Genomic DNA, 129,312 nt, shown 5'->3' on the forward strand with positions numbered 1-129,312 from the left:
GTATCATAGTGATCTTAAAAGATTATTCTGAAACAAAGTCACTTCCTCTTTCAAGAACATGGAAAATATTTAATGACAAAGTCACCTCATGTTTACTGCGCCTCAGACCCATTAGGTATCCCGCGCTATAGGACATACTGTAGGTGCTTGTTTTTTTTTTCCTGTCAGGCTACTATATATATCTCATAAGCACTATAATGCTTAGAACACTCTTATCATCATTAGAAAGTCAACATTTGTTTTTATATTGGAATTTCGTATAGAGAGGTTTAAGTCATATTATGAAAGTATGCTCAATTTAAGAAAGCTCAAATAAGATTTCTGTTCCTCAAGGATACTACAGTATATACTGTATTCTGTGACATTCAAAACTACTGAAAATATAGACCATACATTTGAAAAAAGTAAGGTAACAAAGGGTTAAAAGGCATCTCATGTCTTAAGCACTGCTTCCTGGTAGGCTTTCAGACCTAGTAAAAACATACTGTAATGCTAGTATTATTAGCAGATGGCATACAAAAATCCTTCTGAACGTTAAATGTAATCCTTCTTTGGATTTCACTTTTTTTTGTTGTTTTTGTTTACTGGCTGAGAAACGGAGGGCCTTTTATTCTAGTAAAAGAAGATGCAGATTTCAGCATGTGCTTCAAACTGAACTACATTTATCCGAAGGACAATGGGATATTTCTCTCCTCTAAACAGCCGACTCTCAGAGATAACAAAAATGTAATGAAAGATAATCCTAGGCCAGATGTGCATTATTTCCTTTCTGCTACCAGTGAAGTCAAGCAGAGCAAATAGAATGAGTCATGGTTTTCTACTGCCCACAGCTCAATGTTGCTTATATCAGCTCCACTATTATCACTATGGCAACCGGTGCTCCCAAGTGGGGAGCTCTGGCATACATCACCATCATTATGTCCATTTTAGAGAAAGTGACTGGAATGCTGTTATTGCATTTACCTCTAGTTTTACATTTACATCATCCAGTGTGCTAGCCAATCAGTAGCTGTGTTGCTGAAAATGTTAAACAAAAGAAATCCATTTAGCATGTGATCACGATTTTACATTTACAGCTCTTGATATGCTGTGATAGTTAGTCCTCATTCAGATTAGTGCTTTTTGCGGCTGTTGTCAATGAAGGAATGGCAAGAAGTCAGGAATGAGATACAGTACGTCATACAAATACAGTATTGATCTGGGATACTTTTAAAAGTCCACCAAGAGTTATGTAGGTTAATGTGCTGATAACCTTGTCATTAACAACCTTTTAAATTAGAAAACAAAAAATTATTAACACAAGAATAAATCCAGGAAGCCATCAAAAACCTTTTTTTATGCCTAAAGGAAAAACATTTAATGTTGGTTTGAAAAAAAAATCTGCTCTTCAAGAACAAATGGTCCCAGAAGCAGCAGGGGTGGAAAAAAAGCTTTCACTGAAAAAAGAAATGACTGACTGTCAACAGCAGGTACTCAAAGTCTTTCCTTCTGATTTGGCTAAGATACACATGTGGTTATGGAAAGGAATGATGCAAGTTTCTGGTATAAAAAAAAAAAAACATTTTATTTAAAAAGAAAAAAAAACTATTAATCCTTAACAATTAATCCAGAGTGGCTTCTGTTTTGGGACTAAGAGAAATCCTGATCGTGTGTATTTAAAGGTAGACTAAAAACAATTGGCAAACACCGTGTTCTAATATATAGGAAGACAGGAGGCCATGAGACAGGGTTACAGACGCAAATCTGTGCTATGTAACTGCTGAGCTCAGTGTCACTCTGCTCATGACAAAGAATAAAAAAATGGCCTGGGGTAGAAGCTGCTGTAGCAATGAGGGATTGATGCAGGCCCAGAGATGGGAATGTTACGCGATTGTGTGCTCTTCATTGTATTCTCTGGTGATATTACTTTGACCCTTTTCATTGAAATACGTCAGATGAACTGTTAAGATGATCTCTTAATATACACACTGCTGGGTTGCACGTTATTTCTAGAACAGTCTTGTTTAAAGTACTTTGAGACCTCTATTCATCCTCAAGGCTGCAATGCAATGCCTCAGGCAGTGGTAGTCAAAGCATCTATTAGTGAACTAAAAATAAAGGTATTCAATAACGGCCTTGCTTACATCACTCAAAAGGTCATAATTTCAATAGTCTGTTTAAGACTATGTATGCCACAGACGTCTTGTCTACCTCAAATATATGAAAAAAGAACTAATTATATCAATGACACAGCTGCTTTCTTTGGGAATAAGTCATTAAAAAAAGATTTTAAATTATTTCAGGCGTACATCTAATTTCATGACTAAGTTTCTTGCTTCTATTTTTACTGGTTCTTATGGTTTTGTACGAAAGATTCAATGTCCAGGAATAGATTAAAATACAATACCATATACTAAGACCAGACTGATAATGAATGGCATATACAGTAGAAACTAAGACAATATCAGCTAAATGGACAACACCATCTATCATAGCCATTTTTAGATCATAGGCTGCACACATACAGTAAGTATGGTTTAATTTATCATACAGTAAGTTAAAATTTATATTGACTTCCATCTAATTACAATGAAAGGAGAACATCAAGAAGAATGCATATTTCTTTGTCATAGCAAGGATGAGGAAGTACAGTCCTCAAGAGGATCAGGTTCCATTTGTTTCCATTCTAACTTGTTCTCAATTAACTGGGGTAATTATTTACAATAGATAAAAAGTCAAATCTCCTGTTATTTACATTACATTTCCAGCATGAATACAGCCCCAGGAACTGGATTTGCTGATCCCAGAATACCTAAACCAAGCTTTTTTCACATTCTGTGCCTTTATTTGTGCTTATTAGTTTTGGAGTACATTCCACAGTTTATGTACTGTATTTTGCCATTGTCCACTGTCGTTTACACAATAGATTTCCTCCAAAGTTGTATTACAGCTCAACGAACTGTAGTGATACAGTATGTTAGAGACGAGTGTCACCTTCATTACCCACAATGCTATCATGTGTTTATTGGTGTACATTTAACTTGGCATCTTTGAAAGCATTGGCAGGAGAAAAAAAAAAACCAAAAGAATAACCATAAATAACAAGAAAATAGACAACCTTTGATAATTAATGAACAGTGTTGAGAGAATTGCAAGATTGACGTTATAAAATAACAAGAAATATTTTTCCTGGCTTGACCATATCTGGAAATTTTAAATTGGATAGCGATATCAGTAGTTCAAATTCTGAATATTTTTTCTCAGACAACTGAAAAGCTTTTGTCTCAAGATATTTTAATATAATTGTACTGAGAAATTATTAGGAGTGTTTATGATTTCTATCAATATGTTTTGTAATCATGAAATGTAAAGTGAAATGCAAGCTTTAACCTTCGCAAAATGTTTGCTTGAGCATATTCTTTTAAACAAAGAGGAAACATTCATGGCTTGAAATCTATAGAAGCATGTAAAGTAAGTATGCACTCCATTGTAAAAGCCATAGCAGACAGGACACATAATTGTTTTCTCTGATTAAGGTTTATTTGAGAATAGGACCAACATTCATGTGAGAGCATTAAGACATCCTAAGGAGTGATTTAATGATGCCATATTGTAGAAAGAAACAACTGGGGAGTGCCATTGAACATGATTTTACTAGTATCATGCCCTCTTGCTACAGTATATAAAGTCTTAACTCATACATGTGCCTATTTTTTACTGGCTAATATTGCTTGTTTTCCAGAATGATAATGCCAGTGCATTCATGTAGGATAAAGCCTCAGATCAGTCCTGGCACGATACTGGGCCACTCTTCACCCTGATCTAAATCCTTTTTAAAATCTTCCAAAATTGTGTGAATTAATGGCAATGTGGACAGTAACAAGACCCCAACTTCAACAATGACCATCAAGACCAGAGGTTCACCCATTTATGGGTTGCTGAGAGATTTGGAGTGCTATAGAGTATCTTCTTCAACAGTTGTGTTTTGATTCGACAGTTTTTGGAAGTGTTCTCTCCAGTGGGAGTTTATGCAAAGGAGGATTAAGTGTGATCTTGCTGCATTAAAGAAGCCCTTGGTATCAAATGAGTCAGTAAGATGCTGGATTTCTAGGGCCTTATCAGTCCACTTAAGTGTTTTTAAGTTCCCTCAGTCACCCCTGGACTTTTGCCTTAGCTCTAGAGTGAGTCACTCTTTTGGTCTTATAGTAGATATTATAGGCACAAAAGTCATAAAAGGTTTTCCCTTTGGTAACAATAATTTGGTTGAATTTCCATTTAATTTTCATCGAGTCAGTCCTGATGTTTTCTAACCTTGATACCGATAGTGTTCTTGCAAGTGTCAAGGATAGTGGACTTGAGCATATGTATGATTATTGTATGAATATTCCTTTGGGAGATGTTCACCAAAAGCAAACTTAAGTTGTTGCAACTTGTTGTCTTTCAAACCTTTGATGTTTGATGATGATCTTATCTTATTGTGGGATGGATGATAAAATGGAGCTCAGGTTGGCACAAAAGAACCTTTGTGACTTCCTTCTCTGAGCTCAGAGTTGGGGCATGGGCACTAACAACTGTGGCCATCTGGTGGTTGGAAAGCTGAAGAAGAAAAGACATTAGACAAACATTAATGCCCACAGGAAGATCAAACAGGTGACTAATGAGGTTGTTCCTGATTGCAAATCCCTTTCCAAAGATTTTTATTTTATTAGATAGCTTACCTTTCAAGAAAAAGGAGTAGCCACCATTCTCTTCCTTTAGCTGTCCTTCTTCGGCCTGACATGTTTTGGAAAGAGCAGCAAGATCTGATATTTTCTGGTCCCTTGAAATGATTGCAGTCCACCTTTCAGGTCTGTCACCGGATGCACTATCCAGAAGTGTTCGCAATTCTAGACTCCAAATCTCATATTCTTTTGCTTCTGACCACATTGGGATTTTACTACTGGACATGATTATCAAGTCAGATTCATGAGGCAATTTTAAAGGTGCCTTTTCCAGCCTGTTCTCCATGTGGAGGAAGCAGTGCGGATCCTAAACAGTACTGCTGAATTACAGTGCCACTGCTCTCTCAGCCTCGGCCCAAGAGCTAGACGACTCAATTCAAAACCCAAAACCTGTGTGCCAGTTCTTGACCTGGGTCTCCCTTAGCCCACTACACTGCTCCCACCACTTCCCAAATGCCCCAAGGCTTTACTGGGATGTGTAAATTAGGGTGGAGAACGTCTGTGCTTGACGTCAGTTAACTTGAGAAGACTGTTGTGTACACAGCCACCACAGGGTTCATGACAGAAAGTGGGCTGCAGCCTCCATCCACCTTAATGCCTGCTGTGATGTACTTTACAGCTCCACGTAACCTAGGACTGTAATTTCCACCATCTTCAGCCTGCTCCAATGTTGGATCACACTTTTTCTAGATCTTCCCCCTTGACCTTGCTGCCATGGAAGGCCCTACCAAGAGCATAAACTCCAGAAAGCATTGCTCTTGAGTTCACAGGAACACGAAAGTTTCTGTACCACGTCAAGATGGTGACTTCCCACATACTGTAGGACATTGAAATAATAGCAAATAACACATGTCTTTCTACCATGTCAGTTTGGCTATTTCCTAGAGAGGTCATGAACCACATGTGTTACTTAGATTTTAAAACAACAATATGAAAGCAAATGTGCTATATACTCCAAAATACTTTCATTGTAGATAGGTTGTTAACCTGCATAGTCCATGCTATTTCCACCATCTACAGTATTTTCATCAAGCCATCATAACCCTTTTCTAAATTTTTGAACTGTATTTAGAAATCAGGTGTTCCCTGTGCTTAGCAGTTTGGTGTGCAGTTTACACATAACACATCTAACTATGGCAGTAAGACTGTTTTTATGTAACGTGAATAGTTCCCACATATCAAAATGTAAAACAAACATTGGTCAACACTCATTTTAGCATATTTTAAAGCCAGGTCAGAAGATAATCTATCATGTGACTTCTGGCTTCCACAAAGAGGATTATTTCAAGGACTTCTGCTTACTGTGTCTTACTTATAACAGCTGACTGCAAAAGGCTTTCGTGTTTGCATGAGAACAAAAATAAAATATTAAGAATGTTCTGTGGACAAAGAAGCTCCAGGGGTATTTGTTCAATTTGACTCATTTTTTACTGAGTTTAGTTTTTTTTTTTATCACAGCTACTTTGCGCCACAGTCCAGATAGGATGGGAACTATGGTTTTTGATTGTGTACTCTACATTGTTTATGGCCTGTTACTGCTTTAGAAGACTCATCTTTTTCTATTTTCTATTTTATAATATAATAATAATTTTCTATTTTATAATATACAGTACATTAATATTAATGTTGAAAATTGAAAATGTAATAATTGCATTAGTGTACAATTACACATATTTGTGAAAATTGTACTGTATGCGTTAACGATACATTGGCTTCACTATCACATATTTTAAATGTGTGTCATTTTTTAATTGAACATTAAGTCACAAAGGCACCAATTTCACTTGTTTTCGGACCATGGCAGAGAATTAACACACTTTCTGGATCAAGTGAGAATCAATCTCAAAATGGAAGAGGTTAATGGTGAGCAGTTCTCCAAACTGTGACAACAAAAATGATTCTTAATGGATGGGCATCCTTGCAGAAGTAGTAGGAAATTGAAGCAGATAACAGCAGGAAAAAGAGAGTCTTGCTACAGTGGTTTTAAAGGGAGGAATTGATTGAGAATTTCAGTGATGTTGAGGTTGGTAGGAGTCTGGAAAAACCACCAGCCAAGCTGTTGAGGTTGAGGTTTCTTTCAACAAACAACTGAATCAACTTTTGGGTCAGTTCATTACTAAAAATAAAAAAGTAGATCCGCTGAAAGGCCTCCTCTTCTCTCCTCCTCCTCTCATTTACAGACCTTATGCAAAGTATCAACTAAGATTCTTTGGTGGCAACAGTTTTCACATTTTCTTTTCAACCCCACTCAGTTACTTACAATTGCTTTAAGTATTAGATGTATTTCTTTTCATGTCTGAATAAATATTTAATTCAGTTGGTCAATGAATTATTCAATGGCATAAAAACACTGAAAAAAACAGTCCATAAAGTCCAAAATCAAAATAAGAAGAGCATATACCCCTTGAGCACTGCTACCCTTAAGCACAATATGAAAATCTAAGAAAAAAATTGTTGTTTAAAAAAATAACAAATATTTCACAATACATATTCAGAAATTATTTTAATGCATTTTAGATTTGAAGTTTGTTTCTTTTTGTAGATTGTGGGATTCAAGTTCAAGAGAGAGCCAACAGGCTATTACTACTAAAAGTATTTTTATATTTCCTCCTGTATAAATATGGATGCTCACCATAATTCATGAGATATAACAATACCCAATAAGAAATTGTGTTTAGGAGTATTTATTGACAAGTTAACCTTAAGAAGCTTTGGCTTAACCAGCTTGACTGATAACCTGATAACTGATAACCTGGCTGTAGGACAAAGGCACTAAGACTCCTGTGCAGATTTAGTTAATCAAAGGGATAGCTGCAAAGCTGGAAGAGGGACAAATGTAAGAAAAAGAAAGGCTTATTACAATATAATGTATATAAGAAGTGAAGACAAGGAAGACTGCAAGTTACACAAGTGAAAGTGAAGGTAGTTGCTGTCACCCCTCCTGAACGTTTATGAAACACTCCATTAAAATAACCAAAATCAAATCAGGTGTTTGGTATTAGAGATTACAGAAAAGTTTTGAGGACCAAGATACATCCATTGCTCATGTAAAACGGATCCCACTGATGAAATATAAATCTATAACAAAAGCCTTTTGTCTTCTTAAGTTTATTAGAGCATGACAATATTCTTCATAGTTACTGATATAAGCTTTCCTATTAATATTCATGCCCTAACTCCAAGGCACACATTGAAAATATGAATACCTTTTTGTTGCTTTCAGGCTGTTGTTGATGTGTGTGTGTGTGGGGGGGGGGGTCATTGTACTCAGCCAGAGAACTAGCTGTATTGCATCCATTTTATTTAGTTAATAACCTTCCTGTGTTAGGTTATGCTCTATAAAATTTTACCACCAGTCCTCTTTCCAGGAAGATTTATGGCAGTTTTCTAAAGCACTCATCATTTCCATCTGGGAAATGGTTTTCTCAAAAGAAACAATGATTTCTCTGAGTACTAGATTATATTTTATGGAAACAAAGATAGGAAAAAGTAATCTGAGTTGGAAAATTGGTAATTGTATCCCTGACTGAAATATAATTCTTAGAACAGAGATGAAATATTTAACTGCACTTTTTTCAATATGTTGGAGACTTAGAGCTTTGTTTAGAGCTTTGTTTGCTTAATGGCACTAATATACCAAAATTCCCTCTGTGGTATGGGAATGTCATGCCTGATATAATCATTATTTTCTTCCATAGCCACTAAGTTAAATATTTTTGTGGTTCATACCAAATATCAAAATTATATTTAATCTAGCACACACAGAATGTAGCACAACGTACTGTATATGGATGAGGTGTACATAAAGTGTCTTTTGAGAACAGATCAGTATACATACTTTAACTAACCAAAGTGGGTTACTGAGGATCTAGTACACTGCCCAGTTGTGGTAATCCCATCAAAAGGAAAACATATGTTATGTCTGGTAATATAAATTATGTATCATATCTTGGCATTTACAGGTATGTACACATTTCTTTAAATATCAGTGTAGGAAGTCCATTATTTCCACAAAATATGTTATGATAAACAGATTATACAGCACAAAGTAAACATCCTTACATTGAGGCCCTTAGTGGGTGTCAATCTAGATTTTAAAATGTTTTTTTACCTTCATTTATAATACTGTAAATGGGAAGAGATTGCACTTACATAATATATTGTCCTTGCAATTCAGAAATCTCAAAGAAAAGTATCTAGTCTAAAGGATCTCAAAATAGAATGTTTTAAATGTGAAAATTCAAGCCTACATTCTGGCACCAAGGTACTGATTAGCAAGGTGCACCCACTTCCTTATGACAAATAAATGAGCAACATTCGTACAAAGCAGTGGACAGAAATGTATCCCACCCACACAACTGCAATTTCAAATTCAGTTATCTGGGAAGCAATATAATCTGAGCACCTGACAAGTAAAACATACTGTACATTTTTAGCATTGCAAAATGATTTATATCTGCAGACAGCTCTGTTGTTTTAGGATATTACATACCACTATATACAACCAGTTTGTAAATGTTGTTACTGAAAATAAGCAATAAACTAAAGTCTAAAATTTACAGTATACATCTAAGTAGAAAAAATATTAGTCACAAATAATTTGTCTCACAGACCTGAACTACTGTATTTACTTTTCTGAAGTTTTCTTTAATGATGTCCTGACACAAATTTGGAGTAATTTCAAACTATCTGGATCTCGTAACAGCTGTATAACAGCAATATCAACTCTATAGACCCCATATCTGTCACGAACAGTTCTTTCCGGGCCCTATGCGGACGACACGATCCAGAATAGTGAAGACACAAGGGGAAAAACGGTCATGCAGGAAAAGGGTCTGGAGACGGGAGGCGTGTCCATGCAGTGCAGGTGTCCAGGGGAAGTGAATCCAGGCGAACAATCCATGTAGGAAATCCAAATGGGAAATCAGAAACAAGGGCTGAAGTCCATAGCCAGGCGATCCATCCGAAGGGGGGGAACAGGAACCGGGACAGAACCGGCGAGGGGAACCAGGAACTAGGAATTAGGAATTAGGAATTAGGAATTAGGAATTAGGAACAGAAAGTTAAAAGCATTGCGGAGCCAGACGCAGCAAGACCCCAGGCTCTCATGATGTGGAAATCAATGAGGAACCAGGAGTGAGGTCCGCATCCGGCTTTTAAGGGGGGGCGGGAATAGGGAACAGGTGCAGACAATGGGAGGGAACGAGGCAGGGCTGGAGCGCCCTTAAGAGGAGGGGTTAGCAATCGTGACAATATCTATTAGAATGTATTGCATGAAATGTTTATTCCATTTCAAAATTGGACAAATGGACATCTTTTAGACATTCCTCCTTACCACAAAGGGATACCTCCTTATACCCTTTTCAGGATGATGTTATATCATCAAACAAAAGCATTTACATTAGGTATGGGTGGAATCCACAACTTTATAATGGGTTATGTAATATTCTTTGCAGGTTCCAAATTTTAAAACAAACAAATACTTTAAGTTAATTTTACCATAGAAACGTTGTTTTGTTGTAGGACCCTCCCGATTATACACAGCACAATTGCATTGTTGCAATCTTCTCCAGGACTGTTTTAAATGCAGGGAGGACTGTTTTTCCACAATCTCCAATTCCAGGTTCTCACCTACAAGGTCACTTGCATCGTATGTACTGTAAGTAAAATGAGACTTCTAAGATCATCGTCAATCAATCAACAGTTTATAAGGCAATACAGGAGCCATTGACACCAGTAAAATGTAGTTTGGAATGATGTAACAGCTTGGCTTTACAGTCTGTTTAACCAGGAGATCTAGAAAGTGAGAGCAGCTTCCTCAGCTGCTGGGATGGTTCCTTCGGCACTTGTTATTGACAATGAATATCATCCTGAAAATTCAGTAAATGCAGGGCATAAAAGAACTGTTTAAAAGGGGTATCTTCTCAATATCTGGGTTTCATGACTGGATCAGTTGAAGCTTGCAGTGTCCCACTGTAAGAGCCATACGATTTCTACCAGTGACTTGGGCATTGGCCTTCATGAGCACACATCATTTTGACACAAGGTATAGCTTGTCACCATTGGCCAGCTATTGAACAGGTGAATGTTCCTGAATGAGGGTGGCCTTGAATCCTTGGATTGATCAGCACCCACTCCACTCGCAATTTCACAATTTCACAGCAATCTTGTCAATAAGTCTCATCTGGAACAGGGAGCACAGAACCCATTATGAATGATACATCCAATATAGAGACTTGAGAAAGACAATATAGGATGGAGCATGCTCAGTACAGTTATCTGCCATGGACATTTAGCCCACAAGAAAATTAGACTCCTCCACAGAAGCCATTAAGTAGAGCAAGTTCTTGTAGAGTCCATGTCTTGCAACAGGGAGAGAACAGGAGCCTGCAACACCAGGGGGATGAAAAAGAAGTCCCGCTTATGATGTTGTGTTTGATGTTGTAACAACAGAGGCAACAGGGATAACTACACTGTTGAGTAGCTCAGTGAGCTTGGTAATTTAGAGAGCCATATACAGTATGGCATCAGGTGAGTACTCTCTGCATCATGTCCTATGCCCACGTAGATGATAAGTTTGCACAGGTGACTTCAAGCAAAGGCAGCACTTCAATTAAGTTAGAGAAAAGCAAAAAGCAGTGCCAGGTTTAGGCTGAGCAAGGAAGGATTCAGAGCTTTAAGGCAATTGCAAACACCGTGGAGAGTCTCAGAGGGAGATTAAAGGAGACACAGATTGTGATTTGGAGCACATTGGTGATGTCTGACCCATTACCTATTGTATTTGTTATACATTGACACAAAGATAAAAGGCAGCACAGAAAATATAGAAACTAAGTCTTCTAGTACATTAGTCACACAATCCAAGATCAGGTACATGATACAAAAATAATGGCAATCCAAGGGAGTAACTTTCTTCCCACAGTTAATACAGAATGTTTGTGAAAACTGGAAATGATGATCATAGGGCAAGCTTTAGGCCAAACAGCAGGAATTGCTACTTCTCTTTAGTTCCATGTATATTCTATTTCTCTCTCCTTTTGTATATCTCCCTCCTTTTTGGGGTTCCTGTGGTATCAAATCAACCTGGTATAAAACCATCTGACAGTAGTCAGAGTGCACAAGTTTTGACTCCTTTTCCTTTAATTTTGGCAGTACACCAGGAAATAATAATAATAAAAAAACTGGAGTACACAAGACTTTAGCCACTAGGCTTTTAAGAAAGAAGTGTGCAAAATGCTGTAGGAAATGACCACAGACACTGATGTTTACGATATTTCACTGCATGGAAGGAAGGTGAAAAGTAGCCAGAGAACACAAAGCATCGAGGAGCTATAGTGGTATAAAATATACATCTCAAGGTAGACAGAGGCAAAAAATCCAAGGAGGTGTATGAACTTGCACAGGGACACACATTAAACAGAGAAGAGCATGGGAAGGAAGGAGGTGAATGGAGGCACTGAAAATATAAAAAGGGCTTACAGTGTAAAGTTACTTTGGGTTAATTTGCAGACATGAACAGAAAAAAGGTGGTGCCAAAACAACTGGACTACAATGAAGAAGTCAATTGTAGCTGGGGAATGTAAAAGAAACAATATGGGGGTTCGGGCAGGTACAATTGAGTTCATACATACTGTAAAGGTAGCTCTGAAAGGAGCTGTGTGATGATTTTCTTGCCTTTAGAAAGACATTAAAGGAAGTGGATCAGTCTGGGGAATGAGCACATGATGGCTCCCAGTGGAATACATTAACACTCAGAATTAGAGAAATAAAAACAGTCACAGTCACAGACATTGTGAGGCAGCAAATGATGAGGAGGAGAAGGAGGTAAGCTACTGTAGCTCTGTATACCTGTACCTTCTAGGAAGGCAGTAGAGATGGGGAATCATGGTCCTTTTAGGCCCATCAGCAGTGCAGTGCAAAGACTGATCCCTGTCCTATCTGTGGCTGGTGGCTACCCATGATATTTCATTGAGTTGTGACTATGTTTTGACATGAAAGGGAACTGAACAGTTGCAGTTACCAGTCTCACAGCTTTATCGGCGATGCAAGAAGAAGCCATGTTTTATTTTTCATTTAGCATCCAGGTCTTCTGCCGTCATACTAAACAAAAATGATTGACAGGCACTAAACATTGTGCTTCTGTCACGATCGCTACTCTTCCTCTTAAGGGCGCTCCAGCCCTTCCTTGTTCTGACCCATTACCTGCACCTGTTTCTTATTTCCGTTCCACCTTAAAAGCCATACGCAGACGTCACTCCTGGTTTCTCATTGAATTCCGCTTTGTGAGAGCCCGGGGTCCTGCTGCATCTGGCTCCGTTATAGTTTTAACCTTCTGTTCCTGATTCCCCTCCCTTCGCCTGTCCCGACCCGGTTCATGGTTTTAATCCCCTTGATGGATCTCCTGGCCTTGGATTTTGCTTCTGTCTTGTATTTCCTGTTTGGATTTTCTCTTGGATCGTTCGCCCCGGACTCACTCCCCCTGGACGCCTGCACCCCTTGGACATGCCCCCTGTCTCCATACCCTCTCCTGCATGACTTTTTCTTCACAATTCCGGATCGTGTTGTCTGCATAGGGCCCGGAAAGAACTGTTCGTGACAGCTTCTTTCCAAATCCCTCTCTGTTTAGTACTACTCTCTAATCTGATGACACATTTAGAACAGGAGTCAAAACAAATTATGGATCATTGTTTTTTATTTCCTTTGAATCCTATGCCATCTGTGCATTCTTTTGTTTATTTATAGATACAGTACCATGTTCCTTGTTTCCATCCTACACCCAACTGAATTACATAGACTTTGTAGGATTTTCATTTTGCACCACATCTACCCCTTGAGACTGGAGGCCTCCCTGGTAGTCTCCATGGTGATTTCTCTGTTTTGCATCTGGGATTTGCCTCACCTATACCCTAGTATCTCCTTTTTGTGCTCTTGACTACTGTAAGGCTGCCTCTTGAAGAGAGGGAATCCTCCTTACATGAAATATGTTGAACTCAACAGTTACAGGCTGTTGCCTTTAGATTTTTTATCTTTAATCAATGCAAAGTGTTTATGTTTGGCCTATTCCTCACCACCCACCTCTTCATGTGACAAGATTGTTTAGGAAAATAAAGCAATATACTGTAGCTAAGAGCAGCATGATTTAGCACTTAATCTTTTTGATTACTGAACAAGTCTCAAAATTGCAAGGAAAGGTAGAGGTGCATATTGTGGTTAGGCAGGAACCTTAAGTCAACAAAGGAAAGGCTCATGATTTTAGAATGCGTATTTAGAATCTGTAATTCTTTCCTTTGTGCTTTACAGTAATATTTTCCAAAAATAAATACAAATATACATACAAAACCATAAGATACTGTATTTACTTTCACATTAATATGTGACTTTATGAGCAAAAAATGTTATTCTTTTTCAGAAACATTTTATCTGATATCATTAGTTATCTCAAGATTTTACATCCTTTTATCCTTTTATTGTGATTAATATGTTGAGCTACAGCAGAAAGCCAAAGACCACAACTTCACTTAAAATAAACTTCAATGTCAGTCATATTGTCCTTATTACATAATGTATACAATTTCAATTCCAGACAAAAGTATTTTCATTCCAATATCTCACTGGGCCAGCTCTTCTAAATTTACATTTATCATCACATTAAATGCTAAGGGTTTTTATAAACAGTCGGGAACAAAGAAAAATATCTTTAGACAGGCACTCAATATGATAATATCCAGGGATCACAAGCAATTCTTTCCTCATTGACATTACTTTATGCCTTTGAAGGTGACATTAAAAAACCTTCAAATCTAAACACATCCCTAAAATAGAATTCATTGTTTAAACTATCATATTTAGAGAGGTATTGGGATTTAGAGATCTTATAGAGATTTAGAGGTATTTAGAGAGGACTGGTTAAATTTATTACATTTGCACAATAAAATGAGAAGTAGAAGCATTGTTTGTTTTAGTAGTTACAATATCTGTTGGTCTGTAATGTAGTCATAATGCCAAGCCCTGACAGTTCGTTCTCCATCATAAGCATATTCATTAACAATAATATAATTCATTTATTTTCTGCAATTAGCAAGTTCATTATTCAAATGATATGGTATCTGACTAATTGCAGTTCTGCTGTTCAGTCAAATTCTAATGACGACTAATATAACACGAGACAACAAATATAAAATGAGACAACTGACATAAAGGGATAAATTCAGAGAAGTATCCTCAGACCACCACTGCAGATTTCGAACACTAAGCTAAGAGCAAGGCAGTTTGATTGAGTTTGTTCGATTGAGTAGATTCCAATAAGCAGTGCATGAAAAGCACGTGATGGCAGCAAACAGACGGCGGCACTACTGAAGCAGCTAGCTGGACTAACTGGATATTGGAACTCTATGGTGTAGAGTGGAACATGCCTGACAGACGAAGGGAGAGAGATATTGTTTGCTGAAATCTGATGTAATGGATGAGAACATATTGTAAGTAGAACCCCTAGAAGAAGTTGAAATATCGGCTCGGTATGTGGCTGGAGGCTTTGGGAGAGTAAAGGGTTGAGTGCTGGTACCGCATTAACTGGACTCCAACCAAATAGGGTGATTATAATGGGAATGGGGGGGGGACTTATTGCTTAAGCAGTCTAGGCCTGAGCTCTAAGTGACAGCGTGAGTGTGACCAAGGAGCTCCGGATGTAGTGCAGATTGACAACATGCGCTCACACCTGTGGTACAGAGCGGGTGTCAGTGAGTGAAGGTTCCTGTGTTGGACAGCAAAAAGAGGGACTGGAGAGGGGGAAGAGATGAAAAAACAGACAAAGGCCAGTGCCATAGGTACATTGAATTGGATGATCAAACAGAAACAGAGGGACAGAGGTCACAGAAATAGAGCTGAACAGGATGGATTAGGAGGAGAGAGAAGGGAAGGAAACAGGGCAGACATAGAGTTGTTTGAGGTTTCTGGAAGGCTTGATGACATCAAGAGCACTGATAGAAAAAAACACAGACAACATGGCGGTAGCAGAGCTGCCTGTTTTCAGCGGACGTTTGAGACAAAAGAAGTGAAAAGGCGACTGATCCTGACTTTGCAGGTGATTAAGGTAACCCAGCAAAGACGAGTGCAAAACATGGCCATCTGCAACAAAGTGAGTGGCAGAGAACAAGATTAGAATTTAACCTCCTCCCATAATGCACCATAATGCTTCCAGTGCATTTCTTCACAACTGAGTGAATAAACCTGACTGTATGTAAACTTTCCATTTGCTTCTCCACAGAAAGAAGAATCCTAACTTTGTCAGGTGGGATGACTCAGGTGGGAGATATTGGTAAGACACTTGCTTCTGTGGTTGCATCTTTTAAAGGAAATATTAAGACAATATAGTTGAAAAGATACAGGCTAACCACAACTATGTGATGTTTTTAAAAGCTGCAGATGTGGAAAGCTTTCTTCTCTTTTTTTTTCACTCAAAACAAAAAGCAAAACAAAAAGGCCATATTTTCCCGTGGGAGTATTTTCAGTGATGTGAGATTGATTTTTTTATGGGCATTTAGGAGAACCAACTACACCACTAATGTGCAAATGATGAGCTGCTAAACACAGGATAATATTTGATAGGAAAGTGAGCATTGAAACTGAGCTGGAGATTATATGGCTACAGCACTCATTGGCTCTGGATTAGTTGTGCACTTCAATCAAAATGCATCAAATTTACATCTAAATGTGATGAAGAAGTGGAACATACAGTAGCAGAAAATGTTGGATCAAAAGTTAGTCTAATTACTATCCAAAATATTAGGAACCGTCTTCAAATGGACTTTCAAAGTAAAGCTAGGTTAAGGAGCATGAGAGAGACTTCCCACTCTTTCCCTGGCCCTTAAAATGTGCAGATATCAGCTAGATTTAAGGTATACATACAGTAGGTTTGATCGGAGGATATAAAGCATATTAATTAATATATGACATAAACTCTGATGTTAATGTTGATTTGAACATATCAAAAATGCTGGAATTCTTGCACAAGATGCATTCTTGCTCTTTTGTTGACATTTTAAGACTGTATATTGTATATATTTTTATTCATGTATGTGCATTGTATTAAGAAGCTATGCTGATATATAGGGCCATTTCTAATCTTTCCCACAACAGTACACTGCTGTAAAAAGCATAATTCAGAACACTGGACAGCTCTGTGCTGAGTGTGCTTGACCAGCTATGCAGCACTGCTTTACTTATTTAAAAATCCAATGCTACAGTAAATGCTGTTTGGACTGCCAGAAGTCCACAGCTGCAGTGTTAAATTTTCTTGGCATATGCAGGTGCTCCATTTTGTACAGAACATCTGAAAGCAGACAGGAACACTGAAGCACAGTTCTATGCATAAATGAATTAACTACAGTACCATTAATGTGTACAGTATATTGTAGTGTACAGTATGTTGGCTACTGATGTGATAATCAGTATAAACTAATGAACCACAGCATATAATGTCAGAAAAAATAAGATAATGGACATGCCTTAACACTGAACATGCACATATAATTGCTTTTTTCACAAGAAGTATCACTTTAATAATACTGTATGTTGTAAAGCCAAAAAACAAAATACCACCTCTTTGCTTTAGAGTGTACATGTATTGGTAAATTTATCAACGAATAGCATTGGCTCCAAGGATGTGTTGACTTTGGTTCTGAATATATACTGTAAAATACATAAAGTATACTGTGATGTTCACAGTCAAATATGTTGTTATTATGTTATGTTATATGTTAATATTATAAATGTTTAAATAAATGTTAAATATTTATGTTTTCATCTCATTACTCACGTAATAAAGTCTCGATTAGGAAGTACATTGTATACTGTATACATGCATTGATGGTTGATTTCTATTGTAGGCTATGGAGAGCAAGTGTTCATGTTACTAAGAAAGATTGAGCAGTCTGAACCGGGCATTAGAGGATTTAAGCTTAGAGAAATCCCTAGGAAGACCAGGCTGACTGAGACTAGGACTGCTCCGACTTATCATTGTGAAGGTTGGCTCTAAACAGTCACTACCCTTTATTTAGCTTGTTTTATTGCTTCGTCTTCCATCTTGTCTCTGTCCAGCTACAGTATGTGTGTGATGTGTTTGAATACACCTTTCCTTTTTTCAGCCCACAGTATCAATCTCTTAATCTTCTGCATTCATATGCAATTGGGAGTCAAAATCAGAAGCATTACTTTGGACACTGTATTATATTTACAAATATATAACATAATTTATCAACTTCACAAATAAATTAGGAAATGTATTTCTTAAAATAATTTTGCACATGTGATACATACTTCAAATATTTTAATTTAATTGTAAAAGTTTGGTAGTGTTAAAATAAAAGTAATATCATAGTGCTTAAAGTAGTGGTTAATTTTCATGACATGTAGTCATGCTCCTGGATCTGTTTTTTTTTTCTGGGATCCTTTTAGGCACACCCTGACAAAAAAAATGTGGACCTGTAAATCTACTTTCAAATCAAATGAGCAACATGGGCAAAATCTACTTCTTTCTTATGGTCTTATAACATAGAAATGCATGCCATTTTAATGAATACACGTATGCTGTATTAAATGCTTAATTTACTTTATTTTTGTGGCATGATATATACAAGATAGAACTGGAAAATATAAACTTGTAGGCACACATGAATTCTATACAGGCATATAAACAAAACCATAGAACTTAACTAAATACAATTTTAATTTATTATACAAACGTTTTTAACATAGCTGCAGAAATCATGCTTTAAGCACTTTCCCAGGCCATATATCTGTGCATTGTTATTTTCTCCAGAACAGCAGTTTATTCTGACATAATGCTATAAACCAGTTTACTTCATACCATTTAGATCTTTTAAGGACCTTTATACATTGTCTAACATACATTATATGGTATTCATAAACAGGTAAATATTTGACTTTTTGAGTCAATTTACAAGATACCCAAAAGCAGCAATATGAACTAGCAGGTTAACAGTTTATTCGACAGGAATTTTATATAGTAAAATATATACACTGGTGTGCTCTTTCCCTCTTAAGTCTATGAAATTGTCTAAATCTTCTTCAGTATTTAACTTTAAATAAATAAATATTTTCCCCTAAATACTACTTTCTGAAAACAATGTTTCTTTAAAGTGATCAGATACAAAACAAATAAAACTGATATAAAACATCTAATACCAAACAAAAAAATAGCATTATAATGGGGAAAATCTATGAATTTTGGGAACATTCTGTTTTGAGAAAGAAAAATAATCAAATGCTTGGAAGCATCATTGGTACTGTATGTTATTTTACAAAATATTTCCTTATAACTACATATTTCACACTTTCTAAACAATTAAGAGTAAAACTCCACTAATGTTTCTACTTGTGTTATGTGCTTCATCTTTGACGATTCAGTTGACGCTTTCAGCACGTTTTAACAGCATTTCAAAATTGATCTACAACACAGTTTAAGTTTTTTTTTGTTTTAACAGGTTAGTGTCTTCCTCTTTAAGAGCTACTTTGCAACATTAAATAACGGAAGGACAAAAATTTTAATTAAACACACACTTTAAACATATATATATATGCAGCTTTGTCAATTCAACCTTTTCTTTTTTGTAACATTCGAAAAAGGGAATAGTCTGTTAAATGTTATTTCTTGTCAGGAGTGCAAAAGAACACATATATGTGGGACAAACAAGCTCTTTAAAGGACTACACAGATCAATACTAAAGTGACTAAATCTTTTTAAGTACGTTTTCACTTGCAACTGGAATACGAAATTGCAAATATGAACTTACTGTTCAAAAGAATGAAAAATAACTTACCTAAAAATGTTACTTTGAAAAACTTTTACACAAATAAGAAAATAGCACATGTTTATCTTATCTCTTTCTGACCCTTATGAGGGGCGATGTTTGAAAGAGGTTACTAACCATTTACTTACTATGTTTACTATGTAAACATTTTAAGCAAGGGTTAAAAATTTTGATTGAGGTTACAATTAACAAGTTTCTTCTATGAAAAAAAAATCCTATAATTCTAATATTTGCAACCTGCAAGTGCATAAAAATAAGAGCAAAATCTTTTCGCATTCTACAGAAACTATAGAGGAGATTCTTCTTCAGCATTCATTAAGAAAATGGGTATTGATTACCTTAATCTGACCTATAACAGGCAGCAGGCTTTGATTGTAGTGCAATCTAAAAATGATCATTGTTTATTTCACTGGGGCCATAGAATATAAAAGTGACAATTTAGGCTTTGTCACTTTACAAGTAGCCACTGCCTGATATGGATGCGGTTTTGCATCATTCATCTAACTAATAACGGATGGTCAGGAAATAAAAGTAAGTAAACCTATTTTGCCATTAATTTGGTGAAATTACATCAGGTATGCATTTGCTTTGCATAAATGAAACAGAACATTGAAAAATGTGATTATATTGCCTCTTTATCTCATGAGAATCCATCTCCTTCCAAGGAACAACATCCTTCTTAGCTTATCTGCACTATAAACTATGCCTTTGCATTAATTCCCAGTGTTATTTTTATGAGATTGTGATTTTCATTATTTTCTAAAACAGGATTTATTTTCTGCTGGACCCTCTGAAAATCAGCAGCAAAAATAAGACAGTATGAAATACAACGGTATCACTATAACTGAAATTATGAGAAGAGGAAAAATGAAAACAGTTCATTGAAGCATTTTGAATCATAAAGCTTTCACTCAGCATCGAGAACAGTTAATTACATTGCAGCTTCTCAAAGATCCTGTTAACTTCAGACATTCACAAGTATTGCTTTAGTATAGCACTGCTCTTTGGAGATGTATAGTTATCTGTATTAAGAAGGGGGGGGGGTGTTTCTTAAGTATGGTCATCTTAAATCTTTTTTATTTTTTATTTTACTTGTTTCATATCCTATCATCTAGTATTTGAGACAATGTTTAATAAATGTTAACTAAGGCCCATGCCATCATCAAACTTTGCTGCCTCTCTCTGTAGAAGCAAGCGGTAGTGGAAGGGACTGGGAAACTGTAGGAAAGGTTGAAATAAGATATTTAGCATTAAAGTAAACTGGTTTTGTTTTTTCCATTCAGTCGCAGACTGGAACTATTGATCAATTAAAAGATTCTACATATTTTGCTGAGATAGAGGAACTGTTTTTTTGTTCTGTGTTAAAATGTGAAACAATTATTGATTCTAAAATATACCACCCTCTCCTCCTTTCCATAATTAGTGTAAATACTTGTGTTCCCTAATTATCCGGCATGACAGGAAGATTTTTGTCATAGTCTTAGCGTATCGCAACGCAATGCTTTCAGCAGAAGACTTCCTTCTTCGCTGTCTCACATCACAACACATTTGCCCTTAAGCTTCTCTTTCCTCTTCTGCTGCTTGGTCTTTTTCCCATCAATCTGAAGGCTGACAGTCCGGCGCTTCTCCAGGTTCAGAAGCTCTTGGAAAAGCTCCTTGACGTTGTGGTTGGTCTTAGCTGAAGTCTCCATGAATGCACACTTCCACTTCTTGGACATAGCCTCTCCATCACTGGTCTCAACCTCACGGTTCTGTGTCTCGTCACACTTATTCCCCACCAGCATGATTGGGATGCTCTCCACGTCACCTTTGATTTGACAGACTTGCTCAAAGATCGGTTTCAGCTCCTCTAAGGACTGCTTGCTTGTAATGGAATAGACCAGGATAAAGGCATGCCCCTTGGAAATGGACAGCCGCTGCATGGCAGGGAACTGATGGCTTCCAGTGGTGTCAGTGATCTGCAAGGTGCAGATGCTCTTGTCACAGCTGATCACCTGTCTGTAGGTATCCTCTATGGTGGGTATATAGCTCTCCCTGAAGGTTCCCTTTACAAACCTCAGCACCAAGGAACTCTTGCCAACTCCTCCAGCCCCAAACACTACCACTCTGTAGTCATTACTTTGCTCAGGCATTATTCTTCCAGATGTGAACCTAGAAAGGACAACAGGTGCATTTTTTCACATAACTGCCTTCTTTTTAGTACATTAAGACTACTGAAAAACACATAAGATTAGCCCATTTTCTGAGCATGCACTGTAGATCCACAGTTATAAATATTGCTAACACAACTGTACATATACCTACTGTAGTTATCAAGATAGTTTCCATGAGCTGTATTTGTTTTACAGGAAACATTATGAAATGGAATCTTTAGTCTGTGACAGGTGGAATCTTTAGTCTGTGTGCTTGTATTAAACACAGAAACCTCCACAACTGCATTACTATTACAATGTTTTATAGTTGTTGTTCCACAGAAATTATAATGTGGAATATTAGACGTATACTGCACGTGATTACATATATTTTATAGATGTAAAAAATATTTCTATACATATAAAATCTCAACATTAGATTTTTGCATTTATGCTGCATTTCTCATGAGATGACTAACCAGAATAACAACAATATTACAGTATGTAATACGTAATTTTACAGACATACAGTACTGCAGGTAATACAGTACTTACATTGTGAATCTGAATCATGGCTGTTATAATTTCCACTGTATTTATCTTTCTCCATATGTGATTTTAAAATAAAACACAAGGAGCAGCAATAAGCTGTCTGAAAAAATGCTTAATATGTAAACCGGATAGTAATTAATCCAAAGAAGACAAACATGTGAAATAAATCTGCACGTGTCCTAAGAAAAGACACTACGCACTACTGACAGAACGCTTAATTCTTTTCATGCCTGCGCGGGACTGGTTGATACGTATCTGTGCTCTGGAGCGTATTGATTTTTCCCGTAGACTACCATTACTGAAACACTATACGCACAGACACAGCCCTCGGTTTTTAATAGTGTTCCTAACCATCAAAGCCTACGTCAGCAAAATACATTTTAAAAAGAAAGTCAATCAGTCATGAGGAGATAACAAACATATTTGTACCACACTTGAAATGTACAGTGTTTGATTCCACTATGATAAAAGTGTATTTTGTGCATTGATTTTCATTGCCTAAGCTATTAGCAGTTATTAATATTTTGAGTAACAAAGCATAAAAAGGTCACACAGAGTGTGGAAACAACACTTTCCAATGTCTGCGTCCTGTTTAATTCGTGATTGCAGGCACAGTTGTGCATGCTACAAGACACGTTTGACAAGTTGTCAGTTTAACCATCCTTTCTAAAATATTTTCTTTAAACTAGAGTGCTACAGTATATGTATGTTTGTATGATAAATCGTATTTATTTGCAAATACCGAAAGCAGAATTGTTGTATTCCGTTGCATTCTTAATAAAACGGATGGAATGGAGATCATTTGTGTTCCTTACATTACAGTATTACGCGGAGAGGTGAGCCTTACATTTTAACAACATACTGTACGCTTTACACAGACGACACAGTGCGCTAAAAATTAATTTAAGAAAATTAAAAGGATTTTGAATTATAAAGCCAAGCGACGAACTGTAGACGACAATGCTAAGATTCAAAGAAAAATAAAAAAAAGTCAAACAACTTACGTTGATAATAACGGGAACAAAATGTATATCAGACGATTTTAATCTTCAGATCTCATATTGGACCGGTGTGCAGCGATAAACAGTCCTTCCTCCTTCGTCCGCACTCAGGTCTGCTGTGTAAACCCATATGCGCTTTCACACTGATATTTAAAGGCGCATAGGATAGGAGAGACATGCGTCCCTCGGAGGCTTGACTCCCGGTGACGTAAGGAGGATTCTCAGCGCTTTTACGCCTCCTTTTCTGCATTACACCTGCTCCTAGCTCAAGTCAAGTGTTCCCTGCAGCAAGAGCCTCTGGTGTTATTTTAACGAGATGAAATATATTTACTCATACGGTATATTCCCTTTGATTTTATTATATGCAGTATGTTCTTTGATCTGTACAGTACATTCCACAATTAAAAATTGAAACTATGATTATTAGATGGGAAATATACATGAAAAAATTACATTTTTTTACTTCTACTTATATTGCCTTTATATAGAAAATACACTAAATTAACTTATAATGTGCTGTATAATGCATAATACTCTGCCCTCAAATTTTAAAGAAAAAAGAATTAGTAGCCACTATGACTAATTTACCATTACATAATTACATAATGTACAAATATATTGTTAAAAGGAAAGTCCTGTCATCTTAATTAGCTAAATTTAGACTGTAGAGATTCTTACATACTGTACTGTATTGTCTTATCAACATTATTCAGAATAAACTGCCATACTTTTGTTTGCACCGATTCCAAAAGATATACAGTTATAGTTTCAGAATCTGCATGAGACTAAATTCACAGTGAATATAGTCATGCTAAAGTCTATAATAAGTAGGTTTCTCCCAAGGTACTTCAAATAAATGTCATCGCTCTAGAAGGAATCAAAGCTTCTGTATATTTGGGTCAATGAATACCATCAGCTGAAATCAGATGTATGTAATAAAGAGACAAGTAAAAATTGACTGCAATAATTTAACAGTACTATGAAAGGAAAACTGTTATTACCTCCAAAGAAAAATCTGTCACCAATCTGTACTGTTTGCACTCATACTGTATACTGTAGGGATGGGAAACCATCCCCCAATATGAAGCTGAAAGGGAACTCCGCACAGCCCAGAGAGGTGTGGTATGAAGCTCAGAAGAAGGCAGGATAAGAGCTACAGTAGCAGTATCATTACACGAGCAAACAAAATTTAATACAGTATACTTAAAAAAAGAGTGGTTTATAGCTGTAACAAATACTAGTTTGTGGAGACATGGTGGCACAGTAGTTAGCATCACTGCTGTGCATCGCTGGGGCCCTGGGTTCAATTCTGGACAGGGCATGCTATCTGTGTGGAGTTTGTACAGTATGTTCTCCCTATGTTCACATGGGTTTCCTGCAGGTACCTGGTTTCCTCCCACAGCCCCAAGGCATACTGGTAGGTTAATTGGCTTCTGGGAAAACTAGTCCTGGTGTGAGTGTGTACGTGTCTGTGTTTGTGTCTGTCTGCTCTGTGATAGACTGGCACTCCATCCAGGGCTTGTCTGTGGCTTGTCAAAATAGGCTCTAGCTCCCCCACAGCCTTGAACTGGAAAAAGTATTTAGAAAATGGATGGATGGATACATTCAAATGGAAGATTTTCCTGCAGATGGCATTTTCTGGAATGAAGGAATCCCGTTGTGTCAAATAATTCATTAATGCTATATTTCCAGTTACAGAGACAGGATTGTTGTTTAAATAACAGAAATAATTGACAATGAAAGCCATGTACTGGTAAACAAAATGTGAGTTATGTACTGTAACTGTGCCTTTCCATCATGACCATTATGACAGCAGAATAACTGCTGAGAGTTTTTGGATACTGTTACAGCATTATAATTTTTAACCCACTGTGTAGGAAGATAAATTTGTTGATATCTCCCCATGCCATACGGTGACAGAAAGCTAAACCAGCTGTTTTAGTGATGGATTTGTTTTTTCCTGTCACAAATTTAGAAAAAAAAAGTTCATATTTGAGGTTTTATGTTGTTTCACAGTTCCTGCAAAAATAATTTCTCAAATAAAGAATTGATTTCAGATCAGACATTCTGTAGAGCTTTGTCAAACAGCAATGTTTAGAAAAGGCTTTTGAATTTAAACCAATTTAACTTCTCTGCTTCTCTCCTGGTATGCAAATACTGTACATTTATTCTTCATTTCACTAATGATTTGTTTGACTGACATTTGAGAAAGATTCATTTGCATATACTGCAGTCTATTAGTGTTAATGGATTTTTATGCCGTGGGAAATGGGATCTGGAGTTTATGTGGTGGAGAAAGAAAGCTAAATAACCATGGGTTGAACACTAAACCTTATATTGTACAGTATATCCTCCAGCAAAAGGAGCTTTATTTTTATATTTTCTGCTTTGATGGTACAAAAACCTATTTAATGTCATTACATCTCAGCAAACGTGTTCACAAGAGTAGTGATATCTTTGAAAATCAACAAGCATTGATTCCTGTTTCATGCATCAGAACAGTGCTGGCAATAGATGTGCAATGTCCAGGAGTACTGTATGTCTATGGTTCGCTCTGAATAAAATCAATGTGATTGTGAAGATGCACAACTCTGACGAGTCAACCTTCCACTTTATGGTAAGTCATGCATGTTCCAATTGTTTCCCAGTATCTCTTGCGATCTTACATTTTATCCATTGAAAAGTCTTCTGCTAAATGAAGAGCTCATACAGTATGTACTGTGGGTGTCCTGTGGCTTTAGTTTTCACTGTTTCTGAGTGAATATGCCATCAAAATAAAAACTCTTTAAATAAATTGTATTAGAATGAGTACATACTGTATACGGTATGTTTCTCTTATAGTTCCTTCTGTTAGGAAGTATAGTTTACAACATGCAAAGGAAATATAACTAAAAATAAGAAACGTCTTTTTAATTGACTGATGAGGTTTTTGTGATGTACTCTTATTGAATACCAGTTTATGACTGAAAACTGTGACTCTGTGGTGAAAGAAGTACTTTGGACTCAATAAACCCTGAAAAAACCCAGTCAATAAAGTCATCTCTGTTGTGGATCTGTCTTCATGAATAAAGTATAAAAGTAGAGGCAATACTTCTTTCTAACATTAAAGTTTGTGTCTTAATTTGTACCTCGGTAAAATATACTGTAGATATCCATTATCAGCTTTACTCTCCTGAAGTACAGTATCCAGGCAATTACTACAGTACCTTTAGTGTATTTAGTGCATGTATACATTACATGAAACTGGTAATGGAAGGAGTCTGAAGGTGTATTTGATATCCAGTCAAAAGTCATGGTTGTCGTCAGAATCTACGTAAATTTCTTGAATTATAACTAGCAGTTAAAATTCTACAGTCGCCTGGCAATCATACTGAATACAACCACAACCGTAATAATAATGGCTCACCAATTAAGAGACAAGTTTAGAACACAGGTTGAGTCTAGTGAGTTTATCATTCACAGAATGCTACCCTTCATTTTATCTAATGAAATCTGTGACAGCAGCCTTTGGCCACAGGAAGAAGCAGGTGTTTGAGTAACACAACTTTTAAAATGACACAAAAATAATCATTCCTACTTTTCTGTACGTGGCTAAAATATGAACAGTCTACTGGGGATATTCTAAAAACCTTCCCCTAGCTTAACCAAGACAATTACATCAAAAGATTTCAAATCCGTAAGTTGTGTCAAAGGTATGATAAATGCACCATCAGCGTCAGTTGCTGGGAAGTTGTAGTCTTTGACTGAACCAGGTGGAAGAACAATCTTGGGGAAGGAACCCAAAATTTTGAGTCCAAATGGTGTCAGAATGAAGGAAAAGGAGGGCATGGGCAAAGAGTTCACTATGACAGGATAATGCAGTACCAAACCTGATCTCTTCAAAGACAACACGTTTCCACCTTCCAGAGAGTGTGCAGATGAGTTTATCAGTCTCAATCTGGTTTATGCAAGCCAATCTGCCTTGATCGTGATGGATAGCTGGTGAATGTATGTCTTACCAAATTATTCCTGCTTGTCAGTAATCGCATTTACACCTTCTGGCAGACAGCTTAGACACAGTGTGAATTTTTTCTCATTCATTCTGAATCGGCTCTCATCTCATACTGTACATTTGCTTGTACTCTTTGTTCTCGGTCAAGATGATTCCATAACATTCTACCAGGGTTCAGGTTGAGCAACTATGGAAGCCAGCAGAATACTTTCAAAACACTTTCAAAACCTACTGCTCTTCTTATTTAATGTACAGTATGTAAGGTTTATCCTCACCTTGTGTTTATGGTTATTATGACACTGAAAAAAGTATTTACCACACAGCCATGTCTTATGGTTATTGTATGATGTTGACAATGGAATTATAGGATTTTCTTTTTTTTTCAGTTTTCACTGTGCCCTGTTTATGTTCCATCAGAATAGCATGCAAGGAAAAATATACAAAGACCAAGTTCTATTATAGGCAATGCATGACATTATGTCTCTTGCTTGATTAACATCTTAGACACGTTAAGCTCAAAACAATTCTGCATTGTTCTGTTGACCAATATTTGTTATTCAGCACCAGCACCATTTAGCACCAGCAAAAGTTTTGGAGCAAAAGTTCTCCCATTTGCACCTTCTTCCAAAAAATGTAATCTTTTAGGTGTTTATCTGTTTTCCACATCAATCACATGTTTTGCACAGCTTCCTGTTTAAAGTTGCTAGCTTGCCTCCGATTTAATATGCTGACCTGGTGTTAATTAATTCAGACTATAGAGGGAAATGTCCACTCTATAATGAAAAATAATACTTTTATTGTAATAGCTGAGTTGAAATGGCAGTAAAACAAGTCCACTATTATATTTTATTCTTTGGATATTAATCTTCTGTATAAACCAGTGGCTTCAGCATATTTTTTAGTATAATTTCTAGGTTATTTCTAGTGCATCCTTGCATTTAGATTTCTTACTGACCGTACTGAAAAGCAATTTGGTTATATACTCAATTACTAACACATACACTACTTGCTTTCAGTCCCTGCCCCTTCACTCAGGGGAGGAGGGGTAGCTGTGTAGGCTATGTGATGCATCTCTGTGTGATCCGGCAGTGAGCAAGCAGCAGTGCTGGGCGCAGGCGGGGTTTATGTTGTTGTCAGCAGGAAGCTGTCAATTTTACCACACTGAGGCTCTGGCCGATGACAGATGGCACATGTTGTTTTATTTCATGACAGGGGTTGACCCACCACTACTCCATGCTTCAGTTTCTCTGTTTCTTTCAATAGCATTCCTGTGCATTAATTTCTGTTTGCACAGAATCAAATTATATAAGTGATATTCTACCTTTGTACGGTATGACAGCTGTCAGCCACTGAAACGGTACAGTTTAAACCCATGAAGAAAAACACAATATTGTATAGTTGCAAGATTTGTTGATGGTGGCGACATTGTTTTTTTCTTCATTTTGTTTTCCATTAAATTTGGTTCTACGTAACTGACCGACCATTAACCTAAATCCAAAGATACTATTCACAACAGTGTGCGCGGATACTGTAACATATGCGTTTAACTGTTTGTCTTGCTGTCTCAGAGACATTGATGACCATGCTCAAATACAGTTCATACAACAAAAGGAACACACAACATATTTCTGAAACCTTGAGAAAGTCATTCATATTTGTATATAACTTTTATTTGGACTAGCAGAATTTTTTAAAAAAAAATTACCTTAGAGTGTGAAAAAGACATGTTTTAGACATTACAATGTGTTAATCCTTGCCTTCAAAAGTAAGCATATACATTATATAAGCCTAGGAAAAAAACTGAAATGTTTATATAGCGACATAGTGACTTTTCCTGGTAAAATGCTCTATTTATTTAAATTTAGTTGTGTCAGATATATCTTAAAAAAACTGTTTGGTTTGAAGTATACACCATCAACTATACTTAGATTACATGTTCTGGATAGATGCAATCTCTTTATACAGTAAATCTCCTTGTTGTACTATAAAGATTAAAATATTTTATGTATTGGCTGTGAATTGGGCTTTAGCCCTCCAGCTGAATATAATATTCTGAATGAGGTCTTACCAGTGCATTGTTTAATTTGAAATAACATCCATTGAGAACTTTTTCTGTCTGCATGTAACATTCTGCACATAAATGTTGCCCACTATAAATGTTGCCACTGTTAGCTGAGTCTTGATTTTTTTATACATTTAAAAATTTCCTTTGCAATGTTTACAGTTTACTACCCTCCTGTTTTTACATCATATGTAAACTTGACTAGTTAATTAATTATTCCAGAAAATAGACCATAAATATACATAAAAAATAATGGACCTAGTGCAGTTCCCTGTGGTACTCCAGAATTTACACAGCTCCCATTTGAACATTCACCCTGTATCTGTGCTCCTTTAGGATTTATCCTTCTTACAATTAGTGTTTTCTATAGAAAGATAGTTCTACTTAAAACATATATTTAGATTATTTAATGTATAATATTTATCTTAATATACCATTTCTCTGTTTATGTCCACTACTGCCATCATTTGTTCAAGAATTACAAAAAGTGTTCTGAGCAAACCTTTTTCTTAATCTATGTTGGCATTTTGCTATTCCAATATTCTCTATCTACTTTTTGGTTAGCAGTGAGCCTTGTTTCATGAACACAAATGTCACAGGCCCCCAGACTCTGTTTTTTTAGGTTTCTAAAAAAGAAATCCTTTTTCATATGGGAAAGTAAAGCTGTTTAATTAAAATACAGAGGCAACTTACTAGCTCTGCAGTCTATTCTGCTTTGACAGCATTCATCCTCTTTCTGGCTATAGAATAATTGTCCTGACCTGCACTTGACCTGAAGATGTTCCATTAACTAAAATGTTATACTAGTACATTTCTTTGTATTGGAGTGAATAATTTCTTTTTTATGGAAATGGGACAAGAGTCAGAGAACACAAGTGCAAACCATAACAAAGTGCATTAAAAACTAAGAAGAGAGGAGGAACTTGAAGGAGTACAGTACAAACTGGCAAGCTACAGTATGATGGTTGAAGCTGCTTCTCAGGCTTCAATCAGGATATAGCTGTGTGTCATTTTGTTACTGAAAAATCAAATGAGCAAGACTGGCCTAATGGCCCACTTTTATTTGTAATTTATCGGATGTTCTTAAGTTTTGAGACAGCTAGCTCTTGCTGAAACTCACGTTTATTGACAGGAAAAGTTATGTTGCTTGATTAACCATGCGATACAGTACAGTATGTTTTCATTTTACAGAAAAGCAAATGCTTTTGGTTGCAAGGCAACATGTAAATATACTGGATCTAATTTCCACATAGCACATACAAGTACAATTTAAGATTTAGCATAAAATTAAATAGTGAAAGAAACAGTTGTAATTATGTTGCCTTAATCTCTCTTTATTTCAAAGTGTTCTTTGTTCTAGTTTTTACACACACAGACTAGAAGAAGAAAAGCACGATGAGTTTACAGTGAGCTTCGTGAGAAGTCTGATAGGCAGAGTCTGCCATCTGCTGGGACTTTGGAACAACACCATGCTTTCATCTGCAGTCTTAAGCCATTTACAGTCTCAGTATGAACAGTACAAAGAACATTATAACTCTGGAGAGGTTGACTAAAAATAGTAAATTTAAAAATAGTTGCTAGCATAAGCATACATTATTACAGGTCAGAACAATAATGATTAATTGGCTCAAATATAAATGGAAAAACATCAGTGCAAGTTGGTACTTAGAATGCTACAAAATCATCTAGCCTTTACCTGTATATGGACATACTGTATTGTAGTTATAGGCAGACATGTCTTTAAATCTGAAAGTGGAATACCAAAAGGCCTAGCCAAAGGTGCTCCAAATTTTTCAAAGCTACTGAAACAATGAAGAAACAACTCCAACTAGACTCAGGGAAAAACAAACAGGTTGCAGAAGTGGACTGATGTTCACTAGCTTGTGTAGCAGATTTTTAGCAGATGTCATCAAAACTGACAACCTACATCCTGGCATCTGGAATCTGGAGAAGGGAGTCCTACATCAGTGTTTCTTTTGGGATTGGAAGAAAACTGTTTTTCATTTAACATGTTTATTTTAGTGAGCAAAGTATGACCTTAAAAAATATTTTTCACCATTTTTAGATAGATGCTTGGGGGTGGAATTAAAGTTGGGGGCCGACACTATACTGAATGGATGTAGTGAGTAGGGGGTCGGCAAAATGTATGAGTGAGGAGGCCATGCCCAGCTGAGACTAATACTGATGAACCCATGGGGCACAGTGAGTGTCAGTAACTGTGGAGGTGTCCTATGAGGACAGTGGGATAGAAAGGGGGAAAGAGGAGGAAAAAGGTGGGGAGTGGGGTGGATGATGAGGAGAGGAAGGAGAGGAGTCGAACTTTGCTCACATTTCTTAATGTATTGTACCTCATGGAAAAGTGGTGTCCCTCTGTTGTCTTTAAGTTAGGAGCTGGTCTGCGTTAGTTTAAGTTCTCTGCTTGTAAAGTCAGGGTTATATCCTAGCGTTTAGCTGTCATAAGTCTTAAATACAATCAGATGTGACTGGTTTATGGTTACTGGCTCTTCTGGACTTTTTTCAGCTAAGATCTGAATCTAGGATACAGATGTGGACCAAGGCTTAGCCAGCTTACTGTCTGAATATTTTTCTAGACCAGGGTCTAGCTTGCGGGAGCCTTGCAGTGAGCCTTACAGCCCAACTCTTCTTACAGAAACATTTCAGTATAACACTGCCAGTGATACCGGGTAGCTCTTCCATGTGCATGCTTGTTATTTTGAAAAATAACAACACCACATAATGGTAGTTCCCACACCATGGTCATTTGTTTAAAAAAACACATATCTTTAAAACGAGCTTTATGTAGTCCTTGTTCTCTCACCTGTGGTTTGGACACAAGCCTGAAGCAATTCCGTGTTAATTTATATGTAAAACCTGGATGAAATAAAAACTTCAACTTGCCTGTCAACGAAACTACACAGACCTAGTGTAATATTGTGAGTTTTACGAATACTTACTCCTTCTCCTCCTTTTGTACCCCACCATTGAGTAAGGGGTTTGTAATTCTGTCATTGGAAGGTGGGCTGAAGTTCTGATTTAATCCAGACCAAAGATACGCCAAAATGAAAAAATGGGAAGAGCTGAACACATAACTTAAAGGACAGATAAAGGACAGATTTATTTATAAACTGAAAAGGTGAGATTTTACATTGTACTCTTTCAAGCTCTTTGAAAAATTATATCATACACTATTAATAAAAATAGTGTTAAAAAATAATTGTAGTCTATGTGGGAAGCATGGTGGCTACAGTGGTTAACATTGCAGCCTTTCAACACTGGAGCCTCAAGTTCACTTACAGACCTAGGGTGCTATCTGCATGGAGTTTGTACAGTAAGTTCTCCCTTCATGTGGGCTACTTCTGGCTGCTCTGGTTTCCTCCCACAATCCAAAAATATAATGGTAAATTCATTGGTTTCTGGGAAAATGGGCTGTGTTATACTGTAAGTGTGTGTGTTTCTGTCTGTGTGTACCCTGTAATGGACTGGTGTCCCATCCAGGGTGTATCCTGCATCCTACTTTGCCCGCTGTTTACCAGGATAGGCTCTGGACCCTCTACAACTCTTGAATTGGATAAAGCTGTTAGAAAATTGAAGGAGGGATGTGCTGTTTGTATAAACCAAGAACAACCACTAGATGTCAGTTTTGAGTGTCAAAGAAGGCTGTTTAAAATAAATTCATTAAAAATGTCTTTATGTTTCCACGACGTTCTAATTATGAAATGGATTCCACACATATTTCTGTTTTTTTATGTTATATAGTACAACTGTATGTTATAAATATGGTTCCAAGCATCAGCTTAGACCAAGACCTTTTCTGATCTTTACTAAAAACTAAATTGACTGGTTCAAAGTCTCTTCGCTCTTTTTTTCAAGAGATTTGTTATGCTCACTGCAATTTGAAAGATTCACAGACTGACTGCCTGTCTGATTGATTGATTCCATATCAATGCTGTTAATTTCTAACCTGTGTTGTTAATTTCTAAATTTCTAATACTATTGTATTAGAATGCAATAACCAAGTGATTGATTGTCAAGTTAAAGTTTTTAAAAATTAGTTTATATTACATATGACTCATTTTTCAAATGTACACTTTTTTAAATGAAAAGAAAAGTGAAAAATGTTAATAGTTACAAAATTGTGAATTTTGCTGTGCCCATTATATTGCATTGATGAAACTCTTAAAGCCTTTCTTTATAGTTTGAATACAAGCCTTGTATTTATTTACTCTGCAGTAGTAGTAAATAAGAATTACTTCTTACAGTAATAGTAGTTGTTTGTAACCCAAACATACAGTGTAGATATTATGTATGCAAAGATACCCAGATATTGTATATATTTTCCTATCAGTAAGAAAATATCATACAGTAAGAATATTTTCATTACCAGGTCTAAGCAAACTATCATATTACTTCACTCAATGTATTATATTGCATAACGGTATTTGCTATACTGTACATACAGTAAACTGCAAATATTATCCTCACATACTGTACAGGAGTTTGTCAGCATAGTAGTTTGTCTTTTTTACAATACTTTTAAAGCCCTGTTTTCTGTATGATTGAACAGGCATGCCTGAACCACATTTTTTAAAAAAATTCATTCCGACATGGACACATATACATCTATCTACATACCATACAGTACATACATATATTGATGTTTTAAATCAAGACAGACTTTGGACAAAAGGGGAAGTCATATTCTAGAAAAAAAAGTCAAGGAAGTAGCTGCAAGCTGTTAAAAAGGGGAAGCTAAATTACACTTCCACATTGTACTCTGGCCTCTGCAAAAAACTCAAGTCTTGTAACCTCTTTAATGTAACACACATTAGTAATACATTGCGTTAAATATATATAGAATTTATTGTCAAGTTAAAGTTCCAATTTGCTGTTGATCAATTTTCTAAACTCATGTCACCTCCTGATACAAATTCTTCCAGAGTGATCACTTCAAAATATCCAAGAAGAGCCAGACCACATCCTGTTCACTTCACAAGCAGTTGAATATGGTTGCTTCTTTCTCCGAGCACAGAGACAGCTAGAAAAGGTTTTGGACCTACGTGAAAGGTAACGTTTTTGCTTATTGATTGACTACTGAATGTATGGATGAATTAATGTTGTGGGATTTTATTTTTTGAAAGAGAGTTTATGAAAAAGTAAAGTGCTAGCCACACTGTAAATGAAATACTTTGGATCAAAAGAAAAATGAAAGGCACCTGAGCAATTTTCCACTATTTGTTTTATTTAATTGACTGTGTGAGAGCTCAAGTGAATCTCGATATGATTTAATGATAGTGTTGTATACATACTGTATGATATATATGTAGAGGCTCTTTGTACGTCGTTATTAATAGTAAAATATATTTTTCTTTTGACTTCTTTAATTTCTAATGTTTCGAAGCAAGCGCCAGAAGCAGTGACCGTTTTCTTTTTATTTTCTATTAAATTAACAAAAATGACCAGGACTATTAAACCTAAAATTACATTTAGGTTATCTACAGTACATATTATTTTTTCAGACAGGATAATTTTGTGTGTGTCAAGTAAACTCAAGTTTTAATATGTTAAGCTCATATCTTTTAAACACATTTTAAAGTAACTGATCTTTTACATTTAATTTAAAGTTGCATTCTGTATATAGTCAGCTTTCTTGTAAATTACAGTGAACGTAGTGTAAATGTATTATTGAAATGGAGTCCAATGCTGCACATTGGAGTTGCTTTTGCGTTTTTTGAACACAATATTTTTAGGATGTTTGTCCTGTAATACAGAGAAAGGGAACTAGTATTCACAGAGAAAGGAAGGCAGAATAGTTGGAAAGTGGAAAATAATGTTTTCGCAGTCAAACATTTCTTTTTAGCACTTCTTCTAAACCATCCCACCCATTTCTGATTAACACAAACTGTGAAATACTAATATTAGTCCTTAGCAATAACATGGAAGGTAGTATATTTAAACATATATGAAGCATATAAAGTACTTTATTTTTTTTTTCAAATGTACTTTTAAATGCACTTTAGGGCACTGTTATGGCAGTGTTGAACAACATTATGTTCACTTAGCTCGTATGATTTATTGATTTAAGATAATGCTTTATTTGATTCATATGTTTACAGACAGAAGTACCTGTACTGTATGCTTAACCTTGAAATTTACATCAAGAAAAAATATAATTGTACTAAAGTTTGCAAGTACAGTACTATTTTTTTACAATACATTAACAAGTGTTGAGTTATATCCCATGAGGGGAGTTGGGTTAGCACAGGTCCTGCCTAGGTACAATAAAATTAATAAAAAATGTATTTTAATAATTATACAGAAAGAAAAGAAATATATGGAAAAATGTAACAAAGGGGATATTTAGTCCTATTTAAATTCCTGTTAATTAACAAATAATATAAATCCTGAATTCTACTGCCATGATGACATTTCATACAGTGCAGGAACTCTACATAAACAGAAGGATTTTAGTGATTAATATTTTTCAGTTTATTTTTGTACATTTTTAAACCAAACATTCAAAAGGCAAGTTTTAATGCTCCGTGTATTAAATTAAATTATCTCCCTAGAAATTTGGCATCTAATAGTTGTAGTGATGTTGTCATGCAAAACAGAGAATCTTTAATCTAAGAGTTTGAGTTTCCTGCAGTAAGTCCAAGACCTACAGTACAGTATTGTCAATACAGTGCTCTTATTCATTTTGTCTCATTTTATGATGTTACTCCCATAAGTTCACCATTGTGTCTTTATTTCCATTCATGTGTACAGTAGCAGTATGAATTTACATACATGAAATATAGCATGCCTTTGAAAATAAATTGTTGCTAGTTTTAAATAATTGCTGTTTAACCATTGAGCTAATTAAACTAACCACGGGTAAATTAATAATCAGAAAACCCCTAAATAACAATGTAAGGGCTGCCATTTTATTTTCACATTTATTTTATGTGATTTTATTTCCAAATAGCTTTCATGTGAGTTACCAGTGAGAACTAGCAAAGTATTTGTCTCTTAAAAGTAATCAGGGAAGAATGATTCTGAAATTGTATGCATGCTGTAGAATCAGGTTCACAACATGTCATTTGTGTGTTTTTGCTTAATTAAAAAATGGCTTCCATTGGACTAACCCTAACACATTAATTGCTGGACCTCACGATTATAATAGACACACACTGCTGATTGCAAGGGGATAAAAACACTTTTGTTAATGATTAAGAAACTGGAAGCAAACTTTTCATGCCTAAAGCTGACTTCCTTAGACTGATCTGTTTATAGCTTGACTTTAGGTTTCTGAACACAGTTGTATGAATTTGCATGCCTGTATGTAAAGGCTTTAGAGTTTTTGTTTCCAGTTAAGGTGAAAACCACAGGGTGGACGAGCAAGGTACCGTAAATAAACACTGTTCTCTTGTATTTTGCATGTCAAATTAAATGGCAGCATTCTGAAAACATTGAAATATTTTTTTTATTCTTATGATGTTAATACTGTCCTCAAGAAATTAATGAGAAAAATATATCATTAAAGTAGCATACATTGTACTTTTATTGCAATTTAAAAGTACAGCATTGAGCTGCAATGTAGGGAGAAGTAAATAGTATTCACAGAAAAAGGAAGGTGCAGCAGTAAAACCCAAAATAAAGTTTTGTTAAGCTATTTCTTTCAGCACTTCTTCTCAAGCATCACATTTATTCCAGATAAAGAAAAACTGTGGAAATACAATGGAAAGTGTTTTTTAGTACTGATTGTACATCATTTTGAGTCTTCAAATCTTTTGTGATAAAAAAATGAAATTATTTGTGTATTAAAATTGTGCTGGAAAGGAAGTAAACAATGGAAAGTGCAATATATTCATGCACAATTGCATAAATGTTACAATCTTTATTTGTGATATTTTGGTATTTTTAGCTTCATATTGTGGGTTATGAGGTTTTTATTTAGGCATTTGCATCTCTACTAGCACTGGACATGAGACCAGAGTTTCAATCACGCAACATCTTCTCCATAATTATTTTGCTGCTTTTGTTACACTCAATGACCCAATGTTAAGTATACCGTTTGAAAACATTACATTGCATTAGTGAAAACTGTACAGTATTCGTTATTTCCTTTACTACATGGGCTGTAAGATTATAATATGCCTATAATCATTCATTACTAATCATTGTTTAATATTTACAAATTTAGCTAGAATTATCTCACTTACAACTGTGAGCTACACCGTTTCCTCATTCAGTCATGTGTGTCATGTATTAACCCTACAGTATGCAGCTCCTATTGTAAAAGTCATTACTGGTAAAAATGTTGCATACTACAGTACAATTGTTTTCTCCTGACTTAAAATAGGCTTTAAACAATTTTTATACCACACATTACATACAGCATAATAGATTTTACCAGTATGCTACAGTACATATGAAAGTTCTGGCTTTTCAATTTGAAATTCTACATTTCAAGTGCATAAACTGTTTTAGAACAAGGCCTCTTGAACTTTAGATGTTTTTCTTTGTGAACTATGAACTTCAAACAATATCAGCCTATAACAAATGGTAGATCACTTCCTTTATCACTGAGTAAAGTTCAGTGCATACGATATGCCTACTTTTAAAACATTTGACAGTTACGTTAGCAGACTACAGTAAAACTGATCACATTTTATCGTAGGATTAGAAACAGAATTCGCTCAGTGTTTTGCACCATCTGCATGAAATACTATACATCCAAATCCAACAGAGCAACTCTGTGAGCACTGCAATTCAAAAGATTCATGTTCATCATGTGAATGAAATTCTACAGCTCATCACTTTAAGAAAACATTGTTGCTGTATACTGTAAGTGATCCATGCGTTTGACCATGATCATAACTCATTTATGTGGTAATATTACTGCACAATGACACATTATACAGTACATCAAGTTTAAGGATCCATAAGAAATTCCTTTTGAGATGCATAAACAAATTTACAATAAATATAAAATAAAAAAATAATTTACAGTAATTATTCAGTAAAAGTTTTTTTCAACTCTTAATCAGAAGTATGTTTATTAAAAGTCCATTCCAACTTTCTGAATCATATCAAAGTAGCTTGCAGATCTACAGAAACACAGAATGTTGATAGATCATCTATTTTTATTGTTTATTGTATTTTTATTTGAACATGCAACCTTTTAAATTTGCATTAAAAAGTATTAGACAAAACATAAAGCCAAATATCTTGGGATATATTGAATGTGTGAGCTTGTCATCGTCACAAAATGAACAGGAGCATCAATCACCATAACTTCTGTACTACAGTGTTGTAGTTCATCACTCTATTTGGAAAGCTGACTGGACAGAATTCTATTTTCTATTTCCATGAGATTTCAAGCCCTGTTAAGCAGTGATAGCAGTGACTTACTGTATCACTGCCAGTTTATTGACATTATACAGTATTAATGTAATCTTTCTGTATTGTGGTGTACTGCATAAGGGGTTTACATGTGATTTGCAGCCTACAATATATACTGAAGTGTTACCAGACTTGCTCTGATATGAAAGAAATCTTTTGCCATAGATGAACATTATAAAAATTAATAATTACGCTATGTAGTCTGCATGTCTGCCCTGCGCATGTAATCCAGGGTGTACCCTACCTTGCTCCCATTGCTTGCTGGGAAAGGCTTTGACTTCCTAAAAATGGTTAGTAAATGGATTGATGAATAACTACACCATGTAAATTGTATTACTGTATGTAAATTGTTTTTCCAGTAACTGTCCAAATACAGACATGCAAGAGGGAAGAGCTAAGAAAAAATATAATGTGAAAGAAATTAAATGAAATATTGAAAAAGAAGGAGCCACATAAAAAACAAAGAGAGCTATACTGCTCATACCACAAAACTCTTACAAAGAAAGATCTATAATATGGGAACCAATTGTTCTCTGTAGTGCTAAAATATTTGTCAAAAATAATATATTTTTAATCTCTGGAGCAGATTTAAAGTCCAGTATCATGACTACATAAACATGTTTAACTTTAATAATATAGAATGAAACAAATGTTCAAAATAATCAAATACACAGAAAATCTAAGGTGAGAGTTTTTCAATGACATGATTATGATTTGTGATTTGGATGTCCAATCCATTTCAACCTTGGTGGGACAAGAAACTCCTTTTTGACATGTGGGGAAATGTTTTAAAACACATCTGTCATCTTAATAGTTACAGTACATCGGACTAGAAGTGAATCTTGATGGACTGAAGTGAAGTCAGCCTGAATAAATCAGCAGACGTAAGCTGATTGTGGAAAATTGTTTCTATCAGCTTTTAAACAAGCTTTTAAAAACACACACATTATGTAACACAATCAAAAATACTTGATGTACTTTACAATAGATTTTTATACAGGGGATTTTCCAGAAATATTTTATGTTATACAACATTATATTTAGTACAGCTCATCATTCATTTGAATAGCTACAGGGGAGGTTAGACATCATCTGAAGATTTGATTGGGGGAGGGACAACAGGGGCAAATGATGAATTTAGAATGGTCCTTAGAGACATGTCTGAAAACACCAGCATAACCCATGATGACTAGAATTAAAAAGGGAGTTTCTGTTTCTTTCAACTACTGTCTGAGAGGTATATTATGATACCTGCTATGAAAGATTCTTTGCAAAGATGGCTCCTTTCTCCTGCCTTTGCAAAAGGAAATGTTTAACCAGAATGCACTACATGTTCAGGAAATGTTAACCACAATTCATGACCAATATGTAAACCATTAGTTAAAGCCAGTTTTGTTGTAAAGTTACAGCTCCTCGTAAATAAAAGTACAATTTTAAAATAACGTGATGGGAAGCGTACAATAAGTTTGCTATTCATCTCTGAGGGATTTTATAGGAACTTAAGACAGGAGGCTGTTCAGCCCATCTTGTCCATTTGGAGACTAAAGTAGTAACTAATCAAGGATCTCATTCATCCAATTCTGGAAAGAATTGTGTCTGCTTTAACAATATGTTTATATAGCTTGTTCCATACTTCTACAACCCTTCTGTTGAAACTTTAAGCAAAGAAAGTTCATATTGTGCCTTCATTTTCAACTCTAAAAAACCTACATAAAGTCATGAACTTTTTCTACCATGCACTGTTTTAATTCTTTCAAAATGCCTTTGAATCCTATTACGTTTAAACTATGTATGTCTTATGGGTCAGACCATTGCTAGATGAGAATATTCTGTATTCTAGAGATCCTAGAGTCTGAGGTTTCAATGAACAGGTTGCTTTTTGTCATATTACAAGCATGCTACCCTTTTTGGCAAGTAAGGTTCATGTCACGAGAAGTAAACACTGATACTTCCTGTTCAGAAGTATTAACAACTAGACAGACAGACATTAGACTCATGGTTTGAAGGAACACATTGAGATTTCTTGCAGGCTGTTTCTTTTGCATGCCATGACGTATCCTTCAGCATATTCTGTTTTTCAACAGCATGTGGCTGTAAAATGTTACTCTATTGCCATCAGATGTTGTGCATCCTGTCTGCATAATCAACTTGGAATCTGAATTAATCATGAAAAGGACATGCATCCAGTTAATGTTCCATTTGAGAACTCTTAGAGTGTACCTCTGACACTCCTAGACATGTTAAAGTAGATGTGCATGTATTGAGATTAATCTGGATGAACTACATTATGAAACTGCAGTATACGTAAACTATCTACATAGGGATACACATTATATTCAAAAGGCAAATTATTATTTTGTTCTCTTGGGGTCATGGCCACCATCATGGATAAGTAAGGCTTCTGCAGTCTTTATAATGTTGTCTCCTGTCTCTGGCAGCCTGCACATTGGAGATCAATGTTTGGACCACATTCAACACCTGAGCTAGATCAGCTTGGCATTTCCCACTTTAATGCATTCTGTTCATGTCACCATTACTAAAACATCTGATTTGTCTCCAAGACTCCGCACTTAACACTAAGAAACCAATTAACCAAGCACTCAGACTACTGTATGTACTGAAATGTATATTCTGCTATCTGTACGGTATATTAACCTCTTTTAGTATTCCACAACTAGATTGCAACAAGCACTAAAGGAAGGTTGCCTACAGTTGAAAGGGTTTTTCAGATAGACTCACCTTTCGCTATACAAGCGCAATTGTTTCCAAAATAAAAGTTTAAGATTCATTCCTGGACAAAAATAGTAAACGAGTTTAGCCACCATAAAGTATATGTTATAACAAGCATGTTTAACTCTATGGTATTAAGAAGCAGTTATGTGAAGCAGTAACATTTGCACAATCTCTATGGGAGAACAATACATTGCATGAACAAGGCTACATTTCTTACTAAACAAAACTAATTATGTTGCTAACAAATCTTGTGCAGTCAAAGACAGACTAAAACCTACTATATTACTAAAAGAGTGTACTGTGCATTCAAAGACAAAACATTACATTGTATATAAGGTTTAAAATTCATGAAACAATATTATTTTAACAAATTATGCATTTAAAATATTATCATACACTACAACTATTAAAATACCCTTCCAATTCCTGTCATTAAGATAGATAGGAGAAAGGAACGAAAAATAAAAATGGAAAATGAGCTACACACTTGGAGCTTTTATTAGCTGGTGAAGTTCACTTGTCTAACAAAAATAGACAAATATATGTATATTGTTTGTTTAAGCGAGTACTTGTAAGCAAAATGGATTACTATATTCCCTCTTTAAACGTAGAGTATTTTAGATGATCTTTCATAATCAAGAGCAGGGAAGAATCAATTAAATTTATTTGCAAAACAGAATCACCTGCCTTTTCCTGTATTTCAAATTCATACAGTGCATTGTTTTTAATGTATATTATGTCAAAGTGAAATATAGAATCTTCTGACTGTGTTTTAGTGATGCTGGTTGATAATATTAAGGGAGTTTAAATACTACTCAGTGTTCATTATTATCTTATAAAATACACAACATTCAGTTCTATATGGTATTTTAGTTTTCATTAAACTATCCTGACTATTAACAATCAATGCCAAACGTGTGTTGAAATAATGCAAAGCTTAGGATCCTATTTCCCAAGTAACTAGTTTTTAACATTTTTTGGAACAGAAATGTGTTTATTTTTATAAATAATAAAAATGGTTTCAATTACATTATTTTCATACCAATATGGAATCTATGTAGAAATCATTCTATCCATCCATTTTCTAAACTGCTTCATCCAGTACAGGATCGAGGACCATACTGTATGTAATCACAACTGATAATTAACTTGATTTAGTACCACAGCCCTCATACAGATCTATTATTGATCAGAGAGGTGATGTGGTCTTTACTGACAACTGAGAGGTAGGCAGTCGAAATATCTTGGCCTGTGAAGGGATAGAGTTTTGTTTCTTACAACTGATGAAATATAGTACAGTCAGTGAAAACATTAGCATATTGTTTCTGGTGTTGAGAAAATCTGTTTAGGACTATGAATACTGAAACCTGTAGCACCGGCAGCTCAAAAATACTCTCTGTTTCGGAGAGGAATCATTATAGACAATCACACAAGTACAACTGCTTTAGTAAACAGTACTGGTAAACTATTCTATCCAACAAACACACAAGATGCTGGTTCCAACAGTGAATAACCAAAGTTGCTTAGTTACCTTTCCAGACGGAATCATGACTGCCTTGGAAATAAGAAATCACCAGGAAATTAGCACCTTTGAACATGACTAGAATTATCTTGCATTTTAGCCACACTCACAAAAAATGGAACAATTGGTCATGGAATTGAAGGGTGGAAGTTCTATACTTTTTGTGGACTACAAGGTTGTATTTAGTGTCCATTATATTAGAGTTATTCATGTCTTTCTCATCTGAAAGTCACTGGCACACAATGTATTGAAGGGTTTTCTTTTCACATTAAAAATATTTCAGTATGTTCATACTGTACATACAGTATATTCAAGTAATCTCTAAATTAATTTGAAACAACATTGAACATTTTTACAAATGATACTCATTTTTCTTATAGTTCATTGTATAGATGTGCACAGTGTATACATTTCAGTTCAGTGCTGAAATACCATTTTTACCATTTATCACTTTTTTAACATTTTTCCGTTACATCTTCTGCTTTCTTGGCCTTTGATAGTAGAGCTTCTGGTCTCTTCGTTACCATAACAATGACTTTTAAGTTCAGAGTATCAGCTGCCCTGCATTCTTTTGGAATCTTTTGTGGTCACAAGTTCACATATATAACATATATGCCTTTGTCTGCTCTTTTTCTTCTTTTTTTAACACAGGTATATTTTTGAGGTTTTTCTTAGTAAGTAGGGGCTAGTTTTTCTCTTCTGACCTTGTTTTGTAGATTTCTTTGGTGTCCGTTCTATTGATTTACGGCAAGAACAGGATGTTAATGCTATTGTACGTTTTTCCTTTAAAACCTGCCGTTATTTCATTCAACCAAAGTGCTCAGTAGGAAACAATACTTTTTTGAGCAGGCTTAATAAAAATAATATCTTAGGGTAAGTAGATCTTTTTTTAAAGTGTAAGTGAGAAAAAAGGCTGGCTTACAGCAGAATACTAGGACTGTGACTTTTGTGTTTTTCCTTTCTCTGTATCGGCATATGTCATCACAGAAGCATATTAATCTGAGGTTATCTAAAAAGTTTAAGGTGCATATCTTAGAGATAAGCAACAACAGTGTGGAAACAGAAATTTAATAAACATTTTATTTTCCTTTCTTTAAATCATTTAGTGGAATTTTTATTTTAATTAAGAACAAATAAACAAAGACTTGTGAAAACTATGCTGAGGCAATGTTTAGCCATACAAAAAAATGTAATAACATTGGAGGAGATAAAATTATAATCTAGCGCTTCCACTCTGTGCATACAGTACTTGCATGCTGAGCACCCGTTCGCTCACGGCTGAAACCCTTCTCTCCAGCTGATCATCACTGTTGGAGCAGCCTTCCTAGCTCATTTCTCACAAGTGAGGGGGTCTTGTTAACCTTCTTACATCCAGGACTGTCATTTTATCATACAGCCGTGTAAAAAAATAAACGATAAGGTACTAAGTACACTGTCCCCTTATAAAAAGTGTCTTGTCACATTACTCAGAATTTGTGCATACAACTGAATTAGAATTTGTGGAGAGAATATTAATATTATGAATAATTCTATGCTGAAATAAAACAGTAATAATAAATAATCTTCTACGTTATGTATATAGAAAAAAATGTACAGTACTTTCTCTCAGTAGACCGAGCAAACAATATATACGCGGGAATAATTAGAATATCTCATAGATAACAGGACCCTAACTGGCTTGTTTAGTAGGATGCCTCAAATTTAAAACTTGATCATGATCACATGATTTCTAATATGTTACACAGGAAATCTGTGTAGCCATTTCATTGGAAGCAACTGTCCTTAGTCCCATTAAAAGAATAATATGTCATTGTATTTCATGCAATATGAGAAGGAGGATTATTATCCAAGCAAAGCACTAACATTGTCAGATTCTATTGGATTTAGCAAAATTAACCCATGAAACATCAGCTATATACAGTAAGAAATATATACTGTATAATCTAATGTAATTGTATGTGTCATTAAAAAAGCTATTTGAGAAAAGTAACACAAACAGATATTGTGGTTATTTCACTTAAAATATTATTTGTTATCTTTAGTGAGAAATTAGTGAGAAATCATTTTTGAAATCCATACAAACTGAAGAAAATGAAACTAGGGAAATAAACATTCATTTTTGAAGTGCCATGTGTAATGATTTAGGGAAGTATAATTACAATTTTGAGCTGAATTTATTGTGGCTATGTGCCTTCCCTGCAAAGCCAAAAAGGGTAGAGACAACCTTGTAAGTTGTGCTATCCTGTTTCAAAGAATAACTGTAACCTGCCATGTATAGATAATTTTTATTGAGACATGGCATATGCTTTTTTCTGAGTGCTTTTTTTTCTCCAGACAACATTAAATGTTAAGTAGAAAGTAAAAGTAAATTGTTTAAAACCCTTAACCCTAACCCTGACAAAAGATTGCTCAAAATGATTTTCCTTTATTGACAAAATTAAGGTCACTATCGACATTGCGCTGAGCTACAGGTAGCATGGAGCACAAACGTCAGTTTCCAAATTAAACTTCTTAATCTGTTGTATGCACAAAATGCTTAGTACAGTTTGTCTTAAAAGTTTGTTCCTTTAAATAAGTAGTTTTTTTTTTCACTACTACTGTGAACTGTATTTTTTTTTTCTTCACAACTCAGCACTGCATGAAACAAAATACAACCGGAATGAAATTAATGTTATGAAAAAGTGTAATGGAGGAAAACCCTTACTCATAATTTTTAGTGGCAAGGTTTAGTTTTCCAGAGTACACTGATTAATGACTGTCAATGTAAACTCAACACCCTGAGAAATGATTGAAGTGATAAATACAAAAGTGCATGTGAATCACAGTGTTGTGTAAAAACACATCACATATTTAGACATTATGTGACTTCTCTGTGAATAACTGTTAGAAGTTGACTTCACGAATTCAAAACTTTATCAGTCTAAAAACATCAGTGTGACAATACAGTATCAATAATAATAGCCACAGCCCAGGCCCTTGTGTGTGTGAAACAGGCATAGTGGGTAGGTCAAAAAAGACTAATGGGATAGCTAATTTAACTTACTGTAGCTTCCTACCATTTTTTAATTTTACCTACAGTACTGTATAATCTAACTACACCCACTCAACAAAACATTAAGCGAATAAACACTATTTAGATACAAATTATAATGCTTTGTCAAATTACCGTATTTCATTGGGATAACATATCGTAATGTAAACTGCACAAAAAATCTGAAAAATGAAGATGTTTCAATTTCTTAACCTAATTGGTGTTAACAGTTTTCATACTGTAAATGGCAGGATAAACACACTGGTAGTTTCCTACTGGAAAGTGTGAAAGTTGGCAAGTGTTTTGAAGGAATGGAATCTGAAAGTTCTTCATATGCATTAAGTGAGATAATGTATATTTACAGTAATTAAAACCACAACACCTAAATGCAGACATGTAGTAAAAGAGAAAGAAAAAGAGAGGTGCATATGCATATACTGTTAATATAAACACATTTTCTAGCTGGGGTCAGTGACATTGAGTAAAACTTAATCTTGCCATTAGACTTTCTTTCACAAAAAAGGACATTTTTTTCATGTGAAGAACACCTGAAGAAGGCACCACGACTGAAATGTTGTGTTTTCTTTCTTCTTTTTTTTCAGCATGGAATAAACCTATTACTTGTTCCTTTGCAGCCTACGCATGCTGACGCAGCTACCCACCTGAACTACTACATTTTTTTCTTGTTCAGTGATTTACAATGCTACCAAAATTTAAAAGTGTCTATCTCATTGTGTATAAAATAACTGATGTAGCATTGAAATATAGTACATCTACATCTTTGTTTTCTTTTTAGTCATCCATGTTAATTTGTTCCCAACAGGACTATTAATTGCCAGTTACCAAAATAATGTTTGTACTTACAAATAACTGCAGCTTATTTTAAAATACATCCATCAAATGTGATATATGCACATCACGTGTTTGTATCATAAATTCAATTTGACAACACCTTCAAACTTTGGTAAACTGTACTCTGGAAATAACCTACAATTTATTGCAATAGTTAATGAAAAGGAAAGCCCTTTGGGGATTTCACTGTAATATGTGTGCAAAGGGGGATTATGTCTAACATCACATACTGTACTGTATATAGAAAGCAAATCTCCCCCCCCCCCCCCACCACTAAAAAGAATCTGTGCTTTTAATTTAGATGTATAAATATAAATATTAAAATTTAGTTTTAACCTAGTACAAATGTACTATAATAATACTGTATCTTTTAATTACTGTATGCTGTGAAAGTCACACTATATTTATATTTCATACATATATTTTTCTTATTATGCAGAGATGGGAAATGGCATAAAAACATAGGCTCATTGAAAACTATCCCAACTTTTATGCATACGTGAAGAGATATGAAGACAGTTTAAATCATGGGAGTAGTGTTTGAAATAAAAAAAATAGATTTTTTCAGGAATGTTAAGGACCTTTTGGATGCATTCGTTTATGGATACATCTTTTCTTTTTACTGTCCACTATGTTGTGTTTATTTAAAGCAGCCAGGAAATGAAAACGTCTTGGTTTCCCACTTGGTTATTCAGTGGCAATCCTAATTTCATAACTCCTAGACTTATGTACCCTTGACATTTTCTGCTGCATTAATTTGAGAAGTTTTTCCAACTTCTATATATATAATTTGGAATAATTATACCAAAGTACATTATTTAGATACAACTTTTCGTTTTAATTTCCATGTGGTTGATTGAACTAACATTGTTACTTCTTATATTTACAATCCAATGGAAATGTATATTGTCAAGAAAGGAAAAATACAGTACAGTATATCTATTTTTATTAACCAAAGTACCTGACATCTGCCTCTTGTATGCTATCATTTAATATAGAACTAAGTTTTTGTGGTATGCTGTTTCTATCTTCTTTGTAAACACTTGAGTAAAATGTTACTTTGATACATGAGTAATTTCCTTTTCATTTAAAACTCTCATGTTTATCTCTCAGAGACCAGATTTAATATTTTAATGTTATTTTTGATATTGAAAGATATATGAGAATAAAGCAAAGAATGTAGGATGTGGTCATGATACTTAAATCATGACAAAAAAAAACTGAAATTCAGTGGTCCCCTTAGTATGACACAGTTTATATACAAATTCACACTAACAAAATACCAAAACTGAATAGAATAGAATTTTTAAGTCATGATAATTTGCCCTGAAAACAATGGGGATTAGCAGCTGGGTTTATACTGCTGGTTCTGTTTGTGGCTTGCTTGGTTTTCTTGTTGTTAAAGTTCAGGGTCTAAGGTCCGGAGTGGCCTAATTCTTTGCTGCCAGAGCCTCTTTGTCGTTACAGTTGCTCACCTTTGAGTTTGTGTTTCTGGCTGCAAGGCATTGTGGCTTGTTGTTGCTTATTTGGTTGTAGACATTCAACGTGAGATTTCCTGGTCTTTGACCACTGTGCAATCACTCCTTGATGGCGGTAATGCTCAACGCATGTCTAGTGCAGATTTCGTCTTGTGAATTGTTGAACAAATGACTCTGTAAAGCATGCTTATCTCAGAAAACTGGCAGTGTGGTACATTACTATTCCTCACACATTTTATATTTAAAATGAATTACCATTAGCAAGTTAGGCACATAACGTTTGTGGTCACTTAGGAATGTTGTATAGATGAGAGTACTTGCTTTGGTGCTCAACACTGTTCCTTTCCTCATGTTTATACAAATAATAATATCATTCAGTCTCAAAGGTGCAGACATTTTTCTATATGGTGTTGAATACCAACATCTACTGTAAGTTGAATTTAATAAGTTGCCTGACTCTACAACCTAAGTCAATTAAATTGTTCTTGCTAAATATTGATTACTCTTTAATCATTCTAATGAACTAGTTAAACCTTAGTTAATTCACTAGTTTGTTAACTTAGTTAACTAGTTAGTCTAGTCTTCGAAAAAGAGTGCACAAACTACTGTAGATCAAAAGTAGAGGAACTCTACTCATCAACAGCCATGGAAGCAACACCTAAATAAATAAAGAATGGACCTTCTATTTGTAATATCATTGTTTTTCTCTTGATTAAAACAGTAATGGTGATCCAAGGGACCTTTTCTCAAGCATTACTAATATTGACATATTGACAAAATATCAAATTGGATATAAGAAAGAGTAATATTATGCATTTTTCTTGTTCTTTCAGAACAAAGTAGAGAATATTAGTATCAGCCATTTCCATTCTCTCTTTCCTAGCATTAATCCCGCATCAGCAGGGTCCGCTTGTCGGCACACCAGTATTCATAGAGGGGAATTATAAGGAGGCATGGTACACCCCTACTCTTTTCGAGAAACACCCTGGGATTTTTAATGACCACAGAGAGTCAGGTTCTCGGTTTTACATCTCATCCGAAGGACGGAGCTTATTTACAGTATAGTGTCCCCATCACTATACTGGGGCATTAGGACCCACCTGGACCACAGGGTGAGTCCCCCCTGCTGGCCCCACTAACACCTCTTCCAGCAGCAACCTTAGTTTTTCCCAGGAGGTCTCCCATCCAGGTACTGACCAGACTAACACCTGCTTAGCTTCAGTGGGTTGCCAGTTGTGAGTTGCAGGGTGAAATGGCTGGTTAGCAGCCATTTCCATTGACCCACATTAACTGTGAGCAGAGTTCTGCACCACACTTTGGTGGGATTTGTTTCACTTGTTTAACACGTAGCTCAATCCACTTTCACTGCTGTTTGATAGAAAATGTAATCCATAACGCATGTGTTTCTGTTTTTCTATTCCACATTTTCATATAATTACTAATTTCCTCATTTAACCAAATGGGCTTGTTGGTCTGAATAGCATACTCTCATTTCTAAGATTTCTTATGTTCTAAGTCGTCAAAACAACGATTAATAAATCACTGGTATTGAGCTGTTAAATTGCTGTTATTATCTAGTCTTTCCTTATTTCTTACATAACATCAGTTTTGGCATTTAGATCCGGTTGATTGCTACACGATTCTGTACTTAGAGTACAAGCTGAACCCTTCAAAACCTTCATTTCACCCAGTGATTGCCTTTTTTTGAGTCTCTATGGGATCTTCAACACACCCCGGACTTCACCACTTATTGTACCTTATCTAATCCTTTTCCTACCTTATTCCACATTCCTCTCTCCTTCTAGCTCAAACCTGCAATACGATACTCCAGGCATGCGTGCTTCCCTGACTCCTTATCCTTCTTCAGTTACCCATCGGACATTCACCTCATGAGGGACAAATCTACCACCTGTGTTTTAGAGGCCATCCCTTCCTTACTTATCAAGATCACTACACAGATTCTATTTTCCATGTCTACTGTCCAAACTCTCTGACACCTACAAACTGTTGCTTGGCTCTTTTCTGCTGGCTTCCTTTTTCTGTGTGTCCATTCTGTTTTTACAATACAGTACATTAAAACTTCTGAGTTCAAATAGCACTGCCCTTTCAACACCTTTGTTGCAATATGTTATATCAGTTCCAAAATTGAGTATACTGTATGCTGAATTAAAAGGCAAGCACATAAAAAGAACCCAAAACATATTTTGTGTCTGCAGGTACTAAGTAGAACACAGCACAGTTTCTGTGTAAGTGATCAACATTGTGCCCAGACCTCATTAAGAAAAAAGGCAGCAGCACTGTAGTTATGTTTTACAAAGGAAATCACTCCTACCATTATATTTACAGCTTCTCTTGAATCAATGACCCATAGCACCATTTTTCATTATATTTTCATTATGAAGTATAAAATTAAAGGTCGTAGACAGATCATTGTTCTTAGGACAGCAACACAAACAGTAGGACAGATTTTGGAAGAGCTGGGCAGGTAGGTTTTTACCAGGTGGAAATAACGAAAATCTATTTTTTGTGTATTTCAAAATTTTCAACCATACTGTATATTCAAGTCTGTAGAGAAAAAGTAACTTATGCTACTTTATAGACATTCACATACTGTATGAAAACACCCAGGAAAATGACGCAAAAAGGATACTTGAGTATGTGGAAACTGAAGTCCTACAGACTTGCCATATACTGTAGAATTTCTCACAATAAAGTTTTTAAAAAAGAAGTATCCTTTTCAGGACCCTTCAATTGCTCTTCTGCAAGGTAACCAGGATAAAATTGAAAGAATTATGCTACAACAACAGTGTAAATGAACAGAAACAAGAGCATCCCTCTGCATTTCATTTACAGTTTTATGTGTCTGGGAAGGTCTGCTGTAAGGCAAAATGTAACTACAGTTTAAAAGTAATTATAGTTTTAATTGTTTTCTCAGAATCAGGAGGAGCAGAAACACTATACAGTATATAAATGTAGTGTGCTCTCACGAGGCACCAGTTCTGCAGGGGTTTGGGCATTTACTGGGACAATTATTAATTGTAGCAGTAAATCACAAAATGATTCTTTTAATGGCTTTAGAATCCAACCTTGCGATATAACTCAAACAACACACACACACAGGTACTAATACACAAGGATACATTTATTAATACTGTACATAGAATATGCATGTAAACCTAACAGATCTTATCGTGAGGGTTATCAGAATACAAAAGGTATATACAGTATTCATTCAGTTACAAAGAGTTACACATATCAAGAGGACATACGTTCGGTATATCATTCATTTAGACCATTTCGTAAATGAACTTGGTCACAACTTCTACACTAGATACTCAAAACAAGTATTAAATTAAATTGATATCAACTGGTTGGGATAACAATTGAATTCTCGAGCAGTAATGCAGTGAAGTTGAATACTCATCCAATCTCTGGGGATTCAGATCTCCTGCAGGCACAAAGAAACAGCTGCAGGCTTGTTGCTGTCCAATCCGCACTCTCTGGCTCGGTGCCAGGCTGTGCTGTGGAGACTCCTGCGGTGCTGCTCTCTGAAGACCGGCTAGTTAGTGTTGGCTTTAACTAGCGAAGTTGTGCTCAGTAGAAAAGTGACTGTGGGTCCCAGCAGGTCAGGCAGAAGACCAGTTAGTTCCTGATGAAGCGCTAGTTCTGAATAGTGATTCAGCTGTCCACAGTTCCGACCTGTTCACGAGGCTTGCTGCTGATGCTAACCTCGGGTGGATCCTCTGGTTACTCTCTGGCAACCTCCGCTCTAGACTCTAAGAACAGACGAATGTTCTGGCACTCGGACACACTGGGCGTTACATGGTTGTCCGGGCTGAGTCTCAGGATGATCAGGAGGCGCGCTGCGAGAATGTCCTGCCCTTGGGAACCTTTCTGCTCCTGGGCTGTCCTGCCCTGGAATTGTCTCGCACCCGTGGAATTCTCCTAAGAGATTCTCCGTGTTGCCTGTTTTTACCTGGAGGAACTTCAGCTCGTTCATTGGCTGAAAGTTTCATGGGCATCAGAGACCCACGTGGGTTACTCGGCCCTACCAGTCCCTGATTGGTTGATCAAGGTGAGATATGAGTCACTTACTCCTGACACCTACTGTAGCAATGCAATCCAGATGTCCATCTGGCACTCCCTAGACAGATAGGCTCCAATGGATGACATGACCATTGATCATGATAGCCAGGCTTAGCTAAGTGCATCCCCATTCGGAAGCTGTCCCTTATCAAAAGAAACCTTAAATCAGCCTGCATGAATAGCTTCTCTGTGGCTGCACCACAGAGATGAAGAAAGAGATGGGGCCTCATTTGAGAAAGCACAGCAACACTTAATTCTGTCTTATTAACAAGCATTGCTGCAACATAAAGAATACGGTTTTCAGTGGGCTGTTCTATAAAATTGTTATAAAACTTCATAAAAATTGCCAAAAAATGCTATAACACTGAGATGGATCTGCTTTTTTATTCTGTTTTATTCTGTTCATGGGAAGGGGTACTGTAGCTCTTCTTAGTGCGCTGCTGGCTTGGGATTAAAGCTGCTGCTGTTTTATGTAAATGAATATGCATTTACTCATGTACAAGACACATATAGTGTATATACTGTATATATTTGTGTACAATACTGTTTATATGTCTGCTTGGCAATCACTTCAGCAATACTATCTAAGGGGGAAAAAAGAAAAATATTCAATCCTTAAACAGTAACTGTAAAGTTATAGAGCTATTAAACCCACGTTCAGGTTCAAAGTTATAGAGCTTGAACGAAGATGAGATTGTTCAGTAAACAATTTGCTTTTTGACATAGACAACCAACTGTCATTAACCATAGGAGGGTCATGCAAGTGCTGATCACTGTTTTTCACTGTCTTCAGTATTGAGCAAATGATGGTATCATTAAATAACTAGATTCCTCTGTAATTTCAGGCAAAAAAGCTACGTTACGTGGTAGGCATGAATAATAATAATAATAATTGCTTACACTTATTATTATTAGAATGATCCAGAGGTTTAACTTTATGCATTTAGAACCAGACGAAAGATCTCAGACTGCAGGGATTCATTATACAAAGCAATTAATGCTCTCCAGGAAGTTTCTATCTTTATTAATAGAACTCAAGAGGATGTAAAATTCAGGAAATATAATTTTTACTGTGCTATATATTCTAATATATTGTACATGGACATTTTTTATTTGTATCTGACCTGCAGCATCTAATAAAACGTATTAATATCTGTGGTATTCTTTCATACCAGATTACATAAAATGGACAGTTCTAAAGGTGCACCAGTAAACATACTATTACAGGGTAAAACATATTACAAGTGAAGCTATTCCATATTATTTTATTTAACACAGCACTACCATAAGGACAGACTTCAGACCCTAAGTCAATCCCTTTAGGAAAAATAGAAAAAAATAAAAAAAGACAGAAAAAAGGCAAAGGACGGAGTAGAGCTTGATTTCACACTGAATATATATGAGTAGTCATAGTGTAGTTACAAAAGCTTACTATAAACACTTTGTAAATAAAGTTGTGATTGAGATGTTCTAATGCCTAGCTCATTTGATCAGAGAGGTTAACAGTATGAGTCAAATTTGTGTATTTCCCTTGTGTGTGCTCCAGCTACTGTATACCATATTGAAACAGCTTGAAAAATGTGTTTTGACATTTCTATTGATTATACCTGTACAAAATGTCGGTTTAAATTACAGTAAAGAAGATAAATTTGAAGCATGCAGTGTTTTGAATAACTGATTAACTTTCCTGTTTTTATTATTCAGATGTATGCTTATACACAGTATGATTTCAAAGGTTTTTGATAATATGGAATAGCATACTGTATTTTACTGGAAATGTATGTGAGGCAGTGATTAATGCTGAATTATCCAACAATTCACACTGTATTATTTTTTGTATTAATTCAGATATACAGTATTAGTAACCTTCTTTTACTAATTTTGAACTGAAAACACCTGTAATTTGCAGATAACTATGACATATCCAGTGTATTCAGCTGGAAACAAAAAGCTTCTGTCTCAAAATTTGAATTAAAGACTCATCATCCTTGCTGACACTTCCATTGTAATAGCCATGTCATAACCAAATGCAAACAAATGAACCTCCCAATCATCCATTTCCGGTAACTGTTCTATCCTTGTCGGGTTGTAGTACAAATTATGTTAAAGGGAATTTCCCATTCATTATATTTGCCCACACTAATTTATGACTGACAAGTGAATTAAAGTGAAAACTGACTGAAACATTCAATGATGCGACTGTTAAGGTAAAAACAAATTTTCACCTCTGACATAAAACATAAAACCTTAAAGCCTACAACCATTATTTCAGTTCCTTAACTTCACATGACATCACCCTACCAAATGATTTGTTCATTGACAGTACCCACTGAATTGTAGGAAAAGGACTTTTAAACCTGTTTCTAGCAATATAGGATTTAGCCTTTGCTCTGTCCACCTGTTGTTTGGCTTTGAAGAGGAGTGTCAGTGCTCTTCATCTCTGCCCAGGGATTGCTGATAGTCAGGCATATTAGTTTCGTAAGGGCCCGATGTATCTCAAAGAATAATGCCTAAGGACCAGTGGTGCAGTCTAACGGAATTACTGCTTATTTTCTAAATTGTTTTACATGCTAAGTGAATGTCTTATAACCAATAGTATTACCCCTTGAATTGTCCATCTGTAATGTACTATGGTAAATTTAATGTTTTGTGTTTACTGTACGTGCAGGTGAGGCCCCTTGGTCCTTCATTTATTAAAATATCCAGAATCCTGAAACACCCGAATGCCCTGATATTCCAAGTCCTTGGTGCATTTAAGATTTGTCATATTTTGTATAAGGCTCTTGTAAGTTACAGTGCTTGTAGTTGCTCAGTATTTGCTGCAATGTGAAAGAACACTATAATGGTCTATAAGCAGAAAAAGTATGATGCTGCCTTTTCATGTCCAATTCTTGAGCGCATGTACAGAAAAACAAAAAGTTGTCGAATTAGAATTTTCTAGTCTTGGTAGCAGTAAGTACTAACATGACAGGAAATCCTGTAAATTTGCAGTGAGAAAATGGTGGGCTGAAAAGGAGAAGCAAAAGCACTTTACGAGAACAGAGCATGACATAAGAGAAAATCTATTCAACCATTTGTATAGAAGAACTATAATTAGAAACTGCAATGGATGCCAACTACTATTATTAATTCTGCTTTGTCAATTAATATTATTTTTATTACATTTACAATGTGGATGAAGGCTGTAAAATTATCCTGAAACACAAAGGACAAATACACTGCTGACTTTTAATCATCAAGCGGACTGTCTTTTCTTACTGAGCCTGATGTCAGCATTCATATTAGGTAACCTCCTGGTGTATGACGTGCTGTCAGGCACAATACTTCAACTACTTTACGGCTAATAGACCTGATATCAGCAGGTGAAAAAAAGAGCGAGAAGCTAATGACAGCTTAGCACAGGGAGGGTTGGTACAGGTGTTGCAGGTAATAGATACTGTAATCAACTTCTAATTTATTCAGTAAAAAAATAACTTTGAATCTATGCAAAGAGGGCGAGCTTTATGGAGGCCTCCGTGTATGGGGTATGGGGTGGGGGGCAGAGTGAGCTGCAAGAGTCGAGATCATGGAGCGATGGCACAGTCCATACTCCCGGCGGGGGCCAGAGCACTCCAGTATAATATGGGATGAAGAACTGCAGGAAAAAAAATTAAAATACACAGTGCCAATAAGTAGTCAAGTACTGTAGCTCTCCACATATCTAAGCAGATTTAAGCAGAAATATTGGCATTCTGTATGTTACATTAGAAGATTGTTTTTTAGAGAATCAATAGGTTTTCCAATACACTTGAAATAACACTTTAAATAATTAACACATGTAGTTCAACAGTTTCTGTTTTTACGCTAAATGAGTGAATAAATCCTGGTCTCCAAGTGTGCAGGCTAAATTACATTTTGTGATTCCAGAATCTGGCCTCCCAAAATTTGGTCCTTTATTTAATTCGCTAAGCACCTTCTTTGTCATAAATCTGTTGCATAATGCAGCTGTCGGGTGTCATCTTGGGGGGTACTCATCTTTAGCGGTTGACAGAGGCTTTCATTTTAAGCTCTTTTTCATCTTGTGGGATAAAAAGCACTAGATAGAGCAGCTATGAAAAGTATTCAAGCCCCTTGGACTTTGTCAAACTTTATTGTTACAACTAGGAATCATAATGTGTTTAATTGCGATTTTTTTGCCATCGATCAACACAAAACACTCTGTAATTTCAAAGTGAAAACAAAATCCTACAGATCTTTCTAGATCAAATATAGAGATTTTTAATTATAAAACAAGTGGTCATGTATCATTTATTGTGCTGCACCAAATCTAAATATGATAAAGTCACCATAGTGTCTAAATATCAAAATCATCACCTGTTGGGTCACCTGAACAGCCGCTGAGAAATCGTCAGCTTCATTTTTCAGAAAATCAGAAAATTAAAAATGGTATGGGGTACACATGCAGTGTCTGGAACCACATAGAGTGGTTGTGGTAGATGTTCAGAAGTGACAATTATGGCTCATGAGCTGTGTAGTCTTTCACTGTTGTGCTGTAGGGGACAATCTTGCCTCATCTGCTATACACTTTGGTGTGACTGCTGGAGGGGAAAGAGAGGGGGAGGAGACTCATGCAAAACTAACTGAACTTCATCTCACCTGTATTTTAAAGTCTTATTTGAACAATCATGATCAATAGAATGCCCTTAATTTGTTTATGCTTAAATCGTGTACAACACACACTAAATGCAATGTACTGTATGTACAGTATACTGTATTTGTATGTGACAAATAATGTTGCCAGTAACAACTGTAAATTGGGTATTTTTTTCTTTTGGATGTTTTTCCCTCATTCATTGCATTTAAAAAATGTATTAACAATTCCATAAAAAGTACTTTCAAAGTCGTGTCTAGTTGATATACAGTTCACTGAACTGATGAATTATATACCTATTTAATACAGAGATATTACAAATAAGTTACAAATAATCACTAAAATGATATAATAAATTAGAAAATGTCCAATCCTAGTGAGCATAATGTGCCAGGCTTTTGTTTTCTTAAATTGTGTAAAATCGGATTTAGATGGGAAACCCATTAATCAATGGTAGTTTGAGGATAATTATACAAATACTTTTGTCAAATACTTTTGGATTGGCCAAAAAACAATAAAGCTTTATTGTTAATGTCTTCCAAAGCAAATATATGGAAATAGTCCTGTGAATCTGTGGTAAACATATAGATGCACTTTAAATTAACTGCTATTAGTGTTATTCAGTTTATTCAATTTATTCAGTGTGCTGTAATTGTAGTAAAAAAATTAAATGTAAAAAAACCCCATCCATAAAGACACTGCATGCCACAGCAATTCAGTCTGCAGTAGCCGTTTCTTTAGACGCTTTAACCTACATTGTGAAACAGCCTGAGGTGAGGAGGATTTTAGATTAAAATGACATAGACATTAAAATGACATTAAAATTACATGACAAAGAATGACATAGCATCATGACACTTCTCAGTCATTATTTCATTCATATTGGTATACAGTATGTCACAAAATGTGCAGAGATGATTTGATTTATAGCATTAAACAGTATTGGGACAGTCAAAAGTGTTAATAGTTTTCATAGTTTCAATTCCTACACTGGATGAATGCACTTCAGCATACAAACCTGAATATAAGCTGTAAAACCAGCACAAAGATGTGACACTTCATTTTTAAAGCAATGACTGAAAAGGGGAATACACAAAACAACACATTACACATTCCAGCCCTGTAGTAGCCAGGCTCTCTGAAGGCCCTCTATTTGCCTCTCCAGTGAAAAGAGAGTTCCCTAGGAATGGGAATGATCCCCATTCATCAAAGATCCAACAGCTCCACAAGGGACCTTTCCTTTATGTGCTCTTTAAACTCCAAAAAAAGTATTAAATTCCAAATCTTCAGTGCAGTTCCTTGTAATGAAATGAGCTCCCGGAACAGGTGCTCAGAAAGCCTAAGAGACTCTGTGGTCCTACTGTTTTACATCTGGTTGCACAATTTACTGCTTCCACTGCGGCTATACCATCAGTGGCATCCGCCCAGCAAAATATTTCCTGCCTGCACCAGTATGGCCATGACCAACCCCATTTGAGTTCCTACCAGTGGGCTCATACACCACCTCAGGCTAGAGTAAAGGCCTTTTATTCAATGACTTGCTTTCTACCTTCATTGAGTTCCCGGAACCAGGAGGTGAGCCTAATCTCACATGTACAGTATCACCTCTGTGCCACCAAGAATCATCCTAGCGTGAGGGGAGAATGGAATCAAAATCTAGATTTGAATGGACTTGAATCTGAATATGCCACAGGTTATACCAGGTTCTCTGCTTCCCAGAACTTCTCCATTATGGACTATAGGCAGAGATACTGTATATGCCTGGTAATCCATTGCCAGCTCTCAACAGAAGTTTGCTTTGCCCAGCACCCATGCTTTCTTACTTCCAGCGTTTCTCTCACCCAAGTTTCCCAAAACCTTTTTAATGGCAGCAACTTTCTTGCTGAAAACTATTTTTGTCAGGGCTCCTGTGCTTCTCCCTCTCTGCCCCACCATAAATTCTGGCCATGTCAGACAGTATCAGGATGTCATCTATTCCATTCTAACATCATTGTAACCAAACTCAGAATTTCAGTAGGTGTTCATAAGCAACGTGTTTAAGGACACAATATTTCTGAAGCAAAAACGGAAAAGGTAGCTACAGTACACTTATTACACCCAGGCACAGGAGAGACCCACTCAGCAGTCATATCCTCTCTCTCCCCCATGGGTGCTGAGTGACCACAGCATGCCACAGCAACACCCCCCCTCCCAGCCGACATGCTACACAGACAACTGGGGAAAGGGAATAAGCACAGGCAACTCACGAACTATAACAGGGCACTATGTACAAACAAGAGTCGTTTCATGTTTTCACTCTTTTCCTACAATACGATACTGTCTATTGTGCATTTTACCATATAGATTTCCTCAGCTGAAAATTTAAGTATTATGGCAGTTATGTGTTATGTGTTAGTCCTTTTATTCAAGTATTTACAGTATCCATATTCAGAATGCTTTTAAATAGTTCTATACTGGAGCGAGATCGGGTTCTTGGGAGTTCTGCCCTTGCCATTCCTACCCCGTTCATCCCCCACCTCAGGATCGAACCCGGGTCTCCAGCGTTGCTCCACAGGGCTCTTGCCGGCTGAGCTAAAGCAGGCCTTCCTCAGCCCAGGTGGCCAACATCCCTGTTATGCGCAGGGGAGTAGATGGCGGCGCCATCACCACGCTGCAACTGGCTCGTACAACCTGTATGTCGGCCATTCGTTACAATACATAAGTATTTCTATAGAAATACTAAGGTTTAGCTGTCTCTGCTTATCACACTTATAAAACTAAGCATGCTGTATGGGAAGGATGTAAATACTCTTACCAGAAATCTGACAGTTTGTTGCATATTTTATTGAATATAACTATGTGAACAATGTACCATTAATTTGATTTCGATGTTTAATTCCAGAGCTGTAACATGTATATTTCCCACAGACCGGCTATTTCATCATCAGGTTATGTTCAGGGTAGAGCAGCATTGATATTTTAGAAGTTGCATTCTGGGAATTCCCATAATAAGGAAGTTGCTTTTTGCCAAAGCTAAATATAACGAACAAAATCATTAAACAGAGTTTAAAGTGGAAATATTGTATTGACATGGTAACACACAAAAAGGAACAAGCAACCATCAGTTTTGGAAAATGTTGCTTTTTGCGATGAGATTATGACAAGGAGGATGGAATACATTATAACTGTTGTTTTATCGTCGAATCAATTTATCATTTTTCTGTTGCTTTCAGTTACTGTAGATAATGGAGCTTTTTTAACATTAGTGAAACAATTTAAATTCCTTTTCATTTTAAAAAGTGTACCTCTGTTGTGCATCTTTACACTAAATGTATTAATATAAATCTCTATATTTATGTTTGAAAAGCATACATAAGTAAATACCACTTTAATTTAATTTAATTTAAGAGGAGGAAAATGTACACATATATTATGTTCATTTCTCACCTAAAAAAAATTAAAAGTTGAACGAATTTTACCATTTAATTTTTAAATATTTTCTTTTTTTTAGGTTTATTGAAACATAAACAGTGAAGGCATTACTTGGTGTGAGAGAAGACAAACTGACATCTCGTAATGGCAGACAAAGTGAATGAATTGCGATTTTTCTATGGCAATATCACTCGAGAAGAGGCCGAAGACTACCTCAGGCAGAGTGGAATGAGTGACGGACTGTATCTGCTTCGACAGAGCCGTAACTATCTTGGTGGCTTTGCTCTATCTGTGGCCTACAGTAGGCAATGTTACCATTATACTATAGAGAGAGAATTGAGCGGTACTTACGCTATTGCGGGGGGAAAATCTCACAAAACTCCTAGCGATGTCATTGACTATCACGTGCAGGAGTCAGATGGACTTGTGTGCCTTCTCAAAAAACCTTGTAACAGGCCTAGAGGAATGCAGCCAAAAGTAGGACCATTTGAAGACTTAAAAGAACAACTCATTAAAGAATATGTGCAACAAACATGGAACTTAAGGGTGAGTCATGCTTTTATTTTGTTTACACACAGAATCGGACCATGTATAATGCAATTGCAGAAACGTTACATAATTACCTAAATGTGCTTGAGAAACAAGATAAATGATAACTGAAATCTTTGTGGGCAGCACAGTACAGAACATGGCACAGTGGTTAACATTGCTGCCTCCCAGGTCTGGGGTCCTGTCTGGATCTGGGGTGAAATCTGAATTTTGAATTCTGGATCTGGGGTGCTGTCCATGGGGAGTTTGATTTGTGTTCACGTGGGTTTTCAACAGGTACTCCAGTTTCCTCTCATACATACTAGTAGGTTAATAAGCTTCTGGGAAAATTGTCACTGGTGTGAGTGTATACAGTACATGTCCGTGTGTGGCCTGTGATGAACTGGTAACTAGAGTGTATTCTGCCTGTTACACACCCCAATAGTCTAGGAGTAAATGGAGTGTGACATTAAGGGAATTCCAGGCATGCAGGGAGAAGTCTTTGGTGTGGGGAAAGATAGTTGTAACTAAGGACATATTAGTGGTGCCAAAAGAGCAAAAATAACAAACAAAATGAAGCTGGCTAATTAAGTAAGGGGAAGCTGAGGGGAAGAAAACCCGAAACACTCTGTCTTTGGCATCTTCTAATGCCTTAGCTAACCTATACTGACTACCTAAAACTATACAAGACAAGAGGCCCTCACCCATACTAAACTAGTGTTTCTTATACAAAGACAAACTATGTGTGCACAATTTACCCGGCAAACCTTGACTAACCCTTGCACCAAAATTTACACCAATACACAAACAAGTGTGCTATGAATACAAATAAGGGAAAACGAGTGTAGGCACAAGGAATAGAGTACAAAAGAGCACACAGGTTGATATAACATTTTTGGGCAAGGTAATGGCGAATAAACGATAATACAAACAAAAGTACCAGGAGGAGGCGAACACAAATGAACAAAGCCGAAGCTATACGGAAACACACACACGAAGCGAAATGAAGGAAAACGAAGCCGAAGCCGAAGCATAACGAAGCCGAAGCAAAACGAAGCCGAAGCTGGGGTCAAGCGAAAGGCCCCCTACTTTCTGAATACTTCTAAGTTAAATACTGAAGAAGCTGAGTTCTGATTGGTCAAGTTGCTGATTATGAATGATGTATTATGGCAAAGTGGATGAATTAATGAACCAATGGAGAGGGAGAACAACCAAAGTCAGGAAGTGTGGAACATAGAAACAAAACAAACACAGACAGACCACACTGGGATGTAAGACTGCCTCACACCTGTTGCTTGCTAGGATAGGATCCCAACCCTGAATTAAATGAAGCAGTTAGAAAACAAATAGATGGATTAAAAACCTTTGTACCTTGCTCACTGTTCATATTTTGTTCCTTTTATTCTTGCAGTCTGAATAATTTTGCACGGCCATTATACTGTAAATGGCTGCTAGCACAAGTATAATACAGCACATTAGGTAGATTATTGTACTTCAGTGGTGTACAGTGTAAATCCTGTTGTCTATGTAAAGTACTTTTCAATGCTTCTAAATGAAAAACATTACACAATATAAATATTCTCCTTGTCTTCTCCTTCTCCTGTTGCTCCTCAACAGGGTGCTGCTCTTGAGCAAGCCATTATCAGCCAGAGACCACAGCTGGAGAAAATGATCGCCACCACTGCTCACGAGAAGATGCCCTGGTTCCACGGTTGTATATCCAGGGAGGGCTCTGAGCCCCGCCTCCTCCAGTCACCAAGGATAAACGGCAAATTCTTGTGAGTCTACATTTTTCTTGAAATAATGCATTTCTTAGCACTGTCTCCATTACTCATATTTCCATACAGTTATCATTAAGTAAATTGTTGGCCAAATTGTTTTGGTTTAGAGCGGATTACAGTTTTGACTAGCAGTTACAGCGGGTCTATCATCTGTACAGTTATGTAAGTTGTACTATAATACAGCTATATAATAAGCTATTTAGCCAACAGAAAACACCTGAAAATAATGACTAAAAATATAGGAATTTCACAATAACGTATAATTTATACAACTCATACAAAAGTATAACTCACAATGCTGTAATTAAAATCATCAAAAAGTCTTGGATATGCAAAGTATCGGTAAGTACTGCAGAAAATTCTCACAATCAATGGTATATATTATAAAATTGCAAATGTAGACAAATATGACCCTATTTGAAATCAAGCCCCATTGAAATACTGTACTGTATATTGTTGGAGAAAATGACTTGAAGGAAACTCCACAGGCACAGCATTGAACATAATCCTAGCATTTCTTATTATTGGTTGCACCCATGTAGTTGTTTGCAGTGGTGCCATGGTAAAAGTCAACCAAAGCATGAAGAAGGTATGATAAAGTATGACAGAAACAAAGGGAAGATACAGTCCATAATAGTGAAAACAAATGCATGGTATATAAGCATGGAAATAACATACTAGATACACTGCCAGAATATCCTACAAATTATTGGGGCAAGTTTTATCAAAGAGAAATCAGTCAGAACAGAAGATTTAATGCCCACATTGTATTTGATTTTATTCTGTTTTCTTTGTAATCAAGAATATTTTATTAGTTTATATTGTATATTTGAACCTCCTTCTTCATGTTACTTTCATATTGTGTACAGTACAGTATGTCGTTTTCATCAGCAAACATCTTGATCATTGCAAATATTTATGTATTATGGTTAAAAATAGTTATTAATTTTCAAAGATAAAGGAACACTTCATAGGGTACTTTTTAAGTCATAAAATGAAATGGGTCATTTTAACAGTGTTAACATTGAAAGTAAATCTGGAAAACCAATCTTAAACCTTATCCTAATTCAGCACATTCAGATTCACTTGATTGGAACCAATAATAAGGTTAAAAAACGTTTATTCTTTGTTGAGGGCTACAGTATGACTCACTATGACTAGTTATACTGTAGAATCAGTCCGAGAGGCTTAATAGCGGACTTCTTAGTTTAGAATAATTAAAAATCAACTTCAGAGGCAAAATACCAAAAACTGTGAAACAGAGCCATTTCTATTAATTTACTACAAAATCTAGATTAAATGAGTGATTGTACTGTTGCTTTCTTGGGACTGGACAATGAGCACAGAACATTTTCAAAAGCAACATCCTTTCTAACAAATGAATAATGAAGAAACTGGTGTTTCTGCTCTGTTTCAGTATTGCTCATTTGCCTATAGCAGAGGTGTACTGCACCTGATAACTTTAAAGTTGAGAGCACACACACAATGACCTGAAGATGAGAAAAATCTCAATCCTCAGATGACGTGAAGAAAATCAGAATCAGAAGTGATACTATTAGTTACAACATTTTGTACAAGTTTAGATGTAAAAAGAGGAACTATTTATTGCATATTAAGCATGGTGAATATTAATTTCACTCCCTAACGTTCAAGAGTTGGCTCATAAAACTATCAGTATCATACCCCTAACATGTTACAGTCACTTCTCTCAGCACTGGGTCTCATAATTCCTTTAGAAGCATTTTCAATATCACAAACTGAAATCGTGAAGATGTTTTTAATTTTCTAAACATTTTTATGTTTTACTTAAGACTTGCTAGTTTTTTTGGTTGAAGAAAAATTGTGGTATTTTCTTGCTTTTTATTTTTTGCTCTTTTTGACCGCTTTAAAACAGAAACAACAGCAACAGCAACCTGTTGTGTGTACTGTGAAGAGAAACACGGAGCAGCAGTGAAGGAAGCAATTGGGAATAAAACATTTGCTTTTGTTTTTAAATGGAAATTGAAATGAAAAAACAATCATAAAAAATATACTGTATCTTGAAAATACTTTCTGCATTGCCTTTAGATCAGCTGTAGAAACAGTCTTTCTTTGTGGTTTCCGCACTGACATGCTGCAAATTACTTCCTGAACTGACCAGTGCCCATCGAAGAGGCCTCTGCTGCCATATCATGATGAGAGAGGCGTTGTTAGTTAGTCTTTTTGTTCTGAATGTGCAGAATTCAGTTACCTCTTTAGGAAAACATTAACTTTGTTTCCTTACTTGGTTCACAACAGTTCACAAAACATATGCTACTATGCAGAAACTTGTTTACTGTTTGTAGCTCTTAAAGTTTTGTTTATTACTAAGTAAAATGGATGAACATCAAAATATTTTCCTTAAATTTATGTTTGGGTCTTTTTAAATCATGTTAATAGTATTCACGTGAAGATACTTTAAAGTATAAAGAAAAAGTAGGTGAAAAAATATATCATTCTTCACATAAACTAATGTTTTTTTTAGTTACCAAACTACAGTTCTAATACAAAATTAATCGTGACAGCAAAGAAAATATTTTATAATATTCACAATAATGTTGTGAAATATTTATTCCATTGAAATACCACAGTGGGTGTTTCAGTGTAACAGAAAGTATGTTTAGAATAATGTGCAAATATAATGCATATATTCCAAACTTTTCTGGATAATACATGTAATATTACATGTTACTATTTAATTTTTAATTTAATTTTTAAACATTTAACTTAATGTTTTACTCTTTCTTTTGTTGAGCGCCCTCTGGTGATACAGTGTTGCAATAACCAATAATAAGAATAGCTCATATTAAGAACTGTAGTTTATTTTCTAGCTATAGAAATGCAATGCAATTCAAAATTTGGTTTCCTCTTTTAAATCAATATTTGCCTGAATTCAATTTTATCTTCTTAGATGTCTCATCCCAGGTTTTCTTTTTGACAGAATAAGGGAACGAGACAACAATGGCTCATATGCTCTCTGTCTCTTGCATGAGGGCAAAGTTCTTCACTATCGAATTGATAAAGACAAGACTGGGAAGCTTTCGATACCCGATGGAAAGAAGTTTGACACACTTTGGCAGGTACAGTAAGGGTTCAAATACAGTATAGTGCAAATATTAATGTAAAGAAAAGGAAATTTAAATAAATGTTAAATCAGTTTTCTGTAGTAAAAAAGTTGGTAAATATGATCTGTACATTATCATTATACCTCCTTAATTCTTTGCCCTGTTTATTTGTATTTGTTTCTTAAATATCTTAAAATATCTGGGTGCTTTTTCATAAGGCATGTTAAGGTGCTCAGAATACAAATATTCTCTTCTGTAAAGATAATGTTAATCAATTTGATTTTTAAAAATATAGTTTTTATAGTTGTGAATATAGTTGTGAAATTGTCCTGCATTCTCTTACCTAGACTTTTAGAGTAGCACTTATGGTAAAATGTTATCATTATACACTACCTCAAAGTACTTATACTATAGGCAGTATTTAGTAGCGTTTTACTGTATATAGCCTCATCTTTGAGGCAAAAACTCAGATACCAGTAACCAATACAGTACCATCATAGATATTTTCCTGCATATCTGTATACTGTTCCAAAGTAAATGCACCAATCCTTTTGGTGGTAAACTGGCCATTAAAAGCTGCACAGTTTTTTTTATTTGATACTGATAAATGTTTTTTGCTTGGACTATGATGTGGTAGCTGAGATGACAAGGGCGTCTAGCTCCTGACCAGAAGGTCTCGGGTTCAATCCCAGGTATGGGCAAGTGATGTAATTCCTTCCAAATGGCTCCCAGGTCCACTGAGCCTGCTTTCCAAATGAGTACTGGGGGTTAATCCTTCGGGGAGTAATAGGCTGGCCAGAGTGGGATGCTGACCCCATCACCTCGACGTCCAGTGTCGGATGGTTGAGAAAAATGGTGTCTTATGCCCCCCATTCCCCCAATGGCCTTTATGGCCTAAAAAAGGGGACCTAACCTATGATATGTTTCCATCAAACAGCTAGTAGAGCACTATTCCTACAAGTCTGATGGACTTCTCAGAGTTCTTACAGAGGCATGTCCACGGCCCGACTTTGCTGCAGGTATGTTATATTCATTGCTCTCTATTCTGTTGGAAAACATTGTAACCAGTCATTATGCAGTACTGTATATGAGTTTCCAACATTGTGTCCTTCTCTTATTTCTGATAAACAATGCAGTGGTACTGTAGATGCTCTAGGACAGACTATAAGATGCACATATACTTTGTTAAAGCCTTTGAAGGTATAATTTTTTAAAAAATTAATTATTTTTCCTCTTTAAAGTTTTAAAGTATTAATTATTAGAATGAGCTTAATGACATCCTAAGATTCATGTATCCATTGTTGTATAATTCAATTGTGAAAATCAAAAGTGATAACAATTTTTGAAAGAATGCAAAGACTTTGAAACATATCATTTCCAAAAATAGCTACCGTTGAGGTTTTTACACGCCAGATCAGAGGTGACAAGGAAGGTTTAAAAAAGCATCAAAGTAACTGAACGTTTTCACACTGTAAACTTTGTGAAAACACCGATGTGTGACATCTCTTTCAAAGCTCTATCAAATGCAATACATAAGATTGGATAATTAAATATTTGGATCTTCATAGAATTCATCATAGGACAATAATAAAAAAGAAACATAAAGGAATCTTCAGACAGTGGAACACTGCACATAAAGGAGCAAGTTAAGCAATACATTTGCTCCCTCTGTCATTAATAGACCTGTAAAGCTTTTATTGTATTCTCTCAAATTGACTACTGCAATGCTCTACTCCCTGGGGTATCCAAATCTGTGTCCAAAATGTCCAAAATTCAGCAGCCAGAATCCTGACCAGGTCTAGTGCAAGTGTTCACATTACTCCTATCCTGGAGTCCTTGCACTGGCTTCCGGTCAAATTCCGCGTAGACTTTAAAATCCTCATGCTCACCTACAGTATAAGGCTTTACATGGCTTGGCACCTCAATACCTGTCTGAACTTTTATCGCCCTACTCCCCACCTCGCAACCTCCGCTCTTCAAATTCTGCCCTCCTTACTGTCCCCCAAGCCCGTCTACATTGTATGGGCGACAGGGCCTTCTCCTGTTATGCCCCCAAGCTCTGGAACTCTTTGCCCAAGGATATCAGAGAGTCACCTTCTCTAAACTCCTTCAAATCCAGACTCAAAACCTTCTTCTTCAGAAAAGCCTTTACTTAACTGGTTCCATTCTTCACCCCTCTGCTCTTCTTAATACCACCTTCCAAGGTCTCCTCTATTGTTATTGTTGTATTGTTGTAATTATAATTGTGTCCTATCTTGTGAAATCTTCTTATTTATTGTTGTAGTCTTCTTATTTATTGTTATTGTCATCCTGTAAAGTGCTTTAAGAAGCCACCTTTAAAGGCGCTATATAAAATAAAATGTATTATTATTATTATTGAATTAATTAATTACTAATTAAATTAACAAATATGGCCTCAGGCAGTCCAACTGTCATCTACTGTATCATTTAAATACTGTGATCACTGAAAGTATTAGTGCAAAATAAAAGTAGGTCTGGTAACTATGGCCAGGTTATTGTGGTTATGTAGTTAACTTTGGGGTATAACTGTCTCAATATATTTGAAAAGCACTGAGAAAATGGCACCATAGATATATGAATGGCACAGGCAAGAGAACTTACTTTACCTACTGGTGTATTCTGTACAATGACCATAACATTTTCATTTAATAAAAAACTGTAAAATCAAGCAGTCTGTGGGCAGTATGAGAAAAACATACAGTATGTCTAATCCCTAACAGGCAGACTCACTTGGTCTTTGCATTGTCCTTTTTTAAACAAACATAACTCCAAACTCAAAACCTCAAAATGAACACAAAGTATATTTCACCCTCTGAAAGATTACAATACTGTCATATCTGTGCTAAAAAAAAGCATTCTAATGAGCTTCAAACGATGCAATTGGAATCAATTAAAATAACTCTGTAGTGTGGTTTAACGGCACCATTTCTGTCTGGTCTATACTAAGTATTGTGTCTATGTCATTTGCACACATATACTATACCAGTGAAAAATATTGTTAAGCTGTTATAGTGATGTGATGGTTTCATTTTCTGGAACAATTAGAATTGCAACAGTAAATTCTGAGAGTGATTTATGGCTTTTAGGAATAGGACAAATTGCCAAACACTTTCTGCACATGGATTTGAATTGTACAATATTATTATTATTAATACAATATCACATTGTGTAGAGTAAAGCAATAAGAGTAATAGTATTCTGTATACAGGTATGTGGATAGATCTACTGTTATACAAATTGCTGATCATTAACTCATATACAGTATTAGAAAGACATTAATATTCAATTCAATTCAGTTTTATTTGTATAGTGCTTTTTACAATGGACATTTTCACAAAACAGCTTTACAGATTTCTGGGTCTAAACTCCCAGTGAGCAAGCCTAAGGTGACAGTGGCAAGGAAAAACTCCCTCAGATTAAAGTAGGAAGAAACCTTGAGGAACCCAGGCTCGAAAGGAAGGAGCCTATCCTCCTCTGGCCGGCACTGGGTTAAATTAGAATTAACACATACTGTATGAGAGTCGTCTGTATTCTATTACATGGTGGGAAGTGTACAATCATGTATAGTAATGTCCAACAGTGTCCGGAATGTTCAGTTGGTTTCCTTCAGTTGAGATTTCTCTGGAAAGGGCTTTGTAGAGGACCGGCCGTAAACTCAACAGCCGGTCCTCTACAAAGCCCTTTCCAGAGAAATCTCAAAAAGGAGCTGGATTCTGATTCTAGCTTAATAACATCAGGGTTAAACAAATTTACAAGTGGTTTGCGATTTAGCAGATTTCTTCTACTGTGGAGAGACACTCACAACCTGCCATCTTGAAGAAAAGTTATAGGCCTGCTACTCGAACAATGCTTGCAGTCACATGGTTGGTGATTGGTTGTGACACCATCAGGTTCCTGGTTGGTTGTCTACCTGGTCATCAAGGTCATTCTCAAAGTGGTCTCCCTTGTGGTCTCCCTCTCAGTCTGTATGTTAGACAATTTTTGGACATTTATCATTAGTAACAGGAACTTTATGATGTCCTGGTCTGTGTTAAAGACTCAGGGCATTCTGGAGGTCTTAGGCATTTGTGGAGGCCTAAGCTACGAAGGTTGCATATTCAACATTTACATCTGGCACCACCTGGTGGTAAATACGTTTTTCTGCCATTCACACACCCATGAGCAAAAAAGGCCTAGTGCTGGATTTTACCCACTTAATTATTCAAGAAATACAACATTGACAATAAGAGCTCTGAAGAGATCAAAACGCCTTGTATCATGACTGAATCCATGTCTCATGACAGGCACAAAATTCTCCTTGTTAAATGCTGACTCTTTTCCAACCCAAACATTAACTTAATCAGACCAATTGAATGACTAAGAACAGTAAATTTACTATTTTTATTTTATATAGGTGTGTTTTAGGTTTCTATTCCTAAGGTCTGTTATTGCTGGTAAGGGTCACAGCAACCCTGAGTCTATGCCAGAAGCACAGGGCACAAGGGGGAGCTAAGCACTAAGAATGCCAGTCCATTGCAAGACACCTTTGTCTTTAACCTGAGTTAAATCTTTCAATCGCAAAAATGTGGTTCAGCTGTTATTTAAATCAGATTCTGTATTTTTTTTCTTTAGAAATGCATCTCAGGGGTTTCAAATCTATGTCTGCAAATTCAGTTTGAACTTTAGAGTAAGGTTTATTTTTATGATTATGTACTGAACAGAGAAGTGCTTATGAGTGCTTCATTTATATATATATGTGTGTGTGTGTGTATGCATATACTGTATAAGCTATAAATTCTGTCAACATGATCTAAATTCTTTGCTTTGTTGTGCAGGCAGTATAAATATAGGCCCGCCACGACTTCCTGACCATCACCCTGTAAGTGTTCAAACTGTTAACTCTAACTTCATCTTATTTTTATTTTATGGCTGTGCTTTTGTGTTGGTGTGCATTTTCAATACAGTAACACTTACGTTTACTATAAACTCATTTTTCAAATCAGCGCAATTGTTTCCTGTTTGTCCCGTTCATTAATACCAACATATCCAAAACATTCTTAAATGATGCCTTAAATGAGGTAGTGCTTTGTGAAAGCCCACGTGGAACATGTAAAAAATGATCAAGAACTTGAGTGCTTTTCCGGTCTTGTTTGTGCATGCTACTGTCCACAGCAATGTTTTCTTTTTGCGTTCCCCTGTTTCAGCTTTTGCTTATTATTTTCGCATCGTCCAGTGTTTACAATTTAATGCTATAATTATGTAGACCAACAGAACTTATGTAAGCAGTACACACCAGAATCAGTGAACTGATAATCAAAAGCTATTGCCTTAAGAAATGTGCAAGCCTCTCCCCAAAAGACTTGTACAAGACCAAAGTCTCCATTATGCTCATTATACAGGTTAGACTTTAAAATTTAATCTAAACTTTAATAAACCAGTCTAAGATCTCATACTTCCCTGTCCGTGTTTTACTTTTAAAATGTTTTAAAAAGTATTATTTCTTTATGGTACATATTTAATTTGAGTAAAACAAAATATAATATTAAAATAAACATTCCTAAGATTAATTCAATTGTGCAGCTTTCTCATAGTAATTTTAGACAAAGGAGCAAGCATCAGGAGTCTGCATGATCATTCACATTACAAGCTGCAAAGCCAAAGCTACTGTACCGTATATGTTATTGATGTATTTACATCTGCTTCATTTTGTGCTGTGGGTTTTGTCCGAGTTGCATCTTCTGTAAACTGACACCCTGACTTTAATACGGCAGGTCTCTGTCATGCATTGTCTAATGTATCAATGTAACATGAAGGGTCTCCATATTTTTTGGTACAATTGCACTTCATGGGATATCATGTGGCCTGAAATACAGAAAGATGTCTGTCAGTGTCCCCGACACCAGATATAAGTATTAACCTATATATTAGTATTCTGCCAAGTTCATTTTCACATCAGCTAAAATAATGACTTGTGAAAAAATTAACAACATTATGTTATCAAACTTATCAATTTGATCCTGATGCTTGTGATTGTGTTCGACTACTATGATAAAACCAAAAGCAGTATTGCCCCAAACCTTCTCCTCAACAATAATTGAAGTACAGTTTTTTTCAATCACGAGATCAACTCCTCTGCGCAACTTTTAAACATATTGAATGAACAGTTTATGTTTATTTAAAAAAACATTTTTAGTAAAACAGGCTGTAACGTAAGCAATATGTATAATAATGTGCAATTAAATTAGATCACACCCTACTGTACCTTCCATTGCATGGTTTATTGTGCACATGAAATCAATCCAATGTAACCAATAATTCACAAATGTTATCAAAATGATGTTTCGCCAGTTTTATTGATCATGATGTTGTAAAATACATGCATCTATCTAAAACTGTAAGATATGTACCATTATTCCAGAAAAAGGAATAGATGATAAAACAATGTTAAAATGGATGTACAGTAGAACTTTCGAGAATTTGATTCAATAACCACCAATTGGTGATTGAATGTAAACTTTTTGATCTGTCAATGTCTGCAAAGCATAACTGCAATATGTTGTTTTGGGCATTTGAAAAATGCTTCCTCATATGAAATTGACTTTCAAGCTCTTTCTGGATTAAGGGATGTCCCTAGTGATAAAGTACCAGCTTTGTGTTCCTGGAAAATGAAATATAAAGAACAAGATCACTGCTGTTGAAACACAGGAAACACACATACACTAGTTCAGACCAAGATAAAGACTGACTTTACAACACAGAATTGTTAACAATAGGTTTATGACAATTAATAGAAATAGAAATAGTAAAAAATATATTTGACTGAAAACATTGACCTTGTTTTTGATTTGAAAGTTCCAGCAAAGACATTGTCATATTCAAACAAAAATCGAATGCGAAATATAAATTGCCTAATAAATATAACATATATTAATTTCCTGAAAATGACCTAAAGTAATCCTTTTAGTAACCAGATGAAGACCTTTGTTGCATATGAAGCCATCATTTACTTTCATTTTTAAAATGTTTCTTCATTTTTCTAGATTTTTTAAAATTTGTCCTCATAAATTATTGTACAGAATGACCATAATATTTCAAAGAAATATCAGGTGAAAACTGAAAACAAAATAAACAACCAAAATGCTTTCAGATATTTAAAGTAAAATTATGCAAATTGATAACAGTTCAAACAGTTCATGTCTGGAGTACATTGTGTATTATATTATATATTATATTACCTATTATATTCAGTAATGACCACATTCTGTATTTATGCAGAAAAGAACTGTTTACTTGAAAATCTTAAAAATGAAAAAGATGAATATAGAATCAACCATGCAAGTCCTCTTTTTATAACAAAGTGCCTCTGTAGCTCCCTCTTCTGATACTTCTGTGACATTGCCATACTTGTACAGTACTTACAAAGTTATGTTTTTAGATGTCAATCATTGTGATATTTTATTGCAATACTATTTTTTATTTATTTTCATATTTATCCATGGCAGGTTCAGTATTGTATATTGTGTTAACATCGATTAGTCATTTCTTCAAACCAGAGGACTCAACTTTTAAACTATGCGGAAGTGCATTTGAAATTCAGAACAGGAGACTCTTTTCACAAAGGAACAAGCCACACAGCCCTGTTGTAAAAAATGATTACCTGGCCTCTTGAAAGATAAGATTAGTTAGCTTCTAGCTACCAAACAGGCTAACTGGGCAGAATGGCATCCTCACATTCCCACCCTTTCTTTTTTTCTTATGCATTTACATGACTAGATTTCTATTTCAAGAATTCATTTCTGTCATTTCTAGTTGGTGCAGGTTTCATCATTCATCTCTATTTAATGAAAAAGAAGATAACTAACCATTTCAAATGCTAAAGATAGAAAGCATAAGATGTTGTGCATCTTCAGCTATGTTGACCACAATCGAATGGTTTTATTTGCATTTGAAAACAAGGACATCTTCCTTGTATAACGTTTCGCTGTCACTGATTAAGGACAGATACCCACCGATAAGTATGGATACTGGGTTTTGCGGACATTTTTTCATTGCATGTATAACCTACAGACGTGATTTAGAAAGTTCTTAGAATGTTTGAGTGGTATGAAGATAGCCTAAAGTCTAACAGGATACTGTCTACACTATAGGGAAAATTTGTTCTTGCTAGCAGCCACCAATATTTATGTAGAATGCAGGTATTTTACTGTATGTGTAGAACGTGAAATTTCTTTAGAAATGTATAATCAAGTGCAAACAATAATTTGAAATTATCTTTTTTTCATTAGATTTGAAAATATATATATTTTTTTAAATGTAAGACATAAAGAACTTCTTTCATTTCAAACTCTTGCGATGGTTGGACAGTAGTTCAGTAGGTTGGATAGTAAATACAGGTTTAATGTTTACTTAAACTTCAATTATTTTAATAATGTTACCAGAACTCAGATTTATATTACGGAGCATTATGAGCAGTAAAACTACTGCATACAAATAATAGGGTAAAATATAGGGTAAAGTAGGGTAAGAATATTATTCATGTACTGTAAAATGCAGTACTCTTGAATGACAAAGAACCTTTCACAATTTATCAAATGTCTTGAAGCTTTAATTCAAAAGCATAAGTGTTCCAAAACAAGAAAAAATGAGAAAACAGCAAACAATGTGGATATCTAATCATTCTCCGAGAAACTGGCACAGCATTTATCTTCTACAAACATCGTGTGTTGTGAAGAGATTTTATGCTGATGTTTCATTTTTTTAGTTTTTTTTCGGAAAATAACATTTTCCTCTTTGAAATTGTGGTTTCCAGAGAGGTGCCACAGGTGGGATTATCTCCAGAATCAAATCCATCACAAAGACTGGCAGCAGAAAGGTGCACAAACACACAGTTCTACCCCTTTGTTTTATCCCACTGTGAGAGTGGTAGGAGATACATGCAAATAACTAACACAATCTGACATTTTACTAATGTGTGGTTTGCTACTAACAAAGTTTTGGAGCAGCTGTTATGATTCCTATTTTTCTGATCTGTTTACATCCATCCAACTTTTGTATATTAAAATTGGAAGGGTCCTGCAACATTTATAGGTGAATTGAAATGACCTGACCAACGTGCCGTTCACTGAATTTCCTAAAACTCTACAACTCAGAAGCTCAAAATACCACCCAGTCTGAAGAAGCAGTGAATAATGAACACCTGATATGGCTATTCTCTAGCCATATGAATTATACCAAGTCGGAAGCACGGACAGTATTTTAAGACAAACTTGCAGCTTTAGGAACATACATTAAACCTGGTATAAAAAGATGTGGATGAGGGGGTGGTAGCAGAAAATGTACAAGAATACTGTATATGGTTGAACAGTTCTTAAAGGTTTTGTTAAATGAATCATTATGCAAAAATGAACTACTTAACAAAACTGTTATTTAATTCACAAGTGTTTTTCTGCTTTACTACTATTCAACTCGACAGCGTAAAGCTGCAGTAATTCTACAGCACTTACAAAACTGTAGAGACCCTTAATGAAATGACATATTACCTTACATACAGTATGTAAAAACCTAAACCTAAGGAATGGCACTGTTTTTTTCTAAACTCTGTGCTGTAGAATTTAAAAAAAGTTTTTTTTTTGTTCTGGTAAGAAATTATAGCTGTCTTCCATTTTCATGCAACACAGTGAGCTTTATAAGAATCAGCTGCATGTCCGACCATTACTTCTCACTGTATTTTGTGGTAGAGAACATTGTTTCATTGTTAAATGATTGTTATCAAAATGCTTCTAAAATGCTTCTAAATATATGTACAGTATACATTATACACTGTATAATATATTAACATTATACAGTCCCTTCCAGGAGTTAGTAAAGGTCCCAATCCACAATATCTAGGACTAGTGATCTAAGATGAAAAGCAAGACCAGCTCCATTCAGGACTGTAGATTGTTAGTGGTGTTAGTGGACCAGTAGGGGGAACTCTTCACTCTGGACCAGAATTTCAAAGCCAATGATGAGACTGGTCAATAGACAACTTGGTAAATAATTTTCAAAGAGTAAGGCGCTTTTCAAAAGCCAGGATACTATTTATGCTGGTGTCCTGCCTTGATTCCACTTACAGAACTCACAACATGTCTTAACTAAACGTGCCTTTAATTCAATTGCTGAAGAGAGCTCTCTGTCTTCCTCATGAGCTGTTATGTAATGACTGGATCATAATCACTTTAGTGGTGGGTTGAGTGGTTCTTTTCATTATGTAGTGTATAAATATAGTATGTGTTTATACACGTACTGTATATGAACTCTATAATGTTGTGGGATGCTTTAGGATGAAAACCTCAATAGAAATTCAAGGGAGATCAAAAATATTAGACTAAGAGTTATTTCTTTGCTGCCCTCCAGAGGTCATGTAAGTGTATATGCTGTTTTTTGTGGTTGAATTGAATTATACTGTAGCTTGGTCGGGTCTTTTTAATTCACCCACAAATTATGTGGAGCTCAAGCTTCTCTCATTTTAAATAAAATAGTTATAAAATATATACTATACAGTATATTCCAAATCACAAATCAAACACAAAAGCTATCATTATGGAGTTCTTCAATGGCACCTGCGTGTGCATGTTCTCTTTTACAAAAGTATCCTAATTTCAAAAGAAATAATTAATTTTAGTTAATTATATATAATATATGTATGTATAATTACCTAGCTCCATTGTTACTTTTTCTGGAGATTAATCACCTGTCCATACAAACACCCTTCAACTTTTATTTCATAATCTTTTTAGACTGAAAAGCGTCTTATTATAGCATTCAAGTATAAATGATCTAAATTGTTCTTGTACATCCAAGGAAATGCAATACATTTTGAATTTATGGTATTTTGATCTAAAATTTGTTCTGACAGATATTAACGCCAGCATGTATACATGTACATACATATACATAGTACTGTATTTGTGTAAGTATAGGTTCTAGCTTTTTTAAAGAACCGTTTTTTCAAACTTGTGTAACATGGAGCAACAAAAATGATGGACATACAAACACGGGGAAGATATTTCCCTGGACAATGGCTGTGGACACCAAACATGCAGTTGTGTTATTAGATGTGTCATGTTTGCAGTCCATCATGGATGTGTTGTAACACACAGTTGCAGTCATATTGAGATAACATGGCATCTTTTGGAACATGTACTGTTGTCTGTTATAGACCATGGCAACACGTTATAATGATTTGGACTGCAAGTGAACCAGATTGTGTTCTATGGTGCACAGTTTTCACAATGTTATTGTTTTAATAGATTGCATCAATTTGTAGTTACCATATACAGTACTGTATATGGTGTATAATATGTACATGTATATGTACAGTTCTGTATTTTGTCAGTCATTTAATCAGTGTTCTGTAACACATAAGGAAAGAAACATACAGATTAAAATTGAATTGAATGATAATATAATCTAGATGTATTGCTTCACATTTTATGAATGGTTTTACCCTACTGGTATAGTGTTGTTTTGCCATTGCAAAGCTCTATAGGATGTTTGCTGTCTACCAATGAAAATAAGGAAAAATGCTTTACAGAAAGAGTGTTTGTACTGTGTCGTCTACCAATTAATTTGTCTCTTTAAGGTTGTGCGGCTTACTCCAGAAACTAAATAATCATTCTGCTCAGTTTTGTTTTGTCTGAAATCTTTTGAAAGCAGCTCCTTTTAATTTTAATTTAATTGTTTCTCCCTTCATTTGGGTGAGTCAAGATCTCAACACCTTCAGGGCACTTTATTGAAACCTCAAAGATCTTTTCTTTACTTGAGAGAGACACGTGATTTCTGATCACCTTTATCTGATCATCAGGCTACACTAACCTGAGGTGATAAATATTGCATCTTATGGTGACCCAAAGCATTAAAAACTATATTGTAACTAAAAGCTTTTAGTGGATTCTGAAATTTAAGTCCCGAGACAGGGGAATTGGACTACTAGGGCGCTTGTAAAATTAAATTTGAAATAACCACTGTAATGTGAGAAAACCAGAATTTTGCCAAAGTCAGTGTCTCCTTAACAGGGATATTGAGAGAGTCGCATAGTTTATCCAGATGGTACAATATATGAAACTATTTTTGAGTGCAAATTTCTAAGGACTCCAGTTCACGTGCCTTTAAAGGAAATGAGGCTTGACAATCCTGTCTGAAAAATTCAAACTCTGCTTTAATGCTTGCAAATTGTGCATTTAATCATTCATGCAATATTTATTCTGAGCTCCCTTCGTAATCATGCTTGGTGTGCCTTGTACTTAATGACTTCTCATGCATTTATACAGGCTGCCACTGCTCACCAAAATACTTATGAACCTAGTGTGGCAAGAAATAAAATCAAAGGTAAGTGAAGGAAGTCTTTAATTAAATATATTAAAGATTTAATTAAGTATACTATAGATGTAATCAAAGTTTAGTATCAGAATAGCATTTCATGTACATTATAGTATAAACTAAAACTTTTTTTTTCCTTGAACACAAAAAATCTGTCCCATTCTTTCAGTTTTCTGAAATGAAGATTTTTTTGGATTATCATTTATTCAGTTACACAAAACTATATTGCCTATGCTTGGGATTTATCCCAATGATTCCAAATAATTTTAGCTCAGAATATGAGAGAGCTCAGAGATTGATACATGTGCAGAAATAAATGTTTTAATTACACTCACTACCATTTTTATCATGGTAAGACACATTACTTTCCTCAGTATAGTTTCATACAGTATATTGACCTGTGTTTTTTTTTTTCAATGAAGCAGTACTTTCTCCAGAGGCAATGCCTATGGACACAAGTGTTTATGAAAGTCCCTATGCAGACCCTGAAGAACTGAAACCAAAAACAGTTCACCTGGACCGCAAACAGCTCTATTTGGAAGATGGGGAGCTTGGTTCTGGAAACTTTGGAAAAGTCATGAAAGGAATTTATAAAATGACAAAGTAAGCACTTAATAGAAAATAGTGGGGGTGAATAGTGAACAACTTAAGTGTATTTTTATTACATATTTAAGAAATGGAAACAGCATCGTGGCTCAATGTTTAGCATTGTTACCTCACAGTGCTGGGGCCCTGGGTTCAATTCCTAAGGAGTTATCTGCTTGAAGTTTGTATTTAAAATACATAACCAATGCACATAAAATACCACTTACAGTATGCACAGTTAATACTATGATGAAAGAGGAAGCTGGCTGCATTATTCATGCACACAGATGAATTTATGTAAGTGATATTGTAGTCCACCAGAGATTAGTCCACAATCTGTTACGAAGTACATCTCTGAACATACTCAATACAAAAACAAATTTGCTGGTTTAATGGCAATGTCAATAAAATACAAGCTATAACTTCACCACTTAGGCACTGAAAAGTGTCCAAGACATGCCTCAAATAGAAAGTTTTGTTTTTCCATAATTTGCAATAAATTTGCTCTTTCCAGAAAATAAATTCAATATGATCTGTTGAACACTACACATCATGACAACCTTCTTTTGATCCCTGCATGGACTGATATTAATAAATTCCTTTCCGCCCAACAGCGGGGGTTTGTGTTCATAAACATTTTTCCCAAACAATGTGGAAAATTCTCTGACTTCTCTGTAAACATTCATCTCCTTGTTCAAAACACACAACAACATACAGTGTTGTACACTTAATGAGCCATTAACTCAGACGTTTCAAATTAAATTAGAACACTCCTTTCAGGTTTGGAGCTGTGTTAATTTAATCTTTTTTTCTTGACTAAGGAATGTTTTTTGGTTGACATTTCTAATCTATTCGGGCTACAAGAAGAGTGTGAAACAGTGGGTGTGCACCTTGCCTTCATGGTTTTACCAAACCAACCTAAAGCACCTTGTATTGTGTTGGACAAGATCTATTGTGATGGACATAGACAATGCTGAAAAGCCAAAGCCCTCACTAGTCATGTCTACAATGCATTAACTACGTACTGTATACTGAGATGTTAGAATACAAGCCCATTGTATTTACAAAGTTCCTCATGAGTAATTCAAAGATTTTTGGCAAACTGTAAAGCCTGTCCAACCCTTCTTCCACCCTGTTTACCAGGACTGAAAAACCTGTAGCTGTTAAAATCCTGAAGAATGATGACAATGACCCAGCTGTGAAGGAGGAGATGCTTCGAGAAGCCAACGTGATGCAGCAGCTGGACAATCCTTACATTGTGCGAATGATTGGAATCTGCGATGCTGAAAACCTGATGCTGGTTATGGAACTAGCAGAACTGGGACCTCTTAACAAATATCTGCAGAAACACAAGTACATATAATACCATCATTTATTCATATAGGAAACCACTATTGTCATTTTACCCATTTTTATCAAAGACGAGGAAATGACCAAATGGTTTTAATGTCTGTCACGTGAATTTCTTTAAGTTTTATTTTCCTCTGCCCAAGTAATGCGAACAAGTTAATCAACACTTGTTGATTAAATCAACACCCAAACCTGTTTCCCTCTGATGTTTTTTGAATAGTGCTCTATCTTACAACTTCTTTTTAATTTTTGTTATTTAGGTCACTACTTACCTTAGGTAGTAAAATATTAAATATTATCTTCAGTATTATTCAGAACATTATTTTTAAGACGGGGTTAGTAAAAGGACAAAAGCATGGGGGAACTACTTTTAATGTCGTTTATTAGTTAAAAGACTAATTAGCATAATTACATTAGCATGTTCAGCGTGCATTCTTCCATTCTAAACACATCTCCCTATGGTAAACATTTTCCAAAAGGTTTTGAACACATACAGTATGTTTTCTCACGAAAATATTTCATTTCAAATCATTTAATTTATAGAATGGTATTCTAGTATAGGACTGTAAAAAGAATGTTTTTAACCATATGTTTCTTCACATCTGCAGGCACATAACTGTGAGGAATATCACAGAATTAGTCCACCAGGTATCTATGGGAATGAAGTACCTCGAAGATAACAACTTTGTTCACAGAGATTTAGCTGCCAGGAATGTGCTATTGGTCACTCAGCACTACGCGAAAATCAGTGACTTCGGACTGTCCAAAGCATTAGCAGCAGAAGAGAACTATTACAAAGTAAGTTGCACAGAAGCAAATCTAGAATTTAAGTGTAATAAAACAGGACTTCATTCTTACTTTATTTTTAGTTTGGGAGGAGCTTAAACGTCAACCTCACCTGTTTCTGCTCCTCTGTACATAAATATCTTCCCTCCTGAGGACGTTTTGCCCATCTCGCATTTCTCCCTTCACCACATCTCCACCCTTGCAGTAGCTCCCTGGTTCTTTCCTGTAAAGTGCATCACCAGCCAGGCCAGTTACACCAAATAAACTTTAAACACTTTGATGTCTTGTGACCCTGATTTACACATGGGAAATATACTGAAACTGTCACGCCCTCTGCAGCCAGAGGGCGCTCCTTCTCTGTCCTGTCCCTAGTTTCCGGTCTGCTGTCCTTCCTGTCCCTCTCTTCCTTGGGCTATATATTTCCGGGTCTTGCACTCTGTCCTCGCTCAGCATTGACGTTCGGATGTCCTGAGACCCGCCTAGCACCAGGGCGCCCCACGTCCGCTCCCTGAGGGCATAGGTTTCCATACGGCATTCCTGAACTCTTTGCACTAATGAGCCCGGGCCTTTTTCCCGTCTCGCCGCTACGCATATGGGTCTTTTTCTGCTCTCCTGCTCCCCACGGTTAGTCCCTTTGGACGTCCGTGACAGAAACTGATTTTCTAATATGCTGTTGTCCTCACTTGGTCTTTTTTGGCCATGTTTTGCTTGAATGTGGGTGCAGAAAACTGTCATATCGTATTCATCACACTACAGTACATACAATAACAACATGTCTAAAAAGTATATGGGATAATAAAATAAAATGTTCAGAAAATTGCTTAATGGTGTCTTTCATCACCTGACTTCTCTTTACCCAGACTCTGCTACTGCTGCTCTTTTTACAAACCGTTATGAATATTGGAGCACCTGTAGTGTCATTTGCATAAATGCATGTTGTTATGTCGTGTTTTGTAGTGTTTATACACTTTAGGTCATATGACAGTATTATGTACCCCATTCAACCATTACTTGATTTTTTATGGTCTAGCTCCTTGGTTAGAACACAGAATTAATTTTTGTAAGTAGTGTGCAGTAGTGGTTAGGGATGCTAGAAGATAATGGATTCAAATCCAAAGTGGCTCATTCCTTTTGTACATTTGAGCCAGGTTGCTTCAGTAGGAATGAGCAGAACAAGCAAAAACAAATATGTATTAATCAGCTTCAAAAACGTGTTGGTCAATTATACTGTACATATTGATCTGACATATCTGTCTTAATATAAAAAATATTAAAATGTATGCTAACATTACATATAATTAAAAAATAATCCAAATGAAAGAAAACAGGATCCTTGAAGAATGGCACATCACATCTACAGTACTGCACATCAAAAAGCCAAAAACGTCAGTTATACTGATTCTTGCTTCTGAATTGAAGATGAATGGAAATTTAAAACCAGTGCTGCCATTGCTTTGGAACCAAAAAACACACTTGCTTTATATTCAATAATGTTTCTTTTTATTTTGCTTTCAGGCCAAAACTCATGGAAAATGGCCGGTGAAGTGGTATGCTCCAGAATGCATTAATTTCTTCAAGTTTTCCAGCAAAAGTGACGTATGGAGCTTTGGTGTTTTGATGTGGGAAGCATACTCCTATGGACAGAAGCCATACAAAGTAAGACATCAGCACACAGACCTTCTGAAGTATAACCTGTTAGCTGAGGTGTAAAGTGTTTTTTCTAATGCCTAATGATTATGACAAATGAACCAATTGTCTGTGTTTTAACACATTTACAGAGAAGAAAGATGTCTGTGTTGAAAGAGCCAAAACTGTATGCCAATGTAATAGTACACAAATTCTTACTGTATATCACTATCAACTCTGTGGCTATGAATCAATCAGATTGTTTAAAGTAATACATTGATTAGCTTGAATCATAACATCACATAATTAGCATACAGAATCTGTTAAACCTGGAGATGGAACATGCTTTGAAAACATAATCCAAAACATTTCAAATGTGTTTTTTTTATTTTATTTCCTTGTAAATGCTGAAATCTCTTCATCCAACCAGTGTCTCTCATTGTATAGTACACTGTGAAACTGTCCATTGGCCAAGAGGTATATAACACAGTTTGAAGTTACCTCTATACACATAATTGAATGTTTGAAATATTTTCTAAAGAATACACAGTTACTTTTTCAAACTGAGTGATACGTATAAATTTAAACAAACCTCTTGGGGTTGCAAGATAATAGCATTTCTGCTCTGGCCATCAGTCCAAATTTGTAATTAAATAACAAGACTTGTGTACCACATTGCTGAACTGTATACAGTATGGATAGTGAATGTGTTTACTGTAAGTCCATGTTCTGTTGTAAAACTATTTTGGAGAAGAATATGTAAATGCTTTATAATTTAGTAATAAGCTGCTTTTTAAGCAGTTTTAGGTTAATTATTTAAAAAAACAAACATTTTTACTCTTCTTTTAACAAATAGTAACAGAACATTGTTCATAAATGGTGATGGTTCCTGCAATGGTTAGGATGGTTAGGGAGATGACCAAAAATAGTGCCACAGCTGCAAAATGTACGAGAACATCTGTCAGTCACAGCTGTCACATCTGTCACAGCTCAGGCAAGAATTGTATCACTGATGTGAAAAGGTCAGTTTTCAGATTTATAGCTTCTTGTGTTACCTATTGAATCTATAGTTATCACAAGACAGATACCCTTATTTGCTATGAATAGCTTTCTTTTAATGAAATGGGGTAAACAAGGTTTTCTACTTCACATGTCACAATGACGATTCATCTTTCTCCTTAAAAAAAAACAAGTACATTTTTCCAACAACACAAATTTCAAATCAAAATGTATGTCTAAACACGATCATATACATCTCAGTTGAGCTTTGCATGATTTAAATAGTAAGATTGTTTAAAATTTGAAAATACTGAATATTGTAATATTGAAGGCGGCTTACCAGAGCGGTGACGTCGCCGCCCTTCCCTGTGATAGCAGGACCACAGGCCCTGGGCTGTGGAGAGATCTCTCTTTAGCTCACTGGGCTGGGTCCCTGTTGAGTGACACAGGAGTCCCGGGTTCGAGCCCCCGACAGTGGGGGACTGACCTAATGCGGCAAGGGCGCCCACCTGAACCTTGTTGCGTTACATTGGTGTCAGAAGCGGGATGGGATAGCCCTTCGCCGGGGATGGCGAGTTAAGCAGGGGAGAGTGTAACACATATGGCCGACAGGTACTGTGTAAGAGCCGGCTTACCAGAGCGGGGACGTCGCTGCCCTTCCCTGTAATAGCAGGACCACAGGCCCTGGGCTGTGGAGAGATCTCTCTTTAGCTCACTGGGCTGGGTCCCTGTTGAGTGACCCGGGACTCCCGGGTTCAAGACCCTGACGGTGCGGGGCCGACCTGATGCAGCAAGGGCGCCCACCTGAACCCCGTTGCGTTACAATATGAATCAGTTGGACATTTTTTTTTTATTTCTTAACGAATAGGCAGGCACATAATCTTAATGACTTAACACATATTTTAGTTTCTACTACATTTCTCTATTACTGTATGTGGGATGAGAAGAACATCGTCCTTTTTCAACTCCCTTATAAACGTTTATAAATGTTTGTTATTTCTATGATTCTGTTTAAGCTTATTAAACAGAATATACTATACACAACATTTTCAAAATCCCTTTACATGTTCTGGGCAGTACATCCATTCTATACCTGCGAGAAACCGCTGTGTCTAATTCAAGGTTGCAAGTTGCAATATATTCTTATTTCCGTCAATTTATTAACATGCAAAAAAATAACTGCAAAATAACTGCAACTAAATAACTAATTGTTCTGCGGGGGTTGCAGGGGATGAAAGGAAACGAAGTTTTGCAAATGATTGAACGTGGAGATAGGATGGAAGCACCTGCTGAGTGCCCGTCTGAAGTTTATGACATCATGCGCAAGTGCTGGACCTATAAGTGAGTCAAAGTTTTCCTTTAAAATCTAAACATTCTAATGCTGCCTTCTCTGACATTAGAGTTTATATGAAGAGCTATAACCTTTAATGAAAACTGTGCTTAGCAATAAACAACAACAAAGAATTATGAGCTATTTTGATTCTGCTTAGAATCCAAATGCATGAGGAGATTTACAGGACAAGAGACTTGTTGAAATTGTGAACTCAATCTGTCTGTGTTCCTCACTAGCAGCTCATTCTGCAGAAAATTATTTTTATTTGCATGACTGAAATTGGTTAAACTGTAGCCAGAGATCTATCATTAATGACTAAAACAACCTGTGTTCTAGATGCTGTTCATTTAAAAACACAAAGACAATCAAAGTTCTAGAAAACCACATATTTTCTTTCCAACCTAACCAACAGAGGTCACACAGAAACAAGGGGATCAACCACAATCTTAGCCCCATATCTCCCTGTTAAAGCCTCAAATAAAAACTGCTCCCACCTGGGTGGGATTCCCCTTGGCCAGACCTGACAAAATGTCAGCCAAACTATTACCAAACCTTAACTTACTACTAAAAACGTCTACACAATGAATTGGCTTTATCACCCTGTTCTCCTCCCCAGTGATAGCTGGTGTGTGGTGAGCGTACTGTGCTCACTACTGTATGTAGTGTGGGATGGCTCCTTGACCTTCACTCTGTCACCTTAGCACTGACATACTCCTTCCCCTCTCCCCACTGTATGTTCACTATTTAGCTCAAGTGCTTTTAGTGGTTGCCAGTCTCTTGACACTTTGTCCCTTAACAGACATCAGCATTCTCCTGCCTTTCCTTCTCCACTTACTGACACGGTTAGGGGAAAAGGAATATCAATGCAATAATTTAATATTAACAAATGATGTCATCTTCATGTACTGTATATGTGCGGAGTTACTTATACCTCTGTATAGATACAGTACAAAATGATAAGAACCACAGTCAAATAAATTCACATAATAAAAATGAAATGATTGCGTGGTCAAAAGGATGAAATGAAAAGAGTTCACTCCAGCAAGCAATGTATGTTGATTTAATGGTTAAATCACATTTGTATGTTTGAAATGTTAAATCACGTTTGTAATGTTTTGTTTATTTCTCTTTGCAGGACTGACGAGAGACCTGGATTTCACGCTGTTGAAGGAAGGCTAAGAGATTACTACTATGATATTTCACAATGATAACATTTTCTGGGGTTGTATAGGTAGCTTAATAACTGTGCCATTTTTAGAAATATTATAAGATCTTTATTTTATTGCTTTTAGAAATCTCTGTTGCTCGGTATGGCCCAGTTTTTTTTAAAAAAAGTGACAATTTTTAGCAATTTATCCCATACATTTTTATCTAACCAAACATTTAACAGAACTGTAGAAGGCATATACTGTATTGCAGTAAAAAAAAAAACTTGTAAAAGAAGGTGAAAGGATCTCAAAGTGTGTAATTCACTTTCCAATAAACTATGAATTCTGTTATTCTGTGTGCTTAATTCAGCTCCAGCTTTTTAATGGCAAACAATTATATGACGTGTTGTTTTTATTATTACAGAGCAATTTTGACATCATCTGTTGTCCTTAATTATCTAACTTTATCAGATTTATATATACAGTAAATGATAATATAAATAATAAATTTATCATTTTTTTATATTATATGAACATTATTTTTTCTCTTTTTGATTGGTTTTAGGGACAGCAAACAAGGAACACTTGAATTAATTTATTTAAACCAAAAGGGTTTTTTTGCATTCCTGCCCAAAAATACATTTGCATTATTTAATAAGCTGGAATTGAAAGAAATGACTTGTTGTGAATTGAATTTTACTCATTTCTTTTGCCTTGCCCATCATTTATGAAGAAATAAATATACATTTTGAATAACAGATATCTTGTTTCTATACATTACGATTCTACACCAAATGTGTATATTATCTGTGCATAATCAGATATCCTTCAGTGCAAAAGATTGTTATAAATATTTCAACAGTAATTTAATTTTCATTATTAAATTATGTCTACACATTTTTTGTGATGGCATCCTGCACAATCATTCTTCCTCTGTTCTAGGAGTCGTTAATTCAGGACAAGAATAACCGTAATGTGTGTCATTCTACTTTCCCTTTGTTACAAAATGGTTATGGACTTCCAATATAATTGGTGCAATATAATTGTTCAAAGTTGCATTGTAGAGATGCCATCCCTTTTAATTTCAATAGTTCTTTCTTTCCTGTTCAAACCTGACAAAATAACACCCACCTCCCAAAGGGAGACAATTATAAAACTTAAATAGCATCTTCATGTAGAAATATTATGCAGGAACATTTATAACACATTTAAGAAGTAAAAAGGATAGTTGCTCATTATGGACAATATGCCTTGTAATGTCAGTGAGTGTTCATCTTTGTAGTAGTCATTTTAATTAGGCAGAGGACTTTTCTGTTGAAAAGGAACACATGCTAATATCAAGTCAGTTCTCCAAGAGATAAAGTGTAGTTTTGTTGTAAATATGTTCATTATTGGCTAAAAGAAGATACAACTAGTTTACGTTTTACTATCTTAAGGAGATTTTTTACTAAGCCACTTTTTTATTATAATCCAGCACATTGAAAGAATACTTACATTGTTGAAAAGTGAATGTTATTTTCCATTTACAGTATGTTACCTTGACATTTTTATGATAATGTTAATGAGAATGTTAGTTTGATTCCTATACAGAAAGTGTTAAATTAATATTTAAATATTTCAAAAATACATTTTGACCATAAAGGCAAATAATTTTGAATTCATTGTAAAAAAGACTGAATGTTTTCACATGTTAGTATGGCTATTTTGTTAAATAAGTAACTGCAGAGGTTATGCTTTTTGTTACACTGTAGGAGTTTATTAAATAACAATTAAAAACTGTATTACTGACTGTTTTTATTTCCACTCTATTGAAATACGTAGAATATTTTCTACAATTTTGATCACTATGGTACAAGAAATGTATTGCTGCTCTGATTTCACTCCAGAAAAGAGAAACCAGAAACATTTTCGGACCTAAAGGTATGTCTAACATTGACAGTGCTGAAAGAAAATAAGCCTATTAGTCTTGAACAGAACACTAGAAGAGGACCAGGTTCAAGTATTCAAATTTCCCAAGGCATTGACTGCTTTAGAATTAACAGAAAAACACAAACCAAAGGACTAAAGTAGAAACTACATTAAAGTGGATTTAAAAGAAAGAACGAGAGGCACAAATGGTTACTTAGCCTTACGGATGAAGCTGATAATTAGGCTGCCTTCAAGAAGAGGCTGGATAAGGATGTCAGATCAATAGACTACTAACTCCCAAACAGTCCAAAAGGCCTCTTGTGATTTGTAATCTTTCCTACAGTACGTTCTTAGTTAAAGTTGAATTGATTAACATGAATTAAAAATCATATTTATATTGAGTTTATATTGGAGTAGAAAAATGTTCAGCCTTAAAAGAACAATATCAAACGTGGCCTTAAGTTATAGTCATCATCATTATTGTACTTCGACTCTTTTCTCTCTCCAGTTTTGGAGCTTGAATACACCATGATATTTTGCAGACTTGGAGTCTTTAAAAAATGTGTGTCCTTTCATATTTAATCTTCCAATTGTAAAAGGTACAATCAATAGGCTGGTTTCAAATTGATAATAGGTGGATATGTAACCTGGAAACGAGGCAGTACTGTAAAATTTTCAGTTTAAAAAGAAACTTTGCACTGGATCAGTGCAAACTGGATCAGTTGCATCATAGAAATAGTTTTAAACATGGTATATTTTATAGTCGAAGGTATGGGCAAGGAGAGTTTCCATCTTTCTTTTTTTCAATAACCTTGTAGTCCAGTGTAAGGTATTGATAAGGCAAGGTCTAACCTATCTAACACAGGACAATGTACTGTATATCCTTGATTGAACGCCAGTGATACATACAAATACTTTTTTTAATGTTACAATTGAGATTTGAAAACAATTACAAGCACTTTCAGGACTTTTCATAATAAGCATGTTTCATATTTAAATACCAATATTTGAAATAGTTTAGTAGTATTTAAAAAATGACCTTAAGCAATAACGTAATTAAATTAAAATGTATATAGGTAAAAGGTATTCTTTTTCTATTATATTTCTTATTTTATTACCATTAAGAATAAGCACAACCACTCAGACACCCATTAAACACATAATGGGAGGGATGGGAGATATTTTCACTTTTGAGATACTTCCTAACTTTCTGAGCAATGCTATTACAACTTGAATACACCAGATGGCATTACATTCTCATCCTTGATGTAGTACTGTACATTATTTTAAGCATGCATTGGATTTAGCAGGATTTAAAATGTTTATTGGATGATGTATCAAAGCACAAATCCTGCTGGATCTTTGAGAAACTTTGTGTACAGAGCTGTAAGAGGAGCTGTTGTGGAGGTACGAAATGCTGTGGGCTGACAACAGTATGTGTGTTGTCCATAATAAAAGAGTGTGTTAATGGAATGATGTTTTGGCAAAAATATTGAATGACTTCTCCACTAAAACTATGAGGCTTAACAAAGGAACATTTGCTATACATCAGGTAGGCTGACTGCTAAGGCTGTTCACTGCATGTTGCTGTCATAAAGATACCCTATTTATCCATTCATTTGCTAACTGCTCTTTCCAATTCAGGGTCATAGCCAGACCCTATCACATAGCCAGACCCGATCACAGCAAGCTCTGGGAGTAAAGATGGATAAACCCAGGACCTAGGTTCTCAGGGGTGACTCAGAAGTTTCAAAAATCTATTTTGAAACCAGTGAAAATACAGTTCTGAACAATACAAATGAACAATGTTAGTTCATGTCCAAAATTTGGATTTGCTCAGGACAATGAATTAGTCGCATGGCTTGCCCACCACATTGGATTTGTTCTAAAAGAAAATGTTTTCTGAATGCAACTAGCCAATTAGTATAGAACATCAACAAGAGCATGCTACTTTAAAAAAGCAGGTGAGCAGGTGAATTTTATATCCATATCTTTGCATGAGCTGTTATACAAAGCTGACAAGTCACATAATTACATCATCTACAATTGCCAGCAGCCATATCACCCTGCAACTCACAAGTGGCAGCCCACTGAAGCTCAGCAGGTGTGAGCCTAGTCAGTACCTGGATGGGAGACCTACTGGGAAAAACTAAGGTTGCTGCTGGAAGAGGTGTTAGTGGGGCCTGCAAGGGGTGCTCACCCTACAGTCTGTGTGGGTCCTAATGCCCCAGTATAGTGATGGGGAAGCTATACTGTAAACAGGCGCCATCCTTCGGATGAGACATAAAACCCAGGTCCTGACTCTGTGGGCATTAAAAATCTCAGGTCGTCTCTTGAAAAGAGTAGGGGTGTAACCCTGGCATTCTGGCCAAATTTCCCATTGGCCCTTACCAGTCATGGCCTCCTAATAATCCCCATCTATGAATTGGCTTCATTACTCTGCTCTCCTGGGAAAAAATGGGAAATTTGGCCATTCAGAGTAACACCCCTATTCTTTTTAAAAATTATCCTAGGATTTTTAATGACCACAGAGAGCCAGGACCTCAGATTTACATCTCATCCGAAAGATGGTGCCTATTTAACATGGTCGTTCTGTAACAAATATAGGAAGTCATCAATCTACTAACATCCTTTTCCATGACAAGATACATTATACTATGTTTATGACTATAGTTGTCATCTACTGTATCTGTGACTGTATCTATGTGTGACTATAACTGTTTGTATATATCTATGACTATGCACGTCGGTTTGGTTTTGATCACTGCCTATATTTAACCATTTCAAAGTGTGTATTGGTGTGTATCTGTGTACAATCAGTCCAGATTGAAAACCCAGAGCTAAGAATTAATCTAGTCTCCTGTTATCACCCCTGTAGAAAGCTTGTTTAAAAATATTAATGTGCGATTAACGTAAGTGGCTGGGTTGACCACAGCATCTCATCTAAGTCAAAATGGTCATACTCATTTAAAAAAATAACCTGTTCATCCTCGTGTAAAATCCCCAGATGTATTGTGTGACATTGAGGAACAGAATAATATTGTCCATATTTCCATATTCCATATTCCATATTTCTTTGCATATTTCCCCTCTTTTTTTAAATAATTGACTTTCTTTCTTTTATTCAGATCAGCCTTTTTTCATTCCTACCTGTTTTTATCTTAAAAGAATGTAAGTGGCAGTGAGAGAGGAACTGCAGGCTCCTGAAACAGATAAAGGATTGATTTTTATACGGTATATCTTTTAAATAACACCAAGATAATCTCATAATTATTGCAATCATTATATTGTAGTTATCTTTTGCCTGTACTTTCTGTGTAACCCAATGGTTACTCGAAGCACTGATGACCTTGCATCTGTAAAAAGTTGTTTGTGTTTAAAAGCTGCCTTTGTTAACAGTATGTCTTTGTAATTCTGGCATAATGTGTAGACTGCAGGTAGAAACAAATTAAGTTTTTGATAACAGAAAGATGAGAATGGAAAGTCATTTACTGTAGCTGCTGGAAGAGGGGGTTGTGTGGGAAAGAGAATTTTAACTTCTGTTATCTGGCTATTAAGAAAGCTCTGCCAGGGGAAACTCACAGAGAAGGAAAAAGATAAAACTTTTTTCGTCCTCTCATGTTGCTGTGCCTTAACTTCAGCTGAAATAAAGACATGATGATCACTTCATCTCTGTAGCCTGGACTCTGATTCTTTTACCAGTCTATCACCCATCTTTCTTCACAGCCTTTTTAATATTTATTGTCTGCCTGGCCCTATTGCTCCATTCAGCATAGTGCCTTTATGTATCCCTGTACATCCATTTGCCTGGTCTGTCAGGAAGTTCCCATCAGTGTACAGTATATCCAGAGCCTCCATGTATCCAACCCATACCTCCGTACAACCCCTGGCACTTCCTGCCTCAATGCACATTGGTGCCACTATGCACCTCATCCATGCCTTTGTATTTAACCTTATTACTTCAGCATCCCAGCTGGATGTCTGTGCACCCCTGTATATTGTGTGCCTAAACATGTTCTGTGTGTCTTGGTGCGCCTCTTTGTATATTACATGCTTCCCTGTTCTCTATGAACTTCACTGCTTTTGTCTTCCTTTTTATTGGACAGGTTTTTCCACTTCTCTTCACAGATTTTCTCTAAGATCTACACATACACAGCCCAAGCTACCCGCTGTGGCTTCCTACAGTACATCTCATCCACATTTTCATCACAGAGCCACCCTTCCTCCATACCAAGCTCCCAGTCCCTTCATCTGTGGCAACACGAAAAAAGATACAATAAAGAGATACAGCCGCACACTCCGTAACAAACACTGGCATTCCCTTTCTGCCCTTCAGAACCAGCAGAAACTGTTTCACCTCTTTTGGAGAAAGACCTTGAAAGCCTAGGCTTGCTCTCCTTCGAAGTGTCTGAGGATAGGAGTTTGAGTACCCGGCTGTCCATGATCAAAAGTCCATAATAACTACGAAGTGTCCCTTCGAAGTGGCATCCATGATGAGCTCTGAGCTCCCTGTCCTGGATGTATCTCCATTACCCAAAGACATCTTGGCACTCATGGGTGAACTTTGGAGGGCCAGTACTCTGTGTCCAGTGCCTGCCTTCCCAGTGGAGCAGAAGCATGGACAACACTAATTCCCCCCTTTTTGGCATGTTACATTAAAAAAGGGTGAATGAGCAGGTGAGTTTCATATGCATATCTTTGCATATGCTGTTATACAAAGCTGATGAGTCACTTGATTACATTATCTATGTATGTAAAACAAATAGAAAAGGAAAACAAGAGTTACAGATTAGGGGTGAATGTTATTATTCTGAAGCGGTAAACAATGGAGTTTCACAGGGACCTGATTTATATCATACTTATATATGATCTAAATTTTGGTATAGTTAGAATACTAGTCAAATGTTTCCACAAAATAGTAGTTTTATCTAACATTGTAAGAGCAAGTTTTATACAGTATATACAGTAGGTAGCCAAAATACAAACTAAAAATATAAAATAGCTTAAAAACCAGTCTACGTTATACTAGCCACATTTTAATTTGTTTTAATATACATATGGAAATTGTGATGGAATAATAAAAAAGGAAAGATCACTAATTGCAAAACACAAATCAGGAAGTTTCAGATGTAAATGTATCCAGCCATCTAAGCACAGACAGTTTATATATTTATGATAAATTCATCTTATGGCTGGCTTATTATGAAACTAAATACTTCCTTGTGCTTTTCCTTAGCCCAACCTTTCAGTCGTGATTTAAAAAGTGAGACAATCATTTCTACCCTGTTGGTAGACATTGGTCATTGAAGAAAATAGAACACTGAGAAAGAAGGATCAGATCAGAACCACAAATTGTTTCCGGCAGCTCTCTTTCCGGAAGCAGGTCTCCCACTACCGCACACTACAGCTATCCTGCCAGAGCAGGTGCCCTTCTGAAGTGGTTATTTGGTATATTCTATGTTGGGTCAAACCTTTGAGAAAAAAATGGTGTGGGTGAACAGTTTGCTTCTTTAAATGACTTGGGCGTGTCTGTTACTTTATCTTCAAGTTACTCCAAAGCCAAGGCAAACAAAGTGGCTAATCAGCAAAGAAAAGCAAGTGAGATGTGCCCTTACTTCCATGCTGGTCAGACAGATTATCTAAATTACATAAGTGACTATGCAATTTTGGTTAGGTCAGTTTGCCCAACTGTTGCATAATCCTGAAAATAATCCAACGAGCTGTCAATGCGGGAAGAAATGATTTGGTGTCTTGAAAAACTTCACATACACTACCTTTGAAGATGCTTTATAAACGTGTTTTAACTTGTGTCCACAAGTCGTACACTCAAGCAATAAATAGTGATACATTTTTTGAGCAACCACCTCACATAATCAGAAACTCGACAACTTCTGTGTGATTGATATTGCCCAACAACATAAACATGGAGGTGTGTGTTTCTGTGTTTGTCCGGCAATGGGGTGACATCCAATTCAGGGTGTATCCTGCCTTTTACCCATTGCTTCCTGGGACAAGCTCCAGCTACCCAAGTGACCCTACCGTAATTTGGATTAAGAAGTTAGAAAATGGATGGATAATGATGGAGGTGTGGAGGGATTTGTCATTGTGCCTACTGTAGTTGTTCTGTTTTACTTAGAAGCATACACAGCAACACGCAAGATGGGGAATAGTATATCGGAATGTTAACACACCAAGAAAAGTAAAGAAATAAAAGGATAGATCAGCGATGATATATAATTCATTTTGCATCAATTGGAGAATGGTAAGAAATTGTAACTTACTGAGCCCAGTGAAGAATAACGTTTTACACCACAGGATTGTTAGGTGATGAAAGAAAGTCTAGAATTTACAAAACTCAGGAAGATGGATGGGTGATCTTCATTACACTTCATGTAAAATATAGAACATCTGTATGTGAATATTTGAATATTTCTTGTGTTATTGAAGCTCAAGTCGTCTGTCAATACGTCATCAAAAACAAATGTCAGCTTAGATGTTATAAAAGAAAAAAATATAAACTATGAAGACAAAACAATTATTTTAAGAATTATAAAATAGAAAAATAAAAAATAATACTGTATAACACAAGTCTTGAAAACTTAAAAATTAAGGTGTCTAATATATTTAATCATTTTCCAGGACTTTTTCAGTCTGCAGTATTTCTTCAAGAATACTGTAAAATATTAAATTGAATTATTTTTGTTTGTCCTTATACAGTATATACTGAGTACCAGATTGAATCGATGGATATCTCTGGAATTACTTACAGCTAAACTTTGAGTAAACTTTTTACTCAGACACAAAAAAATGTCCAATGCATGATCACAGCATATTGTACACATCATCTTTTATCATATGTAACAAGCAAAGGTTTATTCCAGGCTGAAAAGAGAAGAAAGGAAACACAACATTCCGGTTGTGGAGCTTTCTTCAGGTGTAAGGCTCCACAACGGAAATGTTGTGTTTCCTTTCTTCTCTTTTCAGCCTGGATTAAACCTTTACTTGTTCCTTTGCAGCCCTCGCATGCTGACACAGCTACCTACAGTACTTGATCTGTTATCATGTGTTATGTTTACTATTTCTCATCTATCCATGTATCCATTTCTACTGCTTTTTTTCCCCAATACTGGGTCAGAGGGTGCCAAATCCCAGCAAGTGTAATAAGTGTACTGTCAGGGAGGACTGGACTTCGGTGGATTGGGATCCTATGATTAGGAAGGTTAGGAGTAGAGGAAGGTTAGGAAAGTTAGGAGTAGAGACAGGATGCGTAGATGTGGTCGAGTACTAACACTGGGGTCCAAAATCCGGGAAGGGGTCGAGGGTTCATCGTTACCAATTCGGGAGGTGAAGATGTAGTCGAGAACAAGAGCTGGGGTCCAAAATCCAGGAAGGCGTCAAGCGTTCGTTGGTACCAAATCGGGAGGTGAAGACATAGTCGGAGGGAAGCGTTGAGTCAAAATGCCGTTTTTGTGGGTAGGGAACATGATTACAGAACTCAGGAAAGAGACCTCAATCATGAACAAGGAAAGGAAGACTAGTGAGGGTTTAAATAGTGCTGAGAAGATTGGTGCGTGAACGTTTAGGGAGAGAAAAGCTCGTGGGAATGTGGGAGCGCTTACATGCGCGAGTGCGATTCGTGACATGTACAGTACTGCAGGAATACCCTGGACAGGACACCAGTCTATCACAAGGCACACACAGACAAAAGCAAGCATGCACTCACATCACGGTCAATTTTCTCAGAATCAAGTTAACCTACCAGTATGTTTTTGGACTCTGGGAGTAAACTGGAGCACCTGCAGGAAACCCATGTGAACATGGGGAAAACACAGAAACTCCAAGCAAAAAGCACCCCAGGAATTGCACCCAGTGCAGGATCCTAGTGCTGTGAGACAGTAATGCTAATCACTTTGCCACCATACCGTCCTACTATTAATTTTAATCATCAGGATTCTCTTTTCTTTATTTTAAAATATTATTTCTCCCTGTATTATGGTAGCTGTGTGTTTATGTGATAGAATTCAGTACACTGAAAATATGCCACATATTCAGTTAAAGGAATAATACATTCTTCCTACAAATGTTATATGACATGTCATTAAGTAAAAGTTGTTTAACTTTGTCTGTAAATACTGTTAACTGTGGTTCAGGAAAACACAATAAAAAAAGAGTATTCTGGTCTGCCCAATGTGGTTTTGTAAGAAAAAGACTATCTTATACTAAACAATAGAGAGGTATTGAATGTGAAAGTGAAAAGAACAGCTCTCTAGTTTTAATTGCAACCATCAGTTTAGTGGAGGTAATTTATCATAACAAAAAAGGCTTCATTTATGCCCTTCAAGCACAAAGATAACTAGAGCATCCTTTTTGGATCTTTATATAGTTTTCACATTTTGTTGCTTTAAAGCTTTGTCATTACATTTTAAATAATCAATTCATGTTTTTTATCACTGACAGCTCACTTCACACATTCAAATCAAAAACAAAAATAAAAAAATCAATACATATTAATAATATATTACATAAGATATGGAGGTATGTGAAGTGAGTGAGGAAGATGTACTCAACAGAGACAAATGGAGAAGAGCAACCAAAGCAGCTGACCCCAGGACAGTCTGGGACTAAGGCTGTGAAAAAGAAGAAGAAGAAGAAGAAGAAGAAGAAGAAGAAGAATACATATTAATATGGAATAAAATAAAATGGGAAAAAACTTGCTGTGGGAAACATTAATTAATATAGGTGCACAATATTACCTTAACAAGCCACACAATTAGCTGAATGGCTTCTGCCTGTGTCTAATAATGGTGGGTCTCATGACTTCAGAATAAAAACACCTGTTCCTGTGAAGTTCATTAGTCAGGTAGTGAATTTCAAGCAAAGACTCATATCATGAAGATTAAGCAGTTTTCAGTGCAAGCAAGCAAGCAAGGGATAAAGTCATTGAAAAGCACAAGTTAGGAGAAGGGTACAAAAGACAATGAAGTCTTTGAATATCCCTGTGAGTGCAGCCTATTCCATCATCAAGAACTCTAAAGTGCCATTTAAAAAAAATAAGCCATCTTAAAACCTACGGTAAATGAAGTTTGCAACAAAGCACCTGAGATCGAACCAAACTGGAATTTTCTAATCTAAATGCCAAACATTACGTTTGGTACAGACTCAACACAATACATTTCCCAGTTGGTGCTTTCCCAGCAGCCAAATATGGTGGTGGCAGTATTAAGCTGAGGGGATACTTCTTGAAAAAGTTTGACCAAATCAGCCATGATGAATGGGCAAAAAATTGTACCAAGTAGGTGGACAAAGTTGGTAGAAACTTATCCAAATATATTTGTGAAATATATGTGTAATCAGCATAGTTTTTTAGTTTTTGCTGATACTGTATATACAGTTCTTTAACTTACCTTAACCTTAGAAGTCTTCAGTTTGAGAATTTAGCTTTTGAATCAAATATTCATTTTAAACAGGTGTTAGCATTTAGCATTGTCTTGTAATTTTACAAAATGGTATACCCTTGGAAATGCCTGAATATTTTTGAAAGCCTCTATCCTGTATGTAACAGGGTTATATTTGGTTATGAACAGAATTAAGTCATAATCCAATACATTTTGCTGGGTAGGTATACTTCAGTTGTGACAAAACTATAATCATCTAGTACAAGTGCACAACATAAATTTGTTCTAACAGCTTATTTCAGACTGTCTAAATTTTCACAAAAATCAAATGTGAAAAATAATTCTATTCTTCACATCCCATTTGTCTCATAAATGTGTAAGTGCCTTTTCAATTTTTGATTGCCCTAAAAGACAAAAATGCTTCCTGATTTTGCAAACATAATGTGTACTACAGGTATATGTATTGAATATCTGAATTGAATTTCTGTTTCCCTATTAGCTGAATGTAATGCAATGAAGCTACTACAATCAAGATTCAAAGGCATGTTAGCTGAACGACAGTAGTGATAGATCCAAAACAAAGCAGGCAAGACAACTTTGAAGAAAGTGGAATAAAATCACAATACAAATATGTTCCAAAATATTTTTTTTAAAATCTGGTGATTCTTTGTTACATGATGTCTAAGAAATGCACTATATATTTCAAATGTCTTTAAAACAAGCATCTGGTTTACTGGATGTCAACCACAATTCACTTAGGATGTTTCCACGAACCTGACCAACGGAAGAGTCCGCCTTTTTCTCAGGTTAGAAAGAGCATTTTTTTACGCAACCTTTTGTGGTGAGGATCCACTGGCCTGGTATCTGGGACATCTGCCGGAAACAAGCTACCCTTTGTGGGAGTTTACACTCATCTCAGCTGGCCCCAGTGTGCCGCTAGCTGAAGCCACAACCTAGGTCTGTTCATTAGGTCTGGTCAGAAAATAGCAGCCTGGTTTGAGGTGATATCAAGCCTTGTGTTTCCATCTCAGCCAAATATTGTGTGAGAAGACAAAAAATTAACAACCAAATCCTATCTCTGTACAAAAAAAAAGTTGCTAAGGCCGGAGAGCTGCACCTCGTGCTTGTGGTGGAAAAAGGTCTCGGATCTTGCCACCTGTTACTCCTTGTTATAGGATATTTTTGTTCGTTGTCAACAGTAATGCACTTTTTTTTTCAAGAACGGTTCAACTGCCACTTTCAGCTTCTGGTTTCTTTATGGCGAGGAGATATAAATAATCTTTATCACTGGCAAAAATCTAAGTTCTCATCATTTAGATTATGAATCCATTTAAGATTGAGTGAAAATATATTGATTAAAGTAAGAATAAGTAAATTGAAATACCTATTGGCAGAGTGATAAGAGTATATTTATGCTCACACTAGGGTTAATTGGCAATAATGCACCATAAGACGAGTTATTGAGAAAAAAACACATGAAATATCACTGCAGATTTAATTTTTTTGTGAAGTGCATTAAACACAGTGTTCTGAAAATATATCTTAATAGCATTGTATTTTAAACCGTAAAAAATGAATTTCTTAATGAATAATACATATTTCTGGTTTAAGTTTATGTTGGATGTTTTAGTTTTTCCAGCTTTAATACACCATATTTGGAAAACAGAGAAAATCCTGTCATATTAATAAATGCTAAAAGTATTGAAAATGCCACATGACCTGGAAAGAGTGCAATTCTCCAGGATTTACAGTATTATTGAAATATTGTGCACCTGGATCACCACTAGAGGTGCTGCTGCTCTTTCTCTCCACGATGTCATTATTCCCTAGAAGTACTGCTTGTACTGTAAGCATTTGTCTCATAGGCCTGGCATAAACCATACAGTGACCTCCAGACTAACAGGACAGCAAAGCCAAAACTGTTATTTTTGCATTATAGTCAAGCAATTGATATTTGTCATAATCTGATTAATATAAATGTAAAGTACAACATAATGTAAAGGAACAAGTAAATTTTTTGGCTGTGTTTCCTTTCTTCTCTTTTCAGCATGGAATAAACCTTTTACTTGTTCCTTTGCAGCAAACGCAGCTACCCACCTGAACTACTTCAGAATAATGTAATATGTTTATTTTTTGGAGATTGCTACTGTATTTGATCATTAAATCATACTTTGTGCACAGCCCAAAGATTTCAACAGCTACAGTATAAATTGTTGGACACATTCACTTAAAATATATTTAAATCTATCCATTTAAATCTAAAATTTTCCACTTTTGCACTGGCTGTATGTTTTGGGTCATTTTCATGTTGCATGGTATATAGCTCCACTCTTTAATTATTGAAGCATCTTCTTCTCCAGAAGTAGACAAAAAGCTTTCTGTAAACAGTACAGCTAATTCTGCTGCTGCCTTCGTTAGGTACAGTACATCAGCAAATGAAAGAAAAAAAAAAGATGAACAATTTAGTTACAGAGCCAGCCATGTAAACCCAGACCATGCTTTAGAATTGTACAAAGAATAGAAGTGTACAAAGGTGAGACAGGAGAGTTTTACACACAAAACGACAAAATGGAACCTCATCTATGAAGCACATAACTAGTAACTAATTTTTCTCTGCAGCTTTTGCTAATATTTTATGAGTGTAAGAAGTTAAATAAATCAGGCTGAGAATTTAAGTTTTGAGTAAAAAATGTGTATTCATCATTTCTCATTCATCAAATGTGTCATTGTTGGAAGGGATGAAGAACAAGGCATTGTAAATACATATATAGTACATACAGTATATGTATATGTACAGTACATACTGTATATACAGTACTACAGCAATTAAATACAGTATAGTCTCTCATATATACACATTTTAACATACAATAATGGGTAATAAAAAATCAGCAATTTTCCCCACTGTACAATTCACAATCATTTCTATTCATGCTTCATCTGCATGAATTCCTGAATGCAGGAAAAAAGCTACAGTAAATGGTACAGTATAAACAAAAAGAACAAAACAGGCGTATGATGTATTTTGTATTGTATTGTATTGTTTGGTTACAGAATTGAAATGATGTTTTATTACCATTACCTTTAAAAGCAGTATCTTTGATTTTAAATATCCTGCAACATTCCAATGTGTTACTATATAGTTGAGACGTGAAATACACTGTATCATGTGGCAGTGTTTTGTTAACATGAACATTACCATTTCATCATACTTTAGTAGTTTAGATGTGCAATAGTTTGTGTTTGTACTGTAAGTCCTGTTATTTTTGGAAATTCAAAATGCAAATTTATCATATTAAAAATAAATACACATTAAGGAGTTTCTGGCTGCACAAAACTTTATCCTTGCATGACTATTGATAATGTTCAACTACCACAATGTGGTTATGAGAAGGACATGGAGGACAAACGAATTTCCTAATTCAATAATAGTAATAATACCAACAACCGAACAAGATGAGTCTAATGATCTTATTTACAGCCCTGTTTTAGTTGTGGTGTACAGTATTTTGCCCTATTTCTAAACTGCAGGATGCAAGGTTTCATTTTTACTATATACATGGAAGTAATTGGTGTTTTTATAGGAACTTTTGAAACCTAGCTATTGTTTCTACTTTACAAGCATCTACTATACTGAAACTCTGACAAGTGATCTTCATTAAAAACATTTGCATTCAGAATATGCATTGGAAATAAAAAAAATATGCTAAGAAAATGTATTGGCTGGGGTCCTTAACTGACCTTATATTTACTGTATAACCTGGTGGAACTATACCCTGGACAGTATTCCTATCCATCACAGGGTATACTGTACACACAAATGCAAAATCAGGTACCATTCAGATTCGCCAATCATATCAGCCAGATTGGAGGTGGAAAAGTAACTAGACAAGTTAAATCATATCCATGTATACCTGGGAAGAATATGCAAATTACAGTTATAAGGAACTGAACCCAGGACACGAGCTGCTACTGCTTGCCCACAAGCAGATTATGCCACATTTAAATACTTACTAAACTGTTGGTTACTTACACTATGTATTCATTTTATTTTGCAACAGAAGTCCTTCAATATTGAATAACTATAACGTATTCAATACCTTGAATAACACCTTTTTCATCGTGCAAAATGTTGTTACATTGTTACTTTTTAAAATTAAAAAGACACAGGGAGTCAAATTTCATTACTACTTGAATAAATTGTGCACCAAGAACAAAAAAATAAATAATCGCATATAATTCTACTAGTTATTTGGATATGGTGTGCATTTTAAATAACTGTTCTTTTAATAATTTATATTATAATAAATAAGAAAGAGATCCTAAGTTAATTAACCTGCACAAGATCCTTAACAAATTATCAATTGTCTGCAGATTTACTACGTTGTAGCTAAAATGATACTACCCTCTGGTACTAGCCACTTTTTGATATAACCTTACTGCAAAAGGGTAATCTATGTGGTTCGATGTTTAATTTATTATGCAGCATAACAGCTGCCAGTTTAAACCACCGGAAATTTATTGGAAGTCTATATTGTCTTCCAAAGGTCCTGTGTGGTTGGTTTGCGGTCAGCTGTAGTTAGCTACTGTATGTGTTCAGAGCTCTCTATGGCTTAGTGTATGTCTGCAAGAGCACCAAAAATTCTACATTGCAAGTGACTTCGATTGACAGCATTAATAAATCGATCACTATGACAAATGCCAAATTATTTTAAGGTAAATGTAGAAATAATCAAGTATTTAGTAAAGCAAAAACTTAGCCCCTGGCTAGAATTATTCTATGAATCATTTAACAAAAAGCAGATCAACTTCAATCAAAACACTTTCATTCACTCAAGGTCAAATGCAAGCCTTTCTTAACATTTGAGAGATTGTGACAGTGCTTTGACTAATTTATGTATATTGTGTGCGAGTACTGTATATAAATGAGCAAAGTAAATATTTAGTAACGGAAATGACAGAAAATGTTTTAGGGCAGTTGAGGGGAAAGAAGAAAAAACGTATAATTACAGCGAGACAAGTTCATTGGATGTCTCTTACTTGTTTTTATTGTGTTTTTATGGTACAGTAATTTACTGTAAAATTTGTGGATAAGAAAATTAAGTAGTCAAGTGATCTAAAAAATGTGCCATTATTACTTTATTTTTCAATAAATACCCCTGGCTTCAAGCATTCTGGTTTTAATAAATATGTGGAAGCTAAAGTCTGCTTTGGTTTTATTTGTTTCTGATGGTTCTTTGAGTTCTTTAAGTAGTAAGTATTCTTTAATATTAAGGAAGCTAGTACTACTAGTTTTCATTTGTACATGTTTTTTTGCAGCTGTGCATTTTGCTGGAGTGGTCTGAATGAATTGCAATGATTAAGTACAAACCTGTGGTGCTCATCTGGGGTTTGAACACACAACCTTCTAATTATCAAACCAGAGTCCCAAGCTCTCTGACGTCAGCTAGAAACTTTCCTAGTTAAAACAAAACTGGTGGGACCTTTAAAAAATACCCTGTTACATATCTTCAATGAACCTTATTGAAGGGAATTGGCTACATTCTACATTGCCCTAGCAGAATAAGATGAGCATCTGTGTCATATACACATACGGCACCTGTTGAGGCTGTTAATTTAATTATGATATGATTTATTCATTACCTATTTTACATAGATCTGAAAGAAGTCTGAGTTGCAAAATATACACATCTGCTTTGTGAGACAGCTGTGCCAGGGTGGTTAAATTGGGTGAAAAAGATCACCCCCACCACTTTTGAAAGTGCCCCACCCAAACTTTGAAAGCATTTATCTATTGTGATTGTTGTTTAATAATGACAATAATTCTTTTCTGATAATCACGATAGATTATCTGATTATTGTTTTCCAATAATCACAATAGATAATCTGCTTTCAAAGATGGATGGGAGACCTCCTGGGAAAAACTAAGGTTGCTGCTGGAAGAGGTGTTAGTGGGGCCAGCAGGTGGTGCTCACCCTGTGGTCCACGTGGGTCCTAATGCCCCAGTATAGTGATGGGGACACTGTACTGTAAACAGGTGCCGTCCTTCGGATGAGACATAAAACCAAGGTTCTGACTCTCTGTGGTCATTAAAAATCCCAGGGCGTTTCTCGAAAAGAGTAGGGGTGTAACCCCGGCGTCCTGGCCAAAGTTCCCATTGGCCCTTACCAATCATGGCCTCCTAATAATCCCCATCTATGAATTGGCTTCATTACTCTCTACTGAGTACTGGTAAATACTTTTATTCACAGTTATGTCAAGAGGGTGTGGCACAGTGACATGGTAGGTGCTTATGTCTCACATTAATCCTGGGTTTAATTTGAGGTATCTCCTGTGTGGATATTACAGTCTTTTCCATGTTCATGTCAGTGTTTGCTGAGTGTAGCTGTTTCTACTGACTACTACTCAGTAGTTATTCTGACTGCTAACTGGTGCCTCTAAGACCCTCTAGGTATACTGTAAATCTACCTCAGAATGGACTGGTCTGTCTGGTCTTGTGCCCTGTTTGCCCAGGCTAGACCCTTACTAAACGTTCAAGTTCAAAGTTTATTTGCCAGGTACATTTCTACCAGGTACATTGGAATTCTTTTTCATACTTATTCACTCACACAGGTGAAGACAATAATAAATAGAAACAGTACGCAGTAAGTAGTGCAAAAAGACAGTACCATCCAGTGTACGCCATACAACACACAGTACACACAGGAATAAATATGTTTTATTAGTATAATACAGTATAAACTATTTTATAATATGTGATGCAAAATGTCCATCAAAGCTTATTTATATATAATTATTTAAATTTTGCTTTTTCAAAACAGGGTTATCGTGCATCATGTGGCGGAAACTATTTTAACATTTTCCAAATTTTCAAAACTTCAGGAAAAGTATATTAACCTGAATTTAAGAAAATACATACATTCAAGGGTATAACTTGATCTTAGACCAGATCTTGAATAAGCAATTTTCTATTGCAGCCAGTGACATAGTATGTACTGTACATTTTATGTCTGAAGGGGAAAATAAATCACAATGATTCCTTTTTAAAATTGTAAGTGATATAGATTACATTGATGTTTAAAACGTAGTTTTCTGACTGCTTATCATCCCACACTCGCCCTTTTTGGCGTAAAGAAATAACACTGTTTAGGAAAGCTCAAGTATGAAGCCATAAATCTTTGAATTCTTGGATGTATTTTCAGGTTATAGTAAAGAGTTTATGGTACAGACTATTCTACATCTTCTATATTTCCATTTACTGTACTTTCCAATTTTTAGCTTGATTAAAAAAGAAGAAGAAAGGAGAAATCTACAGTTCTTCACAAGGCGCACCTGCTGTGACCATAGTTACTCTTTAAAAAACTTGCTTTTCAATGACCTGTAACCGTAGCGCACTGCACACTTCCAGAACTACAGGTTAGATGGAGACTGTGGTCAGCATGCGGTTTATTGGACTGATGGTTCACTCCAGATATTTGGACTCCAGATATTGGGCTATTACAGTCTTCAGTTTGTGGCTGTGCAAACACAGATAGAAGAAACTGGGGCTGCTGGTTTTGGTTCCCCTTCCTGCTGTGTGGTTCATCTTTGTAACTGTCACCCATTATTGTTTTGGGCACTGCTGCTACACAGGACCTTTAACACAAGGGCAAGGCTGATATTTTGTTGTTTTGTGTTATTGTTGTTCAATCCTGAGGATACAGAAAATAATGACAGCATATGTGTTGTCAACAAAGCAATAATGCTAAAATTCTAAATGAAATTTACTTTAAATTTAACAATATTTGACTGACACCTTTGTCCAAAGCATCTTTCAAAGGTTACAACTGTCCCTTTTTATAAACGACACATTGGTAACAGTTCATCATTCTGATTTTAGCTGAAGCAATCTTGGTAAAGTACAGTACTGCACTCAAGAGTGCAGTGACAGTGTCTCAGGTCTTTGAAACATTTTTGTCAAGTGGGCTGTTGATTGGGAAGCTGTTCAGCAGACCAACCATAATCTTCTGTACCTCTTCTGACCTACATCGGAGCTTGAAGTGACATGATGGCTTTTAACAACCAGGTCTGACATGGTCTTATGGAACAAATTCTTGTCTTGCATGTATATTGTGGAGGCCTCCAGACTGTTTTCTGAGAGAGACTTGCCAGTTTGAGGAGACCCCTGCCCACAAATTTTATGGAAGGATACAGTACAGTACGTGGTATGGATGCATGTGATACTGTAGATATCCATGGTGGTTCTAATCTTCTGTTCAAGGGCTCTCAGACATACCCTTGACCAGCTGAAGTGCCGAAGGCATTAGTGATCACAGGTCTGACAGCTTGATTCTTTGTTTGGCAAACTGCTGCATGTTCAGAACAACACTGAACCATGCCTTGAAGTCATAATGACTGTTTTCTTAACCTTTGAGGTGCTGTATTCAAAGACTCAGTATATGTTAAATTGTTCCAGGTCAGGTTTCCAGAACTAGGCTCCATTAAAAAAGTACACATTGTATAAACTCGATCTTCCTCTCCTTGACACTGAGAAAGGTGACTTTGTCCAGTCCATACTGGACATTGTTGATAGAAGTATTTAGGCTGCACATAAACTCAAGCATACTATTTGTCTGGTCTGTATCTTGAAAAACTGGAACATTCGGATGTGAACAGCCATGATAATTGTCTCACTGGGTGGTTTCAGTGCCAGATAGAAATGGCTCAAACAGTTGCTATGAAAGAGGTTTCTTTTTCATGTGGATGAAATCCATCTGGTAGCAGCAGCAATGGTGGCTCATAGAATGGGATTAAAGCTGCTTCAAAGGGATTTCTGATGTGTGTGTCCCTTTAATCACATTTTAACTGCCAGAACCCATTTTACACAGGAGAAATATATAAATAAAAGTAACTGTTTGCACAAAGACATCCCCACTGTTTAATTCCTTCATTACAATCTTTGTTTTCTCTCAGTGATGATAAAACTGTCTTTTGGCAATCTGAAATAAAGATTAGATAGAAAACACCTCCCTCCTTGCGTTTCACTGTATCTCATTAATGATTAGGGTACCATTTATATATACAGTAGGTTACAAGCTGAACTGGATTATTCTAAACACTTATAATTAAGAGGATTCAAAGATGAATAGTATTCTATTTTAAGAACACTTGCAAATATGTAACTATTTATTTCAGTATCTTTGATATTCATTTGCATATACAGTATGTGAATATTACACCTTCACTGTATAAAGTAAACAGATTAACTCACCTATGTAGTTTTCAAAAACTAATAATCTATATTATTGATTAATTTGGTAAATTATGTATAATATTAAATGCTAAAATATTAAATGTGTAAAAATGTGCTTGTTCCAGGCACTTCTGATTGAGAGATTGAGAAATTTGTTCACTGTAGCAGCCAAACTGTATTTCCAGAATTTTTTAATTTTATTCTCCATCTAATTAATGGGAAGTTTTGAGTTTCATTACTACACTTCTTCTATGTATTTATTGTTACTGTATTTTACTACTTAATTTTGTTTTTACATTTTTCCTCAATGTTTTTTGGCACTGCTTTCTGCAGGCTCTGGAGTAGCTCACATGTTCACCTGGGCATATTCTTTCTTTGCCTTTTCAATGCTCTCCTACTGCCTAAGTGATCATTCTATTGCATATCTCCACTCCATTTGGACAGTGCACAGTCTTGACTTGCTGAGACCATCATCTTTCTTTGTAGCTTTTGGACCCTGATACTGTGTTGCCATTTACCAGCTCAGTTCACTGCTCATCCCACCACTTCTAGGAGTGTAGGGGTGTAACACCAGTGTCCTGGCTAAATTTCCCATTGGCCCTTACCAATGATGGCCTCTTAACAATCCCCATCTATGAATTGGCTACATCAGTCTGTTCGCCTCCCCACTGATAGCTGGTGTGTGGTAAGGGTACTGACACACTATGGCTGCCATCGCATCATCCAGGTGGGGGCTACACATTGGAGGTGGTGGAGGGAGTCCCCATTACCTGTAATATTATTAATATTAATTATTAATATAATAATTGCAAGTAATTAATATGATTAATTATTACTTCTGTGCTGCACATAGCAGTTCAGGATTTATCTCTATACTGTAAACTGAATTCACTTTCACTGTTGATTTATTTGCAAATATTAAACAATTAAAATATTTTAAATTAAATTAAAAATTAAACAACTGTGGAGTTTTTAAATGTATACTGTATAGTTGCACTATTAAGTCCCCACCTTGGATGATGTATTGAGTTTATTGATGAAGAAAGAGAGGCACAAGATGAGAACTGAAGAGGAGGTGGAATCTTGGAGAGCTGAAAGTAAATTGTTGTAGTAAGAGCAAAGTCCTTAGAGTGAGGAGGAGGAACAGATGGCCGGTTAGGATGTGCAGATCCAGAGCTAGTTACAGGAGCTGTGCAAAGAAGGATGTCTAACACTGCGGGGAATATGAAAGAATGGATCAGAGCAGAGGGCAAAATGAAGTAAAGATAACAGGTGAGGAAATCTGACTTCTTGAAAAGTTCCTGAATAGTTTTAAAGGGGTCCTACAACAGGACTGCACTTAAGTGTGCTTCTATCACAACTGTATGAAAGGTGATTAATGAGCTTAATTGTCACTTATATTCTAACTTGCCTTTTCTTGCATAAATTCAGAGAAATGAGCTTGTAAATTGTTTATAATCTCAAGTTACATCTAATGAGATCATCAAATTCTGGCTCTGGCTCTGTGTCACTAAACATTATTCTCCTTCAGGATTTAAGTGCCATATTTGACAAACATGGCATTCGACTGAATAACATGAAAATGATCTTGGGGTCACAGGACCTTTCCCTTGTTGGTTTGATTCCTATTGGAATGCCCTGACCAATTCATAACCTTTGGCTAAATTTTTTGCTTACTGCACATAATGTGTTCCACTGGTAACTAAAAGGGTAATAAACCCACTGCTTTTTGAACCTGCATATCTGCCTTCTGCCTCATCTGTGTCGCCATCCCATCGCTGAACCAGGTTTGGGGACAAATTGCCACAATATGTTGCCGTTGTTTTGTACGATTGGTTTCTTGCAGCCCAAAATGTTACTCTTTACTCTTACAATTTATTTTGAAATTCAATTTTCGATTTTACTTCCCATGTTCATTATGTATGATGAAATGCACAAATGATGAGATTCCAGAAGAAGTTGTGTTCTAAATGTGCATACATGGTCTGGAATGATATGGCCCGGAAAAAGTTTTTTTAAATTATTAGCGCTCCATTCTACTGTGCCAGACTGACCTAATTCCAAGAATAACTGATATACAGTAAGTGTTGGCAGGTCTCTATCAACAGATTTCACACGCACATTTGCCATCACAGCTAGGCTTCACAAAGTGCTTCAGCAGACAGGGGCCAATAATTTGCTAGTCTAGACAATCTGTTCTTAGGTCCATCAACCTCATCTTTCATAATCCGCCTCATGTTGCCAAGGACAGCAAGACAAAGGCAAGTAACAACTGGTAAAGTGAGAAGATTACAGGCTGTGGGAGGCTGGACACATGGACTCATATTCTGCCTCATCTTGGATTTCAGAGAATAGTGAGACATCCAAAAATGCAATACTTCCCAAAAGCACAATCAACACTACTTGGCACATGTGGCAGAAGATATTTGATTATATCTGTAGCACATTATGTGTTCACAAATATGAACATGATGGTACTGTACTATCATCATGAAAACATTCCAATCGTCATACCAGATACACAGTTACTTTTGCAAACCAAAAATGTATTTCTCTGCAAGAATAGGTATTTTGTGTCAGATTTCATTCTATCCTGATCTATTCAATGCTTAGTAACTTCCCATGAGAAATTGCATACATATCGAGTCTTTTTATATGGCAGAGAGCAAAGAAAGGCGCTACTGTACTTCTTCCAGTCATTTAAGACTGTAATCCAGCAAATTGATTTTCATAAAAGATATGGAATTTAATAGAATAAGTTATAAGAATAATGACTGTAAGGGCAAGATTCTTTTCTCACAAAACATAGTTGAGAATCTTATTACAATACCTTTTGATGAAAAATAATTGAAATATCTAAACTGCATATTCCTTTCAGTTATTATTTTTTTTATTTTTTTGTCACAAAACGTACAGTAATTGGTTTATTTGTGAAGCATAACAGACAGAAGGCTGACATTAACGGGCATTTTCTGTCACATGTAGTATTCTACTCAAACACTAGATGGAACCCATGAAACAATGTTTTGTGGTGAGTGAGCTTTTTTACATTGTATGTTGTTCTTTTGTTCTGCTCTCAAAAATTGAAAATAAAGATTTCAGCTTCCTTTTTGAGATTTACAACATAATAAACAGTATGTCACATTTTCTTGATCAAGGTCAATGAAGAGAAAAAAACTGGAACACATTATGCAGTGTAGGTTCAGGCTCAGTAATGTTTATCGTATTTATCTTCCTCTTATATCACCTAAAAAATTAAAGAAAAGCTACAATACTATTGAAATTACGTTGAGAATTAAGTTGAAAAAACCCTTAATATTCATATAAGAAAATTAGCTAACAGGTGTTTCCTGAAAGTGCATGAATGATTTTTTTTTTGTCTTTATCTTTACTGACTTTTGTTAAGATGCTGCATTGGCAAATTATTTAAATGTTGATTTCCCACACTGTTATGTCTCAATGTTTAGGGACAGGATGCAGATAAACACTAGAGTATGCTTAAGCATGTGTGAAAAGAAAAGGTTGAAATGAAATATTTTGTTAAATAGTATGAAGAAGATCCTTTCCCAGTATTGGTTTTTGCTTCATTGAACAAAGACTGCAAACGCACAGGCTGCCTGGTGATTCTCTAAATAGACAGAACTGACCATAAGGCATTTCATTACACTGTTTTGTTTTTCTGAAAAATCAAAATTCCTCAGTTTTTTTTTCAATGATTTAATCATTCTGAGAAGAAACCTATGACATCGATGAGGAGGTACTTTACAAGCCACACTGCTGATCGCAGTGAAAATATCAGTCTGCTTGAAATATTCCATGACCTCATGACTAACATGTTCCACAGCAGTACTGAAGACTTTTTTATTTAGAATGTTCTTCTGTTTCTGAACATAATAGAACACACAGACAATCTCAATGTACTCTACCTTTAGTATATAATTTTTACTGAATACAGCTGCTACTAGAGGTAATATGATACAGTATACAGTAAATGTGTTACTGTGACTGTATAATTACTCGTAATGAAAATAAAGGGTATATTATGTATTTACTTACAGTATGTAACAGTGTTGACTTTGCTTTCCCAATATTTTCAGGGGCACTTTACATTCAAGATTGGTTCAATGCATTCTTAAGAAAGGAATAACAGCTTTGGTTATTGAAGATCCCATGGGATGGCTGGAAAGAGACCATTGTCAGCCTAAAGTTCTTTCTGAATTCAAATGATGAGGTGATTTCGCATTTCCCTATCTGATCTACTGTGCTGGGGGTTCTGATTCATAATGGCTGCTGTGCACCACCAAGGAGGGAACTGGAAGTCAGTTTTATATGAAGGGGGCCTCTTTATTTGCATAAAGAACTTTGGAATGAACATGGTAAACAAATGCAATTTATTCTTACATGCAGGAATTAGGAACCATGTTTTTTCAGAATATACTACAGTACTTGTAAGAAAATGCTTTTTCCATTTTTAAGCTTGAAAATAAAAGTATTCCTAATTAAATATTATAAGAATACAGTATGTCCCCTTTTTTCATGAGGTACAATAAAGATAGTCTGTTCTTGTTAGTGAGTTGCCAGTGAGTTAAAATCAATATATGACCTTGGACATTTAAATGAATGATTCATTTCACCTGAACTTTCCTTACGTCAATAGTGATGAAACCATGGCAACCAAATGAATCTCCTCAATCAGACAACATCAAAACGGCTGTGGGACACTAGGATATTTGTTAAAATGCTATGACAGACATTTTCAAATATTTCATCTACATATTTTTATTTGCGGCTCTGACAATATATAATTTATACTTATTAAAAATAAGTTTAATAGTGTTAGTCATTTTAAAAGAATACTGCTGAAAAATGATATTAACAGCAATACAATGAACACTCTAGTCATTCACTTGAACTCAATCATTTTAACAGTACAACTGCAGCATGTATGATGTATGCCATTTATAATGTTTAATGTCTTGACAATGCCTGTCTGGTATGCCTGTAGGAGCTGTAATGAAAATTAGCTATTTGTTAATACAAATACATTTATATCATGATTACTTCATATTTATGTACTGTAGTATTTCTGTATTTTCAAGTGAAATAAAACTAAAAACAAATACTGTATATATTTGACTGTTTATACTGTATATTATTGTATTAGTACTGTAATACTACAGGGTTCATGTGGGTATGCGCCCTCGCCACTGCCGCCTCAGGTCGGCCCCCCACCATCGGGGACTCAGACCCGGGCCTCCAGCGTCACTCAACAGGGACCCAGCCACTTGAGCCAAAGGGAAATCTCCCATCAGCTGCGGTCCTTGCTATTCACAGGGAAGGGCGGTGATGTCACCGCGCTGGTAAGCCGGCTCAAACAACCTGCAATGGTGGCCGTATGCGTTACACTCTCCCCCGCTTAATTCGCCATCCTCGTTGAAGGGCTATCCCATCCCACTTCTAACACCAATGTAACGCTACGGGGTTCACGTGGGTATGCGCCCTCGCCACTGCCGCCTCAGGTCACCCCCCACCGTCGGGGACTCAAACCCGGGCCTCCAGTGTCACTCAACCCAGCCACCTGAGCCAAAGGGAAATCTCCCGTCATCCCGACGGCTGCGGTCCCTGCTATTCACAGGGAAGGGCGGTGACGTCACCGCGCTGGTAAGCCGGCTCGCACAACCAATGGTGGCCGTATGCGTTACAGTACAAATTAAAATGAGAGCAGTTCACAATAAATTTAATCAGTACTACAAATCTAGAATGCATGCAATTGTTTTGATAGACTCATTATCAGATCTTGTCATTAATCTTACAGTGTTTTCTAGTCCTTTGAGTCAAGCTGATCTCTGCTTTATTTTTAAATCTCCAGCCCCTTTACTGGGTTTTCCACCAGTTCTGTAGGAATGAAGACAGGATTCTGGGCAGTCTGCGAAATGTCTTTAATGCTATTGTTCTTTAAATATTTTGTTGCACAAAATATATCAATATTCATTAGCTGCCATGTTACCCTAAATAAAATCAGTATAGTCTGGACCAAGAGTCAACAAACTACAGCCCACAGGCCAAATCCGACTTGCTGAACTTTTCTGAGTGGCCCACAGCTCACTGTAGTTTGAATCTCGAGGGTTACTTTTTGCATCAGATAGAGAAAATCTTCCACAGTGGCCTCTACTCGTTAGCTCTGCTGCTTTCCCTCCACACTAACAGTCAATTGCAGAACAACACCTATTGCACAATGCATTTTAATTTTAGCCTATCAGGCGTCAGCTTTAGCCTAGGTAAATATACGCCTGTCCTACAACCAATTCTTACTGTGAATTCACTTGGATTTTTGTTGCCTACTGTGATTGGCTCAGTCACACAAATGGTGTATAGTTTATGCTATCTTGTTTGAAAGCAGGTAATGATTTCAAACAGTTTGAAAAAATAATAACTGACAAGAGGCTAACTGTAAGTTATCCCTGCCATATCGAAAAAAAGAAAGATCGATGCAGACGGTCAAAAATTCTATGACAAATGATCAGAAGAGTACTTTCGTGTCCCTTGGAAAGAAATGGTAACGTGTCTTATCTATCAGGAAACAATTGCCATGATTAAAGAAAACAACATAAAAAGGCATTATGAGACAAAACATCAGGCTAAGTTTTCAGAATACATACTGTAGGAGATGAACAGAGGGAAAAATTAGAAGAGATGAAAAAGTTGCTTCAGGGTCAACGAAAACTGTTCAAGAGAAAATTCGAAGACCCCTGGTCTAGATCATAAGAAACTTACCAACATCATCACAATTACAGGCACTTCAATGCACAGTCAGAAAAACCCACTTCAGATCGAAGCCTTCTGTGGGCTGTCAGTGTACTCAGAATCTTCCCTTGAAGGCAAACAGCATCCCAGTGGGGCCAGAGCTGCACTTATCAAATGGTCCTATGACCTGGATCACAGAGACAGAGTACGAGAGAGGAGAAAAGGCAGTTCAGAGTGAGAGAATGTAACAAAGCTCATTTGACACTTTGTTATAGAACATAATAAATAAAATAATGTTTAATTTGCTCATGGGAGGACTGGCCTTTAGGTGTAGGTGAATTCTCCACTGTTTGGGGATTGCTGCAGCTGCAATTACTATCCAGCCAGGGTAAAGCTGCACCTGTCACACCTACAAGCAGGGAACAAATTTCTGGACACACCTGTCCTTGTACTCCTGAACCTCTGGCTCTTGGTTTTTAGGCCAGACATCTGCTTTGTCTGTACAGCATGTCTGAAGCATAATAAATTTAGCCTATCAGGTCTGGTGTTTACTCTACCAAGTCATACATCTTATCTCCACAGTTGACTATGAAACCTTGCCGACTCCACAGCTGACGGGCTGTTCTCTGTTCAATATGGAAACCAGCTACTGGACCAGACCATGCTGAAGCATCTGCAGTTCTGATCAGTTATACTGTACAACTTTTATGAATCACATGCACCTTCTGCTTAGATAGATACCACTTGAAAAATCCAAACTGTTGGAGGAGTGTGTCTTGTCCCAGCAGTCCTAGTAATATAGTTTACATATAAGGAGATACTGTACAGTATATAAGTAACTAAAGACTATCTTTTTGAAAATTACCATTTTGGATAAGAACGTCCAGTGTCTTCAAAATGTACTGTATATGTTTAAAAAACTTTTTGTAAAGCTTAAACACAATAGCTTAAATGAATTTTAAACTGTTGAAGACCATTTTAAATGACATGCATCACCTGTTTCACTGACACAGGATACAAAATATGTCACAGTTTTAGGCATTATTTTAAATATTCCCTTTACTTTTTTAATCCTCTGTTCACTGTGAATTAATGTTGTCTTGGTCATCCTTGTATTACTGTTTTTAGGTTGAGGGACATATCACATAATTATCAGTTATAATAATACAGTTTTATTTACGGCTGCTATTCATTAAAGTGGATCCCGAAAAATGAAACTTTCATTTAAAATATTAGGAAGGTTGGTTTCCCTAGTTGGTTTCCAGTTGAAGAGGCGTAAAAAAAACTTCAAATAAGCACTGTATAGGGATATTTTGTGATATCCCCATCAAAACAGATGCCTACCATAAATAAAGAATTGTGTTGCCTCTCTTCACTCCTTAACTCTCTAGCATACAAAGCAGCAGGCTCAAGTAGCAATAAATCCACTGAAAAGAGATTACAAGTTTAGAGAGAGAATTTTTGTATTTCCATCTGAAATGTTAGAACAGTTATCCACTTGGCCTACAGGAGGGAAACTGCATGGCCTACAGTACATCAAAAACAGTCATTTTCCACTTGTTCCCTCACTGACATATCTAAAGATCATACAGTATTTTCTCCAACAAGCACTGTTGCTTGACAAAGTCCTTTTTGAAGAAATACTGTGCTGCTGGAGTTAAGATTGCACAAGCCCTGAAAGTTATGGTCCTCCTCGAAGTGTAGCAGACAACCGTCCTTCAAGAGCCTCCACCTGTTCCTTGGCCTGCCAAGCCTTCTGAAGCCTTATAAACATGTCTTTTGAAAATACCTCGTGAAATTGTCTTGTGTTACTACTATAAAAGTCTTGTTTTTTGACATTTTAACAAAGAGGTAACAGTATCTTCAGTATAGCATAGCACTGCTGTGGAAATCATCCTGAGGTAATGCTTATTATTACTTACTGTATTTGGCTGATACATTTATCTAAAGTCATTAACGTTTGAATCTATTTATACAGCTAGGCATTTTATTATAACCCTCTGAGTGAAGTACCTTGCTCAAAGGTATAACAGCATCTCCACACAGAATGTGGACCCATAGCTTTCTCAGTTATGAGTCCAGAGCCCTAACCATGACTGTCCATGCTGCTGCCTACACTGTCCCAAAATAATACATGCTGTTTCCTGTTGTATCAGTCCTGTAGTACTATTCCTGTTCTAGCATCCATCCATTTCCAAGGCACCGACTTAGAACAACACAGGATCATGATGAGCCGGAGCCTCACCTGGCAGACCCTGGACACAAGGCAGGGTATATCCAGGAAACATGTCAGATTGTTGTAGGGTTATGGTACACACACGCACTCACACACACACGGGGGGCAATGGAAAGATGACTATTTATCAAGATAGAATGGCTTTGGGTTATAGGAGAAAACTAGAGCACCAGAGGCTATCAGGCACCTGTATCAGAATCAAACCGAGGATCCAAGACCTGCAAGGCAGGGGCTCTAACAATCTTGCCACCATGCTGTCCTCTTCTGTAGCACTCTGGAGGTATTTGTCCTGCTGTGACTATACAGTGCTGTGATGGGGGCCATCACAAGACCTGCAAATACATTCTTTTTACAGGTCAAAGCCAAGAACTTATGCCTACTGATTGGCTCCAAACACAATGTACAGAAATATTGTGCTGGCACGTTCCTGTAGGGTTCCTGTAGGGTTTTAGACAGCAGCATTTCCCTAAAAAAAACAGAAAGGACAATAGCTGTAAATCTGTTTACTGTTGGTTTGTTTTGCTTGGTCTACGGCATCTATTTTCTCACACCCGTGTAATTGCTAAATACTCTGCTTCACAATAACTATATTTAAGTAACTTTAAATGTAAGTAATAAAAATCTCTCTCATCCTAGCGTTAATCCCGCATCAGCAGGGTCCGCTTGTTGGCACGCCCGTCTCCATTTGGTGGTTTGAAGCAATTCTTTGAGCTGACGTTGCCATTAAATGTGACCGAGAATACTCCAACCGGCGCGTCGCTCCGCCTGCCGTCAGTGTGGGAGGGGGGGGAGGAGAACAAAGTAATGTAGCCAATACATGGAGGGGCATTATTAGGAGACATAAAACATTTGGCAAGGACGCTGGGGTTACACCCCTACTCTTTTCGAGAAGCACCCTGGGATTTTTAATGACCACAGAGAGTCAGGACCTCAGTTTTACATCTCATCCGAAAGACAGCACTTGTTTTTTTACAGTATAGTGTCCCCATCACTACACTGGGGCATTAGGACCCACATGGACTGCAGGGTGAGCACCCCCTGCTGGCCTCACTAACACCTCTTCCAGCAGCAACCTTAGTTTTTCCCAGGAGGTCTTCATCCAGGTACTGACCAAGCTCACACCTGCTTAGCTTCAGTGGGTTGCCAATTGTAAGTTGCAGGGTGACATTGCTGCTGGCAAATTTAAGTAATAAAAATGAACTTGTGAATTATGCAGGGAGTGTGACTGTGACTTACATTCTGTCTGGGATTTTAAGATGAGCAGTATACTGTACCTTTAAGAAGCATCAGAGTCATAAAGGGGGGGGGGAGGGAGCTTCTAACATAAAACACAGATACACACAGCCCTGACTTTTTCCTGACGTTCTCTTGCAGACCGATGAGGAGGGAAACAATCTATGGTTCCTGTATAACACATTACTCGGTCACTAAGTTTGGATGTGCTTTTCTATTTTTGCCACTTTCACAAGTCTATTCAATAGGCATTGTTTGGACTACCATCGAGCTCAGTGCATAAAAGTGGTCTTTATTTTTTGTAATTGACCTGTGTCTTTTGGCATTATGTGTGCACCAGGCCTCAGGAAAACCTTCTTATCCTGTGTTTTGTACATGTTAACAGCCTGGGCCTGTAAGGTGCTGGTATATTCCATAGAGCACTGGTTCTCAAACTTTTTGGACCAAGTACCACCCCTAATCCAACCAAAGCATCCAAGTACCACCTACAAGTCATCATCTCATAGGAACCCCAGAAATTCTCAATGACCAAAATGAGCGCGTGTGCACACACACTCACACATACATATAATAAATATTATAGTAATAAACTTTATTTGATATAGCGCCTTTAAAGCTGGCTTCTCAAAGTTTTTTACAGAAAAAAAAACATCAACAACAACTAATAAAAAAGCACCATTTCAGTGAGAGGGGTGAGCCTGTTTAGTTGAGCAAAGCAGATGTGAATTAATTTTTCGAGCCTTGATACAATTCACAACAAGTCTAACAGATATTAAATCGTCAGGCATTTTCTTGATGGCAAAGGTCTCGCACTGGATGTTGTAATGCATACATTAATTTCTGGAGCAACCTATCTAATTCATGCAACTACACCGTTATGTCAGCTTGTCATTGCTCTAGCACTGTCTGTACAAACTCAGACGCATTTTATCCAGTCTAGGCCATTCTCTTCGATAAATTCATTCAGAGGCTGAAATATGTGCTCTCCTGTAGTTCCTGTTGGTAGCGGTTTACAGAACAGAAAGTCTTCATGGGACATGCCCTGAAACTCGTATCTAACTTAAACGAGCAAATTGGCCAAATCGACTACAGACTCATCTAATTGCAGTGAAAAACATCTGCTCATCTTAACGCGCTCTATCAGTGTACTTTTGATATAATCCTTCATTTCAATAATTCTATGAATGACTGTGTCTTTCAGGGGGAGGGGGGCAGCAGGTCGAGCTGTTTAGCAGCTTTTTCTCTACAAATAATACTTGTCAGCTCTTTTGCCAACGGTAAATAAGGTTCTTCAAAAATAGTGTAGCTTACCTGCTTTAGCAATCCGCAAGCTTGCATTTTTCCGCGTTTCCGTTTTTATTTCCGTATATATTTAAAGTTTTTATTTAATGCGCATGGGAGCGAAACACAGAGACGCTCTGTGTATTTTTCTCAAATTAGAACAGTTCTTAAATATTTTTCTGTTATCACGCTTTCGTGTGCTCACAAGATTACCTGTGTTCGTAGCACGTATTTCTATGCATTCCTGTGTTTACAACGTTGGCATTGTTCCAAAATCACGCACATTCTCCTTTCTCCCTATTTGCTGGAGATACAGTAGCTTTTTTTAAATACAATTGGTCACTTGCGTCCGTAGCATGCATTCCTATAGAGTGGTATAGAATTACAGAGTATTTCTTGTGTCCACTGAAGTATTAGCGTGCACTGTATCGTAGTACGTAGGCTGCGTATTCGACACGTATTAAAATACAAAATATGAAAACCCTTCCCGATTTTTCAGAGCACAAGACACAGTTCCAGGGTCATTTGGCATGCCACCTGGCGGCACTCCACGTACCACTGCCGGTACGCGTACCACAGTTTGAGAACCACTGCATGGCATAGAGAATAATATTAAACAATTGTTTTTGTTGCTCAAAAAAACAAGTTTCTATCTTACAACAGTTTGTGGTTTCGAGTTTGCTTGGAAATATATAAATGTTTAAATTCATAAGTGATACAATGCCAAAAGTATTATTTTCTTCCTTTTTATAAGAAATTAGAGATATTTCTTTAAAAGAGAATGGGCTTATGGGACATACAGTAGCTTTAGCATACAGGGCCAGGAAAAGCTCAAAATGGGGTGGAGATCTAATTTGTAAGTTGTGGTGGTAGACATTGACCTTAAGAGAAGCTAGCAAACTGTCTTGATTAAATAAAGTCTTGATTTTTTTTGTTCCTCAATTTGCAGTACATAACATCCTTCTGATAAAGCTAAATCCAGTTACTCATCCAAACACAAAGTACAAATTGACTAATAAAATTCCTCCAACTTGATGTTTTGATCCCAACAGCAATTGGCGGAAGTAAATTAAAAACTCCTGACATTCCTACCAGTTTGGTACATTTCCCACACTTCACTGCACAGCAAGCCAACCAAACCACAGTAGCTAACTAGAATGCAAACTACTGGTTCGTTCAAAAGTAGACAAACTTATTTGCTATGTGCTGAGTGGCAGGCTGGCAGATTTACAAGCGTAACAGGAAGTAAGCTGATTGTCCTTTGCACAATCCAAAGACAGTTAGCTGGCAGTAGTATGTTTAATGCTTGCCAGTTCAGAATAGAGGGAAATGATTTACTGTAATCCACTGTAATCAAAACACAATTGCATAATGCTGCAAAACAGTTTGTTCTCAGAGCTCAAGAGAGCACTCACCATTTAGTAAAAGTTACAGTACTGTATGTTCACACTTACTACAAATGCAAATTTCACTTCAGTAGATAAAATATGAAAACAAAAAAATTGAGTAAGAACTAATTAATGACTCCAATTAACTTTTTTTTTCCTTTTACACCTTATTTATTTCTAAATATTTTATTCCTAGTAAAGTTAATGGTAAAGTCTTTAAAACCTTTTTGATTTTTTGCTCTTGTTCATGAATCCATGTGATGATGACTGTTGTTCTGGAACAGCATTTTGTTTGGATACTAATGTAGAAGTGAGGGCAATACTTTTATTCATCAATAAAATAAATCAAAATAAATAAAAGATTTTCTTTTGGCACTGCTGTACTTATTCTAGAATATTTCGCACCGTATTTGTTAAAAAGTTGTTTGACTTGATCACATCAAACATTCCCTTAAATTACAGAAAATATTAATATTTTTTTATTACTTGAAAAACATCTTGATCAGTTTACAATTCCTTGCAGCATTGGAATCTGGAGACATTAATTTGTGGTTTCTTTGAACTTCACGAAGAGCACTCCACACCTTTGAAGTCATGCAGGCAAAGATAAATCAAGTGTAAGCCAAGGCAGACATTTTTAACAACAGTCAGCAACAAAAAATGTAGCAGCTGGGCATTAGAGGCATTGAAAGCTCCAGGCTTCATGCACTAATGCATAATAATATCCACTACATCCAAACTGTTGAGTGCCTTGAGCCCTTGCATAGTGTGTTCAGCACTACAATTACTTTAAGAAAAGTTGTTGTCTATAAATCAGGTCAACAGTCCCTTAATCCGAACTAAAACCTTTAAAGAAGAATGCATGCACTCTAAAATTAATAAAAATGGAGCATAAGACTTCTCAGAAAAAGACTGTGTTCAATGGTTATGTCACATTCAAATATTTTTACTATAGTACTGTACTGTATATAAACAAGATATACTGTAACTCCACTGTTTTTGTTTTTTGAATTACAAGTACAAGATTTTGTGTAACATTACTATCCTTGCTCTAGCCTTTAACTCAGTGGAAGCCTTTTCTTGTCTCAAGGGGAATTTGCCATTTTATTCTAGCATACTGTGGATATACAGTACAGAATAATACAACTGCCAACCACCATTTCATTTTTCTTGTTCCAAAACAAAAACAAAGTCAAACGCCCAACGCAGTTGGGCTATTAACAGATGTGATATGTTTGGAAAATGTGTTTCAAGGAAGTATCAATGTGTAACTCATTCAAAAAACAAGCAGAACCTAACACCAGTGTCATGTGTTGACATTGGAAACATATTGTAAGTTCTTCCCATAAAGTATGACATTTACCTGATGGTTCTGGACACATGAGAGCAAATACATTTAGCTGCAAGAACACGTGAGGAGCATAATTCATGTACTCTCCGATCTGCTCGGATTATTTACTCCTGTCTGGAGTCTATCCAAAGGATTCACATTAAAATCCAGCTATATACAGCACAATAGTCATCTAATATCAGAGGATCAGTGTTACATCAGCCAGCAAGCATTGAGCCATTGATAAGCAGCTAAAATTAGGTCAGCCAGAGTCAGCTACCATGGAGAAACAAACTTGTATTGTGCCCCTGGCAACTTTTATTTTGATTCTCGTGGTGGATACTGGCTGTGCATTTCTTATCTGAAATGATGATGTTCAGTATGTTTAAGCTGTTCTTAATGGTAATGTTTTAAAGGAACATTCCCAATAATAAATCACTGTGACTTAACCCCTGAAAAAACATTGGAGTTTGAGATTTTTCTCTTTTTTAATTAAGAAAAGACCTGGCCCAGACTTCCATATTGCTAGGCATGAAACTCTTTCAGCAAGATCACCTGAAATGGGAACAAATGATTCATTGTTTACACTCCCTGATGTTCACTGGTTATTTTTTTTTCTGAGAATGAGACATGGCTGTTGTGAACCAACAAGAAAACTGATAAGTCGTGAAAAACTTACTACTGGATGTGAAAACTATTAATCAAATGCATGTTTGGATAAGTTTGGATAAATTCTTTAACAGCTTCTATGCAAGTTATCAACAGAAAACAACTGTCACTTCAACATTTTGGGGGCTCTAAAATTTGACACTGTGGTGAAAGTATTTTCTGTTAGTAGATTTAATGCATTTTTCCATATGCAGTATGTAAAAGTAACACAAAATGTGCGTACAGTAGATGTAATAAATGGAATATATGTAGATGCATACATAAATCTTTGCCTTTGTAAGCCAGCTTTTAAGTGTCTGGTCTTTTATTCTACATATAAATACTATTTTGAAAATATCTTAAACTGATATTTATTTTATTCCCCAAATATTCATATTATATAATACTTTGTACAGACAGTATCCATAAATAACAAATGATTTGCAGATTTGAAGAGAATTGGGAGTAGAAAATTCTTAAGGTAAAGGAATAAAATCATAATAAATACAAGGAACATCCTTCTTATTGTAGCTCTGAAAATTCAATTTCACAACACTAAAAAGCTGATCACGTTAAAAAAACTTTCTTTTAGAAAGGTAAAAATAATGAGACATCAGAACCCTCTGCATAGATACTTTTGGATTTTAAAGTTACGAAACAGGCAGAGCTAATTATTATTATTCAGCTTCTAAATATCTGTTTGTACCATAGGCATGTTTACATAATGGAAGTATCTACTGTATATACTGTAGTATACTGTAGTAAAGAACAGTATGATTTCTGATTATTGCACATTAAGCTCTATTGTATAAGATGCAGATGAATGCAGATTAATATACACTTAAAATGCTTCAAAAATAATCCTAAATATTGTTTTCAAATGATTTGGAAAAAACATGATGTGGATTTCTTGCTGAAATTGGTCAAATCCTGATTAGTTGTGTATGAGCTAAAACAAGAACAAGATAAAGCTCTAATACTACGGTTGGGGTTCCTCATGACACAAGTGTTCACAAACAGGGTGTGAAGATTTTATTGCAATATCCCTTATTTCCAGATGCTAAAAATATTGTCTTGTGTGTAGTTCTAAATAATGATTTTCATGTGTACTGTATATCCTAAGAATTCATTAAAATGCTTCACCATTTTGCAGATATTGCTTCTCAAGTTGGAAAATTGAGATTAGTCACCATGCAGGGGGCAGAGCGGTGGGTCTCTGGCCAAAGATCTGCACCTGTGGCTGGAAGGTTGCCAGTTTGTATCCCGTGGCCGGCAGAGGAATCCTACTCCGTTGGGCCCCTGAGCAAGGCCCTTAAGCCCAATTGCTCCAGGGGCGCCGTATAAATGGCTGACCCTGTGCTCTGACCCCCAGCTTTTCTCCCTGACTGTGTGTCTCATGGAGAGCAAGTTGGGATATGTGAAAAAAGACAAATTTTTATTACAAGAAATTGTATATGGACAATAAAGTGATCTTAAAATAAATGCTAAGAGACATTCAAAACCCAAGAATTGAATATTAGAACCAGCAGCATCTGTTGCATTTTTAATGCCCCTCTTAATACTGTAGGTACTGTAGATGAGACTTAACCAAGTTCAGAGCACAAGTCACTAGGAAACCTTAATCTTTTTACTGGATTTTTCTGTTCATGTACCCATTTAAAATCAAATTCATTACTACTATTTTTTTCAGCAGTTGTAACATGAACAAATGTAGAATTTCGCCCCTAGCAACAATATAAAAATTGTTATTTTCTAATGATAACAACTGATATGAAACAAACAGGAATCTCAAAACGGAGCCACACAGTCATAAGCTGAGATCCCACGAGATAACCCTAAGAATTATTTTATTCAGCAGCCCTTCAGGCTGTTTCAGGCGTCTGCAACAGACAGGACATCAATTTGTATTTAGTCCTATATTCAAAACACCAGAACTGAGAGCTTAATCTGACAGTTTTATGCTGTTACTTATCTTCTGACCTGTAATTTACATATTGTACAGGCAGTTTTTGAGTTAAATGAATATTTATGATCCCCTCAATATAGATAGTATAATGTATTACTAATTTTATGGTAGGGTATATTTCATGAAGGAAATAAATACGTCATTCTTCCATTTCCAAAACATTGCTAGCATACCTTATTTGTCCAAGACTAATTGCAGAAATGTTAAGCCATGCTTTTATCTCATCAAGGCTAGATTGCTATAATTCCCAGTTTGTTGATGTAACATCAAAAACAATATATTAACCATTCACCTGCCTAGTTCTTGACTAGAATGCCTTATAAGCATACAGTATACAGTATGCCCTGTTTTTTGTCATCTCCACACTTGCAACCTGTTAAATACAGGATTGGTTTTAAGCTGCTTTTAATGGTATACAAATCTCAAAACGGGCAAAAACAATCTTATCTGAAAGACATATCTCTGTCCTTGTACACCTACTCAAAACCATAGATCTACAAACAATCTTATTTTTATTCATAAGCCTCATCTGCACAGCATGGGTGATCATCAAGTCTTCCAGAATGTTGTATTTTAACCATACTGTATACTAAGAATCAGTCAATCACTCTATTCGCATACTATATACAAATCACTGCTAAATATTTATCTTTTACTTCCAGACCTTTAACTTGTAATTCTGCTTTCCTTTCATTCTTCTTAACCTTGTGTTGTCTTAATTATTGTTTGTTGTATTCTAATCTATTCGGTTGACTGTTCAGAGCCTTGTAATGTGAATTGAAGTTGCTTTATAAATGTAATTTTGATATTATGATGATAACAAATGATTTGGATCTTTTCTATCCACCATGAACATGTGCCTGTAATTTCCATGTTCTGTTGTCTATTTATGTCTGATATCTTAAACACAGCTGCCAATTGACATTACTTCATTCTATCAGTATGATTACTGTAGATAATTTCATCACCAGCAAGAATTTTAGTCCCCAGAAAAAGACCAGGAATGACTACATTCATTCACTCTCAGGCTAAATAGCATGATATCATTTTCAGGAAATACTGAGGAAAACTGATCAGGCAATGTCAGTAAGGTCATAAAATGTCAGTACATTTGATATCTATTTGACATTTAGGAGCATATCATTACACTGCTAGGTACAGTATGCAGCAGGTACTGTATATTTGTACTTAAAAACAATACATATACTGTACCATAACCCATGTGTATTAAATTCAAAACCATATAAGAGGTTAATAGGATTATAACCTTGGTGATACAAGCACCCTCCCACAAGGGACACGAAGGATAACATTCATGGCCAATGTCAACACCATCTATGCTCAAAACCTGAAATTAAGATTGAAACCTCTAATTTTATGTCACACTTTACAGTACATGCATCACAAGTTTTGGAAAACAAAAATTTATTACTGACAAAGATATCATGATTTTTGTTTCTACACTTGATCTTTATTTCAGTTGCTATTTTGGCACTACTAGCTAGCAGTTTAAACTGTGGAATCTCAGGAGTAGACAAGAACAGATATGCATGCCTATACAGTGCCTTGCGAAAGTATTCGGCCCCCTTGAACTTTTCAACCTTTTGCCACATTTCAGGCTTCAAACATAAAGATATAATTTTTTTATTTTATGTGAAGAATCACCAACAAGTGGGACACAATTGTGAAGTGGAACGAAATCTATTGGATTTTTGAAACTTTTTTAACTAATAAAAAAATGAAAAGTGGGGCGTGCAAAATTATTCGGCCCCTTTACTTTCAGTGCAGCAAACTCACTCCAGAAGTTCAGCGAGGATCTCTGAATGATCCAATGTTGTCCTAAATGACTGATGGTGATAAATAGAATCCACCTGTGTGTAATCAAGTCTCTGTATAAATGCACCTGCTCTGTGATAGTCTCAAGGTTCTGTTGAAAGCGCAGAGAGCATCATGAAGACCAAGGAACACACCAGGCAGGTCCGTAATACTGTTGTGGAGAAGTTTAAAGCCGGATTTGGATACAAAAAGATTTCCCAAGCTTCAAACATCCCAAGGAGCACTGTGCAAGCGATCATCTTGAAATGGAAGGAGTATCAGACCACTGCAAATCTACCAAGACCTGGCCGTCCCTCTAAACTTTCAGCTCAGACAAGGAGAAGACTGATCAGAGATGCAGCCAAGAGGCCCATGATCACTCTGGATGAACTGCAGAGAACTACAGCTGAGGTGGGAGAGTCTGTCCATAGGACAACAATCAGTCTTACACTGCACAAATCTGGCCTTTATGGAAGAGTGGCAAGAAGAAAGCCATTTCTCAAAGATATCCATAAAAAGTCTCATCTAAAGTTTGCCACAAGCCACCTGGGAGACACCCCAAACATGTGGAAGAAGGTGCTCTGGTCAGATGAAACCAAAATCGAACTTTTTGGCCACAATGCAAAACGATATGTTTGGCGTAAAAGCAACACAGCTCATCACCCTCAACACACCATCCCCACTGTCAAACATGGTGGTGGCAGCATCATGGTTTGGGCCTGCTTTTCTTCAGCAGGGACAGGGAAGATGGTTAAAATTGAGGGGAAGATGGATGCAGCCAAATACAGGACCATTCTGGATGAAAACCTGTTGGAGTCTGCAAAAGACCTGAAACTGGGACGGAGATTTATCTTCCAACAAGACAATGATCCCAAACATACAGCAAAATCTACAAAGGAATGGTTCACAAATAAACGTATCCAGGTGTTTGAATGGCCAAGTCAAAGTCCAGACCTGAATCCAATCGAGAATCTGTGGAAAGAGCTGAAAACTGCTGTTCACAAACGCTCTCCATCCAACCTCACTGAGCTCGAGCTGTTTTGCAAGGAAGAATGGGCAAGAATTTCAGTCTCTCGATGTGCAAAACTGATAGAGACATACCCCAAGCGACTTGCAGCTGTAATCGCAGCAAAAGGTGGCTCTACAAAGTATTAACGCAAGGGGGCCGAATAATTTTGCACGCCCCACTTTTCATTTTTTTATTAGTTAAAAAAGTTTCAAAAATCCAATAGATTTCGTTCCACTTCACAATTGTCTCCCACTTGTTGGTGATTCTTCACATAAAATAAAAAAATTATATCTTTATGTTTGAAGCCTGAAATGTGGCAAAAGGTTGAAAAGTTCAAGGGGGCCGAATACTTTCGCAAGGCACTGTATGTGAAGCTCTGCTGGACAGAGTGGAAAGGAGATGCAGCGGATCAGGATAGGTGGAAATGTTATTCCTACTGCTGCTGGTTATGTAACCATTTATAAATACTGTATATAAAATACAGGAGCCGATTAGAGATTCTCTTTTCAACGATACAAAAAAGGTACCTACCGTTCCACACTTGTATCTGCATTGTGAAAACCTGAATAAGGTTGGTGTTTATTACAGAAATGCAAAAGTATTTCATGAATGCATGCAGTTGCAGATGTACTGTAATGTACTGACAGTCCCTATTTCAACTAACATCATCGACCTAGAACTGTTACATATACAGTATATACTTTTTATGGGGAGGTTAATGCTAAAGCAATACTGGGTTAAACTGTAAGCCATGCAAGACATAGCTTGGAGTGGGATTTTGCTGTTTTCGAGTGATATTGACCAGTTTGTTTCAGTTAGCGCAATAACAGCAGTTCTTTAAGTATCACAAAAAGTGTACGGGTGGCTTCTCTATTAGAAAAAAGAAATGGTGCTGCAGTACTACAATATGTATAGATAGGTTACATTGGATCAGTGGTACATTACAAATGAAGAACGCATTATATTACAAGGAATAGGCAACATGAGCCATTATGTTACACATTACACTCTCTAGCTTCGAAGTGGGTCACATGTCTTTGCAAACACGGCCAAGGAAATAAAGGGGGAAAATCAATATGCACCTCCATCAACACTAAATACAACTGGGGAGTTCAAGCTTACCATCAGTATTACTCTTGTATGTGAAGCTCTTTGAGACTTGAGCACTTTAGTATAAAAGAGAGTGAAACAAGGAAGACCATGCAGGCTGGAGAAAGTAAGAAACTGAAGGATACTAATTTGGGAACTTGGGCATGTTGCCCAAAAGGAATGTAACAGGTCTTAAATATAGGAGCCAAGCTAGCAGGTTAAAAGGCCAGTGGAAGCAAGAGGAAATCATTTATAGACTCCATTGAAACAAAATTAGTAGTAAAATATAAAGTGCAGGGAACAATCTTTAAAATCAGATGCCAAATTTGAAGAAGCCAATTCAGTTGCATTATATGTGGGTAAGATCAGACCTAATTTATTTTTACTCCTGTGTTGTAAATGACTTTTGATTGCAAAGGGTTTTGTCAACTCAGACATCTTGTACAGAAATGATTATCCCATCAAAAGGAAACTCTCCAGATAAGACCCCAAAGGAAATGAAGGTATGGAAGCGGTTTTCCAGTGGTAATGTATGGGGAACTAACTCCCTCCATTTCTCGTCCAGTCTTGTCCATGACACAGTACTGCTATGAAAAAAATACCACTGTTTTCCCACTTCTGCAAGACACTCAAAAACAGTTCCAGGTATTTTATCTAGCTGTACAAAATTACCACGCAAGCCTATCCTTTTTTAACACGCATTCCCTGAAGCTGAATAGTGACAAAACAGAAATTGTACTAGTTGGCGGCAAATCTCAGCTGGATGAACTTAAGGGTTTCACAGTAATGGTGGACGGCTTCCCCATTCAGGCGTCAGCCATAGTCAGGAATATGGGAGTCGTACTTGATCCTCTCCTGTCTTTTGAGGCACGTGAAAAATTTGATTAAGACATCTTTCTTTCACCTTAGAAATATTACCCGTAATAGGCAATTTTTTTATCAATGTCCGATGCTGGGTGCCTGATTCATGCATTAATAACACCAAGGCTTGATTTCTCTAACTTTTTACTCAAGGGACTCGTCTCAACAAGTTGCAATATGTTCAAAACTCTGCAGACACCAGACCCTGGCAACATATCACTCCTACGGTCAAGTCTCTACATCGATTGCCTATAAAGTCATGTAATCAATATAAGATAATGTTACTGTCTTTCAAGGCTCTAAACAATCTGGCTCCATCATCCATCTGAACTCCTCGATGTTTACACTCCCTCCCATAGGCTCCATTCAGTCCTCTTCTCACTGTCCCCAGGACTTAATCAAGGACTTTTGGTGATTGTGCCTATTCTGTCCCTGGTCCAGTGTTGTGGAACTTCTTTAACTGTCTTCAAATCTAGACTGAAAACATGTCCATTTACCAAGGTCTACATATGATTGCCTACATCTGTAAAAACCTGTATGTTCTTGTTTTTTTCTCCATTTACTTTTCTCTTTTTTATTTATGATATTCAGCATTTTATTATTTACAGTAGAACATACACATTATTTTACCAGTGGTACCAGATAAAGCTCTTAACTCTCATTACCACAGAGCCACTCAATACATGACTGTTACTGTACATGCATATGTTTCAGGAGTGCCAAGTGATTCAACATTTTGTGTGAGACTGAAAGGTTTTCAGAGGTGACTGTCTTTGACCCCTCTGCTTCACCTATTTGATGATGAATCTTTGTTCAGGCAACACGGGTGTTTTCCTGTTGAGACGTGAGTTTTGTGGTAAATAAAGGTATTTACTGTAGTTTGTTGGAAACTGAGATACCTCATGAAGCACACCTGGTCCGATTTATTCAAAGAAATTGTTTTTGAATAGATGTCCAGGTTATATTGTGCTAGTGCAACATTTGTCAGCCTGCCTAGTCATTCTCTTTTTAATTTCTTTACTTAGTCTGTTTTTCCTTCTTTTAATGTTGTATGTGTATTTAGCATAATTAAGTCTTGGAAATGTCAAATACATTTGTTGATTGTAGCATTACTACCATGTACTGTAGTCCAATCTCATTAAAATCTCATAAACTAGAACAATCAGGACCTGATCAGTTTTGTGATGGAAAACCACTGATTACTG

At 36.1% G+C, this 129,312-nt stretch overlaps 2 protein-coding genes and 1 long non-coding RNA gene across 6 annotated transcripts; 1 reads left to right on the forward strand and 2 right to left on the reverse strand.

Moving 5' to 3' along the window:
- Positions 1-18,289: 18,289 nt before the first annotated feature.
- On the reverse strand, positions 18,290-23,380 carry LOC102693402 (GTP-binding protein Di-Ras2). The gene is made up of 2 exons (XM_015365818.2): positions 23,217-23,380; positions 18,290-21,679 (listed from the first exon to the last, which is right to left on the reverse strand). Exon 2 carries the CDS (start codon positions 21,658-21,660, stop codon positions 21,061-21,063), a length of 600 nt encoding a protein of 199 aa, XP_015221304.1. The 5' UTR covers positions 21,661-21,679; positions 23,217-23,380; the 3' UTR covers positions 18,290-21,060.
- Positions 23,381-34,016: 10,636 nt separating this feature from the next.
- On the forward strand, positions 34,017-87,753 carry syk (spleen tyrosine kinase). Of its 4 annotated transcripts, none has more exons than XM_015336431.2 (14): positions 34,017-34,330; positions 60,473-60,939; positions 62,539-62,699; positions 65,662-65,800; positions 66,723-66,804; positions 70,621-70,664; positions 74,595-74,657; positions 78,097-78,154; positions 78,568-78,748; positions 79,874-80,083; positions 80,689-80,878; positions 82,382-82,522; positions 84,720-84,832; positions 85,960-87,753. In XM_015336431.2, exons 2-14 carry the CDS (start codon positions 60,538-60,540, stop codon positions 86,030-86,032), a joined length of 1,857 nt encoding a protein of 618 aa, XP_015191917.2. In that variant the 5' UTR covers positions 34,017-34,330; positions 60,473-60,537; the 3' UTR covers positions 86,033-87,753. The 4 variants fall into 4 exon arrangements, with proteins under 4 accessions (XP_015191917.2, XP_015191925.2, XP_015191933.2 ...); XM_015336439.2 differs by having other exon boundaries at positions 78,571-78,748; XM_015336447.2 differs by lacking the exon at positions 74,595-74,657.
- Positions 87,754-104,054: 16,301 nt separating this feature from the next.
- Positions 104,055-110,784, reverse strand: LOC107079847 (uncharacterized). The gene is made up of 4 exons (XR_001480756.2): positions 110,564-110,784; positions 107,519-107,598; positions 107,113-107,277; positions 104,055-104,966 (listed from the first exon to the last, which is right to left on the reverse strand). It is a non-coding gene; the product is annotated as an uncharacterized lncRNA (long non-coding RNA).
- Positions 110,785-129,312: the final 18,528 nt, after the last annotated feature.

Source organism: Lepisosteus oculatus, chromosome 3 (genome assembly GCF_040954835.1).
Source record: "Lepisosteus oculatus isolate fLepOcu1 chromosome 3, fLepOcu1.hap2, whole genome shotgun sequence".
NCBI lineage: Eukaryota > Metazoa > Chordata > Actinopteri > Semionotiformes > Lepisosteidae > Lepisosteus > Lepisosteus oculatus.

Coding starts and splice junctions, on each gene's coding strand:
- LOC102693402 (XM_015365818.2), bottom strand. CDS start 21,660: ATGCCTGAGCAAAGTAATGACTACAGAGTGGTAGTGTTTGGGGCTGGA.
- syk (XM_015336431.2), top strand. CDS start 60,538: ATGGCAGACAAAGTGAATGAATTGCGATTTTTCTATGGCAATATCACT. Junction 74,658..78,096: donor CAAAGACTGGCAGCAGAAAG/GTGCACAAACAC, acceptor GCATTTATACAG/GCTGCCACTGCTCACCAAAA. Junction 82,523..84,719: donor ATGGACAGAAGCCATACAAA/GTAAGACATCAG, acceptor CGGGGGTTGCAG/GGGATGAAAGGAAACGAAGT.